This window comes from Drosophila bipectinata, chromosome 2R, assembly GCF_030179905.1.
Source record: "Drosophila bipectinata strain 14024-0381.07 chromosome 2R, DbipHiC1v2, whole genome shotgun sequence".
NCBI lineage: Eukaryota > Metazoa > Arthropoda > Insecta > Diptera > Drosophilidae > Drosophila > Drosophila bipectinata.
Window position 1 is genome coordinate 11,608,692 of NC_091737.1, and position 103,983 is coordinate 11,712,674.

The following is a 103,983-nucleotide window of genomic DNA, read 5'->3' on the forward strand; positions in this document are numbered from 1 at the left end:
AGCATCTACTGGGGACCACCTCGTTACGCTTGTCATTTGGCCGTTACTTGCCACAAAGCCAAGGAACAACTCTTTAGCTTGCAACAAGTAGACTGGGTGGCATAACCGGCAGCAGCAGCAGCAGCACTATGACATTATTTAATTGGAACGTTTTCTGATAGGAATATTGATTGCTTTATAATTTTGTGAAAATTTTTCAAATGTGGAACTGTTCGTTCCGGCTCATTGAAGAACCAGACAGCTCTCGAGTTTCGGGCTAATCAGGAGCATTATACAGTCCATTATCTCGACGGAGTCGATAGGGGAACGGCAGGGGTCGTGGGTTCAGAATGGAGGGATGGGGAATCTGAACTTTGACACACTCGCATCCTTCGCTCACAGCAACAGAGTTCTCCGGGGCCGATAAGAAAATTGAATTTTGAATACGCGTAATCACATTTCGAAATTCTATTTTAATAGGGCATTAAAAATAAACACTTGTGCCCCATTTCGGCAGAGGATTATCATCGGGCCCCTGATTGCTGACTGCGGAGTGTTCCACATGACCTCTGTCAGTAGTGTTATCAGTATCCCCCGAAAAACTCCCGATGCAAGTATGTAAGTGTTATTTTTAATCCAACGAAATAAAAAGCCTGGCAGCTGCCAGGGCCAGAGACGGAATCTTTATGTGCCATTTGACATAGTTCGACAGGCACTGGCCTCACTTATGCAATCGGATCGAATGTCCAACGCTATCAGCCAACGCTTCCACAAACAGTGGAGCCTCTAATCTCTGGACACCCTTCTCACCGTATCCCACCTCCCGGCTCCTGCTGGAAACGGGCATGTTTTCAGCTCATGAATCCCATCGAGAAACGAGATGAAGTCTATTCTTGAACCCCGCTGAACTTTGGGCTAGAAAATGCTATTGATACATGACTATAAATCCAAATAATACCCATGTTTTAGAGTCGAAACTACTAACTCATAAAGAGACTATGATTTGTGCCTAATCTAGAACCCTTACATTTTTATGGGTCTATGACAGAATATAGATTACCCAAGAAATTTAATAGAATTTAGTATAATCACTAGATTGTAAAACTATTTTTTATTTAACGCTGTGACATTTAGTTGGGAAGACACAAAAGAATCAACCGCCTCGAATGCCTTCCTTTCCCTCTTAAATGGCGCTCCCAAAACTATTTTTGCCCTCCATCTGTCCGTCTGTCCGCGTGTCCGCCTGTCCGTGTGTCCGTATTCGTTTGTGTCCACCTCTGTCTAGCCGTCAGTTTGTTTTGCGCCTTGGGTTTTAGCATTTACTTCTGGCATAGCTGGCATTTTTGTAGCAATTCGTATCTATATGGTTTGTTTCTCCCTTTTTTCACATTCTATATAGTCTATATAGTCTATATACCATTCTATTTGATGCTCTCTTTGTTTTGGGTCCGGGATCTCTAAATGCCGCGTGCTCATCACGCGCAGACACTTTAGAATGCATCTAGTATCTGTGAGATGTGCTCACACATCAGAATAATAGATTAAGAAAATGAAAAAATATATAGACTAATGGTGATTATTTTAATTAGTATGTTTTTGGATTCAGAATCTATTTTTTTTTTTTATGCTCTGGCTTAGACTTCTACCTATTTAATCTCTGACTTCCCTCTGAGCTTCCTCCGGCCTAAACCTTTGGTGATTCTTTAAGGATCGAACATTTCTTTACCATATAATGGCATTCAAGTCCTCCCTTCTTTGCTCTATACTTCAACCCCAAATGGAATGGAATTCGAAACGAGTACGATCATCGTTCCCCAACATTCCTCATGCGCATGCGAGGATTGCTTGCTGTCTACCTGATGTTCCTCAGCCTGCTGTTTCACTGTACCACTAGTCACGTCCTGACCAAGGCAAGTCCCCATTAAAAGCCCACAAACTTTCCCTAACACCCACAGAAACCCACAGAGACACTCTCACCTCCACAAACGAATGGCCAATTCACGTGAGATCTACAACGATTTTGGTGCTCTAATCAATGGCATGCCCGGATTAATGGCAGCCGGACCCGGAGGGGTTCAAGGGCCACAGGAAGGTGGTGGAGGCGAAGAAAAGACAAAATGTGTGAATCAGAATCAGAAGTGTAACGTGAATGAAATCATCCAGCCGGGCGATCCCAAGACCAAGTCCTCGGCTATAGCCATGAAGGCCGCGGCAGATGCCAAGGCGGCCAGTGAGGCACAGTCGGCAGCTGGACAGGCGGCTGCCCAGCACATCAAGCTGGAGCTGGCCGAGAAGGCCTTCCAGTCGGCCAAGGCCGCCGAAGCAGCGCTGATGGGCAAGCAGATGATGGTCGATCAGCTGGAGCAGGAGGTCCAGGAAGCCAATGCCGTCGTCGAGGAGGAGACCAACGGCCTCCATGCCACGGAGAACAATATGAACGCAGCTGTGGAGGCGGCTCGGGCGGCCACCATGCAGTTCGAGACCATCAGTGAGCTACAGAAGACCTCACGGGATAATCTGGCCAACATCCAGTCGGTGGCAGTGGGCGCCCAAAACGAAATGGCGGTGAAGACCCAGCTCCTGGAGGCCGCCCGCAACCGGATGAACATCCTCCATAAGCAGCTGCTGGCTGCCCAGGAGGATTACGAGAAGACCAAGGCGGCGGCCTACAAGGCAGCCTGTGCCGCCGTGGAGGCCAAGCAGAAGGCGTCCTCCAGCGCCTTTGTTGCCGCCGGGTCTCCCTTCGACAAGGGAATCCAACGGCTGAGCAGGAGGATCAGATCCTTGAAAACCCCAGCCGTTTCCCCTGTTCATCGGTTTCAAAACAAGCTTATATTTTGTAAATGTTGATTTTTTAAGACGATGTTGATTTGATGATACCGATTTTCGTTTATGGATATATTTGAACCTTGTAATACAGTTGTTTACTTTATTTAATCCAATAGTTATCATAGGTGCTTCCACACCTTTAGCTTATCGGCCCTTTAAGCGGAACCAGTACCCTTGTATATATCGATTTAAAAAGATTATTCCGAATAACCTGGTCGAGACCCAGCTTTTTTAGATCAAGTAACACCCCATGTTCCCTATAAAAAGCCAAACCCCATATGCCAGGCTTCAAAGTGCCTCAAATACCTCACCAAAGATGAACAATATCTTGTCCTTGGTTTCCTGCGTGTTCTGCTTTTGCGCCTCCACTTATGCCCTGGTGCATTATATAAAACTGGAAAAGGGAGGTTTGTGAGTCATATAGTTTATGGAAACAATAACATTAGGTTAATTTTTAGCGAATGGTTGTAAAACGCCTCAGGGTGTGGAATTCAAGGTAGGCGCTTACGAACAGGATGAAAATGTCTGTGGGGCCTATACCTGCCAAAGTGAGAATGGAGATGCTTTGATTCATTAGTGAGTGATTCTTAAAAGATACATTCAATTTAAGTAATTATTTAAGTATTTAGCTGCCAGAGGCCAGTCACCTTTGCGGAGTGCAACGATACTGGAGTTTCGACGGGCACAGACTTTCCACAGTGTTGCTGGACGTGCGTCCGATACGTGGAGTGTGGTGACTCCTCCGGTAGTAGCTCGAGTAGTAGCTCAAGTAGTAGTTCTTCAAGCTCAGACAGTAGTGCATCCGCGTCAGCCAGTGGTGCAGCAAGCAGTGCAGGCGGTGGCCCTTCAGCTGAAGGGCCAGCCGCACGCACTAAAGGTGGACGCACAAAAGGATCTAAGATGAAGGGACCAGAAGACGACAGTGATGACATCAAGCTCGATGGAGAGTCGGAATTTGCCAAACTAGTTGATTCGAAGGAGAACATAAAGTTCGGTGGCGGTACTCCGCTAACTAAATTCGGGGAATCCTCCAGAACCGTCCCATCGAAAGGGTTTCGTTTCTTCAAATAAAAAACCATCTTTAAGATTTCCGCAATTTTAAATATAATATTTAAATAATTAAGAATCAAAATCGCTGTCATTTAGTGTATTAATAAATAAATTTAAAGATATAAGGCACCTCATTTATCTTTTTTGGCAAAACTGACCCACATATCCATGTATACATCTGATCGTAAGTGATATGTATCTTTCCCGGAGAATTCTGGTTTTCATTCGACTGTTTCCTTTCACGAGGGCCTTTTTTTTGTTTTTAATTATTAGCCGCTGGCATACAAATCTGCTGGCAAAAATAAAACAGGAAAAGGGTTTCAGCTGGGTCCTTCAACCCGGGAGGAAAAAAATCCAAAAATTCAAAACGCAGCAAACAGAATACAAGAAAAATTGAAAACCAGATCTGAAAAGAGTATGGGAATAAGAAATGGCATGGGATTGGGTTCGGGAGCTTGAGCAGGTAGGCTCGTTCCCTTCCCCAAATCACTCCCTGCCCCTTTTTTCCTCAACTGAAGCTGATTCGGTATGATGTACATTAAACGGGAAAGACAAGAATACCAAAATTAACCAAGGAGATCCCGAAAGCTTTTCGACCGGACAATTTGCGAGTTGTGGCCGATGTTGACACCGAAAAACCCCTACAGTGCCCTTAATTATCCCCTACAGAAACGTATTCTCTAGCTACGGGCGAGGTCTTGGTTCAGGGGTAACAAATTATAAACACCAAACCACCCTGAAAAAGACTTACCTTGGCCTCTAACAAGAATACAAATTGTTCAAGGTATTCTTTTCAAGAATCGAATAAAAATTGTCGAAGATATGGATATCGCAGTTAGTCCTATATTGAAATCCAGGAGTTTAAAAGGGGGTCCATCAGAAAAATATGAAAAATATCGATCAAAAATTTTGTTCACAGGTTTGGTTGCAGATTTATAGAAAATCGATCCACAAATCTTTTAAGGTATTCCTTTCCAGAATCGAGCCAAAATTTTCGAAGATGTGGACATCGTAGGGGGCTCTATATTGAAATCCAAGATTTTACAAGGGGTTCCATCAGAAAAATATGAAATATATCTATCAAAATTTTTGTTTGCAGGTTTTGATGCAGATTGATAGGGAATCGATCCACAAATCTTTTAAGGTATTCTTTTCAAGAATCGGGCTAAAATTGTCGAAGATATGGACATCGCAGGGAGCTCTACATTGAAATCGAGGATTTTAATAGGGGGTTCCATCAGAAAAATATGAAAAATATCGATCAAAAATGTTGTTCACAGGTTTGGTTGTCGATTTATAGAAAATCGATCCATAAATCTTTTAAGGTATTCCTTTCCACAATCGGATTTAAACTGTCGAAGATATGGACAAGTCTGATAAGTTATTGTAATAATTTTCTAGGGTATACACACTTCGGCCTCGACCAAAGATAGCCTTCCCTGGATCGTTTTCCACCTTTTATATTTAAATTAAGGATATGTATGTATCTGTATCTGTACATATTTATTTTTTGAATAAGCGAAAGAGAATAAAAGAACAATACCAGTCTTACAAAAGAAAATAATGCTTCCTTAATCTCCTTACGTAATATCCAGGAGCAACGTAATCACCGCAACGTAAGGAAAGCAACGACGTGGTTTGAAGACCGACCATGCGGTCGCAACATGTGTGGTGGAGCATGTTTGGTGAGAGCGAGATGGCGTGCGGATGGGGCGCAACAGGCCGCGGTGAAAGCGAGACGGCGCCAGAAACAGACACACCGACTGGGCGGCAGGCTAATAGAAATGCGACAACAAATAAAGCCCCAAAAGGCAGAGCGAGAGAGAGGGAGCGGACGAACAGCTGTCCGAGGCGCAACATGTCTGACTGCGCTCTGCCAGCGTCGACGTCGACGTCGCCTCGTTCTTTCGGATTTCGCCTTCGAGTTTTTTCAATTTATATTTTATTTTTTATTTTTATTTACAGTTGATCGTGCTTGGACGTTTTCCTCCAGGAAAGCTAAAAATAAAGAAAAAACCCACACTTGTAAGCCACACAACAGCCCTGGGAAATCGATGGTTCAGGCCGCTAGCAGCCGGGAAAGTGCGGCACGAAACTCGGTCAAGTGTTAAGAGAAATTCCAAATAAGTTGTCCAGCAACCTAATGAATTCTAATTTGTGATCTGTGTGTGTCTTCGAGTGTTTAAGAATTTAACACCTATCGACTTTTGAACGCGTGTTTCACACATTTCCAGCTATGCGGATCATTCACCCATCACAGTTCCCCACAAAAAAAATTAAAAAATTCAAAAAAAAACCCGCGAATTGAAGAACTTTTACACGTGTCCCCGCAGCTGACTCAGAACTTCTGGTAGACCAAAAAAATATATAAAAAAAATTAAAAGCAATTAAGCAAATTTTCCACAAATGATTAACATCAACATTATAGTCCCCAAGCCAGCCAATGCGACGACAAAAATTCCAAACAAAATGTGTTAATGAAGGCAGCTGCCAAAAAAAGCATCGGGAATTTTGTAATCGTGGACGGAAGTCGAACGTTCATGTCATGATTTTATAATCAGCAAACATCCCGGAAAATGAGTAAGCCAAGTTAGCAGGTGTTAGCCCAAGCTAACCGTTAAGAACGGAAAGCCAAAATCCAAGAAAAATAGTCGGAAAATGTTAGCTTTTTCCTCCGAAATGTTCAAGCCCCATTTTTTATTTCAAAAATTCAATTTCAAAGAAAAAAAGAGGCGGGAAACCGAGGCGGTTGAGAAGAAGAAGAAGAAGATGAGGGAGAAAAGGGAAAACGGTTGGGGCAGCTAATTGATAGTGGGGGCAGAGCAGCAGCAGCAGCTGCGCAGCGGCCAAAGAAGGAAGCCGAGAAACCGTTACAAGCCACAAAGGAATGTGTCACAGTTTAAATCACAATCGCACGTAAACGTCAAGTACCGTCGCAAGGCGGCGATGCAACATGTTTGAAGCGTCGCTGCTGGGGCAGCTCTCCCCAATGATCGCGGGCAGCGCTGCCGGCGTCGCCGAGGCAGACCCCGTCGCTGGCAGCGCAGCCGTCAGCTTTCAATTCTTTTCAATTCGGCTTTCAATTCTTTTTTGGAGCTCGATCGCGACGGTTCGCGGCGTCTCGTGGAAAGTTAACTCTGAACAAAGAGCGGGAGAGCAGGAGCTGGACCCCAAGCCCTGAACGCGAACGCCGGCCGACCCCTACCTCGAGCGAGGTGAGGCACATCCTTGAGCCACTAGTAACCAGCTACCAGTCCTGCAAGCCATCTAAAGGGAAAAGAAATTAATTAAATTATATTTAGGCAGAGCATCGTGGCGCGCTCTCTCTGTCGCGCTCGCTATGTGTGTGTGTGTGTGTTCGGGCGTTATTGTGCATGTTTCCGGTGGCCGAAAGAAAAAAAAAATAAATAAATCAAAAAATTATTATATTAATAAACAGCCAAACGATAAAAAAGAAGAGTGCCACACAGTGGAATGTGTCGCACGAGTGTGTGCGTGTGTGGTTGTTGTAGGTGCATCTCGCGTAACAATAATAATAATTGCATTTATCGGGTGTCCGACAACTGGCGCCAGCTTCAATTCAATTATAAATAACATCATCAAAAAAAAAATTAAAAAAAAAAAAAGGAAAAACTTGTTAAAGTAGGCGTTCGCGGGCAGCCTCCCTTTGCCCCCGCCCTATAGCCCTCTCTTTCGCTCCCTTGGGGCATCACGCGCGCCGGTCCAAAGTTAAAGTTTGTTGGGTAACGCACACGTCACACACTCGCACACCACATCCAAACACACACACATCCGAGTCACACACACACACACACTCATACACTGCAGCTAACTAATGGAGCCCGGGTTTGTTTTCGTCAACCCACTTGAGTCCGGAACAAAAAAAAAAAATCAATACTCGTTATGGGATTAAAATTTACAAGCTTGCGCCACTGAACTACAAAAAAAAATCACAAAAAAAAAATCAAAATAAAATAAAAGAAATAAAAAAGGCTTTAAAACTTGGAAGAAATTCCTTATCAGAGGGGGCCAATGTTCCAAGGTTTTCTCGAAAAAACTTTGATACTTTGAGCTCCCCTTAAAAAAAATACGATTTAATCGCTTTAAAAAAATTAAAATAAAATACACTTGGAGTTACTGAAAATCTTGCTTATTAGCAAGGACATCTGTTCACATCTTACCGGGCAGCATTAGATCCTTTATGATAACTCTAATACTGTCAGGTAAAGATGTCGTCCGTGTCCTTAACCATCTGAAGGAATCAAAAGCTCAACGAGAAAACAAGTTTTTCAGGAAAAAGGAAGACGCGGCAGAAAATTGGTCATAAATTCTTTTATTTTTGTTTTTGCAGCCTAAACCAGCAGCCGCAACGCCGCGTTTTTTGGATGACATCAGTTAGGAACAAAAAATACAAAAAAAATTAAGAAAAAGAGAAGAAATCGTTCCCAATTCCCATTTTCGATTCCCGGACCCCGGCGGAGTCGGCAGGTAAACATTTATAGAGAAAGGGAGCGAGATGGAAGAACCTATAAAAATATATATTTTATGAGATACCGCTCGGTTCTTGTGTCTTGGATCTTGGAGTGGAGAGGCTGCTTCTGCCGTCTGGTTTCTTAATTTCATCGCTCGGTCACCGTTTAGTGACAAAAAGTGTCTTTTTTTTATGATGATACTTACCCGACGAACCCGCCTGCCTTCAGCCATCATCATAGATGTTGTTCCTATCCACAAATTTACGATTATGGCCAACTAGCTGAACCAGCAGGTTGGCTAAGTCTCGTTTTGTTGCGTTCCATTTGATTTCTTTTTTTTTTTTTTTTGATCTCGCATTCGTGGCTCTTAAATGTTCATAATTCGAAACAAGAGAAATGTGAAATACGAAACCCTGTCATAATGCTGGCCACAATCAAATAATTAAAAGGTTTATAAATTGCCCAAACGTGATCCGAGTTAGAGTTAATTGAGCACAAGCTTTGAGGATTTAGGAAGCGATAGGTATAGTCATATCATCAGTATCTTAATCATTTTTTTTTTCTAATCCTAGAACTTATCAATTCAATCTTGAAACAGGTCAAACCCATTGATAAGACCCTCTTGGCCAGACAAGATAAAAATAAACCTCAGAGGCTGATCCCAGCCAGAGATTGCTGTGAGGCTTCCACAAAACGATGTATTTGTAATAGCCATCCGAGTGCCACCTGGGTAACAACCAAGTTAATTGTCAAGAGTGTCCAGAGTCTAGGTGTATTGTGTATGAAATGTAGGTAAAGCCACGTCCAATATTTGTGTGGGCTCTGTTTATATAGAGTCGAACCGACTACAAAGAGAGATATATGGTGGCAAACATATGTTCGTACTAGTGCCTGAAGGAGTACAGGGATCGTAAAACCGTTTACAGGGCTTTTAAAATTTTTACAGTTTCGTGGCATAGTGGGCACATGTACATAGTTAGCAAAGTAAAGTCCCCTGGTTAGATGAGGTGGCGGCGGTGGGGGGTTAATCTAATCAGAGAACTAAAAATGCGTTAGTTGCGGTCTGGCCTGGTCGAAACGAACCCCCGAAAGGCGGAACGACCAACGTAACCAGAACGAATATAACACCTGTTAATGAACTTAGCAGCGACTCTAATGAAATACGTACACCTTTGTGGCACCTCCACTTAATGTTCCCCACCTTCGAGGCTATATCGTTCCTTAAAGTCCCCCTGTTGTCAGGTCGTAAAGTAAACCCATTTCAGATCTCTTTTCTTTCTTTTTTTTTTTTTTTGTTAAAAGGCTGCATAAATCAATTAAAGCCACGGGATACCTCGCCCCGCCCAGAATTAAAGCTTGACCGTCTCTTTGAATAATGCATGTATAGTTGATCCATCGTTTTAAATTACCCCGTAATATATTCCAGATTAGAGTTCGTAGTAATCCAACCGAGTGCAGAGTGAATCACTTGGAATAAATAAAGCCATCAATGAGCACAGACTGTTCAGTTGATAGGCTTCTATTTCACATTTCCATTCCATTATTGATAAATCCCAATAGACTCTTCCCGATTTTTGCCATTTCATAATTCTATTTAAAAATTGTGGTAGAAGCAATCTACTAACGGTCTAATGAAATGCCTGGCCCGGCTGAAAAACTGCCAAGTCAGCAATCGTGTGACAATTTCACAAGCAACAACTAATTGCGGGCTAGCTGCCCCTGGTGGTGCCTAGGTCTGTGTGTTGGCCAATCTACAATTTAAATCGGGCAATAGAGGGTCCAGTTTGATAGGAGAACACTTCAGAGCCGACCCAGAGGCGCTGAAAGAGAAGTGCCGGTCTCGGATCGGGCCGGTCGTATCGATGGCCCGAGTGTTAATCGAAATAGGTCCGAGAACACTTGATATCCACATGGCTATATACACGATAATGTCGCATTCACACCAAACCGACCCAAAACCAGCCCCACTCCTCATTCTCCCCCCCACTTGAACTGAATGGAAAACGAAAAAGGAAAAAAAAACAATAACGATCGATTCAAAGTCACACAAAGCCAATCCATTTCAGGCAGCCAAGCTCGACTATCAAGTCTGTCAGTGGCCAGGGGCGAAAATGTTGAAATTAATTTCATATGGCTGCATATCTCACCTCCGACATCAGATTTCAGTTGACCAGGTGTGTATCGGTTGGATTTCTCTGGGCTTGGCCCAATAAAATTCTTTAAATAATTATTTGTAACTAATTGAAAACCTAATCAGCGAGAAAGGTCCAATCAATATTGACCAATAAAAGTACGGTTCTGGAAATAGTCCGAAAATCTGAAGAAAATATACCCCAAGTGTCACTCATTGCACATGGCCAGTCAAGAGCTACTATATCTAATCAGGGCCTAAGGCGGGAGTATCTAATCAATGGCGATCCAGAAGTGCGTGAGGAGAGTATCTAATCGGGCTGTAGTTTCAGATACTATAAGTGGCCAACCAGCGTTATGTAGTCTCTTTTTCCTGACCGCTGGATTACAAAAAATAACTTATTTAGTTTCAAATATAGACCTCAGCTACAGTTCGGTGAGCCTTGGACAAATGTTTGTCTCTGTGTCATCATAAATATCTCAACCAGATCCAGACCCAGACCCAGACAGACTATGACTGGCCGGCAGGCCGGCCACTGGAAACGAGCTCAAATCAAAATATTGAGCATGATTTATAAATTACGGGCTGTAATATAATACGCCTTGACATGATAACAAAAGCGAGCCGAGCCCAAAGAGGGGAATAGATGCCAAGCCGTACCGAAGAAAAAGGCCCGGAAAGACGATGAACTGCTATGATAGTCCAGTCCATCACACACATAGGGTTAAAGAGGGGGCAATGAATGGGCGTAAATCAATTAAAGGCTAACAAAGCAATCAAGCCCGATTACTATGATCGAAGACGGACTAGCTTGAATGACTTGTGTAGCGTCATGCATTGTCATTCTTGGGATCGATGGTGTCACTGTTACGGGGTATTACCCAAAATGCATTCAATACTGTTTCAGGTTGGATGTAGTTAGACCTGGATGTAGCCTAATGAACTTAACATGTTCGCCGATCACCGAACATCTTTAAATGGAGTAGAGCGGCTTTAGTTTAGTGGCTTGACTCTATCAACTCTTTAGAGTTTTCAACTCTTTTTTTTTTGTGCATTAATTAGTTATACACTAATTTCCAATTCCGATTTCAGTCATGCAAATGTTAATTGACCACTTAAGTTAAAACTTCATAATGATCGTTAATAATACCGGACGATCGTCTTCGAGGGAAGAGAGCTGGGAGCAGTGGAGTATAGTGGTGGAAGGAGGTCTACGACAACTGTAACCGAAGCTGAAAGAACAGGTTCAAAACCCTAACTAGCCAAGACCGAAAACCCGTAAACGATATGCAACCTATACACATACAAGGAAGCTATATGGTATATAAAGCCTAGATGGCTAGGTGCCTTAGTGCCTAGACCGGCCGATGCGATCATGTGAAACCCGAGAGTTCGGTGGACGGGCCCCTCGAAACCCCTCCGGGCTCTTAACTGTGCATTAATGATCTTCTCAGCTAGCTCATTTATAAACTTTGGCCCAGCCACTTTGTGAAAAATTACACAAAATGGTGCTGAACTTTAAAATCTGCAATATTTTTCCACTCCATACCCAATACCCTCAAAGGCTGTTTACTAATTCTATTGACTAACACGTATTTGTAACTAATAGATTAGACTTTTATGGCTTAGATTTCCCCAAATATACTTCAATTTATCATCGATGTGAGTTAGGGGAAGTGAAACTAGAAATGCAAGCTCATGCCTCATAATCAAGGGCAATGAAAACTATTTCCTGTTGCCCCAACTTGATTGCATTGATTGCCCCCCGCCATCTAACTGGAGGGAGGAGAGACCCGAACAGTGACTCGTGCCACCGTTGCCATCAAAAACAATGCACCATGCCACAAGGAGACGGCTCCCAGAGCCCAGAGCCCTGGTCTCCTAGTATCTGGTTCTCAGATAGCATACCTAGCGCAACTAACTCAGCGCCTCTTGGCCACAGGTAATTGAACGCGGCCCCAACTCCTATGGAGAGACTCCCCAGCCCATCCACTCCGCCTGAGCTACTGTGCATCCCATGGCTCTTTGGCACGCCTGCTCTTTAGCGATAGTCTGGGCTACACAGGAAAAAAGGCCTAACTGTCACTGGCTTTTGGTCATTTCTCTACAAAATAAATAATAAAAAATTTCTCTCAGTGCCATAGGTATTCCAGACCAGGTTGGGCGCATGGGCATGGACATGCTCACCGGTCTGCTGATTCGGTTTTGTTGGGGTGCATCAAATTAGCATTGTTTCCAAAGCTACTGAGCTCTTTAATAGGAGAGTGAACTCCGAAGGGGGGGACTGTACTCCAAACAGGAGTAGAGCTCCCACTTCCTTGATAAGAATTGAAAACGATTATTAAAATAATAAACCAACTATTATATTGCGAATCCTGATCTCTTGAAACCGGAAGTACTGGATAGATTACCCATCGATCGAACTGGATTCTTATCTTGTTATTACCATTTTATTAAACACTTGTATTATATTTAAATATCAACTATAATAAATTCACTTAATTGAATGCTTCTGGTCTTTTTAATTGGAATTACTTTGCACTTCTGGCATATGGATGGAACTCAGATGGCTACCAACAAGGTGACACACTTGCTCAATGGATTATCCCACATGGACAGAATGCGACAGAAAAAACGCGACTGTATTAACCAATTATATGGGGGGCCCGGTGCAAGCAGAAACTATATTTCGTGGAACATTAATAACCTGGCCTGTGTGTAATTTGCATTCGTTATCCAATACATGAATGTACTTACGTGGATCGGGGCCACTGTACTAGCGCCACCTGGGTCCATGGCTGTGGCTAATCGGATCCGGCGGTTCGAGTTCGAGTTGGTAATTAAAAAAAAGTCCACTTTTCAGCTCGGTCGTTCTATTTGGGTTTCCGACACTCTGTCCCCCTTAATAGCTCGAACTAATGGAATAATTGGCGCCATAACATGGCTAAGCAAACTTTTATCTCAGATGCTGATGGCTGCTGAATGGAAGGCTACGGGCACTCCAGGAATAAAGACAGATAGGTACTACCTGTACCTACCTACCTGTACGTACATTACTTTCCCCGCAAGCTCACAATCACTGAGCAATTAGTAGCTTAGAAAATGCTGTGGAGGCTGGTCCGAAGCATCATGAATATGGATGGACAACTACTATACAACTGCTTTATAAGTGAACTCTACGCCCCTCACATGATGGCGGCAAAAAAAATGCTATGCCAACTATAGCCGCAAACCCAGACGCCTAACAGCCATCAACTATGGCTATGTACGTAGACGTTTAACACGTAAAAAATTATATAAATTTGCATAGAAATTGCAATGAACCTTAGCTCGTATGTGGAAGAATATCTGAGCAACAGGTTAATGTAAGCACTGATCAGCAAGAAAATAGTTATGAAAAGGTATATAGATTTTATGCCATTAATCTATAAATTAGTATGATTTTTGTAGGGTTTGTACTTCATATACTTTCTCTTAAAGTTTGAAATATTTTTTTAAAACTCCCCCCGATGTCTAGTGTAGTCATTAAAATGTTGTCGTTGTTTTTGTTGCTGCTAAAGTTGTTGTCCAAGTAGTTGTTGTAATTATTAGCATGCTAGTTGTTGTACTAACTGATGGCAGCCGTAGACTTTTGAACCCGCAGCTGACGGTTTCAAAACAGAAATCCAAAAGATACAAAGACTCGCATGTGCAGATTAAATGAAAAATTAAACGAGTGAAATTAACTAAATTTGTTGGCCAGCTACTGTTGGCCAGTGTTCTGCATTTGGCCATAACAACTAAAATTGTTTTTCGCTTTTTTTCTTTGGTTTTATTAAATTTTTCGCCTGTTATTTATAGCGCAGAATTCTGTAGCAAGTTTGCCGACTACGCGGAGACCAAGTCCGAGTTATATTCGATGGCAAAGTGGAAGTCGCACAGGCCAGGCCAACAGAGTTATTAATGCTTGGAATTTTCATAATCGAAACGAGTTTTTTGGCTTGAGCGGCAGGCCAAGCCAGCCAGGCAGTCAGGCAAGGAAGCACGCGCGTCTTGGCCAGACTCGCAACCTGGCTCTTTGGCCGTTCCGTTGCTGCTTTAATAACTAACGCCTCTCCTCCCCAACCGATCCGATCCGATGCGATCCGATCGGATTCAAGCCGATCCTCTGGCACTCCAACAGAGGCTTAAGCCCAGGGTGGTGGCAATGGGGGGTGGGGCAGAGAGTTATGGCCATGGTAAGACAAGCACACGCCTTGCGCGAACAGGTGAAGCGTTTAACTGTGCGGCTTGAGAATTGGGCTTCTACTCCTCGAAAACATACTGAAAGAAAAAGAGGATATTTCTTTAAATATTTTTAATAAAAACTGTATAATTTACTTTAAAAATAATTATATTTTTTACAAGAAGTTAAAGTAAAATATTCATCTTTTTATTTAACTTTGTTTTCATAAACTATTTTTCATCTGTAAGAGTCTGTAGCTCTCAGAGCTGACTCCAATTGGCCTGAGTGGCCTCTTTGGACTTTGTGCACTTGGCCCAACTGTTGGCTTATAGAAAAAAAATCTATGATCTGATCACTAATTTGTTGACTTTGGCAGAGCGTGATTTAAGCCTAGGATCTTTGGCTATTAGAGTGCCAAAGCTATGAACGATAAAGCTTGGATTTAGAACCAATATAGGGACTGAGATCCGCTATAGAAACTTGGAGTTATGCAAAATTCTGGAGTGCTGCCCCAACTCCTGGGCCAGCACATTGCATTGCATGTGAACCATCGCCCTTGGCCATTGCAATGGCATTGGTAGTGAGTATTCCAGGCTGGCTGGCAGGTAGCCGAATGAATGGCCAGCCAGCCCGCAACCGGCAGCAACCTGCTCGAATGCAAAGGCAAGGCTGTAATTTGCTTAAAAGCAGCGAACAAATAAAGGGTTTCAATGGCTCCCGACGGAGATAATGAATTGCCAGAGGGGCAGGGGGGCGGGGGGTCTGACAAGGGGGATAAGGTTGGAGTGCCGAGGGATCAGTGACAAGTGCATGCCGCTCTGAGCTCTGAAGTCTGGGGTTCTTGGTCGTCCCGTCTTCTTATGACGCCGGACGACAGCTGCCTGCCCCGGACTTTTGACCGATCCATAGTTGGTTCATGTCAGTTGGAGGTATCCTGGTCGTCATACTTTTAATTAAGTGCATTTTAAGTGGTCCGTCTTGGGCCATTACCCTCTACCATTTTCTATTATTAGATCTTTTTTTTGGCATTTATGCGAAAAGTAACACTTTAAGCCTTTTACTTTCACAGGAATCTACTATGATAATCTTTTAGCTGGAAGTCTGTTTGCTCAGAACTGACAACAATGCGCCGGTAATGATTCGAATCAATAATAATAATATATTCAATTCTAATGGCGAGCAAATACTGGTGATATGTAAATTCTCAATTAGCGAAAACAGGCTTTCAAATTAATAGCAGATTAGGAGCTAAACGGCTGAATGCCACACTCTGAAAACATTCAGGTAAATAATTAATTTATTATTTTCTCGAGCTATTGGAGTAAGAACCTGAAAACATCTGCTAGAGCAAGCAACTCCCAAGAGTTCCCCAGTCTTTGGATTTCATTTTCCTCTCTGATAAGGTTTTCCCCAAGATATTGAAAATCAATTGGAATCCGCAGCTCAGTGCCCGAGAAACATATAACTAAAATCCATTTAAATATCGGAGTGGCGGGAAAAGTAGTGGAGAGGTGGCGGGGCCAATGCTGATAAATGCCCAAAGGCTGCCAAGCGAGACGTCGATAAAACAAATGAAGAAACCCAAACGGCGCTACACGAACTGAACTGAGCTGAGCTGAAGAATTGCTGAGCTGAAGAGTTGGTGGGGCAAGTGGCTAGTAATTTCGTTTGGCTTATCGCAAATACGCAAAGAATGGCAAGGAATTTATTCATAAGCATAAATATTCGCGGGACTTGGGAACAGGTTCGACCCGCCGAGGTCCAGAGCTTGAACTCCGGTTCACGCAACAAACTTGTATTACACAACGAAAAATGTATACCCATGATAAGGATATCATTTCTGGATCTACCATTCCGGATATATTTTTGGATTTCAAAAGCTTGCTCCACTTTCTGGAAGAAGGAAGTTGAATCACCGGATACTGTCGATAGAATTCAGTTTTTTTTTCTGTGTAAAAGTGGAAGTTGAGAAGGAGGATTGGGAAAAATGGTTTAAGTATTTATTAAATTGCGGCTCTCCCAAGTGGTCGGCAGACGATGGCCAATCTGCACGATAATCATGGGGTGTGAAAAATTTATGAACGCCGCCGCGCACGCGCACGCGCAGAAATGGAAAACATAACCACCGCCAAAGAAAACCCAAGAATCTGACAGTTTAATGAATATGAATTCAACAATGTTCCGGATAGAGAGAATAAGAAAAAGTTATTAAAGAAAAATTAAACTTAAATTTCATTTTAGAATCATCCATAAGGAATCCTGAAACACTCAAAAACCTTTGATCGATCTGCCTTCTGGGTGGATATCGACTTGAGTCATCAAATCGGCTAAGTGCCTGGTCTGAGGCTGTCAGTTTCGCTAGACTTTTTGGCCAGGCCCGGTATTAAGACCTGAGATCTGGCCAGCGAGGTCCGGGCCAAAACAGATTTATGGCCTGTTAAAACGTCCACCGCCAAGTGCCAGGCAATTGGTTAAAAGCCACAAGCGCCCAAGATGCAACACGGCCGATAACAAAGGCGCAACAAACGAACACAAAACAAACAAAAGGGGGAAATAAAACCGCAAGAGGAACGCGCCACATGTCCAAAAAAGGATCCGCAAGGAGTTCATAAATAAAAGATGGCCAAGACCAAGACCAAGACCCTTTGCTTAAACAATGGGTACCTGGCGAATCGAAATCCCAAAGATGAATCCAAACCGCAGACTCAATGGTCAAATATGCAGACGTGACTTATTTAGGACAAATTGTTTGATTTACGTTTTGTAATAAAAAGCAAACAGGTTGGTTTATATCAACTTGAAGAAGACTCTTAGCTTAGAGACAAATTTCTGATAATTTTCGTTCGTGTCTTAAAAGATTTTCTCACGCAAAGTCGACGTTGTGATCCCAGCTCAAGACCCCCATACACCAACCATTGATAACTAAAAAAAAATAAATGAAAAAGAGAATCCAAGTAATATGACACCTTAGACACATTGGCTAGGACAAGTGGCTGAGATTAGGCTTGGAGAAAATCATTGGACAGGATACGCTTGATTTGAGGAGAAGGAAAACCAGAGAGTCAGAGGAGCAGAGTGGTTTGGAAAAAAAGGTCATTGGTCCGGATCGGAGTCGATAGCATCGCCGATAATCTCGGTTGGGGTCTCTCTATGGCCTTACTTATTTACGAGTGACTTGGTGAATCCCAAGACACAACGAGCTACTTTGAATTTTTAATTTCATGACACTCAGTCGGTCCTTCTAACCAAGAAACCCCGATCCAAGCTATTTGCTTGGATGCCACGCTATTTGGCTGCTCGAGGCATAATTAAAATTTATGGCCACTGCGCTTCGACTCAATTCATTAGTCGCCCTCTAGACGGGGCCTAATTAAAAAGTTTCATAAATTCTCAAAAACTCCGTCCACCTGTTGATCGGCTCTGGCCCATAATCTCTGGGGAGAATTGGTGTGTGTGTGACCAATTCTTTGAACTATAAAGTGTTTTGAGCAGGGTCAAAGTTGATCAAGCCAAGCCAAATTGTAGGTCACCTAAGGTTAATAGCTTAACATACATAGACTAGCATTTCTGTGGGTAATATATTATTTAATACAAAAGAAAATCCTTTACCGATCATATTTCTTTAGACATTTGTTATGGGATCTTAATGGGCAATGTGTAAATTTTGATAGGATTGCCCGGGATGAAAAGAAGCCAAGGAAAATGAGACAGGGCCAGGGCCGGGGACAGGGACAAGAATGTCAAGTGCCGCCTGGCTGTTGCAAGTGCAACAGACCTTGCCCCCTTCCCCCCGCCCGTCAGAGTCCCGTCCGTCCCCTTCTGGAAGTCATTAGCATGCAAGGGGCAGACACTGGCTGATATCCACCAAGCCGGCACCACTGGGAACCAGTTGACAGTTGTCAAATCCACTTACGCTCTTCATGGTAAACAGTTTTTGACGAGCCTGCTGAAGGATTTATTTAAGTGCAGACAGACTAACAGACTAATAAGTGCGGCACTCTCTGCTCACATATTCATAAACTCGTGTATACCATATATACAAAATGAAGGTGACTGTCGACAGGAGGCAGTGGGCTCTGGGGGGACTTTGGAGTAGGCTGTCTTCTTTTACTACCTGTTTTTACCTTCCTTTTGGTCAGTTAAAGTTTTATTTGAATTCTTAACGGACAAGTCATGGCCGGGAAAGTTTTTTGCTTCGATTTCTAATTCCACTATAAAAATCGGTAGATAAAATTCAAAGCTGTTAACTTTTAAACTTTAAAAGAGTTATGCCATATTTGTTTGGGTTTTAAAAAGGTACTCCCATAGGAAACATACTCAACAAATATATGTATCTATAGAGTCGAGATGGAAAAGTTCGTTCCAGGAAAGGGAAAAACTGAAGCCCAGCCAGAAATGAACAGAAACCAGACCAACTGTTCCAATAACGATTAAACAAATGAGTTGGCTCCTTCGTTCGTTTTTTTTTTTTTGTTCTCCCCAGATGTTTTTGGTTTTTTTTTTTTGGGGTTCCAAGTGGAAGTGCCTGGTAGTTGGTACCTTGTCTCAGGGTTTAGCGTAATATTTGCTAGGCAAACAAAAACCGAACAGAACAATCGAAATACTTGAAGGCTCCCCGAAACAAAAAAAATAATACAAAAACTCGTGACTTGACAAGGCCAAGAAGCTGAACGAGTCGAAAGGCAATGGATTGTGCAACAATTTCCACACCATCAGCGGGAAATCCATCATCCGGATGATGCTTTTCCTACACTGAAAGAAGTTCCCTTTGACAGAGTATACCCAAAAGACACAAAGACTTTTCGAATTTTGAAAATTATAATAGAATTCCTCATTGGTATTTGCTTTAGTTTTTAATACGATCACCTACTGTTCGAAATTCGACATTTGACAATTGATGGCCGGCACATTTGTCTTTCACTTGTTGGCTTACCGTCTTGTCGTGCACCTTCAACCATTCATCTCTTTCCATTGTGAGGCTGGCAGTATGGCTCTCTTTTACCTTCCCTTTATCGCGGGTCTTTTGAAGTGAACCCGTTTTGACAAATGTGTGTCATTGCTGGGCCATCAAAAGACACGATCGTTGGAGTCTTTTCCTCTCCGAATTCGATTTTGTTTGGCAAGGCAAGGTGGCTCCGGCAAGGTGTATTTTTCGGCTATTAATGCTGGCGCAAACGGTAAAACCAAATCAAGTGACTGGCAATCTGAAGATCATCTTCGGCATCATCGAGATCAACAGAAACCATTCGATGCCGAAGTAACTTTCAATGAATGGAATTTCATTCAGTGAGTGGTGCCTCTTCGATACTTCCAACTTCAATCGATAGATGATTTTACATCCATAGAACTTGAAGATATTTCTTAAATACGTTTAAATGCCTAAGCTCCACTCTATTGTCAGCAAATCGATCAGGTCTCGGAGCAAATGACAGCTTCTTTTTTGGTCCAATTGATCTGTATTTCTGTATGGAAGTCGGTATTTTTGGGGCCAGTCTTTGTTACACATTTGTCACACTTCTCAAAAATAGAATACGCTCAATTGAAATCATTACGTGGTAAATGATACCAATAAACAGCCGAAGGCAATCCGGGCCATGACTTTTCTGGAGACCGAAAATGCGACAGCCAACAAGCACTAAATTTATAGGTAAGGATCTTAGACAACTTTCATTGTGGCGACAGCAAAGAAATTCTACAAAAAATGCCATCACATTTTGAAATACTTTTCCAAAAAACACACGAAACAAACCAAAGCGGCGACAAAGACATGCTCTTACTTTTCAGATAGAGCATAGAAGATTCTAAATGATATATTTTCCAAATAGAAAACTCTATAGAGTCGTTAATCTTAAAAAAATACTTCATTAAAAGTCTCACCTTTTTGAATTTTATTAACCTTTTATCAGTTTTTTATTTCCTGGAATATCAGGGTATTTAAATGGCCTAATTGAGTCTTATTTTCCTGCCTCGTAATTGAGAAGAGAATTTCCCAACATGCGCTTCTGCCCCATTTCATAAGCCATCAGCGGCGACACGGCGACCGAAAAGCTCACCACAATTTTCATTTCAGTTTCAGTCAGTTTTGGGGAAGGAGGATGTTCCTCGAACCAGAAGAACAGCACCATCACCCCCATCCCTCCTTACGGAGGAGTCGTTGCGTAGGTGTCTTCGGGGTGTCAGTCCGTCCGTCTGTCTGTCCGGTTTTCCGCACTGTGTGTCAACCGCTGCTGAAAGATTTTCGTGTCGTTGTTTCCATGCCGCCTGCCACCAGACGACAGACACGAATTCTTTCGACAAGAAAACACATTTCGAAAACTTTTCCCCCTTTTTTTTAAATTCTATTTCTCTTTTTTTAATATTTTCTCGTGGTTTTATTTTTTTTTTGTGGTCCGGCGGTGTGTACGTAAAAAGATTTAGCAATAGCAATGAATTTTGTTAATTTATGGCATTATTAATAACATCTAAAAGAGAAAATGAAACAAAAACAAAAAATAATGTAGAACTCGCTAAAAATTTCTTTAAACCCATTCCGGATGCAAAACAAAAAAATGTATAGAAAAATAACGACTTTACAATACTCTTCTTTCTCTAGAGAAGAAAAACATCGTGAATGTCACATAATATTAAAAATTATAAGAATTAAAGACAACCTTCAGATCTATTAAATTTTTAGTTTAAAAAATAATTTTGATATATGTATCTCCTCTAATAGCAATACAACCCTCAGATAAATAATTCAACACGTTGCATGCGTAATCACAAGTCATGGGACCATTCAAAAAAACTGTTTTTCAAATGATACATATACCAGGCATAGGCATAGAGATCACTTTCAGAGTACAGATACACAGCTTTTCGGTTTCTTCACAAAACACAGAAGATGTCTCAAACAATAGAGAATTTCACTGGGTCAGCTTAGTTATGCGGAGATTATTGAATGATAGCTAGGCTAAAGCCATAAATACTGCTGGGATTGTCTATATCGAAGCTTGTGAATGGCACGAGCTCAACATCAACCTGCATAAAATGCAAATGAGTCCGGAGTCCGACAAAAGCCGCGCCAGAAACCCCCAAAAGCAAACAAATTTACGACCAATCAATAGAGCTAGCTCCAAAGCCATTGTTTTCCTCAATTCGGTTTGTTTGAGCCAAACTAACTTTGGGCCGATCGATCGGGTCTTGGATGGCTTGGAAGCTTTCTGGTTTCCTAGACCCAATAGGTGTTCCACTCGCCCCGACCGAAATTTACATTAATTTGTGAACAAAGTATGGCATATTATGCAAATATTTAACAGGCCGAGACTGTGGCACTTCCCTTAGCAACGAAATTTGGGTTATTTAATTACCCAATCGACCTAAGCATACTTATTAGCAGTCTCAAATAGTAGAATTCCACTGTACGATTTTGAAATAATATACCTATCGTAGCGAGTACGAATTTTATTAAAACGCCACTGATCCGAAAATGTTCGAGTGATTTCTGAACTGAAACGATAACCCGGATGACTTGATTTCTAGATCAGGCGCCTAATCAAAGCTATTTAGAAATGACTTAGCTAACGTTTAGATTTTAATAGTCCCAAGTCGAATTGTCAAAACAGGCGCATTCCTTGAGGGCAACTTTGAACTTTTCAACGAGATAGGAAAAATTGTCGAATCGGAAATATTAAAATTGCTAAATGAATCGGATCATTCCAATGGAATTTTAGGTGATTCGAAGAACCATGAATGAATAACTGAGCTAGTAAAGACCTCAAGAATCTTCAAGGCAACGTCTAATTTTAGCCAAAGGTTTATTCTTTTTCGATGTCAATTTATTATTAAAATTTATGACGATATTAACACGAAAATCGGAATAATACTTTTACCCATTTGACGTTTTTATGGGCCACCCCCAAAAAAAAGAGAACCCCATCCCCGCCTTCACAAAAATAAGGCAACTAAAAAAGATTTGTACCAATTCTTATGCGGAGAAGCATTTGAAAATTAAGTCTTTGTGCTGCTAGAGAAGCGCGTAATTTATTGCATAATTATAGGAAAATGGCGAGACAACAAAGTAAAAAGATTATCGCTCTTTGTGACCCCAGAAATAAAATATATTTTTATTTCATGATTTCTTTCCGTTGGATTTGCTTTCTAGAAGCCTTGACGAGCCCTGGCCCTCCTTCATGTCCCCCTATCTCAGCACAATAACAAATCTTCATAAGAAGATGAAAAATGCCATAAACACACATTCACATGCATATGTATAAATGGGAAACATATAATTTGCATAAAATCACCTGATTGAACGTTAAATATTTTATTAAGATTCAGATTATTGAGCTGAGAAATGCTCATAAACTTCACGATCAGACGGCTCTTAAAAAGAGCCAATAATAAAATTAGAGGCGCTAGTGTACACTGAGAAACCAGCAAAAACTAAATACGGAATACCATGTAACGCATCCGTTTTATTCATTTTCATTTTTAGCAGTGTAAGCGTCGAAACCATGCAGAACAGGAGAGAGTGAGCCCCTTAATCGAAATTCAACAAACATAAATATTTGCATAAATTACCGGAATAGATTTTCAAGCTGTTTTACATTTTTAATGAACAGGAAAAAATGTCTTGGGCAGTATGCAACGGTTAGGTACTTTGATCGTTGCTTTGTGTAAAGGCGACATAAATTAGAATTTCATAACATACAACAAGGGCTAAATAAATGAGTCGGTCGAATAAGGTCAAACCTATTGAAACTTAAAAAAAAATTGCCATAAACTGCAAATAATAGCATAATAGCAAAACATAAATATATTATAGAGTAATTCAAACCACAAACAAGTATATATTTTATCCCCACATCCGTTTCCGGCAGTGCCCATGGGGAGCAAAGTAATCGAATATGCTATCGACTATCGATAATCACAAAAATAGTGCTGGAAAACGTTCTCAGCAAGATTGGCCCATGACCCCTAAAAAAATTGTATCTAACTCATGTCACTTTAAGATTGTGCATCTGTGAGGAACATAGATATTAAACTTGTATACAATTTTTAACCATTATATCTTAGCGTCCTATTTTCAACACTGTTGTGTTGGATCATCCACCCCCATTAAATTTGAACTTAGCTTGGTCACACCGCGAACAACAAAAACAACTTTGCCAGCCCGTTTATGCGGTAAAAAAGACCATTGCCAGCCTTATTTATGCGGTAAGACATGGCACCTCTGCATAGGATCCTTTAGTTAGCCATGCCAGCGCTTAGCGAACACATTGCTGGTTAAATTCAGTTTGATTGTAAATAAGAAATACACTGCACAAAATTCCAACCAACCGCGACTCTAAGCCAATGGATCCCCTCAAACCAAAACCAGTGCCCCTGGCCGCCGAGACGGTGCTGTGGTTCGAGTTCCTGCTCGATCCGCACAAGATCACCCAGCACTTGCAGCGCCCCCAGCCGGGTAAGCATTTCCACTTGTGGCTTCTCTGTTATGACTCTGAGACTCTCAAGTGCCAATTCCCTTTACAGAGCCCAGTGCAGTGGAACTGATCATGCAGTTCATCAGTATGACGCCGGATACTGCCACTCCTTCCGTTGTCACGCCCGGCAGCGACTTGCAGTCTCTTTCCGGTCCCGGAACTGGACCGATTCCCGGCGTGGTTGGGGGAGCCAACGCCACATCTCCGGCTGCTTCGGCGGCTTTGAATGTTCCTCCCATTACACAGCGGCAGGGAGAGAATGGCCTGCAGTTGACCAGAAAACAGTTGGCTTTGAAGATCCTAGAGCTTAAAGTGGCCACATGGTTGAGGTGGGATCTGGATGCCCTGGAGAAGAGCCTTCCCGTGTTAATGCAGCTGGCGCTGTTGCGTGATCTCTGCACCATTAGCTATGGTCGTTCCCTGAGTATTCCCCTGCCCAGCGAGTTTGATATGAAGACTTGTGAGTGTGGCTGGAAATGATAACCCAATTATTGGGACTAATTTATAAAATCTTGATTAACCTTTTAGCCGCCTCTGGGAATGAACGGGCAGCCAGATTTGCATTGACAATCTACCACCGCATGTTGCTTCGGATGCAACTGATCAAGGAACAGGCACTGAAAACCCCACGGCCACCAAACATGTAACAGGGATTTCCATAAAACTAAGGATCACCTACTAAGGATTGTTTATATTTTAGGTATCAAACTGTAGACCAACTGCAACAATTCCTGGACTCACCTACGCAGCCGTCGATCGAGTATCTGCAACAGTTGTGCAGCGCGGGAAAACCTTTTTACGTTTTCCACTACGACAGTTTCGTTACACTGCAGTGCGATGATCTGGGAACTGGCCAGAACTACGACCTAATGCATCTGATCACGCCACAGGAGTTGAGAGCCCAGTTGCACTACGAGTTGGCCCAATATTACCTGTTCACCAAGCAGTATGTGTTGGCCCGAGAAGCAGCCGCCGCGTGTAACACAAATCTCCAGGCCATACCATCGCAGACGACACTTTATTTTTGTCACATAAAGCCAGTGGAACTGGAGGGACTGTTGCAAGCCTGCGGTATCAGTGCCCAACAGCAGACACTGCTCGAACGGTTCCAGCAGTCGTTGCTAAGCAATTACGCCGATATCGTTCCCATCCTGAAAATGGACAATAAAATTCGTGAGATTCCCTTAGTGAGCCGAAGGCAACTGGAACTAGACATCGAGGGCTCGATATCGTCTGGGATTCTTAAGGAACCCGCTCACTTACAGCTTCAAGTCGCCGCCTTGAACGTGGTGCGCAATATTTTCGAGTGGGGCAGCATTTTCGGGAGCGTGGAGTACTTTGAGAAATATCGGGAACTAGACTGCCTGCCACCGCTGGTGGAGGGTCTGCAGGAGGTCCTGCCACACTGTAGCTTAAAAGAGCAAGTAGCGTTGAAGCATTTTCTCATCGACTGCTTGCTTCACCAGGGCGGGCAATCCCGACAACTGTTGCAGACGGTGCGGGGTATCGGTCTATTCTCGCCAGAAGAACTCCAGGACCTCGACGAACAGATGCTGCAAGCTGCGCCACCGGTGCCGACGAACTCCCTCGCCTCGCTTTCCGACTGGATGTGCCACTCCAAGAGTAAGAAACAAAGAAATCATTAAAAAAGATGTTTAAATTAAAGCTCATTTGATCTTACAGTGACCCGAGTGGATGTGGCTGCTTTGGAACAGCAGTTAATCAGTTGCACCAACGCCAACACTGTGAGGATCCTGCTGGTGAAACTATGTGGCACCGCACCCGGTCGACCTCTGTGGGCAATCAACCCCAGCTGGGATGTACCCCAACCCATCAAAAATCTGATCATGGGAATGCCAGTTAGCTTCCTTCAGGATTTCAGCTATGTGTTGTTGGGAAAGGCGCGGGAACTGGCCATGAGAGGCAACTACATCGATGCGGTTGCCATGTTGAGTGTCCTCAAATCGGAGACGCAGCGCCAGGAGATGGGTGCCAATGTTCAGTTGATGTGCAAACTGCTCACGTGGGAAATCCTGTACATCCAAGTCACACAGACGCTGGAGGAATGGCACCAGAAGCCCCTGGACCTCCAGGCGCTTGGCGGGAGATGCAAGCAGTGCTTGAGTGATTCCATCATTCCCCGACCGGACATCCTCGAGAGCTGCGCCATCATGCTGTTGAACCTCACAGAATTCACGCCGCTTATATATTTGGACAAGCGATCGGGTGCCCTGGAACTACCCGTTGCCTTTGCCGCCACCTTCATCGAAATGGAGAAGATGAAGGGGCCCAAGAAGGTGTGCCGTGATGCCTGGGACCTCATGCTTAGCATGTTCCTCAGTGTCCCAAAACGAGCTTCCTCTGGTGTGGCCGGAACCAGCTCCTTGCAGGCCTTCCTCCAGCGTATCCGACATCAAAGCGTCTTCGGTTTATCCATCTCCATGATTGGAAAAATACACAACATCCTCAAGGACGACCCCAATCACGATCTGAGCTGCGAGTACATGCAGCTCTGGCCTACCAGCATTAACAAGTAAGCGGCTGGGCACTTCCATCTCCTAGGACCATCAAGCTAATGCGGTTTTCTTCCTTTTTCCAGTCCCATAAGCTACAGCCTGAGAAGCGTTTGCGAAACGCTCCAGTGGCTACTCTCCGAGGCATTGACACACTACCCCCAAACGATTTCCTGGCTAAAGATGAAGGGCGATCTGGACCTGGCCACCGGTAACAATGAGTCAGCCATGAGGTGTTACGTAAATGCTCTTGTCACCGGTACGGATTACTGCACCATGCCGCTGCAAAGGAATGTCGCCGACGACTACGTAATCCGCAAGATGATCCGCTGCGCTGCCAATCTGGGGTGTCACATGCAGGCGACAGTGTTGTGCCAGTTCCTCGACGAGATCGACTACGGCATCGTTTTCAAGAATCTCAGCGAGAAGTCTTCGAATTTTACGGACGCCATGGATGCCTACTACAGCTGCATTTGGGACACGACGTTGCTGGAGTTCATCGTCAATCTGCATGCGAAAAGGGGCGAACATAGTCGAAAACTGGAAGCTGTAAGCTAATAATCTAAACCTGGTTATCTTTTGGGAAACAGAGTAATTATATTTAATGGATTTTCAGATATCTATGATGGGCACCTTGGAGCTGAATGCTAATAACAACGAGGAAATTAAACGAGAGAGCGCCATGGTGCGAAAATCAAGATTCCTGCGCGCCCTGGCCAAGCAGTATTTGCTGTAGTCGCAGCCCCCCGCCCCCCATTTCACAGAAACTCCAATGCAAATTTTCAAATCTAAATCCAAATCCAAATCCAACATCCCAACCTCACCCACGCCCACAAGCAGACCAATTAGTCTTAAGCTCAAAGATGTAATTTTAATTGTAGAAATAGGCTTTTAATACGCATAGGATAAATATTAAAAAGTTGTATGTTTTTTCCAGAAAACTTTATTTTGGTCTCCGGCCACGCCCGCCGCCACCACCGCTGGTCTTGGCCTTTTTATTGTTGGCACTCTTCTTGGCCTCTTCGGCCTTTCGCTTGGCGGCGTTCGTGGCATTGGGAGTACTGGGTAGGGTTTTGAAAAAGCTATCTAAACGCACCTGGGTCTGAGACTGCTTCGATTTCAGGAGTTTCTTGGCGCCGCTGCGTACTCGATCCTCGTTGAACTGCCTGTCGCCGCAGAGGAACTTCACCAGGCCCTCCTCGTCGGGCTCCGTCCACTTGAGTTCGATGGACTCCGCATTGGCCACCTCCGGCTCAATGAACAGTTCCCTGGCTATCTTGTAGTTCCAGTTTTCCGGAACCGTATACTTACTTGTATCGAGGTTGTCGAGGATCGTTTCTATGTCCCGGTAGTTGTTTATCAGTTCAATGGCTCGCTTCGGGCCGATTCCTTTGATGCTTTCGCAGTAATCGCAGCCAAGCAGGATGCACAGATCGATGAACTCCCTATTGTTGACGCCCAGACCCTCGAGGAGCTTCTCGTAGCTAAACTCCTTGACGGGCATCTTGCGCGCTTCGCTATATGTGAGATATCTCAACAGTTTCGTGGATCCAAACGTAAGGGCATCCATGTCCTCCGTAGCTGTGGCATATACTTTTCCAGCTTTTACCAAAGCCGCACACTGCGCCTCTGCCTCGCAAGGAGCCTCCACATACGGCACGCCCATAAGTTTGAGCAGCTCCTTGGCTTCGCGGGCGTGTTCCTTGGTCACGCGCACCAATCGTCGATTGAACTTTTCAATCTCAGCATCATCGCCAGCCTCAGTGGCTGCTTTTAGGGCCTTTTCGGCTTCCTCCCGGCGTTCAGCTCGCTTGGCCAGCTCGCCGGACTTTAGATCTGGTGGTTTTCCATCAAAAACATACACGGGCTTGATTCCATTATCCAACAGCCGGATTGTCCGGTAGAACATTCCCATCAAGTGGGATGTGGGATCCCCGTTTACGGTGGCCAGTTGCGCCCCTTCGGATCGCACAGCGATCAGAAACTGATACAGGCACATACTGGCATCAATTGCCACCTTGCGACCTACAATTAAGGACAGATGGGATTAAAAAACGTAATTTTATTCAGCGGTTAAGTTTCTTACCAAAAAAGTTTTTGATTTCACTTTCGCGAATGGCCTGTGGAGCCAAATCGGCTATAAGCTTTGATAAGCCCAAAATTCCCATGGCAGCTGTTGTGCTCTAGACAAATTAAACAATTAACACTTTTGGTAAGGTTCCTCGAAATCTTGTGTTTGGGCTGTAAAAACACGCCGCGCGCTTATTTTTGCTGACAGCGTTGCCGTATGACATAACATAACAAGTTATCAGTGATTATCGATAGAATAAAATTGGTGATATAAAAGTTTTCTTTGAAAAAATATATATTCCAGGTTTTTTTTCAAATAAAATTAGAATTTTAAAAGTCTAGAGTTGAAAAAAAAAATTTTAGGGATCCCGGAATTCTAAGAATTTCCATTTTGCATGTTGGTTTGTGACTTGGATAAGCAATGCTGCATTTTCCACTCCTATCGATATCCATATATCGGACACGCATACACAAGCAAGTGACCATTGAATGTGTGTCGGCTGAAGAAAAAACAGAAAAACCATTAGAAATATGGTATGTAAATCTCAGAAGTGTCTCAAAAATCGCGAAGAAGTTCGCCGCGTTGGCAGGATGTGAAAACGGCATAAACGGAAGCGTGTTTTGTGTATAAATAGGCGCAACAATCTTCCGCCCGCCGAGTGGATTCTCTCCCCGCTCTTTTTCTGTGTATAAACATGGCGTCGTTGTGCCGCAGAGGCTGCGCTCGACGGACACGCATACAGAAGCTCTTTGCCGAATAAAACGCAACGCAAAACGCACAAACCCAAATCGCCGCCAAAAATTTTAAAGTGTAATACAGTTGTGATTTCGTATATTTCCATGTCCACACGCCAGGATGCTAACAAAACGGCAGAAACGGCAGCCACCAAAAAAGCCGCCGATAAGGCAAGCGACCCGAAGGCCGTAGAAAATGCAGCCGTCGAGAAGGAGGCGAAATCCGAAAAGGGGGCACCCGATGCAGTGACACCCCCCACCGCAACCGCTGCTGCTGCTGGTGACGTCGACGAGCCAACCAAAGGAGACGCAGCGGCAGCTCCAGCTCCCGAATCAGATGCAGGTAAATAAAAGCCTCCCGCACACTATCAAAGCTAAGTTGTGGGTGTGTTGGTGAAGAACGAGAGAGAAAAACAAAAATCATAAAATGAAATTTGCGCGCGTTTCAGAAACAGTGTTGTCATCACTTTATTTAAAATTCAAATAATTTTTTTTTAAATAAGAAATTTGTAATATTATGTAATGATAATAGTTATACTACAAAAGTAATATTTTTTGTTTAAAAAAAAAATGTTAAAAAGTAAATTAGAAAAAAAGTTTAAAAAAAAAAATAGGTTAAAAATGTAAAGCGCTATCACTATTTATTTTTTAAAATCTTTTTAGTTGTATGTTTTTTTTGTTACTATTTCTAAATGCTTTAAATATCTACTTGGCAACTCTACCTAAAACTATTTGGGGGGCTTTCTTTGGGGAGCTCTTGAGTTGCATGTGTGTGTGTGAGTCTTGGGTCTTATTGGACATTTTCTACCGTTCTGATGGCACCTTCGTGGCGCAGTGTGCTAGCGCGACGCTCTGTTTATGATTTGCGGCATGTGGTTCGAGTCCCGCTTCGGGAAATGTTTACAAAAGTGTATTTCCGAAAAATCTGAAATAGTTTTCTTTTCCTATCATTATCTCCCTTAACCCTTACCCTTACCCTTGGCTATTGTTCATGCTTAACCCTTTTCCAATGGGGTTTTGCATAGTAAATGCCGAGGAACAACAAAACTTCAATATTCATGTTCCTTTCGCTAAAAATCAAAACTGGCACTGGACTTCCCAAGGTTGAAGATAATTCTTTTACTAAAAAATTTAAAATTTTATAAAATATTAATTTAATATTATTTCTTCCATAAAGCTGCGGCTGATAAAAAAGAAAAATCACCTCCGGCAGCAAAGAAGGCAGCAACCAACAACAAAAAGGATGCAAAGGACGATAATGCCGAACAGGAGGATGAAAACACTGAAGATGGTGATGAGCCCGATAACGAAGAGGACGATAAGGCCAGTGGTGCCGAGGAAGAGAGCGAGAAGAAAGCCAAAACAGAAGTGGACGACAAGAAAAAGGATGCCGATGGCAAGGCCAAGGTGGGAGCGGATAAAGCCAAGAAGCCAGAGGTAAAGGCCAAGAATGGCAAAGTGGAGAAGGACGATGAGGATGAAGATGCCGAGGATGATGAAGAGGATGAGAACGATGGGCTGGACAAAAACAACGAGGTGGCCGAAGACGATGAGAATGTGGTGGCCCTGTCGGAGATCGATCGAATCAATGAGAACATCAACAAGACCAGAGTGGATGGGCTGCAAGCTCTGCATGCGGTAAGTAGAGAAACATTTAATATGGAATTCATTTTTCTAAGAAGATTGTTTCGTTTTAGATTTGTTTTGGTGCTCAGGGTAAGAACAATGTGGTTAAGAAGAATCTGCGTACTTTTGCCGGCTTCGAGTTTGCCAAAGACACATCGGAATATAATAAGAAACTGGATGCAATAAAAAAACTGGACAACAAGGGCTTGCGAAATATCTGTGAGATCCTCACCTTGGATCGCAAGGGCAGCAAGAACGAGGTGGTGCTGCGAGTGCTCAAATTCCTGATGGAACCCGATGAGTCGCTGTGCTTGGAGCAGGGCGACGAGGACGACGAAGAGGATCCCGAGGATGAGGATGTCGACGATGACGATGATGATGAGGATCCTCCCAGTGAGGAGGAAAAGAAGCGCAAGAGCGGCAAGTCGGGGGGTGCCGCTGGCAGAGGCTCGGCACGCAATTCCAGTGGACGTCCTAAACGAGCCACGGCAGGAAAAAGTACGATCTTATATTTGTTACTAATTTTTAAAATAATTAATTGGTTTTCTTCTTCAAACTTTAGAAATGTCTGCGTATGTCGATTTCTCCAGCTCTGGAGAAAGCGAGCACAAAGTAGCGGTGCCTAAGAGAAGACGCAATGATGACTCCGAATCTGGTTCCGATGTAGGTTACCTTCTTTTCTAAAGTAATCCATCCACTAATTGTCTTTCTCCACCTGCAGTACAATCCCTCGGCCAATTCAGACTCTGATGCTGGTCGCGGTGGTGGAGCTGGTCGTAAAGTTTCCGGACGCGGAAGTCGCGGTCGTCCGGCGCGCAAGAGTCGCCGAAGAAACTCTGATTCGGAAGAGGATGAAGAATCCGAGCTGTCGGATGCTGATAGTGATGTAAGATTGTGTATGAAACGCCCTTGAAGTATAAATTCTCTAATATCTCCTTATAATCCTTAGGTACCGAAGCGCAAGCGAGGACCGGCGGGCAAGCGTGGACGGCCAGCAGCCTCGGCAGCAGCTGGAAGAAGGGGCAGAGGTCGGGGAGCGGCATCGCGACGGCGCAAGGATTCCGATAGCGAAGAAGATGATATTTCTGAAGATGAAGATGAGGAGGATCTGTCTGATTTCGGCAGCGATCAAAGCGAGGTAATGGTATCACACACAAAGTAAAGAGCCTTAAACTAAAATTATTCCATCTTTTACATTCCAGGAGGAACGCCCCAAGAAGAGTAAGAAACCCACAACGCCTGCGAAAAAGAGCAAACCTAATAACAAGTCTAAACCAGCTGGAAAAGGTAAGCAGTTAGATGAAATATTTTGAAAACAATTTGATTATTTTATTTTTTGATTATTATAGCCGATGGTCGACCCAAGAAATCAAAGAAAGAATCGTCCGAGGAAGAGGATGACGATGTCGATGACAAAGACGAATCCGACGAGGACGAGCCACTAACCAAAAAGGGCAAACTGGCATTCCCAACGGTGAGAATTTCACTTCAGCACTTTTAAAGCATCTTACATAAGATATATTATATTTTAAAGGACGAACAAATACGCGGCTATGTAAAAGAAATCCTGGATAAAGCCAATCTCGAAGAGATCACCATGAAAACAGTGTGCAAACAGGTGTACGCGAAATATCCAGACTTTGATCTAACAGAAAAGAAAGACTTTATTAAGGCCACAGTCAAAGCGGTAAGCTCTACATGATCACCTGAATAGATCAGTATTTCATTAAATTTTATTTTCAGTTAATCGCAACATAAAACAAGCAAGGGAAGGAGGCAGTTTGAGGCCGGGGAAGGGTCCATGTCCGGTAGACAAGCTAAATAAAACAAAATGAAAGTGGTTTGCCGCTTTTTGAAGGTCGCCAAGACAGAACATCGTTCGATAAACTTTGAAAGCAGCAGCTCTTGTAGATGTCCTATAAGTATATGATTTTCACTCCTAATCCCAAAAGCTACCTGCAGTTACCTACACCAAAATGTCAGCGGCGGTAGCGGACTACCCATTCTAATATATATTCTTTGTATATATAAAAATTTTGTTTGACCAACCAGTACACATGCACGCATGAATGTCTATATTTTGAAAGTAAAACGTACTCTCTGAAGTTCAGCAAAAAGTGTGAAATTTGTGAAAAAAAAAAACATGAGAAACTTGTAAAAATCCGAAGAAAACAAAGCTAGTGCATTTTCATTTGACGTTCAAGAAGGAAATATGTAATTAAATTTAAGCACAAAAAATAATAATAATAAAAAAAAAAAACAAAGCAAAATTAACGTTTGGAAAGGTTACAAATATATATCTAAATTCACACACTGGCAGCAGTACAAAAACACGAAACTGGATATCTTTTTAAATTTAAAAAAAATTGCAAAAACGTCTTTGGCAATGTAAAAAAAAAAATTAATTAAATTGTGGGCAAGGATGCAAGCCACACACCCTAAAACCCCAAACCGGAGCTTGTGATCGCCAGTGGCCCCCAGTCAGAGATACTCCAGAGAATAATAGTTTTCAACCTATATTTCTTTAACACCACCCCACCCCAGAACCCTATTTATTTTGAGTGCTCGGGCCTTAGTAACTGAGGATATAGGAAGGTTTCTCGGCAAATAAACGCAACTAGAGACACGCTCACACCCAAGTGTGAGTAAAATCAACAGAAGATTGAAAATTAAAAAAAAAAAAAAAAAGAAATAAAGGTTAAATATTATAAATATTAGATATAAACAAGTAAAATAGATGTATGTTAATTTTAAAGAAAGAAGTAAACAAAATCTGGATATCAAACAGCAACAGAAAAGAACAAAAATCAGTTAGAATCTTAAAAGCCGCATCTCAATGTAAGTTTTCTTGTAGTAGATCCCCCGTAAATAATAAAAGTAACTCGATGTATGTTGAATTTCCCGAATCACTTAATGAAGTAAAATAGTTTAGCCCGAAATAACTGGCACTAAGCTATATCGTCTCTTTCTGTGCATTACGACGTTCTGTTTCGACTTTCGCTGCAAAGTACTAAAGGGTAAAAAAAACAATTATTGCAGTGTATCCACAATAAAATGCTAAAAATTAAGACGCGGTTTAAACTTATTTATGGTTTGGGTGGAAATCCTTCAAAAGGTACTATCTAGAGGACGAACCAAAGGCCGATGTTAAGCCCATAATATTATATGAGAACCGATTAGGGTCATGAGAACCGATCCATAAGGCAATGGCTACTACAAATGAGCTCTTTATATAATGGATATCTTAATTCTACAAATCTTAAAGTAGAGTCTGGATCAATCATTAAAAAAAAAGGATATTTTTAGAGGTAACCCTGCTCGGAGGTAAGTCAAAGAAATAAATATATAATTCCATTTGTCCTTTAGGGATTGATTTATTTCGAAAACTTTAATAATTATGACATTTAAAATGTAATCGAAATAAGACTAATTTGTTTAAAACTGTAGTCATAAAAAATATATATGTATGTCGATCACTGACAGGGTGGATTTTGGAGGATACGGCGCAAACATGAGGCTGTAACATACAGATAGTCAGTTATGATTTAGTTCAAAATTCTAAAAATATATATATAAAGCATCGGGGTTACGCTATAAATTTGTTAACAAAAAAAAAAAAAAAAATAAGATAACATTTTAACAATTTCTGCACAAAAATATAATATCAATGTGGATAATAAAATGTGAAGTGAATTATCTTTCACTCTATGGGTCCTGCAAATAGATCAAAGCTCTTAATTTAAATGAAATAAATGGAAATGTATGTTTTCAATTTCAAAAATATCATTTGATTGCAAAATAAACGGCTTGACATTGGACCCAAAAGGAAATACTCAACGAAACTAGATAGTGAACTATGTAACTCTACGAGTTAACTTATAGATGGCTTATAGGTGTCTCCTACTTACCACATCTGGGGGCTCTGTCTCTGGAACAGTTGCTGGAATTAAAAGAGAACGACTTCCCATAACCAAATATTTTCAGACTGACTCCAACTGCCACAAAGTATGTTAAGAACAAATTGAACTTTCCACTTTCATATTGGATAGTATCCTACACCTAGGTCAGTGCCACGCTTATAATAGGAGTTATTAGTCAATAAATAGTACAACAAAACAATGTATATAAATGTACATATATATGTATATATATGGGAGGCAATGTTAAACCGCTTAAATAGCAAGAAATGATACCTTGAAACGACATTTTACGACAAATACAGCACTGAATAGATACAAGAGGAGCACTTTTCTGGAAATCGATATGGAAATATATAGATATATATATATATATATGTTTGTATATAGAGGTATATCACAAATATAAAAGTAATATAGAATATTCAGGATAATCGATCATCTGTATTATAAATGTGCAGTTTGATAAAAAATATGACTCCAATATAATTAAAGGCATACCGAATGTGGCAATCAATCTGACGAGCGACAAGGAAAGTTAAAGCCCGTTCCCCCAGATCTCATCCAGAGCCTCGCCTCTGAAAATACGCTCGAATAAACGTTTTTCAAATATAGACAACAGTACAAAAAATAAATGTGTATTAAATAGAAACGCAATATGACGCACAGCACCGGAGTGCCAGATGCTAGCAATATCTGATGAATATATGTATATATTATACGGTATATATTAAATGTTTATTCAATGCTAAGCCGAACTTGGGACGGACCAGGATCTGGATAAAAACTCCGACCTGGGCCAGCCCCACCGACCAACGGTTACAATATGGGTGGTTATCTGCTGTAGCAACAATCAGATATTTTGTGGGAGACGTAAAACTTAGTTTAGATTATACCAAAGTTACTTTTATATATATATATATGTTTGTATGTTATATTATGGTAGACCTACATTCATTTGAGTAAGTATATTCATTGTTGGATTTTCAGTATCAATAATTTTATATAGACAGTAATAACAACACACGATCTTACCAAGTTTGACAATATCTTTGTTTGAATTTGTTCATGTTTTCGTTTTTTAAAAGTGTGATTTAGTTTTGGGGTTTTGCTTTCGGTATTCTTTAAAGAATAACTGGTCTGACGAGCCGCCTCTGAAAGTACATACTTATATATGTTTGCATAATGGTGATAAAGATTTCAAAAAACATTGCTATATAAAATAGCCCAAATTTGTAAATGAGAAAACTGTAGTAAGTTCATGAATAGTAGTTTCGGCTTTCCTTAATGCTAATATAAATAATATAATAGACTGCCTTAACTGAAAGGTGAAAATATTAATTGGCAAAGGTCAGATAGTTAAGATTCAACAAGGGGCACCGAAATATTGCAGCAGAATCAAGATTTTACATTCGTTTTTTTTTTTATACAATGTTCAAGTTTAAAAAATCTTACCAGACCAGTCGATATCGTTGATCATGTTGTTCAATTGGTTTTTTTTTGCATTATATAACTAAGCTAAGCTACGCACGAGAGACTCGGACTCGGCTACTTTTATAAAAAATGTATCATAATCATCTATGCTTTCCACAATATATAGATATAGGTAGATATATAGTATTACAGTTATTGCAATTAAGAACTCTCGCAAATGTTGTCTTTTTCATAATAGAAACACATCCACTGCGGTTCAGGAAGATTTGCCTAAATTGACGGTAAAATTGAGTAAAAGAATAAAATAAATATTTGCGAAAAATGTATGCAGATAGATGTCAGTAGTAGTATGTCAGATCGGATAACAAAACACCCAAAACGGATTCAATTGTCTAATCTCAGAGTGTGTGTGTGTGTAAATGAGAAAAGTATGATAATGAACTGCAGAACATTATTTCTCTATTAATTTGTTAGAATAGATTATAGTAATAGACTTAGGATCTCTGGGAAAGACTTCTTACAGGCTAGTGGGGAAAATTATACGCAATATCCAAATAGACAGAGTGATTTATATAATTTACAATAATGCGAAGGTGCGACATTGTCTCTGCTATCCACTCGATTGGCTGATTGATTCTCTTCATCGTCTACTCCGCCAGGGACCTGGGATCTTTGGCCGCCGTCTCCATCTCCGTATCGCGTCATCCGTGTGCTGTCTATTTATCCGTCGATGATGCATTCATTAGGTTCTATTTTAAATTATTTGCTTATGCCATTTTGTTTGAACTGTTAAGCTATTTTTGGGGGATAAAAGACATAGGACATAGTAGAACAATAGATCACTGCAAAGAGTTATACGCATGGGAAACAAGATTTCGTTAGGATATCACGTCATCAGAGTAATCGGCTAATTGGTGGATGTTTTTGTTTGTCAATTGTATATGGAGCAAGGTATTAATAATCGATAATCTCTAAAATAAAGGTTTGGCGTTTTATGCGGTATGGGATACAGGTTCAGCAAAGATACGTAAAGCAAAAAAAACGTGGCAATTCAATTCAATATTCAAATCGATTTATACAAAACACACCCCTCTCTATATAGACTCTTGGTTGATGGACTCACCCCATGCAAGGCACCCGCATCGCCACTTGGACGCAGCATCGTCCACTTCGGCTTCTTCTTCCACTCCCACATGCATTTCCTTCCCGCTTCCGTTGCTCCTCCCCCTCTTGTCCTAATTTCTATCGTGGGATCTCAGTGTTTATCGTTTTTGTGCGATTTCGGCTGTTGCTGCTGGCCAGGATACCCGCCATATCCGCCACCAGGATAGCCGCCTGGGTAACCAGCCGGAGGACCACCTTGCCCGCCACCCGGCTGCGGTGCTCCCTGCGACGGTTGCCCGCCAGCTGCAGCCGCAGCTGCGTAATACTGCGAATACTGTGCGTATTGGCTGGGCGTCATGCCTTGGCCATATCCGCCAGCTGCTGCCGCCGCCGCTGCTGCTGCAGCAGCTGCCGCAGCCGGGTTGGGTTGTTGCTGGCCGGGATTGGGACCGCCCTGGCCGGGATTCGGAGTGCTGGCCTGGCCACCACCCGGTGCTCCGTTTTGCGGCTGCATTAAAGAAAATGAATTAAGATTGTTTTGGCAGCCGTATTCGCATCGTAGTTACTTTGTTCTTCAGCGTCTTTTCAATGGCCTCTGCCTCCTCGATTTTGCCGACACTGCGATAGTACTCCGCCCATTGGGCACTGTAGTCCGCTCCTCCAGCAGCGTTTCCAGCCTGCTGCTGTTGTTGCTGTGATTGCTGCTGTTGTGGTTGCTGCTGCTGCTGTTGTTGCTGCGGCTGCTGTGGCTGGGGTTGGGCTGGCCCGGAAACACCGCCCGCCTGTTTCGCCTTCATCTGCTGTTCAATCATCTCAGCTTCTCGGTGGCAGCCCATTTGCCTAAAAAAAATGTTATTTTAAAAACATATTCTCCTCCTTTGCGGCGTCCCTCATACTTGTAGTACTCGATCCACTGTTGGGAGTAGTCCTGACCACCGGCTCCTCCTCCGGCAGCTGCTCCACCCTGATTGGCTGCCATGGCCATTTGCTGTTGCTGCTGCTGTCCGGATGGATCCCATCCTTGCTGACCATAGGGACCCCATGGCTGCTGTTGCTGTTGGTAGGCGCCGGCCGCATTTGGATCTCCTCCCTGCATCGGATTGGGACCACCATAGCCGCCCTGCTGTTGATTGTGGTGGGCGTTGTTGGGACCATTATTGGGACCTATCGGCTTGCGCGAAATCACTGTCAATTCCATGTTTATCTTTTCGGAGATCATTTGGCGAGCGGCCTCCACTTGATCGGTTGTTCCCTTGGACTTGAAAAGCTTCTCATTGGGAGGGTTGCTGGCATTGCGATCCATTTCAGTGTGGGCTCCAGACTGTTGGTTAATAAGCTTAATTGTTTCTCCTCCTCGTCCAATTACGATCTTAAGAAAAGTACATTATTTTTTGGAAAAAAATTATAGAACAAGGGAAGTGAAAACTTACACCACACTTGGAAGCGGGAACCAGGAAGGTAATTTCTTCCCGACCACCTTGGGCGTGATTTACGCCATAACCGTAGCCGTAGTTTGAGTTTCCAGTATCGCCACCACCCGGGGCACCATTACCGCCTCCGTTTCCGTTACGGTTCATACCATTGCGTTGCTGAAAGGGTCCACTGATTATAGAAGCTTGCCGGTTAAAGATATTCAAAGATAGCTTACCATAACATTCTCAATAAGCCCGTCAATGGTTCGCTTGGCATCCTCAACCTGCTGCCGAGTGCCTTGAATCACACATCTTCGATCTCCCATCTCGTCGTTCTTTCCCTGAATGAATTGCAACTTGCAGCCGCACTCCGTCTGTATTTTTCGGATCATGTCGCCGCCTTTTCCAATGACAACTCCCACAGCTATCTTCGGTACAAAGACCTCGACGCTTTCGCCGCCGTTGCCGTTGTTGAAGTTGTTGTAGCCCAGTCCAGGTCCGCCAGGACCACCTCCTCCAGCAGCACCTCGTCCACCCTGCTGCTGAGCCTGGGCATCCTTTTGCGCAATAAGGTCCAGTACCATCTGCTTGGCATGCTCAATCTTTTGTGGGTCGCCGGAGATGCGGAGCGGCTTGATCACTTCCTGGTTGGGACCCTCCTGAATAATTATCATTTTGGCGCCGGTCTTCTCCTGAAGCTGCTTAATGGTGTCGCCACCCTTGCCGATGACAAGACCCACTTTGGCGCCCGGAATCATGATTTCCTGGTACGGCGGATAACCACTCGGTCCAGGGGGCGGCATGTTGATGGTGAGTAACACCTCCACCTGGCCACCGCCTGCGCGATTGGCCATCTGTTGGATCATTTCCCGAGCCTTGGTCACGGTGTCCCTCTGACCGCGTAGCATGATCACGCGCTCCTGGTCCTGCATCATTTGCAGCTTGGCGCCGGATTCCGCCTGAATGTGGGTAATGGTGTCGTTGGCTCCCCGGCCACAGAACCCATTAGCGGCCGACTCTGGGACGCGAATTTGCTCCTCACATGAGGTGCCGGCGGATGCTGCCAATCTCGCTGCCACTGCCGCCGCCTGAGCCATCGCCTGGGTCATACTGGCGCCGCCAGATCCACCACCGCCTCCACCTCCACCACCACCACCCCCTCCACTTCCGCTGCTCATGTTGGAGTTGTTGCCTTGACCGTAGTCTGGACTGCCGAAGGAGCGTTTGCAATCAGGTCCGCTATCCCCGTCATCATTGTGGCGCTTGAAGCCGGAACCACCCCCGCCGCCGCCGCCACCACCACCCCCCGATCCGGGTCCACCAAATGGAGGCGAGGGTCCGACCTGTCCGACGGGCTGGTTCGGTTGGATCTTGGCTGCAATCTAAAAAGGGATTCAAAGGCATACACACACATGGCTAATCAGTCATTTCTTCTTCTTCTTCGCCCAGCACCGCCTATTACCTGCTTGGCACGCTCTATCGCCTGTGCCAGGGCCTGGGATTGGCTAATGCTGGCCTGCTGCGTCTGGAAGTCACTCATCTTGGTGTTTCACTTTAGTGCCTTCTTTAGTCTCCGTTTTTTTAATATTTGTTTTACAATCTACGAACACGATATTCTCCCTCCACGAGTTGAAAATTCAATAACCAAAGGGGGCGAGATTTTGGAAAGCCGCTGCCAAAGTGTGGTACAGTTATTTCAATGTTTTTCTTTGTTTACTTCCACTTGCCGGTCAGTTAGCTTTAATGCTTACGTTTTTATTTGGCTTTTTTACGGTGTTTTAACACGTATAATCTAATTTTTCAGCGGCCTGCGGTGATTTTTTTCAGCGTCAATTTTTCTTATCCACTTACCAACACTGGAACCAGGAACTGCGAAAATTTTCGCTTGCCGTTTTGTGTTTTCCAGTACTGAATTTTAAAGGGTTGTCTTTTTGTTTCAAAAATTTTAATATTTAAGATTTCTTTGGCATGGTTTTAATAAATTTATTAATACATTTCTCTTATACAAGATAGGTTTTATTATTTTTTTTTTTTTTTGCATTTTAGCTGGGATATATTTTTATTATCGATAGACGCTAAATAGTCGTTGCCGGAGCAAAACAATTTTTCCCGATATGGCCACCTTTGGAAATTTCCTTCTTCTTCCCACAATCATCAACCAGAGCACGGCGCTACGACCGTTTATTCTTATTTAACAAAAAATAAACGTATCTAAAATGGCTTTCGGTGACGTTAAGACCCCCCAAGGACTCAAGGAGTTGAACAACTTCCTGGCCGACAACAGCTACATCAGCGGGTAAGCACGCGGCATGCGAAGTGAGGTTATGTCCAGCTCCACCACGTCGGCATTCTGATTGAAAACTTTCTAACAAACTTTTTTGACTATATTCCAGGTACGCACCAAGCAAGGCCGATCTGTCTGTGTTCGATGCTCTGGGCAAGGCTCCGGCTGGAGACTTTGTGAACGTTGCCCGTTGGTACCGTCACATCGCCTCCTTCGAGGCTGCAGAGCGCTCCGCATGGACTGGAGCTCCTCTGCCCCAGCTGGCTGGTGGTAAGCCCACCGTGGCCGCTCCGGCTAAGCCAGCTGCTGATGATGATGATGATGTCGATCTGTTCGGATCCGACGACGAGGAGGATGCCGAGGCCGAGCGCATCAAGCAGGAGCGTGTGGCCGCCTACGCCGCCAAGAAGTCCAAGAAGCCCGCCCTTATTGCCAAGTCCTCTGTGCTCCTCGATGTCAAGCCCTGGGATGACGAGACCGACATGAAGGAGATGGAGAACAACGTCCGCACCATCGAGATGGACGGTCTGCTGTGGGGTGCTTCCAAGCTGGTGCCTGTTGGCTACGGCATCAACAAGTTGCAGATCATGTGCGTCATCGAGGATGACAAGGTGTCCATTGATCTGCTGCAGGAAAAGATTGAGGAGTTCGAGGACTTTGTTCAGTCTGTCGACATTGCTGCCTTCAACAAGATCTAAACACTGAGATTCATATATTTTGAATAAATTCAATTGAGCAGAGTAACAATATAAAAGATGTTTTAAAGACTATTCTTTCATATATATATTTTATCGCAAAGTTCGCAGCCTAAGTCTTTTGTTTTTTAGCTTAAGCTACCTCTGATCAGTTTTATCGGTAAAGTTTATATATTTACACGCCCCTCGAAGTATACTTTTAAAGTCTCTTAACTAGCGAGTTGTCTCTCATATCTCATAGATTGCATCTCATCCTCTCCAAAGTTCTCAGCTTGAGTCTTTCGTTTTAGAGCTTTGGGCCGAGCTTTTGATAACAAAAAAGTCAAGCCCCATGTCCGTCAGGTTCAGTTGATCTTCTTCAACCGAACAATTCGCATCAAATATAGTGTAGAAATAAAGGTGTGCAGGTGCCTGCAATTGCAATCGAAACAAATATTTTTCGGACAAAAAAGTATTAATAGAAATGGCTGCCAACAAGCTGTGCTGCACTCTGGCCATTGGCGCTTTATTGTGCCTGGGATTCGCTGCTCTCATTCAAGCCCAGGGTGAGTCAAAATAAATCGAAAACTATAGGTATTATATGGGAGGAACGTTTGAGTTCTTGTTATTGTTACGCTTTAAAATTTGTTACGCATTTGGTGTAGATTAGCTTTTAAAGCGAACTACAAATACCTGCTCGTCTGCTCCACTGGATTCGCTGAATTCATTAACATTAATTAGCCATTGTGTAGATATTTGTTTGGTATTTGCTTCTTTTGTTCTGCGACAAGACATGTTTCGTTCTGAGATGGATTTCCCATATACAAAGGTCTTACGGATCCGCATTTGCATACAGCGAGCACCGCAAAGTTGACAAACATCCATTAGTGGTAGGGGATTTTGGATGGATTTTGTATCGAAGATTATTGGCGAATCTATCATTTCAAACACGGGCCGTTGAATGCTTTTTGCCGGTTTTTTCAATAACACATTATTGCCATTGAAATTACTTCCGATTTTATACCCCATTACATTACGCGGAAACTTATTAAACGTTAAACATTTTCAAATTAGCTATCAATCAATCGAATTAAGTAGTTTTGTGTAATCGGTGGTGAGCTCATACGAATAAAATATTTTAATAAAATAAAGACTTAAAAAGGGGTAATTAGCTATCAATTATCAATTTATTTATCGAAAAGGATGTAGCTTAAAGAAAATTTCCCCAACTTCAAAGTGCAGCGTGGGGCTCTATTGTTTGTCAAATAGAGCTGATTCAAAATTCCCACCTTCGTGACATGTGATGACGTTAGTCTATAAGCATTATCTCTGACTGCGTGTGGGTTATCTCAGGGCAAGGAAAATCCCATTAAAACCCAGCATGTTTGTTTAATTAAAATTTAAAAAAATATCAACAAGGTTTGATTCAGTTTTTTGGTTGATATTTCGATTGGGTTCTTGAGAGTCGAGCCATCTTAAATCTTGACCTGATTTCGGAGCCTTTCAAGATTATTTAACATAGGTCACCGAACCCAGAAACTTTAAGAATATAAAGCGTGTGGGTGAGCCAAAATGATGGAGAACTTTTTTGTTTGCTAGCCAACTTCATGGCAACGCGAATTTTCAAAACTCGTTAAAAAATATTTAATTACAAGAACAAGGTCTGATAACGTGAATTTTATTGACTCATCCTCGCCTACGGGCAGCCGCTGGGTTCGATCTGCGGAGATGCCTCAATGTTGCCATTGAAAGTTGCAAAACTAGTTCGATAAAAAAATATATGGAGACTGCTGCCGACAGATTCAGCGGAAAGATTCAGTTTTCTCAGGTTCATGGGCGTACATTTGGAAGAGTAGCTTCTAGTTTATCCAATATATTTTATAATTAATAACTATTTTTAGTTAATTTAATGGTAAACTCCTTGATTATACTCAGAAGTGTGAGTTACCTTATTTCTTGACTGACTTACTCTAAAGTTTAGTCTAAAATATCAAAACATTACCGAATGCTCTGAACAAAGCGATGACATGGTCTGTAAAGAATGTGTGACACAAATCCAGTTTCAGTTTCGTGACTGCTCTTTCAAATGAATATAGGCACATTAAAATATAGAATTCGATGACAAAATACCTTGCTTTAGACTTTAATAATCTCTATAAATGGAATGATTAAATTGATCTTTCCCCCCGAGCAGATAAGCCTGTGACTGATGTGTGCCTAGGATGCATCTGCGAGGCCATCAGTGGATGCAATCAGACCCGGTATTGCGGTGGCGGCGTCTGTGGCCTGTTTCGCATCACATGGGCCTACTGGTCCGACGGAGGCAAGCTGACCTTGGGCAACGAGAGTCCCCAGTCGGAGGAGGGTAAGTCAGGCACATCCATATTTCAGATTTATTGATTTTAATCGTACTCCATTCATCTTTCAGCTTATGCCAATTGTGTAAACGATCCATACTGCGCGGCGAACACGATCCAAAATTACATGACCAAGTTCGGCCAGGATTGCAATGGAGACAACAACGTCGACTGTTACGATTATGCCGCCATCCACAAACTGGGCGGATACGGATGCAAGGGCGAGCTGGGCTACCATTACCAAACTCAATTGACCAACTGCCTCAATCAGTTCCAACCCATTGACGTTCGCACTTCTGGTTAACAATCTTCTGGTTAACACAGCAGTGTAACCTCTAAATTTAATCTAAAATTTAATAATTTATGGCAATGCAAGTGACTTTGAATAAGATTGCACAAACGAGATTGAAAATAAAATAATATTATGAGAATATAATACATAAGAATACTAGCAGTACCCTGCCACGTTTCGCTGTGGCATATTGTTGTTGCACGCATAAAAAATAAGTCAAACAAAAAAGAATAATTTTCAAATTAATTAAATTCTGTAATACTTGTGGGTATACAATATTCTTTGTTTCTCCTCCTTAATCATTCATTATTATTTCTGTATTTTAGTACATAGGTTGCTCTTCACTTAAGCACCTTGTGATACACGACATTTTTTGTTTTATTATCAGGCGCAAAAACAAACAACGCAGATGGTCTTCCGACCCGTGAACATGCCACGTATAATTGACCATGGGAAAAACATGAATGTTCTAGATTTAAACCACAAACTTTTAAGGATTGGCCTTGTGATTTGTTGATTGTCATGGCAAATGCAAGACGTATCGGAAATTGAAGTCTTTTAAATTCAAACGGCATATCGGTTGGGATCATCGGGATCCTCGGAATGAGAACTTCCTCACCTTTGAATTTTCCTATCATTATCGTAGCGTAAATTACATTGTTCATCAATTTACTAACCACCAAACGCGTACCGTTGCACAGTTTTGGTTGGTTTATGTTTCGAAGCATGATTACTACGGAGCCAACCTTTAGGCGTAAATTGTGCGGTGGTAAGCCAGGCACGTCCAAAGAGTTTAAAAATTCAATTGGATAGTTGGTGGCTTCATCTTCATTTTGTTCACCAACAATCAGGATGGCAACTTCGTCTACTGTTGGAGCATTAAATGTGCGTTCGTGTGTTCCAGATGGTCGTTTATCTGCTTTGATGACAACTTTATAGTCATCATTTGGCATGCGCTCTAAAGCACTCTTAAACAACCTGACCAACGCATGATGTTCATGAAGCAGACACTGCAAGTCTTGAAGAATTGCTCGCTTCATTCCTGCATTGATCCCTAGGCGTCGATCAAGTTGTTCTTCCATGTTGCCCATGAAATATATTTGTAAAAATTTATTCTGTGTATCTTCGAAAGGTAGTAATGATCCAATTCGATGGTGAATCTGTCCTTGCATCTACAAAATAAAAACCAGATTCTTTAACTACATTCTATGTAAGTACAAAAATAAATACCTTAAATGTCGGATTAAAACCTCCTTCTTCGATAATGTCTGCCCCAAATGACGTCATTTGGAAACAACTATTGTATTTTCGAGTATTTGCAAGAAAGTGGCGTGATTCTTGTGTTTCGCCGCAAAGCAATGAATACAATGGCTCTTGTGGCGGAGTCAACACTGGCAATTTCACTTTACCATTAACGCAGCATAATCCAGGCGTTTCTCCGGAAAACTTTAATGCACCACAATACTCGCAAACAACGTCCATTTGCCCAATGCAAACGCTAGGATGCAAGCTGTAATCATTGCTGCAATCGTATCGAAACGCAGCTCGATTCAAATCAGCTAAATATCTGCGTCGCAAATTGAAATCTATTTGAGAAGCACGAAGTCGAGCCATACTATTGCGGCGCTGTTCACGTGCAATTTCTCGTTCTTCTTCAGTCCTTTCATATGCAATATTTTGTATTCTTCTTGCATTACGGCTTTGTCGGGAGAGATTCGACCGTCTTGGTCGCGGCATTATTAATTAAACTTCACTTCACTTCAATCCACTTGTTAATTATTTATTTAATAGAAATAGTTTTAATATTGATTTCAGCGCAACACAATCTTTTTGGTTCGTTGTTAAATTTGAGAGCCTGACTATGAATTTGACTTCGTTTGTAACTGACATTTTGACATTTGACATTTTCTTCTTAGCTGTCTGCCTAAATAAAAAAGTATGGGCCAGGGAGGAACGCTGTCGAACGGGACAAAAAGTATCCTATGTCCTTCTCCTGGCTCTAAGCTACCTCCCTACCAATTTTCACTCAAATCTGTTCTTCCGTTCTTGATTTATAAGTGGTGTAACATAAAACACGATGTTCTTTTATATATATAGATTTCGGTAAATATTCAGTGTTTTATAAATTGATACTTTTTGTTCACATGAAGGAATTGTGGAGAATCGATCTACAAATCGTTTGAGGTATTCCGCTCAAGAATCGGATGATTATTGGCAAAGATATGGCCTTCTCTGTGGGTCATATGGGGCCTCCTTGCATTTTTCCACATTTTGAAGAGGATCCCTTAGAAAATATGACACAAAATCTAAAAAAAATTATCTTCTCAGATGTAGATTTGTAGAGAATCGATCTACAAATCGTTTGAGGTATTCCGTTTAAGAATCGGATGATTATTTGCAAAGATATGGCATTCTCTGTGGGTCATTCGGGGCCTCCATGCATTTTTCCACGTTTTGAAGGGAATCCTTCGGAAAATCAGACAAAAAAATTATCTTCTCAGATTTTGATGCAGATTTGTGGAGAATCGATCTACAAATCGTTTGAGGTATTCCGTTTAAGAATCGGATGATTATTGGCAAAGATATGGCCTTCTCTATGGGTCATATGGGGCCTCCATGCATTTTTCTACATTTTGAAGGGGATCCCACAGAAATTTTTATAAAAAATGTAAAAAAAAATATGTTATGAAAAAAAATTCTCCACTTTCGAGGAGTGTATTGAAAGATACGTAGAGGGGGATAACGAGTGAAAAAATAAGATTAAAAACAGATTAACTATGTTATTTAGTTTATAAATAAATGTCGGGAATCACACCAGGAACAAATGAATACTATGTTGATACTTTTCTAAAGCTCTCGATAATTACTTTTGCTGGCTTGGTATTTCATAAAAGTCGGTTGCCATTATTCAGAACGTTTCAGTGAGTGAGCAATCGTGAATCGCATCGAATCGAAAGTGAATCGGAATAAAAATTTGTTTAACAATGCATTTAGTACCAAAGCTTTTAGTTGTTTTGTTTGGCCTGGCCATTGGAATTCAAGCCGAGATGCGAAAACCTGTGACGGAGACTTGCCTCTATTGCATTTGCGAGGCATTGAATGGTTGCAATGCCACGGCTGTTTGTGTTAACGGGGCATGTGGCATCTTTCGGATTACCTGGGATCAGTGGGTGGACTGTGGTCGGTTGACAATTCCAGGGGACTCACCTTTATCGGACAATGGTGAGATACGCTCTTACTTCATAGACCAATCCAACCATAAAACATTTTTTTTAGCCTTTACAAACTGTGCCAATGATCCTATTTGTGCCGCCGACACTCTACAGAGTTATATGGCCAAATTTGGACAGGATTGCAACAATGACGATAAGGAGGATTGCTACGATTATGGTGCTATACACTATATGGGTCCCTGGAACTGCAAAGAGGACAGACCTTTTTATTACGAAAGTACCTTTACCAGTTGTGTGAGAAAAGCTGTGGAGGAAGAACGTCAGAAATCCAATTGAGATGCATCTGGGAATAATTTTCATCTAGATTTTAGCCACTAACTTATAAGGAAGAGTCACTTTAATTTATGTGCGAATATGGCAATACTAATTACTAATAGAAGTGTTACTTTTGATTAATAAAAAGTGTCCGGTAGTAAACTGAGATCAGTTGAGCGGCTACTGTAGGACGGGTCATCGGTTTTCAATCGGTATTGCAGCTCCGCTAAAGATACTGACGATTGTTAGAAAATATATAGACATGACTAGCATTATATTATATACGATTATATTATATAGTATACATTTTAGCTTCGTAAATTTTAGCTGATCTGATAGCTATGTAAATAATAATATTTGCCCGTGCAAAATAGCTTGCAAAAACATTTATATTGTAGCATACTTTTTGATAAAAAGAAAGTAATGTGATTACCTTGAAAAGATTTAACATAATAAGAACAAGTTTTTGCATATAATAAATAATAGTTTATTAAACTTATTAAGTCTGGTTCGTAGTGTTTTTAAAATATTTGTTTTGTTTATTCGATATTTTGTTTTATGTTAGACAGAAATCGAGAATATTAAGTGTAAATGCGCCCTAAAAACCGGTATTTCCCGCTAGATTGGCGTATTTACCAGGTTAGTACTCACTCCCTGGGGCTAGTAGGTTTCATTCGCATTTCAGGTGCTGAAGCGATACAATCAAGGCAATTAATATGAGAGTTTATTTCAGGTGTATTCTGTTTTTAGTGCTGACCCTATCGCCCACTTTAGTACGGTGTCAAGGTTGGTAATTAAATTCCTTGAAAACTGTAATACATTTTTTCATACATTAGGTCACGTCTTGGATAAACCCGTAACGGAGTTGTGTCTGAACTGTATTTGTGAGGCCATTAGTGGCTGCAATGCCACGGCTGTTTGCACAAATCCCGAAAAGGGCGCCTGCGGCATTTTCCGCATAACAAATGCCTATTGGGTGGATGCCGGCAAACTGACAATAAATGGGGAAAATCCCGATGCCGAGAAGGCCTTCGTCAACTGCGCCAACGATCCTCATTGTGCTGCTGATTTGGTGCAAAATTATATGAAGAAGTTCAATCAGGATTGCAATGATGACGGAGAGATGGACTGCTACGATTACGCCAGGATACACAAGCTGGGCGCATATGGCTGCCATGGGGACTTGCCTTACAAGTATCAGAGCATTTTCGAGGAGTGTATTGAAAGATACGAAGAGGCGGGTAACGAGTGAAAAAATAAGATTAAAAACATAATATGTTATTTAGTTTATAAATAAAAGTCGGGAATAACCCCAGGAAGAAATGAATACTATGTTGATACTTTTCTAAAGCACTCGATAATTACTTTTGACGGCTTGGTATTTCATAAAAGTCGGTTGCCATTGTTCAGAACGTTTCAGTGAGTGAGCAATCTCGAATCGCATCGAATCGGAAGTAAATAAAAATCTGTGAGCTTAACAATGCATTTAGTAGCAAAGCTTCTAGTTGTTTTGTTTGGCCTGGCCATTGGAATTCAAGCCAAGATACGAAGACCGGTGACAGAGTCTTGCCTCTATTGCATTTGCGAGGCATTGAATGGTTGCAATGCCACGGCTGTTTGTGTCAACGGGGCATGTGGCATCTTTCGGATTAACTGGAATCGGTGGGTGGACAGTGGCCGGTTGACAATTCCAGGGGACTCACCTTTATCGTACCATGGTAAGACAAGCTCGTACTTCCTTGACCAATCCAATCTTAAAACATATTTTTTTAGCCTTTACAAACTGTGCCAATGATCCTATTTGTGCCGCCGAAACTGTGCAGAGCTATATGGCCAAGTTTGGACAGGATTGCAACGATGATGATAAGGAGGATTGCTACGATTATGGGGCTATACACTATAAGGGTCCCAGGAACTGCCAAGAGGACCTACCTTATTTTTACGACAGAACCTTTACCTGTTGTGTGAGAAAGGCTGTGCAACTGGAGGAAGAACGTCAGAAATTTCTATCTAGATTTTAGCCACTAACTTATAAGGAAGAGTCACTATAATTTATGTGCGAATATGGCAATACTAATTACTAATAGAAGTGTTACTCTTGATTAATAAACAAGTGTCTGGTAGTAAACTGAGATCAGTTGAGCGGCGACTGTAGGACGGGTTCTCTGTATTCGATCGGTATTGCAGCTCCGATATGTTTAGGTTACTTGTTAACTTGGCTAGCTTGTGGCTACTGATGAACTGTATTTCCAGTTATGAGGGTAAGTAATTAGTATGGTAATTGTTTTTCATTCCTGACCAAAATAGAGTTTGTTCAGCAAAAGTCCACGTTGGTAGTTTTAAAATATTTCTAATAGTTTTGTTGCATTTATTTCCTCTGTGTATCCAAAGTGACAAATAAGCCCGTCACGGAAGATTGCCTGGACTGTTTGTGCGAAACAATGAGTGGTTGCAATTCCTCGGCCATTTGCGTAAATGGGGCCTGTGGCATATTCCGCATCACCTGGGGCTACTGGGTACAAGCTGGCGAGTTGACCTTACCGAATGATACAGCTCTTTCCAATGATGGTACGTTCAGTTTTTCAAGATAATCTACTTTCTATATATTATATAATATAAACTTCCCACCACAGCCTTTACCAACTGTGTGAATGAACCCTATTGTGCTGCCAATACGGTCCAGAACTTTATGCATAAACACGGTCAGGACTGCAACAATGATGAAGTTATAGACTGCTTGGATTACGGAGCCCTCCATAAACTGGGAAACCTTAAGTGTCGTGACGAGTTGCCCTACATCTTTCAGAAGGTCTTCCAGAGATGTTTGAAAGCCAAACAGCGACTCGCGGAGGAAACAATCACCAAATTAATAGAACAATCTTCAACATAATTGATCCTTTATTGGGTTCCGGTTTCTTTATCTCTTTTCCTGTTTTTAAAACAATCTTGGTAATACATTTACACATAGTACATACATCGAAACATTGCTTATGTTTGCCGCTTGAACAGTTTCCAATATTGGTATGGAATCTATAGATTTAGTTACAGTTACAGATTTTTATATATATAATATATATAGAGGGGTATATGAAAACTACTTTAATATGCTCTCATTTTTGTAATTTGTTAGTCAACATGTTAACACTTTGGTTGATCGACATTTATTGTTAGTAAGTACATAATTAATTATTTAGCCGGATTCAGACTCACTTATGTTAAAGCTTGGCTCTAACATCAGTTGGCCTTATTGTGGTCTTGGTTCTATCTTTTATAAACTATATCTTGAGATGTGGCTCTCTCCTAAATCGGGTTACATTGGTTTCATAGTAAAGTCTAGTATCCGGAAATTTGAAAGTAAAAAGTAAATCTCTCTATTGTTCTTTTACACGAAATCTATCTATCCGAATCTGTTTAAATTGAAGTATTTGTTAACAACCTTTTAATTGCTAATGAGACAGATGAGCTGAGGAACCAAAGGTAGCGATACAATCATACTTTTACCATATCTCTAGACCTCCAAGAGTTATGAAAGTTGTCAGTGTGAACCAAGGCCTAAGTAAAATTAAAGCCGAAACAAATTTTGTTTAAATAGTTTCTGCCAAAAAGTTTATCATTCATACAAAGGTTTGGCATCGTTTTCTTTGCAAGTAGTTTCAATAGGCCACTTAAGAGTTAAACAAGGCTAAAAAATAATCCTCTCTTGCTTAAAAATTAAATACTCTAACCAAGATTTGGCCTGAAACTGTCCAAAACGATTTACGGCTAACTGACAAAATATTATCCCTAAATCAAGCTCGTTCTTTTATGGTAATGTGTGGTTGGGCTTTGTGTGAAGTTGATCTGGTTTGATCCGATACGATCTGAATTGATATAGTACGGTAACTGGGTGATGGGCTTACTCCTAGAATTGCAACTTTAAATATGCATTTTTGCTGGCTAATTGGGTTTCTCGGCTTGACTTCACTTCTTGCTGTTTCCATCGTTGGCCAAAAGCAGCTCCTTGGCCTCCTTTTTGCCGCGTTTCTTCTCCTCCTTGGCATGCAGCTTGGCCAGACGCTCCTCCTCCTTGGCCAGTCGCTTCTCCTCCTGCAAAAATATGATATTGGCATGAAACAAATATCTTTCAAGTTTTGCTCAGTGCACAACTTTATTTGCATGCACTGGAAATCATAAAGAAGGAAATTCGAATGGCTTGCGCTTTATGAGCCCCCTTTTAGCCTGCTTACAAGTTTGAAAATTTATGCTTTGTCGGCACAAAAGTCCACCATCCCCACAACCTCCCACTTTCCCTAACCCCTTTCGCCCGCGATTAATGAAAAACTTTTCCACAGCAGCTGGAAACTCACAAAAAAAGGGGAACGAGGCCAATTACAAACAATACAAATAGTCAGTACTAGGGTCAGGGGTTGGCTTCTTCCATTTTTGGGCGGGCGGGAGAAACAATGCATTTCCCCGACAAAAGACGGAAAAATGGGGACTACAAAATTTCATATAGTTTTTCCCACCTTTCTGGCTTCCTTCTCAGCCTTCAGCTTGAGCTTCTCCTCCTTCTTTTTCCGCTCAACGGATTCGTTCTTCTTATTGTCAGCCTTCTCTCCTGAAATTAATTATGTTCCATAATTAGGCAACTAATTATTATAAAAACTAAGAACTAAGAACTTACTCTGATTACTGCCGGCGGAGAAAAGCGGAAAACTGCGACTGGAAGAGCTTGATGTGGGCTTGAGATGACTGGCTGTTCCCGAACCAGATCCAGACCCAGATCCTGATCCACTTGACCCGGAAGTGGTGGCCGTGCTTCCCGTCGATGCTCTTGGGCCACCAGCTCCTGGCGGATTACTTTTTCCGGCAGTGCCACTATTCTTACCCATGGGTCCGGATGATCCAGAAGACTTTTTGTCCTTGGGCATGGTATAGGCATTTTTGGGCAGCGAATTCTTTGAGGTCACCGGACAGATCTTTGCCCCGCCCGCCTTCAAAGGGGGCGGGGCCAGGGCAGAGCAACTTAGCTGGATGTTCATGGGACTGGGACGACGCGGTGGCGGCGGTGATCCGGATTCCCGCAGCAGAGGAGCTAGTTCATGGGCACTGGACTTCGTGTAGGTGGAGTACCTAAAAGCAAATGTGTTTTTTTCTATGATAATTAGTTACTTATTTATGATCTCACCGAAATCTAGGGTTGCTGACATGAACGGGCGAGGGATGTGGCACTTTGGCCGGACTACGGAACTCCTTGATGGGTGGCAGGCGATTGTGAATGTCCATCAGCCGGTTCTTGACGTGCCGCCTTCCTGGATAAGTGTGCGTCGGCGTCATCATGCCACTGCTGCCTGTCACTCCCACTCCTACTCCTCCGCCTCCACTGCTGCTACCGCTGCCACTGGAGGAAGAGGCAGAAGCTGATGCGGATGTGGAGGCGGAGTTGGGAAGTGAGTGAAGCGGTTTCCTAGGCACGGCGCCAGAGCAACCGCTTGGACAGCCGCCATGATGCGAGTGAGAGCCTCCGTTATCCCGGGGCGACAGGGAACTGCCCGAGGAAGCCGAGGGCGTGGGCGAATGCGGATGATGGTGAGTGGTGGGCGACGGAGGCGCCAGGTGATGGGAGGAGCTGGAAGCCACAGCCGGCGAGGCCGGTGAGCAGGGTCCGCTGCTCGATATGGAAGACGTCTTGGAGTAGTGTGAGTAGCCCGATACCGAGGAGCCCGCCGATCCCGTCGAGCTCATCGAGTAAAGGCTATCCGATTGAGTGACTCGACCATTCCGAAGGGCATAGTGGTGCGGATGATGCCGCCCCCCTGCGCCTCCTCCCCCTCCTCCACCGCCGCCTGACTTGTGCAGCGTGGGCTGATGGAAGGTGTGGTGTCCGCTGTGCGCATCGTTCATGGAATAGGAGCTGGCCGATGGCACTACTCCGCCAGCGGCCACACCGGCGGAGGCCCAGCTCTTGGCGCCCATGGAATAGCTGCTGGCCGACTCCTGGATGCGCCAGGTGCCCGAGGAGGAGGTCAGTCGGTTAACCCGAGCCCGACAGATGACACAACGTAGTGGCAGTAGCCGCTGGGCCACCGCGCTCTGGATCGTCTTCACAAAGCAGCGACGGCAGACGACGCGGTGGCCACATGGCGAGGTTTGCATGGTGGCCCGGGCATTAATGCAGATCACGCACTCATCCTCCTGGGAAGTGGGGGGGTCTGGTTCGTTTTCCTCCTCCAATTTGCTCAGCAGCTTGTCCTGCAAGAAAATAATAAAAAATGTAAAGATTTTAATCCAAGTTTAGCCCAAAAGCAGGGTATTATTTTGGTTTTAGGATATGGTTTATGTTTCCGCCTGTAAGTAGGCAGCTTTTTAAACAAAAAGAAGCTTATCTGTTTTAATTATGGAATATTTTAGGTTTTCTTTTTATTAATTGGGTCTGAAACAGAAGCGTTTTACTAAGAAGAAGTTTTTTACGAGTAGCTTAACTGATGGAGAATATATGTACCTTTCTTTAACCAAACAAACTATTTTTAACCAGGCCCCTTGTTAGTTGCCAAAGATATCATGTTAAGAGGATTCAGTAATCTCCCGTGTCGAAAATATATACCCCATAAATTGTCAAATAGGCCATAATTAATTGACCACATACGACAGATATTGACTTGGCTTACTGTGGCGACAGCTCAGTTTACAGCTGCTTAGCTGTAAATGATGGCATGGCAGCAGTTTAGCCACTGCCCAAGGCCACTGCCGGAAGCTATTTGACATGCCCATAAAGATCCCAACACTTTAGACCATAAAATCGAAATTTCTAAGATGCTAAATTAGCCATCGAGCCATCGGTTGCAATCTACGCATTGCCTAACGGTTTGATTTCGTATCAAATTAACGAGTGATTATGCAAATGAGTGCTCAGTTTTGAGCTTTGTTTTGGTCTGCGGATTGTTTTATGTCGAAGACGCCTTCTGAGGTCAGCTTGGGTGTTCGACCTCAGACGGCAGGCGGATTGTTAAACATATTATACTTATTATCAATATCGAATATTGCCATTTTTCAAGAACTACTCCATCCATTGTGTCGAGTGGTAATTAATTTTGTGATTCAGCAGCTTTTTAAAAGGTGATTGAATGGACTGGTTTACGATCGAATTAAGCTATTAATAGCTTCTATGGCTATTTTTGGGTGCTGCTCCCTTTGTTGCCAAACAAAGCGTGCTTATTATTTGTGCAGCCATAAACTTTCAGACGCTTGAGGAAGTTGTTAAGTAATTGTTGCCATTGCACTCCAAACTTTCAATGCAATTTTCATAGTCATTTCGACCGACTTCAAGTGGCAGTGCGAGTAATGAGCTTTGCTCTTGATTCAGAACATAGAACCTTAATGCAGTCTTGGTATTCGGCCATATACTTGTTATATTTATGTGGATTTCCTTGAGTGTGGTCTTTGCAGCAAAGACCTTGCACTTGGTGGTTCCTCAATGCCGCTTGGAAAACCGCGCAAGTTGTTCGCCAGCCAAGGTTTGCATTTTTAATTGGATTTTTGTAATGTATATGCAAGACGTATACTTTAATTACCATTTGGCGGATTGTGTAATCAATGGCAAATCAATCAAGTGTTCGAATCGCAACCACAAATGTCCAAAGAATCTTTTCGCAATTATCTGTCACGATCTGTGTTTACAGCTGAGGGATTTATGCTTCAGTGCCCATAGTTTCAGATATTTTACATTTATTTGTCACTAAGTTTTAAAATATAAATAAAAATAAAGCCAAAATAAATTTGGTATACTTTGGTGACTTGCGGTTTCTGTACAATTTGCTCACAAAGGCTGAGGAAGAAAATAATCATAGGATTATTAACCCAAAATATAAAAAGCCAAAATTGGCAAAACCATCCACGGCTGACAGTTGCGAAAAAAGCCGCGAAATCGCACGCCAGCATTTAAAATTATTTTTTGTAAACTTTAATAAGAAGCTTTAATGCCCTAACAAATAATTCAAGTTCATTAAGTCATAATATTTCTTAATTAGAAAACGGTTATCTTCATAAAAAAATGCAAACCTGTTGTAAGAATTTTTGAAAGTTGAAAGGTTTAAAAGTTAAAGATGTATAAAAAGCTTAAATTATTCAAAATACATATTTTATAACGCTACCCTTGCATTTATTTACTTCCTGCAAACATCTTAATATATTATATAGTTTAGAAAGGGCATTCGCATGGGGTTCCTATGATTAATGTGCAACTCAGCGCCGTACTAATTGACCCGCACAAACAAAAGAGATCCAATCCAATCCGCCGAGGATGGGTCAGAACGACTTAAGGCTGTCGGATGTTGTAGTTTTGGATCCGATTGAGGGGCGATAAGTGAATTGAAACGGAAAGTCGCCGGCGTCTGGTCAAGGCAAACAGCCTGTCAGATGGATCCGCCTGAACTTTTCGGCTCACCTCTTTTTTGTTTGGTTCCCGATGAGACATCGATCACCTGGGTGGGCTCAACTGTCTATTTCAAATGCGTGACATGGAGTAGTGGGTGGTGGGTGGATGGGCACACGACGATCAGGAAATTAAAAACTATTTTACGATCCCTGTCACCTCTCGCATGCCTGATCAACTTATTTAAATACGGAACGCATTTTGGATTACAGCTGACTGAAAGTTTGTCGCTTGAGTCTTTTGTTTCTCGTAGGGTTTCGCGAAATTCTGTTTATCAGATCGGCAGCGCTGCCGACCGAAGCAGCAGCAGCTCAAGCGGCGACAGCGGCGCTGGCAGAGAGTCTAGCTTATAGGACTGAGAGTTCCGATCGTTCATTTTCTGATCGCCGCTCGTCGAGAACGGTGCGTTTTCGTTTCAGTTTCCGTCGTGGCCATTATCGATCGAAATCGCGAGTTGGGGGATTTGTGCGATTTTCGTAATAAAGTTTCGCGCTATTATCGCACAGCTAAGCTAATAAAATAACAACGCCCCAAAACCAAATGCGGAAACCGATTTTGAATGTTGATTTTGTCGCCGGAAAGTGAATTGAAATTGCACACAAAAAAGGGTTCATTGAACGCCGCAAGATTTAAGTTGATATTTAAACAAATTTAAGGAATTTGCCATGGTTCTGCCAGCTGCCTCGACATTATGCAATGTATTTACATTTCTACTGGGTAAGTTGAGCTATTCAATGCGAATTTCAAAGATTTTTAATATGTTTAAAGTGTCTAAAATTATGAAACAAAAGAATCTGTTTTCTATATATAAAACAAAGAATTTAAAAGAGAAACATAGACATGCCTAGTTTTTCATTCCAAAGCAGAACATTAAACAGAACGAGCCATAGAATATCATTGTAAATATTTGCACTTGTCTTGGGTAAGTTGAGATCTGGTGATTGGTAACCGTAGCCGTATTTGTGGCAACTATTAGCATTGATACTGCCTCAATGTCAGCTGGGAAATCGTGTCTCCAGTGGGCGGAGGGGCGGTACTATGACGCTACATGCATAAGTTCAAGGTGGAGTGGCTTGTAAACTGAAGGAGGGGCAGATGTCCAAACAAGTTGATGTCTTTGTTGATACGCGCACTCAAAAGATTCAATTGTTGACCATCGGCAATATTTGCCTTAGGGTAGGTCAGTATCTCTGGCTATTGAGCCGTGAAGGAAATCTATGGGACCATGAAGGAAAAAGGGGAAGTACCGGGAGACTTCTCTTCTAAAATAGAACACAACCCGGGAGGCCGAATGTGAAACCCCCGTTGTTAGTAGTCCACTAAAGTTTTGAGAAATATTACCTCAAACCCATAAAGACATTCTTAACGTTTTCGATGTCAGCTTGGGAATCACACTCCTACTAGAAACATAAAGCCGGTACCCGTAAAGTTCTGAGTAAGACTTACAAATGAAGTGCCGGCCAAACGAACATTTAAATTAAACCCAGCGGCGTGATAATTAAAAAAAAAGAACTACAAATTAAATGCACGGCATGACGTCGCGAAACAATGTGGAAACAAAGGCAAAGAAAAACAAAACAAAGAAAACCAAAAGTAAAAAAAACTTAATGGCAAAACCAGCAACAACTATAAAACATTCCTCATAAATAAGCGCGACAAACTCTTCCGCTCAGCCGCTAAAAAAATTAACATAAATAAGAGATATTTAAGCCACATACATAAAATTTGGAGTATAACTTGGTCAATAAAAAATAAGGAAATCGGCATAAAAATACACTAGCTGGTAATTATAAGTGGTTAAGATATTTGGTTGTAAGTAGAAAAAGTATCTCAAATAGTTCCTAATTTTCTGTTAGCCACAAAAAACCATTTAAAAGTTGTTATAGTTTCCATTTTGTTTATTTGCAATTCAAGCTTGCAATACTGTGCCTCACAATACGGAAGGTGATAAGTGGCCAGAATCGCAAATGAACCTGGCATTGGCTAAGGCCATCCTCATCATTGTTACTTGGCATCTAATCAACCGTACGAGCAGTATCCGTATCCAGTTAAAGCCAAATATGTGTAGCAAAACAAAAAAGGCCGATGATACCAAAGATACAATGTATGATAAAAGTCAGTGTCATTGACATGCCCCCCGCCTGTGATTGACCCACTGAATACGGCTATTGCCTCTTCTTAGCCACTTCAGTCCACTAGCCATCAATGTGAATTATCTTCTCGCCGTGTGAATATCGAAAACCTGATGCAAATAAAAAACTTGTTTTTATCGAAATATTTCGGCAGCGTAACACGCGGCGTATGCGTCACGTGCTGCCACTTTGGTTACTGCCACATTTGTGGGCCAACTTCGTTTCAGCCGCATTTACCATTCTACTTCATTTAATTTAACTCAAGTTCAGGGCCAAGTTGAGCTTCTGAGGGGCTAGTTTCGTTTTTGTTTTCTTGGCTACTGTTTTTGTTTTTACTTGGGCTTGACTTTTGTTAATGTTGTGCGGCTTGTTACGATTTGTTAGTGTTATGGTTATGGTTATGGCTGCTACCTGGCTTTCCGACGCGTTGCCAAACAGTTAATGAAGCTAATGAATCAATTAGTTTTGTATTCGAAGCTCTAAATAAACTTGTTCACTTTTTGGCACTTGACACAAGTTCGATTTCCGCTTGGTGATGTAAGGTGGTTATATATTTTGTTACTTATTTTGTTATATTGTATATTAGTTGTTTATTATTCTAGTGACAAGATAAACCTAAAAATTGATTTATAAATAAAAGAAAATTTAAATACCACATAGCCATACTAGTAAACAATGTTTGCAACATAGTTTAAGGACAATTTATTGATAAAAGCTTTAAGAAGTTGGCATCGGAATTGGTCCATCGTTAAGAATAAGAATCAAAGTCCGGCATCCGGACGATCCATCCGGACAAAGTGACGAGCCGGATGCCTTAGTATTATAAATTTAAGAATATTAGATTTATATCTCTTATATAATTTATTATAAATTATTCCTAATTCTTTAAAAGGGATGATTGTGGAGGTACACCACCAAATATCATTTTATAAAGAAAACCAACAAGATTATCAGCTTTCTATTATTATCCCCCAAGTTTCTTGTGTTTCTCCTTATTAATTTAAATGTCATATTCTTAACTTCCAGCGGGTTCCCCCATCTTCTACAGTGCTGCGCCCCGGGGATCCTGCGCCAGCTGCTGTGCAATTAAAGAGCGCGAGGACATAAAGTTTATGCTCTACACAAGGTAAGAAATTGAAATACAGAACAGTTCATGCATACTGAGGGGTCATCAAAATTTCGGATCTATTTCAGGCAGAACCGCAACACAGCCCAGCTCTTGCACCTGGGCGACGATGCCCGGCTGGCGCAGAGCAATTTCAATTTCAATTACCCGCTGGCCATCTATCTGCACGGTTTCTCGGAATCGGCCACCGGCGAAAAGCAGAGCAGTCAGGAGCTGAAGGACGGTGAGTGGAGCAACGCCCCACCGGAAAGACAAAAACCCTGAATTTCCCTCTTTGCAGCGTTTTTGCGACGGGGCAACTATAATGTCATTCTTGTGGACTGGAGTGCGATGACAGCGGTGCCCTGGTATTCAAATTCCGTTGAGAATCTCCCGGTGACGGCCCGTTATTTGGCCCGATTTTTGCGCTATCTCATAGACATGCGCTATCCGGCCAAGCACATCCATCTGATAGGCTTCAGCCTGGGGGCCGAGGTGGCCGGATTTGCCGGAAAACAGCTGCAGGAGTGGGGCATCAAGCTAACCAGGATAACGGCTCTCGATCCGGCTCTTCCTCTGTTCGAGGGGAACAGCTCTAATCGCCGTCTGACCCCCAGCGATGCCCGGTTCGTGGATGTCATCCATACGGATGGTGGCATCCTGGGAAACCCCACGGCCATGGGCCATGCAGATTTCTATCCGAATGGGGGACGACCCCTGCAGCCGGGTTGCGCCAAACAGGAAATTGCCAATAATCGCTGGCTGGGCATAATTAGTGAGTATCAGCTATTTATTGCTTTATGCACTGGAAAAAGGATTCTATTGGGTGGACTATTTATCTCATAGTTGGCTGCAGTCACCAACGTGCCTGGGAGTACTTTGTGGAGAGTGTGGGCCAACCAAAAAGCTTTCCCTCCCAGCGCTGCGAGTCCTCTGAATCGATTGGCGCCTGTCGTGAGCCAGGAAACAGCCCATCCTTCATGGGGATGGGAGCAGATCCCAGGTGAGGAAACCAATCTCCCTCCACTTTAAACTTCACCTGATATCCTGATATCCTTTTCCGACAGACTACGAGGTAAATTCTTCCTGGAAACGAACGACGCCAAGCCGTTTGGAAAGAACAGCCGACCAAGGGCCATTGTCTCGCTGGCTCCTCGGCTGCCTATTGCCTACAAATTGCCACCAAACGCCACCAGACAGACGTTTGTCAATCAGTGGCCTACGGTTTCGGGCCAGCAGGGTAATCAGGACGAAAAGGACGAGCAGGAGGATAACAACACGCTGAGCAACAACATTGACAGCTTCTTGGTGACGTGACGGAATTTCCACAAACTTGGAAGGGGTTTCTACGGAGGAATGGGGAATGAAAATTCTCTAGAGTCTCCTCCAACATCAGTTCAGATTTATGGGGGCAGGCGGCGTGATTAACTCAGTGTCCTTTCCCACTGCCACCGATGGATGGCACTCTACGTTGCAATTGAGGGCAACTGTTTCTTGTGATCTTCCTTTAAGTATTGCTAGCACGTAATCAGGGCGCTTGTGAGCCTTTTAAATAAATATCCTTAAGTGTGAATAGTTGAACGGTGAGCATATTTTCAGGATAGAAGCGGAAATTGCAATCATGACTCTCTATATGATTTCAAAACTTATAATCAAGGTAAGACATGATATTCCTTATTGACACTTCTAACTTCTAATAATCCAAATAAGCTGTAGGAGTATCTTTAAGTTCTTAAAATTTAAAATTCAGGTAGCAGCATAAAAAAATCAGCAGGACCTTCGTCATAGCCGAAAAATGAAAGAAGAGCAGGCTCAACAATTTGCACACTTTTAGCCGTGACTCATCATGACAATCGCTCTAAAAGGCAAGTAATTTAATTTAGTTGGCTCCCCCGGCTGACATCCTTACAAAAAAAAAAAAAAAAAAAAAAACCCAAAAAAGTCCCTCCTGCTGAGCCACAGGGACATGCAAAGTGGATACGCCTATGACGCAACGGGAAACCTTAGAAAAGTTACCAAAATTTGTACATATTTACATATACATACGTATGTATTACGATGTATGTGTGTCCATGAAGCGAAACATTAAGTATACGCACCGAGGTCAGGCCAAAAAGGAAAGCGAAACGAATTTTGGCTCGAACTTGAGCTATTGCCTGTGCAATTAAAAAGTAATTAACGAATAATGCGCAGCCAAGGAGGCGCCTTTCGGCCATAAGGAGTGCAAATTGTTTATTAACTTGGACGGGCGTGGTTGGGGGCCTCTTTAAAATGCAGCCACCGCATGTAATTATGCAAAATAAAAAGGAGGAAGGCTGGAAAAAGAGCAACAGAAGCCATACAGGACGTGGGCCATAATGTGCAATGAACGTCGGAGCTCATTTCACAAGCCATCGCCTAACGAGCGGCGGAAGTCGCGGCAAAGTTGGATCCGTGAAGTTGGTGTGGCCGGCCGGAAGGGATAGTGGTTGCCAAGGGAGGCGGAACAGGGAGGCGTGACCTGGCCAATGGAGCTCCATATGCGAGAGCTGCATTATTAATGAGCCAGACTTTCGGTTGAACTCTCCTCCGCCACCACCCCAAAAAATGCAGATGCATTTCGCGAAATTGTTAGTATTCAGTGTTTCCACTTCGAACCGTTCAATGATTGGTGAGTTTTAGTTTTCGGCCCAGTCCGTCCCTTGACGAGTGGCTTTTTGGGTCAACTGCAGATGGCCGAGTGGATGGCTTGTCGAATTTATATTTAATAGCTGCCGGGCCTTGATGAGCGGCCGGCCACATCTAAATGGTTTTTCGAATCGATAAAGAGTTGCACAATGCCCGGGGGCCAAAGTGGCAGTGGAAGTTGGCAATGGCCAGTGGCCAGGGCCCAAGCTTGACGAGAGTCCTTGTTAAATTGCTATTTAAGGTTTGAGTAATTGCTTGTTAAAACTAATCTGTTTTTACGACTTTCTTTGGGTCATAAAATTGAAAATGGTGGTGTGTCAGGGCAATAAATAATAGAAGAACTTAATTGCTTTCACTAGAACTAGTCCCAAAAATAAAGTAAATTATTAACAATGGGAAGTCCTTATAAATACTGCGTAATTTGCCTATTGAGCAATCCAATGAATTTACTTTGATTATGCATTGATTTACTGGCCTGGTAATTCCTGGCGTATTTGTATTTTTGTCCACCTCAGTCTCGGTGTCAACTATGGGCATTTTCGCGGTGGGCGGCCCGGCAAAGTAGGCCAATAATAAAAACACTCCTTAGCCACTGGTTAGCCCCTTCCGACTCTTAACCCTCCAGTGTCCCCTGAATGGCTGTCAGCCATGCCATGAAAAACACGTGCGAACGACTCGCTGCTGACTCAGAGAAAAAAAATGTTGAAGCTAATGAGGTTGGCTATTGGAGGGAGATCCTGTCGTATCCCTCTGTTTCGAAGGACCTGACGATGGAATGGGTGAGATGACAAATTCCAAAAGCTGTCAATGAGCTGGGCTAAGCTGAGCGGTTGCTGATTGATTGAGGTTTGGAATTGATTATTAATACCGTGTCTGGCTCCCATTCTAGTTGGGCTTCCGACTTAAACACCTGAGTGTGTTGTATTTTCTCCGGGTAACGAAGACTGGCAGGTTCAGGATAAGAGTCTACACAAGAGTCTTATCTAACATTGATCTTAAGGAGCTGAAAGCATGCCATTTGCCAAGAGAAAGGAGACTGACATTGAAAATTAAATGCTCATTTCAGGGATTTAGTTTCACTGGAGAGGGGTTTCTTAATTAAGTTTCAGAATTCAAGAAAAGCCCCTTCATAAAGTTAGGGGAAAGCCTTTTCCCTTTACATTGTGATAATTCCTTCAAGCACTTTGACACCGAAAAGTAGGTGACCTTAGAGAACATACACGCCCTCGCAACAGTTTTCATGTAGAGCAATCACTCACTCCAACAATCACTCAGTTTCTCAATCAATCCGTCAGTTTTCGGCACCTGCTGCTGCCTGCAGCAGGCTTTAAAGGCATAGAGAAATTAATTAAATCGATATCCTTTCACATTTCATTTCGTGGAAACATGCTGGCATATGCCTTTCCCGGCCATGTTGCTCTTGTTGTTTATTATTGCGCTGCAGCACTTTCTTCCTTTTATGCGCCGATAATTGCAAGTGGAGGCATGCCACTGCCGCGCCGAGGCACCAACAATTCCATTAAGTTTCCACCATTTTCCCAAGCCCCCCCGGCCAAGCCCTCTCCTTCTGTCCAGGAACCTGGCTTTTCACTTCTCTATTTGAAGCATGCTAGCTGGGGCAACATTGTCATGAAGAGAAATTGCATTTATATCGGAGCAGTGTTTACGTGTCAGCGACTCGAGTGGATATAGAAGGTTATATGATAGGGTCTTTTGATACCCTATAGCTTAGAAAAGCTAACAAACTATTAAGGTTTTAAAAGAAAAGGTTTTAGAGACTGTCTAGACTTTTAAAAAACAAAAGAAAAGCCTTGATAAAAAAGCAAAAAGAGGAATACCTTCATCCTAGGTGCTCTATAGCCTTAACTCTCCATAAAACTTTATCCTACACTTGTTTATAGCACTTTTCTTGGTCATCCCATGCTGCTAAGTGAATTTATTGACTTTAATAAAAACATCATCTCAAGCCACACCCTTCAATGTCGAAGCTTAAAGGAAAAATTTACGTAGCAGATGTCATGGGGACATAGAGAGACCAATATTTAATTTTTAAGAAGGTGCAACTACTACTAATGGCCAGCTACATTAAAAACCAATTATAAACCATAAAAGTCAAATCAAACGATAGGCAACTGTGTGGGAGGGCGGAATGGCTTGTTGACAACTAATTGGGGACGGTCTCATGCTCCGGCTGCCATCAATTGTCAGGATGTGGGCTAATTGCAAAACTCTGGCCAACACAAACAGGCAGGCAAGCCACTAGCACACACACAGCGACACTAAGTGCAGCTGCTGTAGCTGAAACACAAGGATATGAGTATGGATATCATAAAAACAACACAGGAGCACAGGACTCTTTGAGTTAGAAGTGCACAACAAAAAATTGTGAGTAAGTGGGTTATTTCAAAACTATTATATTGATACTTTTAAATAATTATAGTTTCTGAAAATATGAAACTATTTTTCTTCCATTTCTTAGAATTTCAAACCAATTAAGTTTGTTTTTCTCTATGTGCATCCTGTAGTTGTTTGCCAGCCATACAAAATTATGACAAAAGTGTCAAATTTGCCAACTAGACACATGTGGATGTGGCAGGATGTGTTGCGGGTGTGGGAGCCGGCTGCTGAGAGTGTAATTAGGGCTTTTAACACAAAAGTGCAAAGTGAAACCGAAGCGATGCCATTTTTGGATGGCAACTCATTGAAATCAAAATGGCGGCAGGGGCGGTGTATGCCTGTGTGTGTGTGTGAATGATGCAGTTGGCCAGGTGAAATGGCTAAAAAAGTGAGGAGTGGCGGGAGGATGAGAGTCCCTTTGAAAGTTTCACTTGGGATATTTCTATTTCCAGGCTGCTTTCAAGGCAGCTCATGTGTGGAACAAGTTGTTTGCCTTTTTTTGTAAATGTTCAGTGGCCGTAAAGGTAAGGGGGGGAAGGACTAGCGGAGGACTGAAGGGCTGCAGGATAAAGTGTTGAGCTGTAAAGCATTTCAGCCACGAATATGTATGGCTAAGAGTCCATTTGCTTTTGTTCAATGAGTGCCGAGTGTTTAGTTACAGTTGACAAACTATTATTACTATACTATGCATAAAAAAAACGAGATAGGATTAAATTAAATGGAATTTTTAAATAAAAGTCGCATTGGATTCCATTACATTTCAATTTATTTCAAATTCATTTTGGCACAAACAATAAATTTTAATTGAAATCTGTCCTTGGGCTAAAACCATCGAAACGCATTTCGCTTAAGGCCGAAGTTTTGTATTTGTGTGTGTGTGTGTGTGTGTGGGAGGGTGTGGTGTGAGTGTGTGGGTGTTTGTTATGCCATTGTGTTGGTGCAGCGGGCCCAGTTCCAATTTCGCATCCGCCCCTTGAGCTCCTGTCATGGCTTTTTTTCTTTATTTCTATATGTACTCTATATTGTAGTTTTTCCCTCTGTTATTTTTCGCTGTCTCTGCCATTTTTTATTATCTTGCCGGAATTTTTATTTATTCTTTGTGGCATAGAAGCCTTCCGCGGATAAAAACTTTTTTTTTTTTGCGGTCTTATCTCTGCCGGCGCGTAATGAAATGTGACAAGGTTTAAGTCGAAAAAATCCTTAAAATAGTGGGAAATGAAAGGGATTAAGCTATGTAGGTTTTCATGAGTTTTAATTGTATTTAATCTATGAATACATGATAAATTCGTAGGCACTTTGTAATTACTAGCTTATCGGGTGTGACTTGAAGGGAAAAAGCCTTCGAAAAATAATTGCATAGAACGTATCTTGTTCCACATCGACTGGCTGGCCACTCTAAATGCTCCAATCAATGCAATTAAAGTAAACGTCTGCCGACTACATTGAAAATTCCCCCCTTTATAAATATACCATACACCCTGCCATACCTGATTCCAGCCATGTATAGTATGTAGTATATAGTATAACAGTGCAGACATCGCGTGACTTGCGCTAATGCACTGGCGCACCCCGAGGGGGCTGTCAAGGGGGGAGCTAAGAAATGGGAATTTTTCACAACCCTTTTTTTGTTTTTTTTTATTTTTTGTTTTTTGGTGCTGCACGTGATGGCCCAAGGAAATCTCACAGCGAAAAGAACAACAAACTCAATGCGTAAACACTAAAGTTTAATGCACTCTAATTGCAAGGGGGGCTCGGGACGAGAGGGGCGGGTCAAAAGCGGAAGTTCGCAGACGACAAAGGGAGCACACGCTGACATTTTCGCATATTAAGTTGAACGAGGGACGTCGACGTCGCCGTCGTTTGCCATTATCCTGCAGAAAGTTGCGTGTCTGCCGCGACACAAAAGTTCAATTACTTCTCGGAACAAGGGAGGCATCATAGGAGCAAAAAAATAGGAGTAGAGTCAGGATATCCGGCTTCTGCATTGCGTGCCAAATCCTGGGACAATTTCTCTTCCCTTTATTTTAATGACCATTTTCCCGCTAAATGGTCATGGCTCAGCCATCATTAAACTGACTAATTCCCCATCTTAACGATTTATTCCCAGACTGTCCCTCAGCAGCAGGACCTCTGCAAAATCGGTGAATAGTCGCTCGATAGTATGGGTTTTCGATTGGCTTCTGGTAAACTAAACCCAATGACACCCCAGGCGCTATGTCCTAGCACATGGCAAACGGACATTCAAAATGGAATTACTTTCAAATGCTTTTTGTGTCTGATTTATGGCCGAGCGATTTTGAGGTTATTCGTTGGGGGTGGAGGGAAGGTGGGGTCGATGGCGTGGGGCAAAGTGCAATATAAAATGTTTGTGTAACTGACCACAAAGAAACAACACAGGAAATTGGTATAGAGGTTCATACAGAATAGGATAGAAGGACTTTTAAATACACTTTTCAATAGGATCCACATAAAAATCATTTGATTTAAAACTATCCCAAAGTAGGAAGGATTTGTATTCCAAATTCTATCAAATCTTTGCTATTTGTGTCTTGAACTATATCCTCTAGTATCTTAACTACAATACCCTCTAAAACTTAAACCTCAAAAAGGATTCCAAAAACCAAGCCCAAAAACCGTAGCAACTGCTTTGGCATTTGGATGACTAAGCGGGATTCTCTTTTTTTTTCCAATTATTTCCTTTCCTTTTTTTCCTTTTTTTAGAGAGCACGTTGCAAGTGCCAAGTCAAATTGTGTGGTCATTTATTGCTAAAGACTTACAAGTCAAAGGACCCGCAGAAAACGAACAAAAAAATAAAGGGAAAACGTGAGGCACAAGTTGATAGAGAGAAAAATTCAAAGGACATTGCTGCAAAGCAGCAACTGCAGCAGCTAATAATCATGTTTTTTTTGCAAAGGAAAAGAAAAACCTTTAGAAAAAGGGCAGAATTTGACCTTTCCGACAGACTGAGGGTTCATTAATTTGCACCTATTTCCAATGCCACCGCACCAGGTGACAACATCCGCCCGCTGTCCTTTGCACAGAGTAAATTATAAATTTTATTTTCATTGCCTGACCAAAAAATGTCCAGTTAGAGGTCCTTCTTGGAGGTTTCGCTGAGGGGTTCTCATTTTTTCTGTTTTTTGGCTGATGTTGGACAGTCACGCGACTCATTTTATAGGTTTGGGGTAGTGGGAGTTTAGTTTTGACAGGGTTTTTTCTTTAAGCGCCAAAGGATTGTCTTCCCTGGGCCCCCTTCCAGTTTCCGGCCCATTTTCCATTTCTATTCCCCGAGCGGTGGGAGAACCGCAGCTCAGCTAATCAACTTGTTATGTATTATGCGAATTTGCATTAATAACATATCGCGGCGGACTCGTCTGGTTTTCTACACATATGTATTGGCCCCTTTAGACCCGCATTTTCCGACTTTTCCGGCTCTCTCGGCACGGAGTAAATGACAATTTTGTCGCTGCATACTTTTGGGGATTACGAAACGACACCAACTGTGCGTGTGTTGTACGCCTTTCGAGTGTGTGAGTGGCAGGGTGTGGGTGCATGTGGTTGCCACTCTTCTCGGCAGGATTACATGGGCTTAGCTTAGCTCAGCTGGAATACTTGTGGGCTGTGTCAGGTTCTTAGGGGCCGTGTTTATGACCAGGATCTGTGGCTTATTTGCCATAACCCATTGGAGTTCGATTGAGATTTTGGAGCTTCAGTCTTCAGATCTAAGCTTTTACATTTTTGTTTCTTAAGAAAAGTCTTTAAAAACGAAACCAGATTTTTAGAATTTAAATTACTAAACTAACTTTTAATTTATTTACTTGAATATGATGTAAATGAATTTGCACGAGAGTCATACCTTTTAAAAGGGGAAAAACAAAAGCCCTGAGAGGGCCATTTAATTGTGAAGGCATTTTGGAAATGGTAGTCTGGTCAGGCTTTTGTGAATTTTAATGTTGCATAAAAGCATTTGCCGTGTGTTTGCCCAGTTTTGCTAATGTAACTGTGTGTTGGTGTGCGTGTGCCTATCTGTGTGTGAGGGGGTTTGAGTCGCTTTTCAAGGTCGCTGTACAAAAATTACAGTCACGCGTCAGATTTTATGCAAAACAGTTGAGCTAAGCACAGTACTGGCTGTTTTTTTTTGTTGTTTCTGTTTGTGCACTTTGCAATACTTGTTCTCCTTATATAAGTGCCCAAGTGCGGACAAGAGAGTGCAATGTGTATGTGTGTATGCATGTGTGTGTCTTTGGCAAGGGGGCGTGGCTGTCTATGGCTTTGAAAGTCATAAATTTCAAACAAGTCTCGTAAAATCTCAAGTGAACTTAACACTATGCAGTCGGTCGCGTTGTACATTTTGGTCCTGTGGAAAATGCAAATGACTTTCTATGGCTATATAACTTAATGGTTTTCTTTCTATAAAAGCTGTTCATATGGCTGCTTTATTAAATAATATTCCCTAGATTTGAGATCCATTAAGCTGAGAGAAATATTAAGATATTCTCTGATTTAACTCAGCTTCATTGAATAGTTTTCTAAGTATGGAACAAGAGATTTCCTCTTATTAAAGTCAACTTAACTATTAAATAATTAGCCATGTAAATGGTTTGATTAAGTTGGCCTATCAAGTGATGGGAACTATTCTATTGTGGCCAAGATTGTCCATATCATAAAAATAAGTTTATTTTTCGCCAAAATGGCCAACGAAATCTCGACTCTAAAACTTTTTCGTCTTCGTCTTTGCTTTTTGCTTCCTCGTACATTTTTTTTATAGACCCTTAAAATGCAAATAAGTTTTAGACTCATCTGTGTGTATATACAACCACACACACACACCATAATACACGCAAAAACACACACATATGTATAACTGCCGCATATGTGAAATGTCGTACAAGTTATAGTGTTTTTTATTGCCTACTTTTGCGGGCCAGGACACAACTGAGCTAAGCCTCACCTTGTTTGATGTGTGCTTCATTTTTTGCTCTTGCTCGCGTTTTGTCCTTTTTATTTTTATTACTATTTGCCAGCTGTGAATGTGAGAGGCCAGAAACAGAAACAAAAACACAAACAGAACCAGAACCAGAAAAGCAGGAAGAGCTGCTCTCTAAAAAGGCCCAAGAGCAGCGACAGAACAGTCGCGGCTACTTAGGAACTCGAATGGGATGTGTGTGTGTGTTTTTTTTTTGTGGGTATGGGTATGGGTATGGGTTTGGGTCAGGACTTGGGGTTTGGGTTTGATGTTTTCGAGGGGCTCCCGTTCTGCGGCTAATGATGCCCCGCCCGCCCGCTTTGATAAACGTTCGCCCCTGTTTTCTCGTTTCGCTCTTTTATTGCGTTACGTTTTATGGGTAAACGGGAAAAGACGGAAGAGATGGCAGGACGAGGTTACGAAGCCGGTACATAAACAAGGAAGAGAAAACTATGTAGGGATAACGACAAAGAAACACCCTATATATGAGAAATAGTAAACTGTTTTATAGGGTTCATCATTCTTTCTCTAAGATCTTTCTTTTCATATTGTATTAACCTTTAAAGATTTTCATTTAAGTTTATCTAAAAGTCTATAGACCCCCCTAAGATCTTTCTTTTCATATTGTATTAACCTTTAAAGATTTTCATTTAAGTTTATCTAAAAATCTATAGACCCCTTAAGATGCGTATGTAAAATATAACTTTGTTTTCATATCCCCCATATTTGTACTCACGATTTTATGGTGGAGGGCGGAGAGTTCGCGCTCGGTGACCCGTCGGCTGGCTGCCTCCCGGCGGCGCTGCCGGAACTGGCTGTACTTGTAGGCGAGCATCACGCCGGGGAGGGCCAGAGCCTCCAGCGGTGACTTTCTACCGAAGGGCATCCTTTCGCTCCTTAAGGTCCTTTGACTATTGCTTATATATGCTACTGCTGTTCCGGCAGAGATACTTGGTGGCGAGTTGAGATATTTATTACTTGCTGGGTTTGCTTACACTTGGCACTTTTTCTTTGCGACTGCGATGGCGACGACGACTGGGACTTCTCCTTTTGAGTTGGACTTCTAGCAGCGTCTCATTATGTAATCACAACATGGACACAGGCAAAACGGAACCGCTAGGAGCATTTTGTACGGCTCTATGGGACTTTGTGGCCCGTGCTTAGAGTCGACTTTGGTTCAGATTACCTTTCATTTCACTTTCACTTTTCTTTTTTCTTCGCATACTGTTCCTACGAGTCCTGCTGCCGAGGAGGTGCAATCAATTTTGCATTCTGGAAATACGGAGATTTCGAATGTGTATTCAATGATGGCAATTTATCGCCAAGAACTGAGATTTTCATTCCCCAATAAGGTGTGAATTTGGCTTACTAGAAATGTTAGTGCTAAAATAATTTAAGGTGTACTTTGTGAGTGGCATTCGGCACTCTTGGCATAAATAAATAAACATACAAGGTCCCTAGAGTACCGCTCCTCACTATGTCCTCCAAGGAAAACATACTCTATTTTCCCTCAACAATCTTTCACACCTGACTGTCACACATCAATGCGGGGAAAATGCTGAACTTTGAGGAAAGATTCTAATGCCCCTGGGGCGGTATTTTAATAAAGCAAAGTGTCGGAGATCCCCTCAGACTCCGAAAGCATTAAAATTATATTCGGAATAAATATTTCTGCTCTGTGGCCTGTCGAGGCAGCCAAAATTACAGTCCCAGCCAGTACAATGATCATTAATTTCAATTACATGGTAGAAAGTGACACAAAAGCCGAATCACCGAGCTCGACACGCACTGAATAAGGAGGAAAATTAGTTGGCTGATTACAAGCTTTGGTTGGATTTTTCTCTTTAAGGATATATTTTCGGCAATAGGTCCGGAAGCGGAAAGTCGGCCCCACGTGCACCTTTGGCCAACGCAGAACGGGGAATGTCGCAAAGTAGCAGCTTCTACCAAATTTCCCACGCAACCGTCGTGGAAGCTGCGTGAGCTTGACGCAATTTCCAGAGAGACAAAAAAAAAGAGAAAGTGAGTTGCCGAGAGAGGATGAGAGAGTGATGACTCTTCCAGGGCTTGGACACGTTTTGTTTACGAACAGCGTTTTGCACGTTTTTTTTGCCACTTTTGGCCCAAAATCCAGGTGAGTCAGTCAGTCCATGTCAGCCTTTAATTGATCAACAACAACAGTGACGAAGCCAACTCATGGACTTTCGACTTTTCGCTGCACACTCCACTCACGACAACTTTTATAGTTTTCCACGTTACGTATACGCCGCGTGTTCTGCCGTCCGTACAACCTGCACCTTGGCGTTTCTGAGTGCGACTGGCTGCAAGGATTTTCCAGAGCCATAAAATACTGTTCTTTTTGGGATAGTTTTTCCGCTGGCTGGCAAGCGCCTGCGCCATCCAGCCATTGCCGGCGACTTTTTGGTATAACAGTTAACGTTGCGTATACGACCTGATGTCCGCGGAAGCCCTTTTTGCGGCTCCCGCGCCTTCAGCATGTTGCCAATTTATTGTTTACTCCGCTTTCTCGCTCTAGTTTGGCATTCCGTCTCTGTCTGCGGCTCAACGTCATGACACTGCCGCGAATCGTCCAAACAAATCGCAAAGTTTGGGGGCACCACTTCCTCGGCTTGTCCCAGCCCAGCCCGGCCCGGTTCTTTGATGGCCATTGTCCAGTTGGCCGTTTTGTTGCGGTTTTGTCAGCTCACACAATTGTGTTTGTTCAATTTCATGTGGCACTGTTAATTATGGTTGGCCATTTGCCCCTTGTTCGGCTAATTGCTGCGGTTTTTACCACGTTTGGTAGATGTTTGTGGCAAGGATTGGTTTGGAATTCAAACTTTGGATTGTTATTGCAAAAATATTCATTTCTTGAAAAGGGGTATAAGGGTTAGATGGGTGTGTATTGTTGCTAAAGGGTTAAAATTATTGGTGCATATATCAGGAGCTGTAAGAGGCTTCTATTTGTTTTTTAGATTTGCTAAAAATATCTCTTTTGAGAAAAATTCTGTAAATTTAAATAATTTAAATGGTTCTTAAATAATATTTTTATAATATTATTTTATTTACTTTACGCTAAAATTGTATTAAACTTATAATAATGAAATAAATGACAAAGCCATGATCGTTATCCTTTCTTTAAGCCAGACTCAGTCACTCCCGACAGGTGTGATGCAGATCAATAGGTGTTAAGGGCGCAGGTCAACAAAGAATGGCCAAAAGCAACAACCACAACACCAAAGCTGGCTAACAAGTAGCCAAGTGAATTGCCAAATGTCCAAATAAGAGAGAAAAACAAAACCTATGGCCAAAAGCAAACAAAATCAAAGAAATTCAAAGAGAAAATAAATCCAAAGTAAATTCAAAGTAAATAACTAAAAGTAACCTGTAATAAAATGTGTTATACAAAGAGAGCCTTTCTATCTGCTCCTGAGAGTACTGAACTTTCTCCTATGCTTTCTCTCGTGCTCTCGCGCTTTCTATCTTTGTGGCTTGGCCTGCTTTTGTGAAATTGCAAACAGAGAAAAAAGGCAGCAAGGAAAACTGTTTGGCGACGCCATGGAAATGATGACGTAAATTGAAACCCAAGATGCTACGGCAACGGAATCTATTTGCAACTCTCTCCCCGCCACCTTGCCCCTGGGGCAGCCCCCTTTTAACCGACAGGTGTGCAATCTCCGGGTGCATATTTGTCGACTCACTGAGTGCACTTCTGAGATACAGATACGCGTGCTGCAAATCCAGATACGTACGTTCATCGGACCAGTCGGTTGGTCTGGTCGTCTTCTAATGACATTTGCTGCTGACAAAGGGTTTCCATTTCCGCTTAAATGCATTTTCCACCTCCCTGCCCCCTGTTTTTATATGTTCTTGCCACGTCATAAGTTGTTTTGGTTTAGATTTCAGCTAACCGCAGCGAAAAAACAAAAAGAAAAAAGAAAGCAAAGCAAAGCTTTTAGTTTGTTTGCCTTGCGAGCGTCCTTCTGTGTCCTGTGTGCACTTTGTGCTCAATTTTGCGTTTTCTATTTCTATTTTTAGCCAAGGGCCAGAGGGTGGTGGTGCTGGTGGTTAGGGGTTAAGGGTTGGGGGTTGCTTTCCGTCGGGCAGGGGGCTGGGGCAGGGGGGCGTTAAATCATACAGAAATTGTGCCTAGCTGGCAATTGCATAAATTAATCAGTACTGCCAGTGAATAAATAAACAATCGACAAACGTCAAATAAACTTTTGCACATAACTGCCGAAGTAGCAAAATTTTCCTCGACCCCCCACGACCCTACAGCTCCCCCTTTGTCTCAGCCATCCCCCCTTTTGGCCATTTGTGCATGTGGTCCGAGGCATTGACGTCACAACTGCTGCAGTTGTCCTGCGAGATGTCACGGATGTTGGATATTGTGTTTGTCTTCTGGCTAGGTAAGCACCTTCTTGACCTTTCCCAAACTGTTTACACTTATCGCTGGCAAGGACCTGCCTCCTGCCTTCTGCCAGCTATCCTTGCCGTCCTTTCTAGTTTGGAATTCATGATTTCTCGGTTCGATTGACAGGTTGCCGTCGAGTGGTTTGCCCTTAGAGATGATTGTGTCGCTTTGGAGCAAGTGCCTCTTTATGCGCCATGATGAGTGCTGATTAGTGGGGACATGGGGACTAATATTTGTAGTCTTTTAAAGAGCTTTCGATACTATAATATTAAATAAAATATTACTTACAGGGTATTGTTTCTTTGATAGATCTACTACCTCTCAGTCTCAGTCGCCCTTATAGCCAATATTTTTTTCTATTAGCTATGTGTCTGCACTTTGTTGGCTGCTTGTTTAGACTGTCTTGGGGTCTTCTCCGGTCTGGCCAGGTCATGTTCTCAGTTTCTAAACGGGCCTGAAGCCGCGCGGTCTGAGTCAGCTTTTTTTCTGGCTAATAGCTTGCTGAGTTCTTGTTAGATGGCTGCCGCTGCTGTTGCCACTCCGGGGGCCACGGTGCTCCCCCCATCAGGACCGGCTGCTCCGGCAGGACCCAAGGCCCCAGCCGCCGGGGCAGGAGCTGCCGCCGGTGGAGCAGCCGGGGGCAAGGGACCGCTAAACCTACTGGACATCACGGGCGAGGCCAATATCGTCAACTACATGAAGAACCGTCTGAGGAAGGGCGCCATGAAGCGAAAGGGCTTGGAGATGGTGAACGGCCATCGCTTCGGAGTGAGATTCTTTAAGCAGCCAACCTACTGTGGTCACTGCAAGGACTTTATCTGGTGAGATTTTCGGTTCTGTTTCGCATTGCGTAAGATTTTCGACTGGGTTTTGTGTGCCTCACCATCGTTAATTTAATTAGCGTTCCTCTGGCTGACATACTTTCCCTTTCCGTTGTTTTTTCTGACTCACTGTTTTTTTGCGCTGGTCTTCCGTTTCGCATTGTTGCATTTTGTGGATTTCGTGGACGGGATTAGGGGTTTTGGCAAGCAAGGCTATCAATGCGAGGGTAGGTTTTAAAATTTCATCATTACAAGGGTGTCACAGAATATTTCCCGTTTAGAGTGCCGCTTCAACATCCATCAAAAGTGCTGCAAGTTCGTAGTGTTCAAGTGTCCTGGCAAGGACACCGATTTCGATGCCGACTGCGCCAAGGTCAAGCATGGTTGGATCTCCACCACCTACACCACGCCCACCTTCTGCGATGAGTGTGGTTTGCTGCTCCATGGAGTGGCCCATCAAGGAGTCAAGTGCGAAAGTGAGTTGTGAATATGAATGTTATATAGAAATCTTAAAATCCTGGTCTAGATTGCAACCTGAATGTGCACCAGTCGTGCCAGGAGATGGTGCCACCCATGTGTGGTGCCGACATCAGCGAGGTGAGGGGTAAACTGCTGCTCTACGTGGAGCTCAAGGGCAACAATCTGAAGGTGGATAGTAAGTACTTACTTTTTAGGATGCATGTAGAAAATATGTATAAACATCATTTTCAGTTAAGGAGGCTGCTAATCTGATTCCCATGGATACTAATGGCTTCAGCGATCCCTATATTGCTGTGCAAATGCATCCTGATCGATCAGGACGAACCAAAAAGAAGACCAAGACCATCCAGAAGAACCTGAATCCTGTCTTTAATGAGACCATTACTTTGTAAGAATTTATAGTTAAGCTCGATTAACATTTAAGTACAAAAATTATATTATTTTAGTGAACTCCAACCGCAGGATCGTGAGAAACGTCTTCTAATCGAAGTCTGGGATTGGGATCGTACTTCTCGCAACGATTTCATGGGCTCCTTCTCGTTTAGCATGGAGGAACTTCAAAAGGAACCCATCGATGGATGGTACAAGTTTCTTTCCCAAGTCGAGGGAGAGCACTATAACATTCCCTGTGTGGATGCAATAAATGACATGGCCCGTCTGCGCGATGAAGTCAAGGTATTTAAAAGCTATAAAAGCCTAAAATATCTTATAACTTTTGTAACCCCAGCACGATCGTCGTCCTAATGATAAACGTCGCATGGACAACAAGGACATGCCGCATAATATGAGCAAACGGGATATGATTCGAGCTGCTGACTTTAATTTTGTCAAGACCATTGGCAAAGGATCCTTTGGAAAGGTCCTTCTGGCAGAACGTCGTGGTACCGATGAATTGTATGCCGTCAAGGTCTTACGCAAGGATGTCATCATCCAGACGGATGACATGGAGTTGCCCATGAATGAGAAAAGGATATTGGCTTTGTCAGGACGTCCTCCTTTCCTTGTCTCCATGCATTCCTGTTTCCAGACTATGGATCGATTGTTTTTCGTTATGGAGTATTGCAAAGGTGGAGATCTTATGTACCATATGCAGCAATATGGTAGATTTAAGGAGTCTGTGGCTACGTGAGTTTGTTTTTGAAGTTAAGGATCTACTATGATTTCCTTACCTATTTCTTCTCTTAGGTTCTATGCCGTGGAGATAGCCATTGCTCTATTTTTCCTTCATGAGAGGGACATTATCTACAGGGACTTGAAGCTGGATAATATTTTACTGGATGGTGAGGGACATGTTAAGCTGGTGGACTTTGGGTTAAGTAAGGAAGGTGTGAGTGATCGTCAGGGAACTCGTACTTTCTGTGGAACTCCTAACTACATGGCTCCAGAGGTGGGTTTTGGGTTAAATTTTATAAAGATCTAAGTCTAGGATCTCTTATTTTAGATTGTTAGCTATGATCCCTATTCCACCACCGTTGATTGGTGGTCTTATGGCGTTTTACTTTATGAGTTCATGGCCGGACAGGCTCCTTTTGAAGGCGATGATGAGACCACCGTGTTTCGGAATATCAAGGAAAAAAAGGCCGTGTTTCCCAAGCACTTTAGTCAAGAGGCAATGGATATAATAACAAGCGTAAGTGTATAACAACCTATAAATAAAATATCTTTTATAAAAATGCATTATCAACTTAGTTTCTGGCCAAAAAGCCCAACAATCGCTTGGGCGCAGGACGTTATGCCAGACAGGAAATAACCACACATCCTTTCTTCCGGAATATTGATTGGGATAAAGCAGAGGCCTGTGAAATGGATCCGCCCATTAAGCCAAAGATAGTAAGGACTAAAAAGGGTCTAAGTTTAAGAATAAAATATGTATATTATTTTCCAGAAACATCGCAAGGACATTAGCAACTTTGATGAGGTCTTCACCAAAGAAAAGACGGATCTGACTCCCACAGACAAGCTTTTCATGATGAATCTGGACCAGAACGATTTCATTGGGTTCTCCTTTATGAATCCCGAGTTTATTACCATTATTTAGATCTGGTCTAAACAAGCTTTGGAGAAAGTTAACAAAAAGCTTTTGGTTTAAAAAGAAATTGTAAGGAGCTTATGTTATGATGTCCTGATAAACTTGTTGTTAAAGCTTCACATCTAGCTTTCTTATCTACATGGAAGGATATTTTTAAGGGTTTGAGGAACTTTGTCTCTCTTTTAGAGACAGCTTGAAATGTTAGTAGGTAACATTTGGCAACATTACGGCCCGTTGAAGCCCAGATAGTAAAAGAAAACAGAGACAGTTCCGGACGAGCAGCTGATTTTCGCAGGTCTGAGGTTCTACTCTCGCTCTTTCTACAGCCAACTCTCTCTACTGGTGTTTCTATCCCTTTCTTGGAGGGGAAAGCCATGGAGAAAGTCACCACACGAGAGCACCTGAATTAGTTACGCATACGCCGCGTGTGCAGCACTTTAGGAAACCCTTGAAACAGGAAGTTTCAAGACTGCCGCCCGTCAGGCTAACTAACTAACTTTGCCGCGAATCTAAACTCATCAGGCTGGCTCGAGTTTTCGGTTTATGATTTTTGGTGGGCCAAGAGCTATGCCAAAAGCCCGAACTTGTTGCTGCATTCCGTGCGTGAACTAATGAAATTTCAGCGTTAAGAGAGATATTTCAGCAGGCAGGAGCCATTTTCGCCAAAGCCACAGATGCCGTGAATTTGTGTGCCGACCGGAAAATTGTTTCGAAAATCGTTTCGTTTTTGGCACATCCACTATGACTTTGAGGGCGAAGGAACAAGGACCAAGTATGGGGATTCGGTTTGGCAAATAGTTTCCTGGTGGCACGCAAAATATGTCTTTGGCCACATTACAAAAATGAAATTCCCCGAACGCCGAATGCTGGCCAAGTGGAATCCCTTGGCAGGATATTTGCGATTTGGGGCGTTCATCAAAAACGACCTGGTAACCAGTTTCAAGGTAAGTGCAATTTTCCGCTGTCCTGGTTTTGTCTATTCTTTTTTTTTTGAGTTTAGGTGTAAGTGCATTTCCCCATTCGCAGTTTCCTTTTGCGATGACAGCATCCTGCTCGAAACTGTTTGCACTCTATTAGCAGCAATTTGCGGGTTTACGTGCACTCTTCACGCCTTTTAGACACGTTCCAATGTCTCTGGACAGTGCAACCGCCGATGTCCTTGTGCAGTCGGCCCTGCCTTTCACTTCCTGTGCCCCTTCCGGTCGTGTCTCGCCCATGTTGGAGTTTGGCTTAGGCATTAGGATGTACTAAAGTGCTTAACACAATATAAATAATGGTCCGAACGCTGGCAGATACATAGATTGTTTGTGGCGTAATAAAACGCAGCTGAATCTCTTCGCTTAGCATAGTTTGCCAGCATGTCCTTGCTAAACCCGCCGGCTAATGAAGCCTTGAGGCGTCCTTGTGCGGACTGTCCTTGAGTAGCCAAATTGTCAGCTTATAAATCAGCCCCCCTAGCATCTCGATAAGCGTAAAAGAAAATCTCTCCAAGAAAAAAATAACAACTCGGAAAGTTGGGGGAGAGCCGTGGTCTCAACGTTTGATGACCCCAATCTATTGTCTATGACCTGTAACCTGAATGGACTATTGAACGGCTTATTTATTTCTCAGTTTTGAATTCAAAGTCAAGCCTCTTATTTGCGCTTAAATGTATATTGTTTTTATCCATTCCAGACCCCAATTATTCATGTCTCTGTTTATTTCTTTGTTGGTCCAAAGTTCAAGTGACCCTAAGTGGTTAAATATATTGTGCAAGTATTTGCTAGGAGGTCTCAACTTTTTAGGGGGGACCTTGAAAATGCTGGGGAAGTTATCCTTGCAGTCTGTCAATGTCTGCCATAAAACGGGCTTTGCGTACAAATTGGCAAACATTAAAGACTTAGACTGGGGCATGCCACAACAGGATTCAACTCTTTGAACCAGGGCTATTTATACTGGGCCTGACAATCTGTTTTCCACACTTCGTTGGCCCTTGTCTTGCCTCAATTTCAATGCAAATTTATATACAAAATAAATATATATATATGTATATATACATCGTCCATGTCCTAACACGATAACGATGAAATTGTTACGCCTTACTACCAAGTGCGTTTCTTATTTATGTCTATTTTGTGGTACTGCCGCTCTCGTGCACCTAATACCTGTGGTTGCCCCACTCCCATAGCCCCCTCTGACATTCCTTTGCTATCTGTCTGTTTCATACACTGTCACTTCCGTTTCCGCCTGAGCACCCGGACTCAATGTGTCTCCCCCCTTCCGTCATCGGGGGCCAATTTTTTGTTCTGCCACTGCCACTGCCACTAACTGCTTTGCCACTTGGCCACTCCTCGGGTCTTGAGTCCCTCGGTCTTATGAGCTGCTGATGGCAATTTGAGTGAGAACGGGCATGGGAACGGGCGACCAGAACGGCAGTGTCATGCATATGGCTTTGGTGCTTGGATAGGCCCATAAAATCCACAAAAGCCACCGAATATTGTCATGAATTAGCTGCATGATGCTTTCTAATATTACAGAGAAGAGTATTTGGCTTAAATCAATGAATTTGTTATTAATATTTGGGTGGTTTAATGCTGGACTCTAGTGGCTAGCGGCTAAAGTCTTGACTATATGATACCCGGTACTTTGTGTTTATGCTTCGTAGTGGATATTTGGATATAAACTTAATAAATGTACTACCATTTTTCTCTCACTGCGTGTTGTGGGTGCCGCTTACGCCTAATTTCATTGTTGGCCGGATGGCGGAGTGGATTTATCAGCTAAGTGAGTCTCCTGGCCTGGCTAAATATTTAAACCATCTCCCAGGAGGTAGCCTCCCAGGGAGGACTCTGCTCGTCCTGTTGCATTTCCGTTTCTTTCCCGTCCTTTTGGGCCTCCTACCTGCCCCTTCCCGCCTGCCCCCTTGCTTGATCGCGGGCTCATTCAAAATGCAAACATGGCCTGCGGAATTGTTGGCAGCTGCACGTGGCGCCAGTTTCGAGCACTTAAACAAACAAACTGTTGCCCCTCGTGTTTGGCAGTGTGTGCTAGTGTGCAAGTCATTGTCCCTGCCTTCTCACGTATCCTTTTCCCTTGTTTTGTAGCCTTTTTCACAGCTGTGTGCCATTTGGCAGTCGCCCAGATGCAAAGTGCAGGCAACAATTTAAACGTTTTCCAGTTTCACTGATGACGCGCCTCGGAACGGGGCAACTTAGTTTTCCATTTCACTCTCAGTAGTGTGAAAAACTACTTTCCCCATCCATCATTTCGTTATGTTACCATTTCCATCCATAATCAAATAAATTGCGGAACAAGTCAAGTGCAAAGCAGAAATGTGTGAAATAAAAAATAAATAGGAAAAGCCCTAGATAGCGCCGATGTACAAAAATGTGTATGTACATACATGCATAAAAATATTTATATAATCCAGGAAACCCACAATAAAATGTAGCAAATGGGCCACTATAAAAAAATAGGGCCGGATCCGGAACAGCTAAGAGGGAAATGTTTACAGCCGCATTTCTCGGGAGAGGTGATCGCTTTTATGGCTCTAAGGATGGTTTAATAAAATAAAATGTAAATTTTTAATGCATAGAATTTGTAAACCAACCACAATTTAAGAAAAATAAGTTAAACATTGAAGCTGATAAATACATCTTCCAAAAACTCTTTCCATGATGCTTTGAAATTTTTAATTGTATATTATGTATCATAATTGGTTTATTTCATTATTTCATAGAAAGTTGATATGTTTCCATAGAAATGCATTTTTTAACAGACTGCTTTCTTGGCAAAGAAAAGTCTTTCTAAGCATATTACCAGGTATCAAAGTCCAAGTATTGAAAAGGTGGATTTTCATTTAAAGAATATTCACACGACCAGGGCTTCTCGGCACATGCCATCAATCTCTAGACACACAGGCGACTAATAAACACAAACAAAATACATAAATAGACGCCGGAGTCGGAAGGAGGGGAGCATACATACACTGTATGGTACACTGTACACAAAAGCACACACATAAGGCGAAAGCGTTTTTTATAGACCATACGTGTTGGGACAGTGGCCAGGAGGAGTATCCAGGGGCGTAGGGTCGACTTTGTTTGAGTTCCATTAGGGGGAGAACTTGGATGGGAAACTTGCTGGTTTCGAGAAAGAGAATTTTCATATAAAAAGTTTAAGTTGCAAACTTTTTTTTTTGTGGCCCCCCATGTAAAAGATTCTGTGGCTACCCAACACTCACACATAGGAAACTTTAACGCAGTGGATAGTAAGTATCCTGTCCCTCCTGGCCCCAAGTCCTTGTCCCTTTTCTTTACCTCTCGTGCGGTCCAGTGGAGTTTGGCTATTCCCAATGCAAACAACGCGCATGAAATAATTATTCCGCATTGCCAAATGGATGCCACAGGTGGGAGGTGCTCTGGTGCTCTCAGAGGCACCACCTCCTGTACCAGTGCCGGATATATGCATGCCATATATATTTAATGCTTCGTCCTGCCATCGCTCCAGCATACATGATATTTATAAGATTCAGCGAAAAAAATCAAAATATGCGTGCCACTCCACGAGTCCTTGTGCTCTAATTAATAAGTGATGGGTGGGTGGGGAGGTAAGGAGCTTTAACGGCACAGTTCGCTGCCTCGTCCCATAAACTACAATACAATGAAAATGAAAATAAAAATGAAAATAAAAATAAAGATAGAGATGGAGATAAAACTGTTGCGCGTCAGCGAAGGCTTTTGTCCAATAAAATAGACAAAGTAAGTCGCTTAAGTCGGTCGCTTCCACTCTATATGACTTTCTCTCTCTCTCTCTATCTCTGTCTGACTCTTTTTCTCTTTCACTCGCTTACCGTGTATCCTTTTTGCTGGCGCTTTTACTTTTGCTAACGGTCGTTGCGCTCGTTCCGCTTCACTGCAACTCAAAAGCGCAGCCCATTCGCATGTGTGTGTGTGTGAAAGTATGTCCTTCTCAGCTTGTGGGTATGGGTGTGTGTTTGTGTTTGTGCGTTTTCTGATTGTCTTCCACCTAACGGTTAAAGTGTGGTGCTTCCTCTTTTCCGCTTTCATCAAAGCAAAGTTTTTCGCAGCTCAGCTTTCATTTCATTTTGATTTCCAGAATCAAGAGAAAGACACCTCTTTTCCAAAGTCTTTGGTTTTATCCTTTTCTTTAAATTCATTTCTTGTTCTTTATATTCCAAATAAAAACGCCTGAAAGGAAATTCAACAGTTTCTTAAAGTTTTTTTTAGCTATTTTCCTTAACAAATGCACTTTTTACAATACCCGTTGCTTAGGGTATATCCTTTTATCAATCTATTAAAAACAAACTTTGTTTTTATAATTCCTCCGCCCTCTGCCAGGTCAGGAACGCAACCCAATCAAGCGCAAATACAAAGATATTTTTGGTGCCTGGTGCGTCCTGCGTCCTTCGACCAGGATGCTGAAAAATTCTGGCAGCCAGAAGCTACTGCTAAACAGTTTAATAAAAATGCACATAAATTTCTGGACTTGTGCACGCGCACAGAATCATATCCTTGGAACAGGAACATGGCAAGCATGAGGATACACCTTACCCGTATCCTGGCCAAAAATGGCATCCGCTTAAGTGGCCAATTGTTTGGCGTTTATTGCCACTGCGGCAGACAGAGTTGATGATGCCACATTATGCATTGCCGGCCATAAATTTCGAAGGTATCTGTGCTTTTTTGTGTTACTTCTCGGGGCTATTCTTTTTATTTTGGCGAAAACAGTTCATTCGCATTATTTTGCAAATTGACAAGGACAAGGACAGGGACAAGGACATCTAATTACTCCCCGCCGTGCACTTGAGCCACTGTCCTGAGTATCCAGAACATCCCCATCGAGCACTTCATTTAAGCCCGGCTGCCAATTTGCCTTGACACGAAGATAGACAATTTTTTTCAATTTCGCGTACGGCTCCTCCCGGGACAAGGACTAGCGAGAATGAGAATCTCTAGAGAAAGAGAATTGAGTCGAGTCGAGTCGGAGAAACACGCACATTGCATACAAATGAGACGAGGGTCGAACAAATGGTTCTGGATTCCGTGCATCGAGGAGATTTCGGGGCATCTTTGGGATTAAATGAAAATGATAATAAAAATCAGTTTTGCAAATGGGCCATTATAAGGGTTACTAAACAAAATAGATACTTTATGACAGGTATAATTTTTTAATAAAAAATAAGTGGATTTCTCCATAACCTATTAAAGTTTAGATATTTCAGAAGGAAACGGATGTATTCGGAACATTCTATGGAATATTTTTACGCCCATTCAAATAGACATATGTACGTAAGGCACATGAGTAATTTGCGGGAAAAAGTGGGAGTAATAAGTGAGTGGAATAAAGCGACTCTTTCCAATAAGCCACACATCCTTCACACAGACACACACACACTCAGTAACGACGACAGATTCAGATACACGTGCCACATCTGCTGTTGAGGATGCTGCTGTTGATTGTGTTTCTTTTGATTAAAAATTCATGTCATATAATGAAAGTTGGGCCGGAACTAAAGCATATTGGTATTCCAGGGAATTATGTTCACAAGTGAGTGCCGCACCGAATTAGCTGAGCATCTCTCAGCAAATGTTGCGTGCAAATAATCGCCAGGTAAAGGCCAAAATCCAAGAGCCCAGGCTCCGAACAAAAAATTAGGAAAGTGGCAAAAAGGTCAAGTGTAAAAAAACGAAAGCAAATACACACAGGTCAGAGTGGAAAGGTAAAATCGGCGGAGAAAAAAAGTCTCTATTTGCCTGAAATAATTGAAAAAGGCCAAGATGAAAAGGAGTGCCAAGATAAATATTTAAATGTTAGATAGAAAGTTGGCTATTAGAAATGGCAAAAAGCCAATTTTCGCTCGGCAATCAGGTGCTTAAATATGCCATAACATTTTTGGATTTCCTAACCTCTTCTCACTTCCAATAAAAGTTTATGTCCATTAAGGATAATCTGCAATTTTCCTGCATAAATCGCTTAAAGAGCAATTGGCAAGTTTTTTCAAAGAAATCGCTGCCAGCCACTATAAAAACTTTGAACTGAAAACGGAATTGAATATGAATCCTGATCATCGCCGTTGTCCTCATAAAAGAAGGAGCAAAAAATAAGGATGCTGCATCAGCTGCTGGAACTGAGATTGAAGCCAAATTTCGGAATTTTCGGTTGTCCTTTTTTTCCTTTATTTTGTTTTTTTTTTTGTGAGTTTTCGTTTCGTTTGGCTTTTATAAGCTGAAATTGCTCAATTGAAAGCGAAAACGGCATCAGCAGAGGCAGCAGAAGAAGCAGCCACGTCGACCTTTCACTCAAAAAAAAATGGAAAAGTTTTCGGTTTCGGAAATAGAAAAGTTTTTTATGTGCGTGTGAGTCTGTTCGTGTGTGTCCTTGGACGCAAGGAAGCAACAATTGAAGTATATGAAAACGTGCCTGGGAACTCGAATGAAAAATCTCTTCCTGAATAAATTCAACACGCCTCCTCACCGAGGAAAATCAATAAGGCATCTTTATAATAGCGACCAGCATTTTGGCTAAAAGGATATACGAAAAATCAGGTCCTGCAGCATTGCAATAAATAATTGCATGGCTGCAGCAAATTAAATGACTTTTGAGTTAATTGGGGTGGTAGGAAGGGGGGAGAAGGACCGGACAGGAGCGGAGCGGAAGGTGCAGGTGGCAGCTCTCAAACAAGATACGAGTCTGAAGGGGGGCAGGGGCAGGGGCAACAATAACAACAAGTAACGGTTGCCAACAGCTCGAACAGGCCGAACGGAAACGGAAATGAGTAGCGAGTAACTGTGCGAGGGAGGACGAAAAAGAAAGCGGAAACAGGAGGCAGCGGCAGGAGGCAGGAGGCAGAAGCAACAGTTCAACTGTAAAACATTAAATGAAAATGAGGCCCAAGCAAGGAGCAGGGTTTTCTCTCTTTTCCCTTTATTTTTTCTTTTTTTTTTTTTGCCCAGGATGTTCAATGGTACGTTTTGTCGAGTGGAGGGCGGGAAGAGTAGGGCAAGCTACAAGAACAAGGATCCGTAACAAGGACGCATAGTTGCGGTGCCGGGGGGCGGCAAGTTTTCGCTCCCTTCAGACCGTATAAGGAGCAACAACCGTTATTTGTGTGTGGCTGTGGGCAAACAACGTACAAGCCCCGTTAGTAAGCAAAACATGTTAGCCCGTGTCAAGTAAGAATCGTAGCTGGCCAAAAAAAAAAAAAAAAGAAAAAATTAAAGGAAAAATGGCAAGCCTGAATGAAAATGAAAACGAAAACCAAACGCTTCAAGCCATGAAGGCTGTGAAAATTGAGTGAGTAAGGGAAAAAGCTGTGGAAAACCCGAGGCTCAAAGGGATGAAGAAACCACAAACTATGGCCGCAAATGGCACAACCAGGCCAGGAAGTATTGATGACAGTAATCCTAGCTTGCCTCCGTCCAAAGACAACCAATAAACCAATCCAAATGCCAAATAATTGGAGAATAGTTGCCAGGATAACCGAGTTAGTAAGGACTTGAAATCCAACATTAAATTTTGATTAGAATTTCAATTATTTAACTGGATGCTTAATCCTGAAAATGTTAATACCCCAAATGAACTTCCAAGGAGATTGTGTTGACCTTTTGTGTCAGCATAATGAAATGTTAACATTTCTGGAATCCCTGGGGTTAAAGGTTATATAAGAGTTGCACACAAACACACACACACACTACCAGGTTTCTTCTTGGGTTACCTAACCATGTCTCCATGTCAGGGCAAGTGTGAGTGGGAGCCGGGATTTTGGTTTCCGGCTTCAAGTGGGAACAATTCGAGTGCAACAGCAACAGGAGCAACCACGAGCGTTGCCAATGCCAACTTTTGGCCAGCTTTCTGCCAGCATGATGTTCATTTGCGGTGCACCGCATGTGGCATCATCTTTTTACCTCCTCTCCTGCTTTCCGAGTTCTGCCCCTTCAGGCTACCAAAGAATCAGACCAATCAATGCCCAGCAGCAGTGTGACAATGAGCTCGAGTGACTGCCATGATTTTTAGGCCTTGGCAGGAGGGAGAATTGGCAAGAGAGCACGTGGTCAGGACGTTGGTGGATGCTGTTCGCTTGTGTTACTCAACGGAAACACCGCAGGAATTTAAGTGCTTCCGTTTTCAGGAGCAGCATATGAAATCAATAAACGAAATAATAAGCCAAAAGAGGAGGGGCAAGGGCAAGGAGCATGTGGCACATCCTGATGTGTGCACTCAAAAAAAAATTAACCCTAAGATTTAGAAATTCGCCCTATTTTTGTCTTCAACGGCACCGCACCATAAAATTTAGGGTAAATTTTTCTAAAATTAATGGCATTTCCTTTCTAAAATATAAGGAAAATTGCCCTAAAAACAAGAAAAAAATTTCTAAAAAATAGAAAAAAATTCTTAAATTTAGGGTAAATTTTTCTAAAATAATGGCGTTTCCTTTCTAAAATCTAAGGCCAATTTCCCTAAAAATAAGAAAAAAATTTCTAAAAAATAGAAAAAAATTTCTTAAATTAAGGGTTTGTTTTTCTAGGTTTTAGAAAGTACTTTTCTAAAACTAAGGAAAAAATTTCTTGATTTCATGGCGATTTTTTCTAAACCCCAGGGCAAGGCGCCCTAAAATTAAAATAACCCTTTCTACAATATATACAAATATTTCTTAAATTAAAGGTGACCTTTTCTAAATTCTAGAAATTTTATTTATACATTTTACATTACATATTACATCATACATTTACATATTTTTACATTATTTTTACATTTACATTTGTTTTCTTTGATAGCTCTCTTCAGTTCTTACTTTCACATAACACTTTATTTATGGTATATAATAAATTTGACCCTCGAATCTTGAATTGTATACTTGACTTATAAATTTCCAGTAGCACCATGTTTTCCCCTTTTGGTGGGGACTAGAATAGCGTGAATCATTTGCGTCCTTTTTATCTGTGGAAAATAACGTCAATTAATATTGCGATATAAATATATTAATATACTATTTAATCGTGAATGTTTAAAAACATCTTTTAAGGTAGTGTAATTATTACCTTCGCTTTGTTGAGGGAATGTTTTAGTAAGATAAAACTCTGGACTTTCTTTTAACGAAATGAGAGAAAAAATTGCCACAATCTAAGAATTAATTCAATAAATGCATTAAATAAAACAAAATTAATGTATAAAAAATATTACCAATTTGTCTTCACAATTCTGCTTAAGAATGGGCAATTCCTCCTAAGCTAAGTGTAGCTACACTTGTATCGTCCTAGAAAAAGAAACTTTTGCGCCACTCAAAAGTAAGATCAAATTTTGCGTTTGCAAGGCTAAGCTTCACCTCTTCACTATTGAACATCAGCCATATTACCTGAAAATGTATTTGGGAAATTATTTTTAACCTTTGAAGTGGGGCGTAATTTACCAGTTGATAACTTTTTCTCCTTAGCCTTCAAATGATAAATTTTGCCATATGCAGCAGACCTTCTGGCTTTTTTCCGATGTTAAGATCTATCATGTCTTTCCACAATTAGCTCTAGATTAATTTAATTAGTAATTAAATTAAATTACTTATGAAATTAGTAACGTTTTTAGTAACTTACCAGCGAAAAAAAAGAAAAGGCTTCTCAGTTTATCTTTTTCAGCAAGGAATCAATTAGCACTTTTTAAATAAACTTTTTGTACTTGTACTTGTACTTGTAACTTGTAATGTCAACATCTTAGAGATAGTTTAAATATCGTTACATTATTTCTTAACATGATTTTTTGTATTTAACATGTTAAAACTTTATACATAAAATATAATATAGATCAGTATGGATTTATCTGCCCGTGCTCTGCCACACACACAGTATAAGTGTGTGAAACGTCATGACGCGTCATGCTCAGAGCCTACTTTCTGCTTTCTGCTATTCTAATACTAATGCGTTAAAATCATATCAATGTATTGGGTGCCGACCACGGACAGAGATAAAATATAAAAAAAATTATATATTAAAAAAAATATTTATATTTTCTAGGGTTACCTAAATTAAAGGGTAACACTGTGCATTTTTAGAAAGGAATTTCTATATTATAGAAACAGTTTTCTATTTTGTAGGGTTAGTATCTTTTTTAGAAAGGAATTTCTATATTGTAGAAACAGTTTTCTATTTTTTAGGGTTAGTATCTTTTTAAGAAAGGGATTTCTATATTGTAGAAACAGTTTTCTATTTTTTAGGGTTAGTAAATTTTATGGTGAGCCTTTCTATTATTAAGAAAATATTTCCTGAAAATAAGTCATAATTTGCCTTAATTATAGAAAAGTTTTCTTGATTTTAGGGCGATTTCAGTTTATGGCGACTATTTCTATATTTGAGAAAAACTTCTTTGATTTAAGAAATTTTTCTTGTTTTCAGAAAATTTTTTCTAGAAACTAGAAATTTTTTCTTGTATTTAGAAACAATTAAGTTTTATGGCGAATTTCTAAATTTAAGGGTAAATTTTATTTTGAGTGTGTGTGTGTGTGTGTGTGTGGGTGACAGGTCAAGGCAGTGCCTGTTGGCAGCCTGTCAATATCCAGATGCTTATCCCTGGGTTGCCCCGGTTTCCATCCCACCTACGGTTCCTACAAAATTTTACACACAATTTAAGAAAGAGCCGGATGTAACGGGAGGCATGTCCTGGTGGCACTAAACTACCCATTTTGGCCAAGAAAAATCAATAAATTCATATATGGTCCATGGCGTGTGGGATTAACAACCAACCATCCAAAAAAGAAACTACTTTTATGTTTTTGGCCAACACAGAACTGAGATGAAAAGCTTTCAACTGCTAGGCTTTAGCTCCACTCGTTTTTCTCTAAGCCCACACAAGTTCAAATACACAAAAACGTTTGCAGAGAAAGAAAAATATTCAGGATATTCAGGATATTTATTCACCTGTTCTTTCAGCAAACATTTCTCCGAGTGTTCAACTAAATGAGATCTGGCAGTTGCCAAGGGAGTCGACTTGGCCCTGCCACATTTGTTAATTACTTTTTGGCCATAGACAGTTTTGTGCTGACCTCAGCGCCAAGCTGTAAGGACGAGGCCCAACCACCGCCCACACCCAGCCGCCCAGCGTCAGCCCCTATCTGCTAAATGAACAATTAAATAATGCCAAGGCCAGGAACAAACAGGTGCGAGAAGTAATCAGATATACAGGTGACTCGAGTGAGGAGCTAGATGGATGTGGAGTGAACAATTTTCCTCGGGCCGGGTCGACTGCCAAGTGCGGAGTTACAGGCAATAAGTTACACAGGACATTGCTCATTGCTCAGTGCCACAGTGGCAGCCATGCACAGCATGCGTAATTATGGGCTCGTAATCAATCCCAGACAGCGGGGATTGGCCAAAAGGAGCAACTGTTGAGCCTAGAAGACGATTGAGTGAACCTCCAAAAGAAAGCAATAAGCGGCAATCGTAAATTCAAATCAAGTGCCTGAAATTGCCAGATAAAAGCAAAGTCTGGCCCTCGCCCACGCCCACACATACCCACACATATGCCAGATAAATAAAAAGAAGGGTATGAAAGAGTCCTTTCGGCAAATAAACATATCATAAGATTAATATTAAATATTAATCTAGTATATAGTATATATAGTATAATAAACACTTCCCAATCAATGTATGAATCAATGCCCTGATTCATACATGATACACCTTTTCGAAATTGATTCAGATTTGACTGAAATATTGGCCAAAAGGTGAATGGAAAAATACATTTTGGCCAAAAACCCACATTCCCAAAATTTTTATGAAGATCGTAAGACATTTTTTTCCATAACTCTTCTAATATTTGTCACATTTGAAAATGTTATACCTTCCCGAACTTCTAACTTCAAGTAGAATCATTTCTAATCAAAACCTGGCCAATTAAAATTTGACCAATTTTTTTTAAAATTTTCCAAGGGGTACCATCATAAATTTTGCCAAAAATTGGTTAAAATTTTTGTTGCTTAGTTTTCCTCATCTTTTTATGCAGATTAAAGGACATTTAAGCCCTGGTTAATAAATGGTATTCCGTTTTTGAATCGGTTGAGAAATAGTTGAAGTATTTACTGAAAAGTGCCTTAAAAACTAACATTTTTGGTAAATAATGAACTTCAAAATTCTTGTCCCAATTTTTTACATTTCTCGATGGGAAAGTACTCATAACTTTGGTAATAGTCGGAAGATCAAAAAATGTTATACCTTCCCGACCTTGTATCTTTGAGTAGAATCATTTTCAATCAAAATCTGATCTACTAAATTTTGATCCATTTTTTCCAATTTTTCAAAGGGGTAACATCATAATATCAGCCAAAAATTTACCAAAAATTCGTTTTTTCTATTTTTGAAATATTTTAATGAAGATCGAATAATATTTTAGCCCTCATTCCGAAATGGTAAACCGTTCCCAAATCGGTGGAGATTTGCCTTAAATATGTGCTATAAACTAACTCAAAACATACATTTTGGCCGAAAGGACAATTATCATTTACTTTCTCATTAAATAAAATTCCACAACCCCTTAGGTTTTAATAATAACAAAAAGGGTTAAATAAATCTTAAAATACATAACACTGATTTGCAGGATAATAGCTAGTCGGCACAGTTTATTTGTTGGCGTTTTTATCCCTATCTCCACACTGCCAGGACATCGCACAATTTATAATGTTAATGCTGCTGCTCGGCTCTGGCTTGCTCTTTGTTGCTATCTGCCATATTCCTTTCGGCTTCTCCTCCAGCCATAACACTTTTAGCACATAATAATAGTCCTGGCCATGCAATTACGTGGGGTCAGAGACTGAGCGAGAGAGAGAGAGAGAGTGTGAGCGAGCGCGAGATAACGAGCAGGACAACGACAGCGCTTAAGGAGCGGCGGGCTGGGAGGACACTTAAAGTCAGCAAAGTGTAAAAAGGACCCGATCGATAGCGTCGGGGCGAAAGACGTTTGACCCCAGGAAAGTTTGCTTTAAGTTGGACATTCAGGCTCAATCTGTTGCTGATAGTTTTGAAATCGTCGAACAAGAGCCTGCTCCTCAAGGAGCCATTCATACGGTCTTGGATTTGGATTCGGATTCGGATACAGATTTAGATTCATTAGGCTAGGATTCTCCTGCTCAGTTGGGCAGGTCCTGGGGCTGGCAATTTGATTACGGGGCGACTGCAATCAGGCGGGTAAACAAGTCCCCAGTGCTCTGCCAGTGGCTGCCAATGACAGTCGATGGTGGAATACCAAGAAAAAATATATAAAAAGTGTATAAGCCTGAAATGGAATACTCGCTTAATGGTTGGCAAATTCAATTTCGATTCCAATCCCGTCATAATGAGCCTCTCGCCAGGAAAATAGGATGTCCCAGCCATCTCCTATGCCCTGCTCCCAGAGTGTGAGTCGTTTCTGGCCAATTACTTGGCCATTTTGAAAAGTTTGATGCTTTAAACCAAAAGCAAACCAAACCAACAACCCTAAAACTTTTTGCATGTTTGGGCAAACACTTTAAATGTTTTGTAGCCTGGCCCGGTTATAAATGACCCTCAGCAGGCCTTTGGACAGGAAAGGTGTGTCGGATGGACAGGTGACAGGCCTCCTGCTCAGCTTCCACTTTCACAGCACTCATTTGTCTTATTGAGCGCACTCACATCTACGGGAACACTTGCTCATGCAACCAAAAGATACTTAACCGACACTCGAGATACACTTGCAATCTGTGTGTGCCACAAGAGCAATTATAAATGAACCCACAGCTACACGTATTCATAAGCTTTTAACATTGCACTTTCCGGAGTATCTACTCTCATTTCTTGTGTCAAAAATCATATACTTTTAAATTGGTCTTTTAACACCTAACCGCAGGGTATTTTAGGCCATTGAATGGAATGACTTTCACCATTTCTGGTTTCTAATTAGCAAATGGCTAAAAGCCCCCCTTAGCCCAAAGCATCCTTAAGTGATTTGAATGCAGAGTCCTTGGCCGGCGAAAAGGTAACTAAAATCCTGGGAAGCGTTTACATTTCAATTCAATATGTTTGAGCCAGATTTGTTTGGCTTGCTTACCCATCCTTGGCTGGCAAAAGTTGTTCCTTCTTTCAATATTTATTTAGCTCGGAACTTTCTTGAAGTAAGTTCAAGTTTCTATAGCTCCTCCTTCTGGTAGCTGGCTGCTGTGAGTGTGTATGCCTGTTTGGAGGAAAAATGGAAAATAAATTTGATTTATGCCAACAACTAAACCGAACCCATTGTCGCCCATCAGCCCGGCACTGGCTTTTGTTTGGTTTTATCAAATTGCAAATGCAGCTGCAGCAGTTTCTATGGGAAAAAAGGGGGAGTAGATAACGATTTGCAAATTTGCTTTCTTGAAGCTTTAAGCCAAGTTTTTTTTTCTTTTTTCCTTTCGAGGATTTCTATCAACAAACATTCCCAGTTTCCGAGGCACTCCGATTCCGTTTCACCCACATCACTCATATTAATAATTTGCTTTTTCTCTTTGCAAGCCCATTTTTGTTGAATTCCAAATTGGCCCAGAGACAGCAGTCATGAGGGAAAACATCATTTTCGAATTTTCCACCAAAGCGAAAATGTTTTTCGGGTGTGCCGGCGCCAATGTTTCGATTTCTGTGCCCCAGATGGCAGTTGATTTTGGTGCGTTTTCCCGGTTTCCCTCTGGTTCTGGAGCTTGTTGCTCCCAGCCAAATTGGCATAATAAACAATGACAATGGAACCACCAGCCGAGTGCTTGTTTTACCCTCCAACTGGCACATGCAGTATCTGTATCTGTATTTGTATCTGCTCTCCAGTATCTGTATCTGTGCCTGTGTTGTTGCATGAAAGTTAGCGAAGGACGACGACGACGAGTGATGCATGAATGTGCCACACGGCGACGGGGTGCCACGCATGGGCCAACAATGTGCTTTTCGGGGGAGAAGGCTTTTACAACGTGAGGGGCTTGGCACATTAACGAGGAAGCTGGAGGGAGGACATCAATGTTGCCAGGAGATGAAAGTAACTTTAAGTTTCCCACCAAGAAAACACGATTTCCGCTTTGATTTTTGTGCTACACTTTGAGATAAGAAAGCATACAAATTTTTATAATCCATAAGGATTGATTATGAATAAATAAAATCAAAGCTTGTACCTGTAAAGGGATGCCTTATCAGGGCCAGGACCTTTTCCATACAAGCACCAAAGTATGCCATCAGATCCCAGCTTGGGGCAGTACGATATGTTACATGTTAGTCCTGCATGAACCTCAACAGGTCCTTGGGCCATGATGTCTGACCTAATGATGGCCCAATGTAGCCAATAGTGAGCACCAAAAGTTACCCCGCCCATCCCCCCACCAATGATTGATGGCAGGATACAATTTAATAGCTTTAATTAAGCGAACATTGGAAAGACGTACATGTCTAAGCCATTCATCATCAGAAGTCGCCCCAGAAGGATTACACCGGGCTTAGAAGGGATCTCTGACGATGGTTATAGAAACGGAAATGTCCTTGCAGTAAGCTGAACAATAATAAATTGTTTATGCTTATGGCGAGTCCCCAAACATTTTGATGTATTTTTAATGCTGTCTTTGTAGGGAATATATGATTAATGGCTTATGCTCCTCCAAACGGCCGCCGAGAGTGTTTTTTTTTTTGCGCCCTCAAGTGTCGGCGGTCGGCGGTCTGGTATTGGTATTTATAAGTCATGGGAGTTGGTGGGTTCGGTTCGTTATTTGTCCTTTAACGATTCAATGAGCTCTAAAACGGTTTTATTGATTTTGTGTTAATATTGCAGCCCAATCCGGGGAATAGTAGGGGGCGGCGACTATAAATATTGATATGCACAATTTAGACCGCAACGGAAATGCGATACGTGCCATCCAGCCAACGGGTGGCTTTGCAGTTTAATGAACTGCCCCAGTTTAGTGTCAGTTTAGTGACAAAACCAAAAATACATACAAAGTTTATAGAACATACAATCAGGAATGGAATAATATATAAATAATATTAAAGGGATGGCCCGAACTGCGGTAATCGTGATAGATGAAATGAACTTTTGAATAAACTTTTACAACATGTTTTGATGATCGAGTCAACGGACGAGTTGTGGCCGTTACACTTCTCCCATTATGCTGTCGTTTAGCATTTCCTGTCGCTTTGAACTTGCACTTTTACGGCAATGAGCCGAAACAATTGAAACGGGTTCACACATTCGTTCCCATTGCTGCGGAAATACTCGCAATTGTCTGGGTCAATGCACTTGCACTCAGCTGCTCACCAGGTGCCCGATTTTTCCCTGGCCACCGCCTCAAATTGGACAATTTCGACGCCGAGGCAGCGGGCAATAGCTCGGACTCATTATGAGTGACAAACTGTTGGATGGTGGCATTTCCAGTTTGTTCAACTCCAGCTTCAAGATTGGTTTTGGCATCACTGTTACATTAACATTATTATGCACTCTGGCGTGTGTGCCTATGCATGTGCATGTGCAGGTCTAGTTTGGCTCGTTACATATTTATTTTCTTGTGTGGGAAACTCGTTTTCTACTGGTTGTTTGGTACGTTGTTGGCGCAGACTTCCGAGCTTCCGTTTATGATCGCGGAGCGCCACTATAAATGGATTGGCTATCTCCAAAGAGGCCTCACTTCGTTTGGGATTTCTGAAAGTGAACGTGTTTGCATCCGGAGCACTGTCTATGTGCACCAGAAAGTGATTTGTTAAAATCTCTTGGATATCGGCCGACGACATCGATATGAACAGCTTGCTGATAGTGAGTAAACGGATTAATGTTAAAATCAAACACTTCGGACTTAATCCTGGTCCTCTTGCAGCTTCTTTGGTGCGCCTTATGCTGCAGTGTGTCTGCCAAGCCTCCGGCAGCTCGACGGGCTCAATTGCACGATGACGTACAGCTAATTCACCCGCACATCATCACCATAGAGCGATTGGAGAATCTTCTCCGGCGGGCGGGTGAAATATTCGGTCCTGCCATGGAGGAGGATGCCATGGCTGAGGCAAGTAGCCAGGTGCATGAGGAAGTGCAGCCCCAGGCCCAGTTCCAGCCCCAGCAGCGCATGCTTCCGCCAACAGAGCAGCCATACAACTTCTACCTGCCGCTCTTCGACTATGTTGAGCCAAAGTTGGACGCTAAGAGTCGGATGCTGGAGAAGATCGCTCCGCCGCCTCTGGGACAAAAGCTCGAGCACAACTACTATGCTGATAAGCCAAAGAAGAAGCCAAAAAAATTCAACGCCGCGACCAAGCACATAAACCTCAACCTCAAGTGGCTTAACACCTACGAGAAGGCCATGGGCGGGTCCACACCTCCCAAGGCAATGTATCTCGAAAATGATGAGCGTAACAGGATCAACTTTGATGACTCCTTTTTCGCGGTCGATATGCAGGTAAAGATGCCGGATAACCAGGTCCCTAAGGATCCAGCTCCGGCGGAACTGCTGCAGCACGGCGAGGAGCAGGCCGAGGAGGATCTGATGGCGGCTCCGGCGCATATTACCTACAACATCAACAAAGCTTGAATGTAATTATAATTTAAATTCTATAACAAACTCTGGCCTTTTTTCGCTGTGTAACTAATTTGGGATATAAAAACCGCAACAGTAGCCTTGGCTTTTCAAAACCACTTAACCGTCCAGGACAATGTGTTTGAAACACAATTTTCGGCCTGTTGATATTGATTTGTCGGTCCAGCCACCCAACAACCCAACCACCCGCCAGGCACGGAACCACCCAACCACTTACGCACAGGTAACGATGTGCTAAACGTGCCGTGCAACAAATATGCGGCAGCCACGCACATTTTGTCCATGCCGCCCCCCCCAGCACCTTGGGGGCAACCACTCCTCTTGCCCTTCCGAGCCAACCCATGAAATTCCATGTCAGTCAGCTGCCAAACCAAATTGAAGTGGAAAATCGAGGCCATGGACTGGGCGGTGGGTGGTGGGTGGTATAAGTGGGTGGTGGGCGGATGAGTGGGCATCATCATAATCATAATTAGTCTGCTGAGAATGGCAGCCACAACGATGTTGGTCTCGGTCTTGGTTTCGGTCTGTTAAGTGCAAAATATTGTAAAAAGAAATGTAAGAAAAATTCTATTCTATAAAAGTAGGGAGCATACTTAATTACTTTGCCATTTGCTTGTTGTTGTCCTGTCTTTTGCTTGATTTGAGCGGGATTTTTATTTTTTATTTATCTTAAATGTTGCCGCTTTCGGCCATTTGCCTCGTATCCTGCCCCAACGCCTGCCCCGCCATCTTTTCAGCTTAATTTACGGCCAAAAAATGGTAAAGAAAAAGGCGGAACTAAGAGGCTGAGATACGAAGACGAAGCCAACGAAAGTAAACAGAATGAGGCGACTGATGGACAGACAGAAGGGCATGCAAACAAGGATAAACACACAGGCACACTGGCACTGAGAAAAATCAAAGGATTATAAAATACATTAAATATAAATATTATATATGAGAGTGGATTTTTCTTTGACCTTTTACATAAAATGGATTTCCATATCCGGTACTTTGAAGCTTTTAGGAAGTATAAGTATTTTAAACATAATGTTACCTTTACAAGGATATTTCTTACATATTTAAGATGAAATCTTTTTCCAGAAATATGCTTTTTAGGGTTTATTTTTCACCCTTAAGATTTCCCCCAGTGTATTCATACAACAAACCCACACAGTTGAGCTGCCCGTTTTTGTAGGCATTAGGCATTTGTTTCAAGCTCCTCTTCTCAGCCGCGGCTCGTCCTGCGCTTCCCTTGGGTCCTTGTTTCGTCCTGGCAAACGTCGAATACCGTTTAACTGCCGCTTGACACAGCCAGAAAGGAAAAGTGAGACCCACACAGAGGAGAGGCGTAGAACAACAGAGCGTAGAAAGCAAAACCGATGAAGGGAAATGCCAGCAACAGACAGAGAGACATTGTCGAAGGTGAAATTTGCCATGAAAACAATGACGAAGGGGGGAATGTGTAGAAGGGATCTCTGCTACGCCTCTGCTTAGCCTTCTTTTTGGCGCTTTCGGCGGGCTTTTGACTTTTGTTTTTCGGCCAGAAGTTCTACAGCTGTGTAAGCACAGCGAAATATTTAATTATTCATGGAAAATACAACCAAATGAGTGAATTATACTCTTGATTTATAGAAATTTCAATTCTCAGCGACAGATTGTCAGGATCTTTCCAAAAGTTTTATTAAATTTTTTGTTAATTAATTGCTCTTTAAGCGAAACTAGATATTTTTCACACGCGTGTGTGCAATTAACACACTTGACAGAATCAAATTAATAATGTCAAAGCGTTTAGCTGGAAGTCCTATTTATTTTTATAGGGAAAGCAAAGTAATTAATGGCCTTACCAACTTAGGTGTCAGGTTGTTAGGTGCTACTGCTAGTTTAGAAAAAATTCCAAACTAACCATATTTAAAGGCAAACATTTGAAAACTGCACTGCCATGGCTTGAACAAAGTTTGAGGATTCAATTATTTCACTTTCTATTTACCGCAAAAACTTTTCCCTGTAGTGAACATTTTTTTTGCGGGTTTATTGAGAGTAATTAAAACTCATTGCAACTTCTGAGTGCTGCTGGGACATGACAGTTGAATTAATGCCCCGAACGGGACGAGCTTTTTCAATTCGTACCACCTAAGCTGAATTGATGTGAATTGAAGGGTACAGACTTTCCTTTTTTTTGTTTGGGTGAAATAGAATTGTGTCTTGTGGCAGTTTAGTACTGCAGATGTCGGAGACCAAAATTAATGCGTATTTACGCTGCGTATACGTGATGTGCCCTGCATTTCGGCATTACGTATTCGCCCTGGTGGCCCAGTTAGTGCTCGGCATTTCTCATTTGTCTCGTTTCGTCTCCATTTAGTGCGCCTTGGCACGCGCTACAATTCCATTTTAATTACACGACCGCAGTAGCAGTGCTCGTCCTGTTCGTCCTGCCTGTCCTTTTTGCTCATTTCGAGTGCTTTGAGTGTAAATTAGTAGCTGGCAAACGATAAATGAGGATTCCATTCCGTCCTTCAGTCAGACAGTGGGCCATTTTGGCACTTTCTGTTCTGAGCTGCCACGTGTTGAATCCCTTACGACTGCCCAGAGAGGTCGAAACGGCCCATAAACATGTCTAAGCAGGGGATGTCCCCATATCACCCCATGATCCGATTCCTGGAAACTGCAAAAATTATTTCACATTAATTTTTTGGGGGAAAATCTCCGGGTTGCCGAGCTTTGTGCAAAAACTTTGCATACAAATTGCTATTTTAAAAGGAGTAGCAATTTGTAGGTGGCTGGACTAAAGACCAATCTGTCAGGTTAAATATGCAGTAAGCATTCCGTTTCGGGACACGCATAATTAATGAGGGGGCATGGCCACAGGTCATGGGTCGATCGAGGGCGGTGGGCAGCATTTGTAAATTTGCAAATTGTAAACGTTACACAAATGCTCAATTGGCCACGGAATGCAATAAGAATGTAAATGTGCGTTTTGCGGGTAATCTGGATATCGATTGTGTGTTTATTGTAATCTGCTTGTTGATTGTTGTCCTCGAGTGTGAATACGTGTGGGCCCACTTATTGCAGTCACTGTACTGGCTTTGGCCACAATGACAACGATGATGATAATATCGTTAATGGTACTCAGTGTTGACTCAATGGGACGTAATCGGCCAAGGACATACGACATTCAAGGATTAAGATTGATGGCAGCCAATTAATGGGGTGGACAGGTGGACTTGTGATTGAGCAGAGATTTAATCGGGGAATTGGATTTCTAGGATACCTTGAGGTATATAATACACTATTATCAGTCAATTAGGAGCTCAGCTAAGCCTACAATAAATCGATTCAATTCCTGGTAAGACCCAATTAAAATATTTGAAATTCTTGAAGATAATTAAGACTTGCTCAAAGTTGACCCACATCTGTACACTGGGCTTTCTTTGTTCCGGGAACTTGACTTTCATTTAATCTGAAGCTGAACTCAGTTGTCCCTTTTCCATTTCACATTCCTCATTATCAGCGGGAGCAATGGCAGCAGCCGGGCTTCCAGGACCTGCCACATACACGCGTTCAAAGTGTCATCCGCATGGCAACAAAAGCTACGGCGGCCTTACGATGCCCACCGCAGTTCAATTGTGGTCTCCATAAGCCCCCCCCCCCCCCCCCATCCCTACACCCACTCTGCTATTCATGCTGCCAATGAGGGAGCTCATTGTTCTAGCCAGTTTCTGGCCGGGCCAAGTGCCTCTTTGGGCCCAGGCTGTCAGGATGCGTGAGCGGGTCAAAAAAAAAAAAAAAAAGAAAAGAGTATGGAGAGACACATGCCAAAACTTCCACAAGTTCCACCAGGAAGTACCATTTGATTCAATCAAAATAAAGGACCCTTAAAAATCATTAATTAAAAAGAACTTTCATTAAACGCTGCTGGTACTGTCGATGATTTTTAAGGTCTCCAAAAAAAATTATGAGAAAAATGACCTCTAAATAAATATAATTTTCGCCGTCCACCCTTAGCTTCCATGAAATTTAATAAGAAACAGAAAATCGTGCCCTGCCAGCGATCCGAAAGTTGGCAAACTTTCTCTTGCCGACAGAATGTTTGAAGCCCAACTGACAAGTTTGGCCCAAAAAAAGGGGAGGACGGGCCACGGCGTTTCGTTTTTCATTAAATTTTTTATATTTTTTTCACTTGTCCAGGCTAGACGGGAAAACTTGGTAGCGATTTGTTTGGTTTTGGTAACTTTAAAAGCTTTTAATTAATGCATATTGAATACAACATGCTGCTGACGCTTCGTTTTTTTTCCAAAAACTTTTCATCGAATTTCCATGTCAATATTTGTCCAGCATTTAAAGTGCCACCGTGACTGTCCACTCGCTTCAAAAGCTTTTCGGCACAATCCCAAAAGTATGTTTCGACAAAAAAAAAATAAAAGATAAAATGGAAAAGCAAGTTACGAGCAAAATCAAAGACCTCAATGAAACCAATTCCCTCGATCCCCGACTCGTATGCCCACCCGAAAATCAACCATTTCACAGCCAAATTTCGGAGGGCAAATGGGGAAACGCTGAATGACTTTCGTTGAATTATTTATAGCCGATTTTTTTTTATTTACATGAAGCTGCTTTTTAGCTGATAACTTTGCATGCGAACTCGGCAATCTGCACTCCATAAAAAACACCCAAACCGAACCATCCGAGGCTGATGCTGGGCTGGAGGCAGATGAAAAATATACAGTGAGTTAAGATTTCATTTGCATGGATTTTGTATCTCGCATCTCGTATATGTTTTGTTTGGAATTCCTTTTATTATTTAGGGAAAAGACCTTGACGATAACCACCCATAAAGAATTGGGATAGGTTGTAATATTTCAACTTTTTTTTCACCCACCTTCAGCTGCATTTTTTAGGTGGAACAACTTCATGGATTTTTGGCAGCCAGCCAGAGTGTATCTCATGGATGCATTTTCACATCTGTTCTAGGCCGAAGGCAGAAAGCAAAACAGAGATGCCAAAGATAAAACGCGAAAAAAAGCATTTAAAATCACTTTATTGTTATTGCTGCATTGGGATGGGGCATGGTGGTGCCGGGGCAGGGGTCTGGAAGAATGAACACCAATTAGCTGGGTATTCGGGAGATCGGCAGACGAGTTCCAACGCCACTTCCACCGTAAACTAAATTGAATGTAATGAGAAAATGCAATAAATTCTCACGAAGCCCGAGAGAAAAAAGCTTAAAGTATACAGATCGGAAAACACTCTTACCATATGTAAAAAATACATAAATATTTATCAGTTTTTTGTAAAAGTAAAGAAGATTAAAAGTTACTAGAGATAAGAAAGCAATTTGTAATCAACAAAATAAACAAAAACCTAAGGAGATTATATGGAATAGAGCCCTAAAGTATCTTTATCTGATAAGATATTATCACTTGCCAGAAATAAATACTAAAATAAATCATTATTTATATTTTACTTTTAAACAAATGATTGTAAACAAATAAAATAAACTCTTGACTGCTCAATCAATGGGCAATTATTGTAATTATTTTGCTTCTCTCGTAAAATAAAATATATATCACCATTTCAGTATCCCCCCTGCCAATCAATTAAGACCCGAAACCAAAAAACTGATCACTGCCGGTTGCACAGTGGGCCGAATCGGGCGAATGGAGCCACAGAACCGGTGTGTTCGCGACCGCGAAAAGAGCAAAGCCAGCAGAGACGCGACAGCGACGCTGCCGATCGACCTGCGATCGCTTTCTGGGGCAAACAGACGTGAATTGTATCTGAGAGATACGAGTACGAAAAGTTTGACTGAACGGGTCGCCGGGAGCGCTTTATTTTATTTTATTTCTTATTTTTTTTTCCACCAAAAACAGCAGCAGCCGGCAGGCGGCAAATGGCAAGCAGCCATCGGGTTTCGGCTTCCGATTGAAAAATGCCGAAAAACATATAACACTAAGGAAATAAAAACAAAAATCAAGTAAAATAAAAACGAATGTAAACTCTCATTGGCAAATTAATTGTTTGGATACCTTTGCCGACCGAACAGCTGGAACATTTGAATTCAAAATTCTCACAGCCACCAATTAGTGTAAACTGTGTTCCGCAGACAGATACTTTTGTGGGCTTCCGTGTTTCAAATATTACTCGTTATTTAAATTAGATTGAACAAATCGTCAATAAACGTCATTGGTGAAATGTGCTAAGCCGGGAGATGGCGATAAGATTGGCTTTTGTTAGTTTGATTGCTTGATTGCCGCAATTTGTGTCAATTATGCGTGAGTGACACGCCCTTTGTGGCACCGCCGCCGCCCACAGTTTTAATTGAAATTTGTCAGTTTTTGTGTGTGTTCTGTGCGCTGAGTGTGCGTGCTGATAAAGTAAATTAAAGCTGAACAAAGCTCTTCTAAAAACCAAAATCAAAATCAAAACCAAAACCAGGGAAAGAAGTGGCATCGCAAAAATTCCCCTGAGGGAGTTCACGAAAAATTGAGAGCATCCCAGTGAAAGTTAAGGGTCTCGGATTGGAAATTACCATTCGAAGCTGTGAATCGCTTTTAATAATGATTCGGCGGATTCAGAAGCACATGAGACCCTTACCAAGTGTTAAAAACTGGGCTAAGAGCTCTGTGGAGTCTTCTCAGAAATTAGCCAAGTGTTGCAAATAATTTGTAAAGGAAAATAAAGACAAACGTGGAAATAACTCTTTTTATTAGTACTATTAAATTATATAAGTTTAATGAGGAAAAGCCATTAAAAAATTAAGAACAAAATGCATTTCTAGCCTTGAATAGTTCCATAACTTTTTATGAGAATTTATGGCCAAAAGTGAGAAAAACGAACGTGATTTACCCTGCATTAGTTTTGTTTATTAGCCGCCAAATGTCTAACCCATATACCCTGAAATATTACACCACATACGAAAGCATTTCAATGGGCTTTAATTGCTTAGCCTGGCAATTGAAATTTATTAGCCAATGTTTGTGATATCTAAAGCAAATTATTCATAAATTACTAGCTATTTACTCGGCCCGAGGAGTCCCGCCTAAATTCGTTTCGGACGCGTTTTCGGTTCTAAATATCTATGCAACCGAATTCCTTTTGGCTTTCAACATGGCCATTTACATGTCGGCCGACAAATGGCTTTTTGAGCAATTGGTAGTGGGAATTTACCACAATATTTTATCTCCAATTTGGGTTTGCGTGCATGCAGAGGTTATTTATGTTTGTACGATGTACATATTTATTTGCCTGGCCAAAAATATTTGGTATTTCTATTAGACCCAAACAGACCAACTAACCGACTGAGTGACTGACTGACTAACTGAAAATCGAAAATGTTTTGATAGTTTATGGTCTGTCCGTGTCTCTGGCAGATAAATAATTATTGCATTAGCCGCAACGCGTAAATGTCTAGAAATAACAACAAGAAATACGTATAGAATTGCTACGCCCCAGCTTGAGATCTCGAGCTGGGCCGCGAAACGTGACACTTGGCTATCAGATGTGGCACCGTGGCTAAAATGCGGGGGCATGTGGCACGTAACAGGTAATAGAAGCGAAGGTTGTGGTTAGGCTGGGGTGCCGTAAGCGGAGATCTGCCCACTGATTAAGTAGGCTTGCAAAAGCGAGACGTAATCTGAAAATTACCTTCCAAGAATTAACAGATAAATAACAAGTAATTAAAAATGGGCCTATAGAAAAAAATTCCATTCTTTGTTGGAAAGTTTTTCTTATCTATAGAAGTAACCTTGTCAGTTTATTGATTTGTTTATTGATAGGGCCAAACCTATTAAAGGCTTGGGGGCTATTATTGAATAAAATTATTTATAAAAATTAAAACAAAAGCAAATCGACTTCATAGTTCCAAAAACCACAAGCCTAAAAGAGTAGATAAAACATTATACCATCAAATATGTCACAGATCGTAGGGTATTCGATTTCCAATTCAATTCACTTCTTGTTTGACTTTGCGATTGGGTGTCCAACGACTTACGACGCGACGGCCCAAAACCGGCTGACTCTCAGCCATTTAACAA

At 42.0% G+C, this 103,983-nt stretch overlaps 15 protein-coding genes and 1 long non-coding RNA gene across 20 annotated transcripts; 12 read left to right on the forward strand and 4 right to left on the reverse strand.

The window, feature by feature from the left end:
* The first annotated feature begins 1,717 nt into the window (after positions 1-1,717).
* Positions 1,718-3,974, forward strand: LOC108133268 (uncharacterized protein DDB_G0271670). Of its 2 annotated transcripts, none has more exons than XM_070278535.1 (3): positions 1,718-1,889; positions 1,945-3,215; positions 3,267-3,337. In XM_070278535.1, the coding sequence occupies exons 1-2, from the start codon at positions 1,806-1,808 to the stop codon at positions 2,827-2,829; spliced, it is 969 nt and encodes a 322-aa protein (XP_070134636.1). In that variant the 5' UTR covers positions 1,718-1,805; the 3' UTR covers positions 2,830-3,215; positions 3,267-3,337. The 2 variants fall into 2 exon arrangements, with proteins under 2 accessions (XP_070134636.1, XP_017108615.3); XM_017253126.3 differs by lacking the exon at positions 1,718-1,889 and adding an exon at positions 3,438-3,974 and having other exon boundaries at positions 3,062-3,215; positions 3,267-3,384.
* A 19,656-nt stretch (positions 3,975-23,630) lies between these two features.
* On the forward strand, positions 23,631-27,583 carry IntS8 (integrator complex subunit 8). The gene is made up of 7 exons (XM_017253013.3): positions 23,631-24,110; positions 24,179-24,589; positions 24,658-24,772; positions 24,830-25,752; positions 25,813-26,662; positions 26,729-27,191; positions 27,259-27,583. The coding sequence occupies exons 1-7, from the start codon at positions 23,999-24,001 to the stop codon at positions 27,376-27,378; spliced, it is 2,994 nt and encodes a 997-aa protein (XP_017108502.1). The 5' UTR covers positions 23,631-23,998; the 3' UTR covers positions 27,379-27,583.
* Fen1 (flap endonuclease 1) lies at positions 27,494-28,941 on the reverse strand. The gene is made up of 2 exons (XM_017253014.3): positions 28,729-28,941; positions 27,494-28,667 (listed from the first exon to the last, which is right to left on the reverse strand). The coding sequence occupies exons 1-2, from the start codon at positions 28,808-28,810 to the stop codon at positions 27,586-27,588; spliced, it is 1,164 nt and encodes a 387-aa protein (XP_017108503.2). The 5' UTR covers positions 28,811-28,941; the 3' UTR covers positions 27,494-27,585.
* Positions 28,942-29,088: 147 nt separating this feature from the next.
* Positions 29,089-34,141, forward strand: Dek (protein). 2 transcript variants are annotated; one of them, XM_017253073.3, is made up of 11 exons: positions 29,089-29,246; positions 29,568-29,790; positions 30,625-31,085; positions 31,145-31,571; positions 31,636-31,736; positions 31,795-31,959; positions 32,023-32,211; positions 32,276-32,360; positions 32,423-32,547; positions 32,608-32,760; positions 32,817-34,141. In XM_017253073.3, exons 1-11 carry the CDS (start codon positions 29,244-29,246, stop codon positions 32,829-32,831), a joined length of 1,947 nt encoding a protein of 648 aa, XP_017108562.2. In that variant the 5' UTR covers positions 29,089-29,243; the 3' UTR covers positions 32,832-34,141. The 2 variants fall into 2 exon arrangements, with proteins under 2 accessions (XP_017108562.2, XP_017108561.2); XM_017253072.3 differs by lacking the exons at positions 29,089-29,246; positions 32,817-34,141 and having other exon boundaries at positions 29,538-29,790; positions 32,608-32,775.
* Positions 34,142-35,687: 1,546 nt separating this feature from the next.
* Psi (P-element somatic inhibitor) lies at positions 35,688-40,821 on the reverse strand. Of its 2 annotated transcripts, none has more exons than XM_017253007.3 (8): positions 40,692-40,821; positions 40,403-40,612; positions 39,177-40,322; positions 38,959-39,117; positions 38,425-38,897; positions 38,095-38,368; positions 37,548-38,036; positions 35,688-37,218 (listed from the first exon to the last, which is right to left on the reverse strand). In XM_017253007.3, the coding sequence occupies exons 2-7, from the start codon at positions 40,478-40,480 to the stop codon at positions 37,680-37,682; spliced, it is 2,487 nt and encodes an 828-aa protein (XP_017108496.2). In that variant the 5' UTR covers positions 40,481-40,612; positions 40,692-40,821; the 3' UTR covers positions 35,688-37,218; positions 37,548-37,679. The 2 variants fall into 2 exon arrangements, with proteins under 2 accessions (XP_017108496.2, XP_017108494.2); XM_017253005.3 differs by having other exon boundaries at positions 35,688-37,266.
* Positions 40,822-41,068: 247 nt separating this feature from the next.
* On the forward strand, positions 41,069-41,981 carry eEF1beta (elongation factor 1-beta). Its single transcript, XM_017253075.3, has 2 exons — positions 41,069-41,236; positions 41,334-41,981. Exons 1-2 carry the CDS (start codon positions 41,157-41,159, stop codon positions 41,920-41,922), a joined length of 669 nt encoding a protein of 222 aa, XP_017108564.2. The 5' UTR covers positions 41,069-41,156; the 3' UTR covers positions 41,923-41,981.
* Positions 41,982-42,258: 277 nt separating this feature from the next.
* Positions 42,259-44,678, forward strand: LOC108133230 (invertebrate-type lysozyme 3). The gene is made up of 3 exons (XM_017253076.3): positions 42,259-42,464; positions 44,093-44,263; positions 44,327-44,678. Exons 1-3 carry the CDS (start codon positions 42,383-42,385, stop codon positions 44,557-44,559), a joined length of 486 nt encoding a protein of 161 aa, XP_017108565.1. The 5' UTR covers positions 42,259-42,382; the 3' UTR covers positions 44,560-44,678.
* A 2,787-nt stretch (positions 44,679-47,465) lies between these two features.
* LOC108132910 (lysozyme-like) lies at positions 47,466-48,201 on the forward strand. The gene is made up of 2 exons (XM_017252494.3): positions 47,466-47,769; positions 47,824-48,201. Exons 1-2 carry the CDS (start codon positions 47,532-47,534, stop codon positions 48,054-48,056), a joined length of 471 nt encoding a protein of 156 aa, XP_017107983.1. The 5' UTR covers positions 47,466-47,531; the 3' UTR covers positions 48,057-48,201.
* Positions 48,202-48,716: 515 nt separating this feature from the next.
* LOC108132902 (lysozyme) lies at positions 48,717-49,362 on the forward strand. The gene is made up of 2 exons (XM_017252485.3): positions 48,717-48,821; positions 48,872-49,362. Exons 1-2 carry the CDS (start codon positions 48,752-48,754, stop codon positions 49,285-49,287), a joined length of 486 nt encoding a protein of 161 aa, XP_017107974.1. The 5' UTR covers positions 48,717-48,751; the 3' UTR covers positions 49,288-49,362.
* A 104-nt stretch (positions 49,363-49,466) lies between these two features.
* LOC108133200 (lysozyme) lies at positions 49,467-50,169 on the forward strand. Its single transcript, XM_017253026.3, has 2 exons — positions 49,467-49,753; positions 49,809-50,169. The coding sequence occupies exons 1-2, from the start codon at positions 49,516-49,518 to the stop codon at positions 50,054-50,056; spliced, it is 486 nt and encodes a 161-aa protein (XP_017108515.2). The 5' UTR covers positions 49,467-49,515; the 3' UTR covers positions 50,057-50,169.
* On the forward strand, positions 50,164-51,017 carry LOC108133199 (lysozyme 2). The gene is made up of 3 exons (XM_017253025.3): positions 50,164-50,296; positions 50,427-50,603; positions 50,669-51,017. Exons 1-3 carry the CDS (start codon positions 50,230-50,232, stop codon positions 50,923-50,925), a joined length of 501 nt encoding a protein of 166 aa, XP_017108514.2. The 5' UTR covers positions 50,164-50,229; the 3' UTR covers positions 50,926-51,017.
* On the reverse strand, positions 50,916-72,015 carry LOC108133196 (corneodesmosin). The gene is made up of 6 exons (XM_017253022.3): positions 71,946-72,015; positions 70,450-70,985; positions 53,203-54,266; positions 52,699-53,147; positions 52,541-52,632; positions 50,916-52,121 (listed from the first exon to the last, which is right to left on the reverse strand). Exons 2-6 carry the CDS (start codon positions 70,597-70,599, stop codon positions 51,996-51,998), a joined length of 1,881 nt encoding a protein of 626 aa, XP_017108511.2. The 5' UTR covers positions 70,600-70,985; positions 71,946-72,015; the 3' UTR covers positions 50,916-51,995.
* On the forward strand, positions 56,839-61,215 carry LOC108133198 (pancreatic lipase-related protein 2). Its single transcript, XM_017253024.3, has 6 exons — positions 56,839-57,162; positions 59,604-59,703; positions 59,772-59,926; positions 59,984-60,457; positions 60,529-60,685; positions 60,750-61,215. The coding sequence occupies exons 1-6, from the start codon at positions 57,111-57,113 to the stop codon at positions 60,997-60,999; spliced, it is 1,188 nt and encodes a 395-aa protein (XP_017108513.2). The 5' UTR covers positions 56,839-57,110; the 3' UTR covers positions 61,000-61,215.
* A 2,544-nt stretch (positions 72,016-74,559) lies between the features above and the next one.
* Positions 74,560-77,574, forward strand: inaC (inactivation no afterpotential C). The gene is made up of 11 exons (XM_017252413.3): positions 74,560-74,948; positions 75,144-75,175; positions 75,230-75,424; positions 75,475-75,603; positions 75,660-75,816; positions 75,875-76,103; positions 76,156-76,553; positions 76,614-76,815; positions 76,870-77,058; positions 77,118-77,258; positions 77,314-77,574. The coding sequence occupies exons 1-11, from the start codon at positions 74,644-74,646 to the stop codon at positions 77,464-77,466; spliced, it is 2,130 nt and encodes a 709-aa protein (XP_017107902.2). The 5' UTR covers positions 74,560-74,643; the 3' UTR covers positions 77,467-77,574.
* A 9,356-nt stretch (positions 77,575-86,930) lies between these two features.
* Positions 86,931-88,299, reverse strand: LOC122321244 (uncharacterized). Of its 2 annotated transcripts, XR_011442435.1 has the most exons (5): positions 88,044-88,299; positions 87,866-87,976; positions 87,640-87,811; positions 87,498-87,579; positions 86,931-87,396 (listed from the first exon to the last, which is right to left on the reverse strand). It is a non-coding gene; the product is annotated as an uncharacterized lncRNA (long non-coding RNA). The 2 variants fall into 2 exon arrangements; XR_006246028.2 differs by having other exon boundaries at positions 86,931-87,579; positions 88,044-88,297.
* A 6,790-nt stretch (positions 88,300-95,089) lies between these two features.
* Positions 95,090-95,996, forward strand: LOC108132925 (uncharacterized). Its single transcript, XM_017252508.3, has 2 exons — positions 95,090-95,199; positions 95,261-95,996. The coding sequence occupies exons 1-2, from the start codon at positions 95,182-95,184 to the stop codon at positions 95,963-95,965; spliced, it is 723 nt and encodes a 240-aa protein (XP_017107997.2). The 5' UTR covers positions 95,090-95,181; the 3' UTR covers positions 95,966-95,996.
* Positions 95,997-103,983: the final 7,987 nt, after the last annotated feature.

Bases quoted from the DNA above. Each gene is read 5' to 3' on its own strand.
- LOC108133268 (XM_070278535.1), top strand. From the start codon at position 1,806: ATGCGCATGCGAGGATTGCTTGCTGTCTACCTGATGTTCCTCAGCCTG. The intron at 1,890-1,944 runs GCAAGTCCCCAT...AGAAACCCACAG, and splicing joins CTAGTCACGTCCTGACCAAG to AGACACTCTCACCTCCACAA.
- IntS8 (XM_017253013.3), top strand. From the start codon at position 23,999: ATGGATCCCCTCAAACCAAAACCAGTGCCCCTGGCCGCCGAGACGGTG. The intron at 26,663-26,728 runs GTAAGCGGCTGG...TCCTTTTTCCAG, and splicing joins TGGCCTACCAGCATTAACAA to TCCCATAAGCTACAGCCTGA. The intron at 27,192-27,258 runs GTAAGCTAATAA...ATGGATTTTCAG, and splicing joins ATAGTCGAAAACTGGAAGCT to ATATCTATGATGGGCACCTT.
- Fen1 (XM_017253014.3), bottom strand. From the start codon at position 28,810: ATGGGAATTTTGGGCTTATCAAAGCTTATAGCCGATTTGGCTCCACAG. The intron at 28,668-28,728 runs GTAAGAAACTTA...CCTTAATTGTAG, and splicing joins TGAAATCAAAAACTTTTTTG to GTCGCAAGGTGGCAATTGAT.
- Dek (XM_017253072.3), top strand. From the start codon at position 29,553: ATGTCCACACGCCAGGATGCTAACAAAACGGCAGAAACGGCAGCCACC. The intron at 32,212-32,275 runs GTAATGGTATCA...TTTACATTCCAG, and splicing joins TCGGCAGCGATCAAAGCGAG to GAGGAACGCCCCAAGAAGAG. The intron at 32,548-32,607 runs GTGAGAATTTCA...TATATTTTAAAG, and splicing joins GCAAACTGGCATTCCCAACG to GACGAACAAATACGCGGCTA.
- Psi (XM_017253007.3), bottom strand. From the start codon at position 40,480: ATGAGTGACTTCCAGACGCAGCAGGCCAGCATTAGCCAATCCCAGGCC. The intron at 39,118-39,176 runs GTAAGCTATCTT...GGACCCTTTCAG, and splicing joins GGCTTATTGAGAATGTTATG to CAACGCAATGGTATGAACCG. The intron at 38,898-38,958 runs GTAAGTTTTCAC...ACTTTTCTTAAG, and splicing joins TTCCCGCTTCCAAGTGTGGT to ATCGTAATTGGACGAGGAGG.
- eEF1beta (XM_017253075.3), top strand. From the start codon at position 41,157: ATGGCTTTCGGTGACGTTAAGACCCCCCAAGGACTCAAGGAGTTGAAC. The intron at 41,237-41,333 runs GTAAGCACGCGG...ACTATATTCCAG, and splicing joins GACAACAGCTACATCAGCGG to GTACGCACCAAGCAAGGCCG.
- LOC108133230 (XM_017253076.3), top strand. From the start codon at position 42,383: ATGGCTGCCAACAAGCTGTGCTGCACTCTGGCCATTGGCGCTTTATTG. The intron at 42,465-44,092 runs GTGAGTCAAAAT...CCCCCCGAGCAG, and splicing joins TGCTCTCATTCAAGCCCAGG to ATAAGCCTGTGACTGATGTG. The intron at 44,264-44,326 runs GTAAGTCAGGCA...TTCATCTTTCAG, and splicing joins GAGTCCCCAGTCGGAGGAGG to CTTATGCCAATTGTGTAAAC.
- LOC108132910 (XM_017252494.3), top strand. From the start codon at position 47,532: ATGCATTTAGTACCAAAGCTTTTAGTTGTTTTGTTTGGCCTGGCCATT. The intron at 47,770-47,823 runs GTGAGATACGCT...CATTTTTTTTAG, and splicing joins CTCACCTTTATCGGACAATG to CCTTTACAAACTGTGCCAAT.
- LOC108132902 (XM_017252485.3), top strand. From the start codon at position 48,752: ATGAGAGTTTATTTCAGGTGTATTCTGTTTTTAGTGCTGACCCTATCG. The intron at 48,822-48,871 runs GTTGGTAATTAA...TTCATACATTAG, and splicing joins CACTTTAGTACGGTGTCAAG to GTCACGTCTTGGATAAACCC.
- LOC108133200 (XM_017253026.3), top strand. From the start codon at position 49,516: ATGCATTTAGTAGCAAAGCTTCTAGTTGTTTTGTTTGGCCTGGCCATT. The intron at 49,754-49,808 runs GTAAGACAAGCT...ATATTTTTTTAG, and splicing joins CTCACCTTTATCGTACCATG to CCTTTACAAACTGTGCCAAT.
- LOC108133199 (XM_017253025.3), top strand. From the start codon at position 50,230: ATGTTTAGGTTACTTGTTAACTTGGCTAGCTTGTGGCTACTGATGAAC. The intron at 50,297-50,426 runs GTAAGTAATTAG...GTGTATCCAAAG, and splicing joins CTGTATTTCCAGTTATGAGG to TGACAAATAAGCCCGTCACG. The intron at 50,604-50,668 runs GTACGTTCAGTT...TTCCCACCACAG, and splicing joins TACAGCTCTTTCCAATGATG to CCTTTACCAACTGTGTGAAT.
- LOC108133198 (XM_017253024.3), top strand. From the start codon at position 57,111: ATGGTTCTGCCAGCTGCCTCGACATTATGCAATGTATTTACATTTCTA. The intron at 59,704-59,771 runs GTAAGAAATTGA...GATCTATTTCAG, and splicing joins AAGTTTATGCTCTACACAAG to GCAGAACCGCAACACAGCCC. The intron at 60,686-60,749 runs GTGAGGAAACCA...CTTTTCCGACAG, and splicing joins GGGATGGGAGCAGATCCCAG to ACTACGAGGTAAATTCTTCC.
- LOC108133196 (XM_017253022.3), bottom strand. From the start codon at position 70,599: ATGCCCTTCGGTAGAAAGTCACCGCTGGAGGCTCTGGCCCTCCCCGGC. The intron at 53,148-53,202 runs GTGAGATCATAA...ATTTGCTTTTAG, and splicing joins GTCAGCAACCCTAGATTTCG to GTACTCCACCTACACGAAGT. The intron at 52,633-52,698 runs GTAAGTTCTTAG...AATTAATTTCAG, and splicing joins CTCCGCCGGCAGTAATCAGA to GAGAGAAGGCTGACAATAAG.
- inaC (XM_017252413.3), top strand. From the start codon at position 74,644: ATGGCTGCCGCTGCTGTTGCCACTCCGGGGGCCACGGTGCTCCCCCCA. The intron at 74,949-75,143 runs GTGAGATTTTCG...GGACGGGATTAG, and splicing joins CACTGCAAGGACTTTATCTG to GGGTTTTGGCAAGCAAGGCT. The intron at 75,425-75,474 runs GTGAGTTGTGAA...ATCCTGGTCTAG, and splicing joins TCAAGGAGTCAAGTGCGAAA to ATTGCAACCTGAATGTGCAC.